This window comes from Mytilus edulis, chromosome 2, assembly GCF_963676685.1.
Source record: "Mytilus edulis chromosome 2, xbMytEdul2.2, whole genome shotgun sequence".
Lineage (NCBI taxonomy): Eukaryota > Metazoa > Mollusca > Bivalvia > Mytilida > Mytilidae > Mytilus > Mytilus edulis.
The window spans coordinates 28,587,237-28,730,467 of NC_092345.1; the positions used below are offsets into that span (position 1 = coordinate 28,587,237).

At 31.9% G+C, this 143,231-nt stretch overlaps 2 protein-coding genes across 2 annotated transcripts; both read right to left on the minus strand.

The window, feature by feature from the left end:
- Positions 1-63,228: 63,228 nt before the first annotated feature.
- Positions 63,229-97,148, minus strand: LOC139511889 (homeobox protein Hox-B7-B-like). The gene is made up of 2 exons (XM_071299033.1): positions 96,528-97,148; positions 63,229-67,183 (listed from the first exon to the last, which is right to left on the minus strand). The coding sequence occupies exons 1-2, from the start codon at positions 97,018-97,020 to the stop codon at positions 66,894-66,896; spliced, it is 783 nt and encodes a 260-aa protein (XP_071155134.1). The 5' UTR covers positions 97,021-97,148; the 3' UTR covers positions 63,229-66,893.
- Positions 97,149-139,714: 42,566 nt separating this feature from the next.
- On the minus strand, positions 139,715-141,806 carry LOC139511890 (single-strand DNA endonuclease ASTE1-like; the record flags this gene model as incomplete). Its single annotated transcript, XM_071299034.1, is given in 1 exon segment — positions 139,715-141,806. A coding segment is annotated over 1 exon segment (1,818 nt). The 3' UTR covers positions 139,715-139,972.
- Between the last annotated feature and the right edge of the window lie 1,425 nt (positions 141,807-143,231).

The following is a 143,231-nucleotide window of genomic DNA, read 5'->3' on the forward strand; positions in this document are numbered from 1 at the left end:
GCACTTGTCGACGATTCGTGTATACATACGCCTGGGTAGAAAGTTACGGAACTATAGTCAGTAGCGCAATTTAAAATATGTATACATGTATACATTGAACATAAGAAAGAAACATACATTTTGTGTAAATTGTGGTAAAAGTTTTGTAAATTATTATAGACTAGTCCACGTATGCCAACAGTATGTAATCAACGAATTCGATAGACTATTGTATACCAAAAGAAGAAGAAGAAAAAAAAGAAACAATTTGATTTAAATACAGGTCAATTTATAACTTGCTTTGGTTCATCGAAGTTAAGAACATAGTAAACTCACAGATTTATATATCAATTAGATTGTTCTCGAATAAAGGACGAAATTTGTCATCATCACAATTGTTCCAACATTCATGTAAAATATATGCAACTGGACGTACACTAATAATCCCCAAGGGATGTGAATATTTTCTAGGATAACTATTGAGTATCAATTTCGGGATTTATTTTCTTTCTTGATATTCAATGACAGCAATTTAAAGAATAAACTGCTTGTCGCATATTTGTCCGCTTTAGGGGTATTCTTGCAAGTTGACCAGACTTATAATAACATTCAAAAATAGGGAATGATAACATTAAATTCGTTGTCTTTTAATTTTAAACATCGTTGGTCAAATAGTTATTTAAGTATATATATACGTTGGGAGACGACGATTATTATAGTAGTCTCAGATTTTAATAAGGACGTTCCCGATTATGAATAAATTTGGTTGACGTTTTTCACACTTGAAAAGAATATCTATTCGTAATTTTTCGATTCCATTCCAATACAAAAGTATTTTTTCTTTATTCGTACATATTATATTCCGCTTCGGTAGAGTTATCTTCAGATAGTTTCATATATTAATTAATACATGGCTTTCAAAAGTCTAAATGTAAGTGTTCTCGTACATTTTTTCGCCCAATAAAGACAAATAAAAATGATTTAGTAAAGCTATTTCTAATTTCTAAGTCCCCCTTTTTATGAGACATAAATCAAGGACAAGACTTGTATATCATTTCATTCTGACATATGAATTAAGTTTCCCGTCTTTAACCGAAAATTGTGTATTTCTTAGTAAATTAACTTATTTGAATTCAAATAAATAATAGCACCAAATATAATTAAATAATTCCACGGCGACCAATTTTTATTTGTCACCAACTTGAATATGTATTTGTAATGTGTGTATTAAATGCTCCCACTGATCCGAATAGACAGTCACACCTGGCAAGGTGTGCCCTAGAGGCGTGGTTAAATACCGAAGTGCAAATAACAATTTACCTTTCAACAAGCCATCTACGAGTATTGCCACAGAACCGTGAATACACACATCGTATAAACCTAGTCATAGCAGAGATAGTAAAAGGTCAATAATCATGAGTACACCAACATATTGTCTTGACAGATTATTGTACTTTAATTTGTTCACCTTATCAGTCCGAAAATGCATTTATTAAAAATAAATTTATAACTTTTTGTGTTGTCTACAAACATAATTCGAATATATACGTTTAACATAGATAATTTATCTCACGAATGAGTACAATTGAACGTCTGTGCGTTTTATCTTCTTATTATCGGATGGTTATTAGATAAAGCATAAGTCATCGGCGCGCTTACGATTACGTTAAAATATGATTAAAAACCAAGACTTTTAATGATTGTATTTTAAATCCCGGCATGCAAAAATCAGGAGAAAACGTCACGACCTACAGGAAGTAGTTGATATTTTTTCATTAATTATTGAATTTCTCCTTTATTACTGCACATATAGCGATAAAACTTTGTGAATATATATATTATGTCATAGTGAACATATTTAAACCATAAGTAAAAAATCGTGAAATTTCCCTTTAACTCCAGTTCTATCTGTGCTAAGTCTGATTTTTATATCTTTATCTGACCCGCTGAGATTATTCACTACGCGTCCAAGGTATGTAAAGGAATCGACTTCTTCTAAAGCTTGGTTGTTTACCATCAGAGTTGGCACGTACCTTATGTAATAGACTACCATGCTCAAAAACATTCATCTCAAGATGAGGTTTCCTGATAATGGTAAATATATTGACTGCGTAGAACCAACACAAAATGTCATCTTTAGTGGTTAACGATTGTAGCTAATGACAGTTAATTGTTTTAACCAATGAAACCAACTCTTTATGAATTGCATGCGTCAGAAGCTTCTTCTTCTTCTTCTCTGGATCTTTACACCCTTTATAGGGTAACCATACGAAATTGTATGTCGAACAGTTCCACCACCAAAAAAAATAATTGAAGAATAAATTAACAATCGTAACACAACAACATTATATACACTATATACATTTTTTAAGTCTTTATGTGTTTTTATAAAGGAGGTTTACAGGTTTTATTTTGACTTTTACATAGGAAGTTTATAGTTTAAGTCTTTTAACATACAATTAAAGGAAAAATTATGATTTTTACTTTTAGCAGTTATTTTTCATTTATTTTTTATTTTTGGTTTACTGATCAATATTTAATATAATATTTACAGATTACAGAAGCGCTATTCTGGATCTTTATCGGGAACGCTATTATCCGAGTAATACAGTGATAAGAAGCGAAACAGTTTAAAAAATATTAGCCAAATCCATCTAAAGGTAACTTTTCCTGAGGGAATTGAAACCTTAGTTTTATATTATAAAAAGGACAAATTAAAAAAGAGGTATATTATAAACCATATGAGTATCGAAGTACTGACTACTGAGCTGATGATACTTTCGGGGACTGATTCCAAACAGCAGTGGTATTCACTCTATGCTGTTCAAAATGAATACAATATATTTAGTTTATGCGTCAGAACCGCTTTTCTTGATTTACCTCCATTAGGAATGATATTAGCCGAACATTTGAAAACCAAGAAAGTATAAAAACTGAAACAGTTGAAGAGCTACCTGCATATGACCCCAAAAACAAAACACCAGAAAATGATTGCCAAATCCATCTATGGTCATTCGTCAATTTTAAGCCATATAAAAATTCAAGAAGAAAGGAAAAATTCTGTTTTCCAATTTGATTTAAATTAAACGAAAAAAATATATATATTTGGCATTTCTGAAATAAAGTTCCATCGAAAAAGTGTAAACTGTGATACCTGGGTCGAGATAATATCATATCACGCGTCTGGCGTAAATACAAAATTTCAATCCTGGCATCTATCATGAGTTTGTTAATATGGTCTTTCTTTTAATCTGACTTTACGATTTTTTGGGCAACAATTAACATTTCGAAGGGTTCCTTTTTGTAGATTAGCCGATAAATGTATTTAAATGGCACATTTTCCTAAAAACTGGAAAAAGCTAAATACTTCTATTTTTTTTTCAATATCACATGAAATATATATATGTCTAAAAAAAACGACGAAGCCGCCAATGTGTTATATGTACCTGGGGCCGTGTAAACGAAGCTTTCCTAGGACTAAGACATGTCTTAGGATGGTCTTAGGACACGTCTTAGTCCTAAGTCGGGTTAACTAAAGTCTCCTAAAATAAGATATGTCCTAAAATTGGTCCTAAAGTTAGGATATACAATTAGGTGTCTTAGGATAGTCCTAAAGGTTACATCGTCCTAAAACGTAATAAAAAGAACAAATATGGCATAAACTCATACTAAAAATACTAATACAATATTTAACTATCATTAGATAAAATTAATAAAAAAAATTATTGTTAAATGTTTGTTAAAGATTTAATTGTATTATATTAAATTATTTCGTGAAGCCTAAACAATACTATCATCATAAGCCACATATTTTCAAATATGGGAAAAAGTTTACTTCTTTTTTACCTAATCCTGATTCGATACATGTAATGAAATCGAGTGGACCTACGGACAAAACTAGTTTATGTACTAAAATTGCAGCACGAATATCCCAAAGTTTTGTGACCATTTACTTTTGTTTTCGTATTAAATTCATTTATATCTTTTATCATATTTAATAACGTATTTATTAGTATTCCGTAAAAACTTTAACTTTTATTTCGCGTTAATTGGTCATCATCCCTCTCTTTACATATATGTTCTAAAATACAATTCAATCTATACACATGGAAAAAAGTATTGCAACACCAAATTGAAATTGAAATTAAAAAAACACTCTTTATTTTTTTGTGATATAATTTGGTAAAATAGAACTAGTAAAACATTATTTAAGTATCACATGAGTTTCATCAATAAACATCGACTTGATAAGTTTTTATCTGCACATGCAGCTACTGTACCCTTAAACAGCAAAACAGATGTTTTTATCCTCATTGTTTTCAACACTTTAAATAACCAAGTTTTTAAAGTTATGTGATTGACACCTTGTAATGGGTCCCTGACAACTCTTAACTGCAGCAAGATGGCAGATTATCAGCATAAGAGAAGCAGGGATGTCGCTGTAACAACTGCACGTATTGTTGGTCATCACCATTCCACTATAAGTCGTTTTGAGAATAAAAATCAGGCACTAAACGCTGTTAAAGACCTTCCGAGATAATGAAGAGCCCCTATACCATTTGCTAGAGAAAATCAAGCATAATGAAGGTTGGTCAGAAGGAAACCCATTGCATACAAGACAATCCTAAAAAAAAGAGTGGTGGCCATACAGGAGCCTTTTAACAAGAACTGTTCGAGATCAACTCATCGCTACTGGTTATCGTGCAATAAGACCATTTCGGAGACCTTTGCTAACGAACAGACACACAGTTTTCCGTATCTAATGTGGTGCATAGCTCGCCAAAGTTGGAAATTAGCATCGTGGAGGAAGATCCAATGTTCAAAAGGAATTTGGTTCATCTTCCTTGGCCCGATCGTAGCCCAACTTTGAACCATATCGAGCATATATGGGACACTATTGGACGGAAAGTGCGCGAAAGGACACCCCAGTTCAAACACATCATGAAATAAACAATGGCCTTCATCAGAAATGGTTGCTGCTACCTTAGCAACAAATTAGTCGATTTATGGCAGGAATCAGAAGACGTTAAGATGCGGTTATCCGTTTGAATGGAGGCTGCGCACAAAGTACTAATTCTTTGGCATATAACGATCAACCATGATGTGAACAGTCATCTGAAGATTAATTTCGAAATGTCTGACATTGTAAAGTTCGACTACAGTAAAAGTTGTAAAATGCATTTTTTTTGTACAAAAAACACTTCATTTTGTTATTAAAATTGTGGTTATATAAATCATTTTTTTCAAACATTTTTTGTTCGTTTCAATGCCAATGTTATCATAAACTATGTTTCAATAATATTATACACATATTTTATGATATTTCATCCAAAAAAAGAGGCTGATTTTTCAAGTTTTAACAAATCAAGGTGTTGCAATACTTTTTTCCACATGTCATACAAATCCATAGATATATTTTCAATTAAATAAATGTGTTAGGATGGTCCTAGGACCATCGTAGTTAGGACTGTCCTAAGATAGCTTTGTTTTACATCCTAAGACAAGTCTCAGACACGTCCTAAGACCATCCTAAATAATGTCCTAAGACCTATCTGAGGACATATCCTAAGATACTTTCATTGACACGGCCCATGGTCGCATAGAATAGGCGATACAGTGCATTATATACTTACAGAAGATATTCTTTTACGAAGTTATGTTATAAAATCGTGTTGACAAATATTTCGACTGAACAAATAACCGTCTCAGCGTTAAATGTCTCTTTCAAATGTACTGATACAATACAAGTTAATTGTATATATGGACATGCACTTTCTGATGTACGACTACGAAATGGTTCTTAGAACGTAAAAAACATGATAAATAGTTATGGTCATAGTTGCCTGCAAATACAAATTTCTACTGCAATCTTATAGGCATATATATCAAAAAGATCAAATGATATTTTCAGTAATTTAATATTCAAGAAATCATTCAACCCTAAAACTGAAATTAATATTAATAAAACTATATCATTAACTAACTAAAGGGAAGCAACTTTTATTTATATTGAATTAATGTTTTGCATAACGCAATGTTAATTTTACTAAATCAAACTTCACAGAAAGTAGGAAAGAATAAAATATCTTATATCTATTTATATACATATATATATATTTATAACGAAGAAAAATCAAGACCAACTTTTCAAATAAAAAAGCACACATATGTAATGGCAGACGCATAAGTTATAAAAGTGAGTGCTGTTAATTGCAGCATACATGTACATGCAGTTTTAAGTACGAAAAGGGGGTGCTACGCATACACCAAAGACACAAATACTCAACGACACAAAAAAAAAGACAAACATAGAGATCAATACAGAACGAAACAGTCTTTAATAAAATAAACAATTACATAGAGAATAATACATGGCAAAATCCGTATCATATGTCGTATCATCCCGAGACTCAATATCAGCCCCAGGGCCTTTAGGCCCGAGGGATGATATTGGTCGAGGGTGATACGGCATATGATACGGATTTTGCCATGTATTATACACTTTATCATATATTTCAACAGAAGAGTATTATATTATATGAACTGTTTTCTGATCCATAGCACTGGGTTACCTTCAGTTCTACTTTTGTCTTGTTTCAAAGGCCTTAAAAGAACTGCTCAATTACTTATCCGAAGCACCTGGGTTACCTTACAATTTGCGTGCTGTTGTTTTAAAAATATTTTGTTTATTATTGTATTAATTTGTGTGTTTTGTATTTTTCATAGTTGCATTTAGTGTGCCAAAAAATATGAAAACTTGACGTTCGTGATGTCACATACAATATGTTAACTCAACGTTCGTGACGTCACATACCAAACAATGACGTCATTCAAAAAATTTACCTATTTTGAGGAAAATTTTTAAGCAAAAAAAAAAAAAAAAACTGACTATGTAAAAAAAAAAAAAAAAAAAAAAAAGTAGGGGTGTGATAAAGGGTATGCGATAAAGGGTGCGCATCAAAGTTGCGCGATATGGATTAAACAGCAGGCTATTTATCACATATGCAAAACTACTGTATTTACTACTAAACATATGATAAATAATATTAACAGTTGTCAAGCTCTATATCACCTGTGAGTGTTCATGTTTTACTAAATTCGAATGGATGTATCAATAAAATAAGGTGAACAATAATCAAATGAGAGTAAAAAATAAGAAAATATATTTAAGAACTTTGAGAGCCACTCATAATCCCAAGGACTGACCCGGCTAGATAATTATGGATATCACTGTATTTCTCCAACCCATCAGTTAATCCCATGCGGACGATGGCTGTCTCGTGAAGCTCCGCTGGATGCAGAAATACATAGCAACGTGCAGAAAGAATGGGTCTTCAAATTCGACGCCTCGTGTACCCTTTCCACAGTAAGTCCTTGTTGGACATGCTGCAATGCAAAATGTATGTCCCACCCAAATGTCCTCATTTTCCAGCTACAAATGTACACTTGAACAACCAAACCCTTCATCCCCGGTTGACCTACTTTGTAGATCTTATGTTTTGGATTTACCATTAAGTTGTTCTAATGCTAAATATGCATGACATTTTTCCGATTTGGGATAAATCCAGCAACAATCACTGTATCAATGAAGCCAATTTTTGCAGGAACACATCCGATATTAGGTCGGATACCATTTTTTTTTATGATAATTAAAAACCAATAAAATCAAAAACGCATGGTTTTACAATGGTCATTTAATTTTGCGGGTTGTTTTTTTTTGCAAGTGCTTCACAATATGAACTGCAGAGATAAAATTAAAATTTAATTATTTAAATTCGGTTTGTTTTGTGCGTAAAAAATGCAGTATCATATTTGGAAATGATTTGAAGTATTAAAATATCATAAAATTAACCTATGTCACATAAATTAAAATCTTATATCTTCTATACAAAAGACAAAATATTTCTTCTTCAGCTGTCCTCAGCGAACTTCTTGTGTAAGCGGTGTGAATAAGGTGGGTAGCAGTATGAGAATATATTAGATAATTGCTTTTTCTATCTAGTTTATGACCACTGGGTAATAAAATCTTTTTTAGTTGACAGCAATATATCAAGAACGGCTGCGCGAACAGAAAAATGCACTTAAACATCCTGTATTTTATTGCCAACAATTTTTCTTTTCAAACGATTTTATATCTGAATGATTTGTTCCAATAACTCTCCAAAATACTGAAAATTGTTGCGAAATGGAATGAATATTTCCACTTTGTACTCTAGATTTTTCACATATGTTTCTGACTTTCATCTGATTTCTGTAAGTACACAATGGAAATATTAGCTTGATGTGAAATTGCAATTTCGGCATATTTTTAATTTTTCTAGTCTAATTTCTCGTACTCATAGATATAAGTTAATGTTTTAAAGCTTGAAAGTTTGTAATTTCGATAATCTGTTATGAATTGTAATCCATTTTTGGCGACAGCAAATCTGGAACCAATCAGACTAGTAGCGTAAAAACGTATCTTGAATTATGTAAACTTCATGCAATTTGTAAAGCAGATTTAAATTTCGTTTTCGTTGTACAAATGTTTTTCAAATAAGTATGAAATGTCTAAAAGTCTTACCAAATTATAGATGCAGTATATATTTATTTTTTATTGGAATATTCAGCCCATTATTAAATCTGTTGATAAAATCAATGTATTGATATGACCTTTTTTTATATCTATTCATTTGTTTAATTATAAGTTTTGATAAAAGGACAGTGATATTTATAATTCAGGGGCCGTGTCAATGAAAGTATCCTAGGATTATGTCCTAAGATATGTCTTAGGACATTATTTAGGATGGTCTTAGGACGTGTCTGAGACATGTCTTAGGATGTACAACAAAGCTGTCTTAGGACAGTCCTAACTAGGACCATCCTAACACATTTATTCAATTGAAAAAAAATGTAGAGATTTATATGACATAGATTTTATTTCATTTTAGTATCTATATGTAAAGAGAGGGAGGATGACTCTTGTATGGAAAACAATAAACGCAAAGTAAAAGTTAAATTTTTAAAGTAATACTAATAATTACGTTATTAAATATGATAAAAGATATAAATGAATTTAATACGAAAACAAAAGTAAATAGTCACAAAACATTGTTAAATGCGATATCCGTGCTGCAATTTTAGTACATGAACTAGTTTTGTCCTTAGGTCCTCTCGATTTCATTACATACATTGTATATTGAATCAGGATAAGTTTAAAAAAAAAAAAAAGAAAAAAAAAAGTAATATTTAAATTAATATTGCACCGTTTTGCTTATTCGCAAAAATGTTGCTTATGATGATAGTATGTTTCAGGCATAAAAAAGGCAGCACGAAATAATTTAATGAAATACAATTGAATCTTTAACAAATATTGAAAAATATTTTGTTTTATTAATAACAGTATATTGTATAATATCGTATTAGTTTTTCGGTATTGAGTTTATGCCATATTTGTAGTTTTTATTACGTGTTAGGACATTGTAACCTTTAGGACTATCATAAAACACCTATTTGTATATTCTAACTTTAGGACATATTTTATATTAGGACACTTTCGTTCACACGACTTAGGACTAATACGTGTCATAAGACCATTCTAAGACACGGCCCCTGGGGCCTGTTTATCGAAACTGTCCTAAGTTCCGTCCTAAGAATTTCTTAGGACAGAATTTAGGATAAAGTTAGGACCGACTTACGACACGTCTCAGCATGCAAATCGAAGCTATTTTAGGAATATCCTAGCTAGAACGTCCTAACATATGTCCTAAGTATTGGCGGAAAAGAAAATGCAAATTAAATACGAAAAAAATAAAATCATATTTTTAATTAGAAACTAGTTTAATATAAAAAATTATCAAACTAATTGTAAACAAAATATAATTATAATCGGTAAAAATCATTACATGTTTTTGAGTGAGTTGAATTCGAAGTGTCACGGTTTCATTCTTTTACAGTTGAAAGGCAAATCTCGTGCATTTTTTATATAAATACGGTGACTTTCAACTAATTTACTACTTTTAAAAAAAATAATACGTGTGAAAATGAACAAAAGACGAAATTGGAATATACCCTAAAGTTTGGACCATCCTAAGACCCTCGTAAGACACCTAAATTGGTATCCTAAAGTCAGGACAATTCCTAGGATTTTCCTAATTTGAGACATGTTTGATAAACCCATTTAGGACTAAGATGTGTCCTAAGTTGGTCTTAGGACACGTCCTAATCCTAAGAGAGCTTCGATAAACAGGCCCCTGTATCTCAGTTGTCCGTCCATATGTGTCCTTCTATTAAAATAACGGCCTGATTTAGGTACAAAATTAAATCCAACTTTATTATACCATATTATCACGAAGTTCACGTTTTTCAAATGAGACTTTTATCCTTTCAGTCTGAATTCTTGGTAAATAATTTACTCCATTCCCCATGGGTATAAATTATTTCACATTTCTTTGCACCTTTCGTCGTTCAAATTTGACTTTTTTTTCTTTTTAAACATATCCCTTGTCGATATTTCCAGTTATCAATTTTCGATTTATACGTTGTTTTTTTCCCTTCTCTTTCTCTTCATTTTTCATAAAGTAACTTCTTTCTATCATTCAATCCATGCTTAAAAAATATATCCTAAAAGCAAGAATATCCCCTTTTCTTTAAAAAAGTCATGTTTAAAATGAGAATTGAAATGTAGTGCCATATACTTATTTAAGAACGACCATTTGATATTCTCGGAAAAAGAGGAATTTTGCCACACCAATACTTATTTTAAATCACTGCGAGGAACTATTATTTATTTTCTGAGACCATTGTTCATTAATATTTACATTGAATTTTCATTTTTTATAATTACAATTATTTTCAACGTTTTTTTGTCATGTATTTCAGGCTACTTTGAGAAAGAGTATTATCGAAACTGTCCTAAGTTCCGTTTTAAGAATTTCTTAGGACAGAATTTAGGATAAAGTTAAGACCGACTTACGACACGTCTCAGCATGCACATCGAAGCTATCTTAGGAATATCCTAGCTAGGACGTCCTAACCGATGTCCCAAGTATTGGATGAAAAGAAAATACAAATTAAATATGAAAACAATTAAATATGATATCATATTTTATCAATAATTTTGTTGTTTTAAATATGGTCAAGGATTTGTATAGTAAGAATCCTTGATATGGTTAATGTAAAGCAATCGAAATTTTCAGAATAAATCATATCATTACAATTTAATAATATGATTATAGAATATTTACAACCCACAACGGTATCACTCTTGAAACATGCTATTTCTGCTAAAATATATTTTTTTAAAAGGTACCATTTAAAGGACATTTTTCGTACATGTATTAGGCAATTAGTTTTTTCGTTTGAATTGTTTTACATTGTCATTTCGGGGCCTTTTATAGCTGACAATGCGGTATGGGCTTTGCTCATTGTAGAAAGCCGTACGGTGACCCTTAGTTGTAAATATCTGTGTCATTTTGGTGTCTTGTGGAGAGTTGTCTCATTGGCAATCATACCACATCTTCTTTTTTATATACCATATATTCTAATTCTATTATATATTTACATTTTTTTGTGTATTCATTTAAACGAATTGTAATTAGTCTTACCAACTAAAATACTCTATATGATCAAAAATGTAGATATCTTCCTACAACGAATTTGGTATTTAAAATTTTAAAATTTAATATTTTATTTTATGTTTTTCAAACGTTCGTTCATCTTAAGGCTTCTTACAGGTTAATTTTGTATTATTTTTAGCTAAGTTTTCTTCAGAGTGAAATAGATTAGAAACATTCAGCCTTCACGTAGACTTTACAAACAACCAAGTGCTCGTTTAAATAAAAAGATAACTTTATATATTTATATATACAATATTCATGCTAATAATCGAATAACATTTATCTCAAATTATTTTACTTTGGTCAATCAATAAAAGATAAATATTCAAACTCAATCTAAAAAGAAATGTATTTTCAAAATTAAGATATTTTTATTTTCAAAGTTAAAATAATTTCGATTATACACTACTGAGTTTGTAGTCTGGTCAAATTAAATTTGTACATGCGTATGTCTTTTTTTTATGATTTTCAACTCTCACTGTTTGTAGTTTATAGATATCCAAATATTTCAATCTCAAGCCTGACAAGAGAGACATTTTTATTAAAATGTGCATGCAATGCATTAGAATTGGTCCCTTTTGATGTTATTGTTTTCATTCTTTATCCAGGATAAATAAAAATACTGATTGAAAATAGAAATAAAGTTTATGCCTGAATAACAAACATTTGACTTGATTTAGATTTAACCAAACCCTCTACGTAATCCATAACAACCATACGTTATATCCGCAAGGTTATTTTTGGTCTGTTCTGTGGTTTTCGGTATTCTTATTTTGATCTGAAATATTTCAGTTTTTAATCAACAAGTTAATGTGAAATGAAAACTTTTACAAATTAACAACTGAGTGATCCTTGTGTGTCCGTTTTTGATTGATTGATTGTTAGTTGCTAAAAGTCCAGTCACAAATATTTCATGCATGTTCAGGTCGATGTGTCCGTTTTTGTTTGGGTTTGTGTTGCTCATTATTTTCTTTTCAATGTTGTGTTAAGAAGGCTACAGAAGCGTATTTAGGGACATAGTAAAAATAAAATTGGCAGCGAACTTTTTTTTCAAAGTCGATATTTTAACATTTCAAATCTCGAAATTTTGACTATAACTTGAAATTTTGACTTCTTAAATCTCGAAATTTTGACTTAAACTTGAAATTTTGACTATCTAAAAACTCGAAATTTCGACTTTTAACTCAAAATTTCTACTTATTTTAAACTTAAAATTTCGACTTATTTTAAACTCAAAATTTATACTTTTTTTAAACCCAAAATTTCGACTTCAATAACGGAATTTCGAGTTTTTAAAATCTTAAAATTTTGACATTTTTAGAACTCAAAATTTCGACCTATTTGGAAGTACTTTTATCAAATTATGTTTGCACCTTTTCGGTTTTAGCTGCCGATGTTAAAGTTAAACGCTTTTCTCTTTGCGGAACACTATGACTATCGTATCACTTAAATGGTGTAGACACTTTCTTTTTGCCCTATTTAGAATTACATTCAAAACAGTGTGGCTGTGGCCATTGATTGACACATTAAATTCATTCATTGACTGGGACAATTTAGGTGAACGTTTGTATGTAACGACCACTGCTCACTGTGTACTTTTTAAAGACACTTAAACTATGGGGTCACCAAAGGTTCTCAACACCTTAATAAAGTAATTCGAAAAATTAATCAGAAATAACACGATGTTTTGATTTATATCAATTATATAAATCAAAACATAAAGGTTATTCCTGATTAATTTTTCGAATTATTTTATAATTAAAGGCGTTAAGAAACCTTTGGTGACCCCACAGTTTAAATGTCTATCGTAGGTACGTCGTGAACAGTGGTCGTTACAGACAAACGTTCACGTAAATTGTCCCAGTCAATGGATGAATTAATGTGTCAATCAATGGCCACAGCCACACTGTTTTGAATTTCATTCTAAAAAAAAAGGTATGAACTGTGGTTTTATGTAAATATTGAAGAACTAATAGAATACATTTAACGTTTCAATTTTCAATATTTTTACAGATATCCGTCAAATCAAAATGATATTGATCCTACATTTTGTGAAAAAAATACATTTATTACTACTTTTTATTTTACAAAATATAAATAAATAAATACTTCTTATAACAATTTTTGACGAATAACATAATACATAAAATTAAAATTGTATTTGATAGACAATTAGATTTATATTCATGCTTTCAATAAAATTTTGATTTTTTTCGAAATGTAAATTAAGTCAGTTTTGAAATGCATCATATACAAGATATTTTGAAAATCCACCAACTTTCAGTTTATAAGCTGAATTCAGTATGTATTAATATTCAGACACTAAGGATTTAATTTATTAGACATGAATAATAATTTTAATATGTAGAAATTTATCTTTTTTCTTAATATATTCTTGTATATTCTTAATCTGAAAAAAGTATCTATAATCATAACAAATATTTGTAATTTTCAATAGCCAATCATAATTTCGATGAGTACAAATACAATAACTCTATAATCGCCATTTTTATATAAAACGTATTTCACACCAGGGAGAGTAGCAGAGTACCAGATAAAGGATGACAAAATTACTCTTACTGATGGAAATTCTATGAAAAGATTGAGGAGGTCATTACTGAAATTCCACTGAATAAAAGCTCCTTCGTCTTCCCAATGCATTTGAGTCTTCAACTTTGTACTTTGTATTTTGATATAAGCGTCACTGATGAGTCTTATGTAGACGAAACGCGCGTCGGGCGCACTAAATTATAATCCTGGTACCTTTGATAACTATTCCCATCCATATGATTTCACTCAATGCAAATAGAACGAATGGAACTACATCTATAAAGGATTGTTTTGACGTTATACAAGAACAAACTGTAAAATGCTTCAAGTATGGAACATACTGTCTTGTTCTAGTACATGCATTTCCATCAAACGCTCGAATATACTGTCTTGTTCTAGTACATGCATCTCCATCAAACGCTCGAACATACTGTCTTGTTCTAGTACATGCATTTTCATCAAACGCTCGAACATACTGTCTTGTTCTAGTACATGCATTTCCATCAAACGCTCGAACATACTGTCTTGTTCTAGTACATGCATTTCCATCAAACGCTCGAACATACTGTCTTGTTCTAGTACATGTATTTCCATCAAACGCTCGAATATACTGTCTTGTTCTAGTACATGCATCTCCATCAAACGCTCGAACATACTATCTTGTTCTAGTACATGCATTTCCATCAAACGCTCGAATATACTGTCTTGTTCTAGTACATGCATCTCCATCAAACGCTCGAATATACTGTCTTGTTCTAGTACATGCATTTTCGAAGATAATTGTGGATCGAAGTGACAATTGACTATAGTTCCGTTATATTATATAGAGGAATCAATACAATCATTATAATTATAAAAAAGAAGTTGTGGTATGATTGCCAATGAGACAACTGTTTACAAGAGACCAAAATGATACAGACATTAACAACTATAGGTCACCGTACGGCCTTCAACAATGAGCAAAGCCATACCGCATAATCAGCTATAATAGGTCCCGATATTATCATAATAAGTTAACTTGTCAAAAATTGGGATCCATTAACCAGAATTGACCAAAACATCTGTAATGAGTTAATGCTAAGCCACTCCGTGGCCTATTTCCTGGTCAATGAAATAGATATCAAATTATATATCTATCGAGTAGGGTGCACAACTAGATAAACATATTTGAAATCCATCATAATTTTCAGCATTTTAGTGATAGCAGCTTTGGTGTATTTTGAATATGTGCGGTTCTTTAATTAGGTTATACCAAACACTTTTGTGTTGACATGAAAAATAAAAAAAATATTAATTATCTGTTATCTTTACTGGTTTTTCGTTTGTATGGTATTTTGGCTCTCTTACTCTTTTGGTTTGAGTGTCAATTGTCAGTCTTAGTTTGAAAAAAAAGGTTTTATATAGCTTGTTTTAAAAATGTAAAGTATGTTCTGAAATGAAAATGTAGACTCGATGATAAAACGTGCAGCTGACCTTTTGCCTGTACCAAGTCTGGAATATGACAATTGTTATCAATTCGTTTGATGAGTTTGATGTTTTGATTTTTGTCATTTGCTTAAGGACTTTTCGTTAAGAATTTTACTCGTAGTTAAGTCTTTTTGCTATTTTAGTCTTTTTTGGAAAAATAACCCATCTGACAGCAATCTATTTAAATTTTGCAATTGATCCCCAGAAACATTTAGATACCGTCACACCAAATGAAATTTTGATCACAATGATCTAAACATGTGACAAAACAAAAAGATGTATACAAAAAGGATAGTTAAAACTGTAAAGAGCACTCTAATACTAAAATTGTATATCGAGAACTTTAAACCAAAAGGCAACAATAGTTTACCAGTGATGAAACTTGTAAACCTATTTTGAATATACACACAAAATTAATAAAGATATAACAATGATAAAACAAAACAGTCAGACAAATTTAGACTGACATCATGAAGAGTATCATTTTTTCATTGATATCATATTTGTTACGTGTAAAAAAAAAAAAACAATCGGCATTTCCCATGAAAACCAGTTGTGTGCTTCTTTCTTACCGGCTTGTTCCTTTTTTATATTTAAAAGCAGACTTCATACAAGAGGTTCTCGAGAAGAGTTAAAAGAAACGAAAAGTATCCCTCAACTTCACGTTTGCTGTTAAGATGATGACCTTTTACTAATAATTCAAAGTGTGATAGCTATATTGAACGCATATATCCCATCGAACTAAAAACAAAATACCACAGATACAGTTAAGACTGCCTCTTGTGTTCAAATTCGTTTTGAGGACCCAATTTTCCCAAAAACAAAATTCAGCATTTCCATAGAAACTTACTGTGCTCCTCTGTTTTGTCGACTTATTCCTTTATTCATAGGAGGTAGGCTCCATACAGGAGCATCCGGTAAAGTACGAAAAGAAATTAATATTAATCTTTAACATCACGCTTAGCTATAAAGGCAACAGTAGTATACTGCTGTTCGAAATTCATAAATCGATTGAGAAAAAAAAAACAAATCCGGGTTACAAACTAAAACTGAGGGAAACACATCAAATATAAGAGGAGAACTACGTCACAACAAAAATCCAACACTAGAATGTAACACACACAGAAACTGTTATACAACAATGGTTTGGTACGGGACATTTTAAGAAAAAACAAATGGTGGGTTGAACCTGGTTTTGTGGCTAGCCAAACATCCTGCTTTTAAGACAATGTTTTATATAACATTAAAATTACAACATTACATGACAGGACTACAATATAAATAAATTGGAGAATATATAGGACAAATAAACACACGCCTAATAGCTATCAAATAGTACCAAGTTTAATACGTCAGTCGCGCGTTTCGTTAACACAAGACTAACTAGTGATGCTCAGATAAAACAAAATCGAAAGCCAAAACAAGTACAAAGTTAAAGAGTATTGAGGACCAAAAATTCCAAAAAGTTGTACTTAATACGGCTAAGGTTATAATGATAATGTCCTCTCACTAATAATATGCAAAGTTGGATCTTTAATGAACGTGTCTTTCAGATAGAACTTAAATTTAAGAAAAATGAAGATGCAACTAAGTTTGCCACATATCTTGATTTACACGTAAAAACTGACAACAAGGGTCGGCTCGCTACGTATAATGAAGCTAAACAAAAAAACTCCAAGAAGCTAAGGTGAACTTATTTGAAGCTGACAAAAGTTTCGGTAGCAATTAGCAAGACATGAAACAAGGATATCAGGACTTAAAATACTGCAAAATGTTAATGACAAAAATACTGAACTCCGAGGAAAGTTTCTAATCGAATGGCAAAATTAAAAGATCAAATACATCAAGCGAATGGATAAGAACTGTCATATTCTTGACTTGGTGCAGGCTATTCCTCATGAAGAAAATAGTGGATTGAACCTGGTTTTATAGCAGCTAAATCTCTCACTTGTATGGCTGTAGCATCAAATTCCCTTATGTTAACAAAGTATACTTGACGACATCCATCAATCACCAAAAACACAAAGCCTTCGAAGAAAAAGACATACAAGTATAGAACAACCGACAGACGCCACATGGTCGACAATTTTTTTAATCTTTATTGATTGTTATTGTTTTCATATATGTATCTTAACCGAATTCTTCTGATCGAGATTAAAATAGGGAAGGTTATATAAAAACTCCAGTTTACCACGCAATTTGCTTGTATAAATTTTACTATGTTCGTTAACCCGAGGTGTCGAGAGTCATATGCTAATCTCAATATACTCATCATGGATACCAAGATAAACATTCTATACACTAGACGCGCGTTTACTCATCATTGACCCTCGAATCAAAACAAATAGAAAAGGCATAGGGAGTACAAATGTTGCAGCACTTTGAGGACCCACAATTCTGAAAGGTTTTCCCAAACGCAGCCATTTGGGGTTTTATCTATTGCATTTTATTGTATGTTGTGTTCGTAATGTTTTAATTTAGTGATGTTTATAAAAAAAAAAGTGTTAGTATAAATAGATACCACACAGACAAGACTGAAATCATTTTACACTTAACAATAGTTGTATTTTGTTAAGATCATACCTATGTAAATATCCATTAACAATATATATGCATACTACAATGCATTTCCCTTTTATGAATATTTAACTGATAAAACAGATAAAACAGAAGCATATATTTATTATTTATCAATATTTGACATCCATTGAAATATAACTCACCGGGGCAATTAAATTAATGCTTTGTAAGAACTAATGTTTATGTCAATAAATTAAAACGAACAAATTTTTCCAAACTTGTTAAAGGTAATAAATTATGCAAATGACGTCACTGGATAGCATTTTTATGTAAATGTGGTTTGCAATCCAAATGTCAAAACTACGTCATAGGTTGATTAACAAACCTAAATGATTTAATTACATATATCATTTTCTTATAGATCGTTTTGTTTGGATATATAACCAATAAAGATTCATTTGATATTATATTCAGTTATCAGTTCTGTTAATTGTTTTGAGAAATAAACTCCTGTTTTGATTACTGGCGGAAGGATATCAGTTCAAAGCAGAAAAAAGATGGGAAGTACCGATAACCACCCATAAATAACGTTGCGCATTGTAAAAAATAGATCATATCTATATCCAATGAAAAGGTGTATTCGATCCGCTAGTTCGAGCTCTTCTGCAGAATTGATATACGATCGATGATCAAAGAGACCTAAAATGTGCCGCCAAATCATCTACACAAAGACCGCCCACCAACATGGCGAAAATGATATATATTCATTACCAGTAATAAGTTGTAATTTAAGACGTGGTAATGTATGCTAATTATGTCGATATTACCAAAATAACTAGTAAACTAAATATCATTATATATATTAACAAATTTTAACAATGTTTTATATTTAATTTTAAATCTTTAATAATTGCGATAATTAATCAGGGGTAAACAAACTGTAAATAAATCTACAGCGTTAGTCTTTTGTGGATAACAATAAAGGTAATATGTAAATGCACTACATACTGTTGTTCTGTGCACGCTTATATTTCTCAACTGCAAGTGCTGCCTAAATAGTTGAAATTATGTTTTCAAAACTGTCAACATGACAAAAACAAAAAAGACGTTATAAAAATGATAAGTTAACCTACAATGCTTAACAACTACTTAAAACAACATAATATGAAAGTTTTATATCAGGTTAAAATTCATAAATTTACCAACACAAAATTGTTTATATTGTAAAGTATACGTATTGGGTATAATTTCATTTTATTAGGATTCCCCCATGAAGACAATCCTATTGGTAACAAATTGTTTTATACATCATTATAATACTGTCGATTCATATCAATTCTACAATTTCACGTTTATTATTCTCCCTAAATCAAACGTCTGTGAAAGCGAGATTATACGAGAAAACAATAAAAGCAAATGTTAGAACATAAATGCCATTATTCGAATATATATATTTGCTGATTATGTTAGGAAATTAATGGGAATATATATAAGAATTGTCTATTTATACAAAGTTAACCACATTTTAATCTCTTTTCAGTTTATCTTATCAAACGCTAAATCTAATTTACAATTGATTGTTGATAATAAATTATACAAAAACCGTTTAATTTCAAAAAAATATATGTAAATTTCCTATATGACATGACAATTATGAATTACAATGTGGGATATATATATTAATTGTTAATGTTTAGATATACAAGAGTATAAACATTTTAATATAAAGATTCAAGTGCTATTATTTATTATGGGGTGTTCAAAATATACAAAAATAAAAAAAACATGGCAATTGTTTGCTTTATTCTGAAATCAATTAGATTTCTTTTAAATGTAAATGATTGTGTAGAATGATATAAATTTTTTTCTCAAAAATGAAAATAGAAATCGACTTAATTTTGTTCCTACTGCCAAAGCAACGATATATATGACATTTTAGTATACTTTCGTTGCTTTGGTGTAAACAATATTTTATTATGAATAATAAAAGTATATTTTAGCCGTATTTGGCACAACTTTTTTGGAATTTTGGGTCCTCGATGCTCTTCAACTCTGTACTTGTTTGGCTTTATAACTTTTTAAATCTGAGCTTGACTGATGAGTCTTATGTAAACGAAACGCGCGTCTGGCGTAAATTATAAATTATAATACTGGTACCTTTGATAACTTTTTTTATAAACACATTCACAAATAAGATCCAAGCACATGTTGTTTGTTTCTGAATCCTATTTGTGAATGTTTTTATAAAATAAACTTGTATTATTCATAATAAAATAGTTTTTACACAAGAGCAACGAAATTATATTAAAATGTCATATCTTTGTTGTTGTAAGAAAGGAAAGATATTTAAAGTTCCAACATTTATTCATGCATACACATGAGTTTGATAAAAGGTTCATGGTGAAAATTTTACCCTGCAAAATGTAGAGAATAGTTCAGTTCGAATTGCAACCTAAGTTCTCCATGCATGAGAGCGACGTTCATCATGGACAAGACTTGCCATTTGGGTTATATTCTTATATTTTCTGATATGGTGTCTAAATTGAGCTATATATAATTTTCTTCACAGTGTACAAGTTTGGAATAACTCTATAGAACAATCCCCTGATACATTAATTATTGAATATTCTAGCCCAACCCCTCTATCAATCACAACTGAGCACAAATAATATAAAACTAAATATATGTTTAAATAGACTGTTGATAGTTGTCTCATTGGCAATCATACCACATCCCTTTATTCTTTATATCATTTGCAAAACTACGTATTCATGCACTATTTAAAACTACTGCTTTCAAAACTATATATAGTTCACTAAAGACATGCCGTACATATATAAATAAAACTGGTTGATTTATACATCTGAAATAGGCGTAACTCTCTACTGAGTATGCTTTTATTTATCCTCCATTTTTTCAACCTATGCACTATCTGATAATTTAGTCTGGCACTCTCTCTTTCGTCTGTCATTTGTAATATTTCCGTAAACAAAATAAGTACTAAAAAGTACTAAATATACAAAAAGCAACAACAAAAATATATAATACGAATTATACAACATCTCTTATTTTCATAGACTGTGATAAGCATATTATATAAATACTGACGTTTTCCTCTCTGTCAAAATAAACACGTTGCTAGTAGCTCGTTTAGACAATTTACATCCATATATTAACCACTTTTCAGCTTAATTTATATCATTAATTGAAGAACTGAAAGACAAAACAATATATTAAGCGTAGAAAATACCACACAGAAACAATTACTTCGTTTAAAAAAGTATTTCAGAAAACAATATCTTCTGAGAAAACTTGGTATATTTTTTTTTGGGTTCACGTGCATATGGTATTGATAAATATTCCCTCTTGTTAATCATTTTCAGTGCAAATATCCATATGAATTTAATTCAATTGGTGGAGTTGATCTGTCACCTGAAAACACGCGAACAGATCAAAACATATAGCCATACATTACAATTGTTTGTTCTTTTTTGAAAACAGTGTGTAAGATGTTCATGGATTGAAAGTTGTTTACACTAGCACTTGTCAAAATGATTTGTTTCCATCATGGTTCAAATAAGTATGAAAGAAAATATAAATGTAGCTCGAAGTGACCCTGTTCCTAAATTGATAATTTTGTTTTAATAAAAATTATTTTTTTGTTGTTGTTCATTGTTTTTTTTTATCATGATTTTCTTTGAAAAAAGTTTATTTCTTACAATGAATTTATTGAACTAATGGTTACAAATGGAAAGTAAAGATTAAGTCATTCGTTCGGTTTTTAATGGACACCATCAACAATTGATTTTGGATTGATCATAACGGATTTTTCAGTGTTCGGATTTTTTTCTTTTTTTGGTATTGAATAACACGAAAGGTGGTAGTTTTGGAGCAGCTTACCATTCCGGAGCACCTGATTTTAGCATGGGTTTAGTTGATATATTTGCCAAACCTTGCTATCCTATGTTGTGTTTTATGGAATATTTCTCTTTTTGGCACAACTTTTTTTGAATTTTGTGTCATCAATGCTCTTCAACCTTGTACTTGTTTTGACTTTTTTAACTATTTTGATCTGAGCGTCACTGATGAGTCTTGTGTAGACGAAATTCGCGTCTGACGTATCAAATTATAAGCCTGGTACCTTTGATAACTATAAGACTTGTTATTTTTTTACCATGACATTGACTCTGTTTCTTCAATTTATGGGTTTTTGATTGCTCTCTTTCTACCTTTCTGTAATATTTGTATCAATATATATGTATTTACTGCTTTAGACAGGGAAATAACAAGAATAACATAAGTATGAAATATGTACAAGGCTATTGAATAGAAGAGAGTGGGCATACTTCAATAAAACATGAACTAAATGACGAAAATAGCAAAACGATGTCTAGAGTGTCGTGGGTCTTCACAAGTTAGTTAGTACAACCGAATCTATCAAATATCTGTCAATCAATTAAATTGTAATGAATATATAGCAGTAGTTAGAAACGTTTTCATAAGTGGTGATAAAATTCCTAAAGGTATTTTTCTTAAAATGTCTTATACCAAGTCAGGAATATGGCAGCTGTTCGTTGTTATATATGTATGTTGCATTGTTGTTTTGTTTTTGTTGCACTTCTGTGTTCTGTTGTTTCGTTGCGTATCCCTCGGTTTTAGTTTGTAACCCGGATTTGTTTTTCTCTCAATCGATTTGTGAATTTTGAACAGCGGTATACTTCTGTTGCATTTGTTTAGAATATGCAGGCAAAGAAACTAAACGGTTGCACCAAAATACAACGGAATTTAGCAATGTATAACTGAAATTCAGTCCGAGAAAAAAAGAACAGACTTGAAAAGATTCACTTAGACAGTCACAAGATAAAGTTAAAAAAAAAACAGAAATATTGAAATAAACAACAAACCTGAGAACTAATTTCAAGATTCCAAATCCTTAAAGGATTCACTTAATCTCAAATATTACAAAAAGGTTCATATTTGATATAAGAACCTACTAGAGTATGTATATTTCCTAAGTGAAAGATATGTGTATAGTACTGCTATTGTACTTTCTCGAAATACAAGACTCGGACGGAGATATTTCACCTTGACAATATACCTTATAAGCTGAATAGTTAAATGTTATTTAAGATATGGACTATATTGTCACTAACAACTACATGTATCTACTTAACTGATCATATAAAAACCAAAAAATCATCCATTTATGATGCTCACGCGGTCTGAATCAATCAGCACAAGCTTAATGTCCAGGCAATACACATTGTGATTAACAAACTGTAACAAAAAGATGAAAATAGTTATTTAAGAAAGCTGGGGAACAAAAAACAGAAAAAAAAACACGGAAGACAAAGGTGTCACAGAAATTAGAATTAAAAAGAATAATAACCAATGCGGATCAACTAGATTAACAAAAAAACCTATCTGAACTTATATTTAACATTTCATCAATACGTACAAAAGTGAGTATTGTTTGATTATAATTCATTAAAAATGCAAAAAAACAGTTTATAAGGCAAATTGTGACTCGAGTCTAAAGAAATTTTGATCAAATAACAGATTTAAGATACTTACATGTCTGTAAAAAATGTCAAATTCTTTAAAATGACTTAAAAAGATTCCAAAAAGATACAAGCTTGATTATCTTCTAAAGACGAAACCTATCGAATCGGATCATCAAATAAAGAAAATTAACATAAAGTAAAATAGCAAAAAACACCGACTTCCAAGGAAAATTAAAATTGGAAAGTTTCTTGTTAAGTGACAAAATCAAAATCTCGAACACATCAAACGATTGAAAAAAACACTGTTATATTCTGATCTTGGTACCGGCATTTCGTTATGTTGAAATAGATTATTTAATCTGATTTTATAGCTAGCTTAACCTCTCACTTGAATGACAGTTACAATGAATGCCGTTATATAGACAGCAATTATGTTTGAACAAAACAAAAAGACATAGTAAGTAAATATGTCAAAAAAGGGTACTGCAGTCAACGTTGTGTTATAATCCTAATCAGTATAACAACAAACAAATATAGCAACAAAGAAAAATAAATTGGCATAAAGACAAAGCATATGAGCAAAATTGAAAGACGGGAACACAAAAAACGACCACGACATAACAACATATAAGCGGAATGCATTAGTACTGAGCCACGCCAAAATTATATTACTGAGAAGTGGACTGGACAGGAAAGGTTAATTGTTTACACAAACAAATAAAAGAACACTATAACACGTAATGAAGGTGATACAGAAAGTCAGTACCTAGAACCCAATCTCCAAGGCGATCGTGTATCATTTTTGAAGTTGATATGGAATATTTATCAATATGGTCTAGGTATATTTCGATGATTATATCTTAAATTGAAAGGGACGTATTTTGACATAACCCTGGTTCATCATCTTTCTGCTCAGACACAGATGACGTTTAACAATGTATGAATAGCAGCTGTAAGCTATTGAATGCCGAATGAGCTAGTAAAATAGAATAATAGTCAAATTCGAGGTAAACGTCTAAAAATGAGGCTGAAATTTTAATTTAAAATTCTTAAATTTACAGTAATAATGTTTAGCATTTAAATTGTATAAATAAGTTTAAATTGATAGATTTGCCTGTCGAGTCGCACTCTTAGTCTTAAAACTTACTCGGAGTATACAATGTGTGTTGAATCAGTATTTCGATTGGTTGTATTCTGAGTTTAAGTACGCTAATCGTACTCGAAAGTTTTTTATATATCAAGCATTCAATCAGTGCAATGCCAGAAGTTACATTAGTCACAATAGGAACTACACAATGTAATGCAAAAATTAAAGATAACATAAGCGAATGATATAACAAATACCAATATATTACAAAGAGTGTGTGTATTTGTTGACAGACAGCTTACAGAACTTAACCTGCTGGTATGGAATAATGCGCTTACACTGTTCATCTTTTATGAAGTGTGTTTCAACATTAATGCAATTCTGTTTCATATTTTTAAAATAAATGAACACATTTCTAATCAATACATAAAATAAAGAAAGGAAAACGGGGAATAGATCAAAGACCCGAACATGCTGAAGCTTGTATTGCGCCAAATACCTTTGAGCCATATCTTCGAGCAAATAATCAATTTTTGTACAAAAACATTTTCTCTTTGAAATCGAAATCGCACAGTCAAAGTACTATTTTACCTCTAACATATTTAAGTCTAAATTGCATCAGTTTTTTTTTTTTTTTTTCACCTTGGCATAATTGAGTTTCTATGCTTGTGATAAATTCAAAATTAAGTCTAGATATTCAAAGGCAATTGATAACTGCGGTCTAATTGTTCAAAATCACGACCGCAGGTTACCTGTTCCTTGTGTACATGCTCACATATTTGTGCTTTTCGACAAGGTTAAAGTAGATGCAAATTGATGGTGCTTGGTGTTTTTCTAAACCATCTTAACAAAACTCGTCCAAAAACCATTAAAATAACACCGTTCCCTCAAAATTAAGAATTTTCAGTCAGTTAGTACTTAGTTTATTAAGATATATTATTTCGTAAATATAATGCAACACGCTAAAATAAAGTTACCTTAACAAAAAAATAATCATAAAATTGTTGAAAAATAAGTTTATAAATCAAAATAATAACATTTGAAACAGTAAAATCGGCATAAATAATAACAAACAAATATACTGAAACATATATACCAACAAAATAGGTTATATCTTCAGATAAAATGGGAGAGATCAAAAGGCGGGAAAACTATTAAAAAACAACTAAAACATAAAACTTCAAATTTTAAGAGCCGACAATTGTTTAAATTTTTCTCACTACTTGTATCTTGTTTCTTTGCCTCAATTTCTTATGAGCTGTAAATGTCAAAATTTGAATAAAATCTCTAACGTGGCTATTAAGTACTTGAATATGATGGCAGTTATTAATTTTTTACTGCATGTTTATTTTTCGAAAATCGTAAAATTCCCATTTTCATTTAAGCGAAGTTGAAACAAGCATGTGTTTTGCAAGTTTAAAATACGTTCATTGTGAACAGATGATTAAGGGTCTTGCATGCACTATTTTGGACATGCAAATTTAGAAATGGGTCGAATTGTTCTGCTTGAATCACTTTAAAACCAGTACAATTCAATCAGATACAATTTTGGAAAAGTATGTTCACAAAAACGATCATAAAACGTTGTTTTTCTAATGCATGTGCTTCTTATATATAATTTTTTATTGTATATTTAGTGAACTACATTCAATTTTCATTAGAGGAATGTGTTTTGCCTGACTCTAAGTATTTGTACAGCAGAATTGTAACCATCAGACTCGCCTCGGATTTAACCTCGACATTCCGTGGTTTACAATTATGCAAATTATACGTTAGGAAAGGGTTAATATTAAAGTTCGGCTGTTTTGATGGTTTTATTATCATTTAAATATAATATGCTGGTGTGAACTACATTATCAGATGTCGAAACAGTGTTATTTACAAGATCAACTTTTCTTTAAAATTTTACGACCATTTCCGTCAATTTAAAACTTAATTAGAGCGTATCTTTAATTTGAAATTAAACTGAACAAATCAAATTCAATTGTATATTTAAATGGAGTCTACAATTGCGCCATTGCGTTCGCTGCAATAAGTCGATTGGTTACAAAACAATCTTGTGACATTTATTTGACTCGAGTTGAATTGTGTCATAAGAAAGGTCTTTCGGTAATATTACTATTCACTCTAAGGTCATAACGAATTTTCTGTTTAGAATTGAGCTGCGTTTGACCAACAATAAAACATACAATAAAAAACACCAATACTAGTAGTATGAAGGCGGACAGCCGAGAACAATAATAATCTTTTTGCACATTCTTATTCCATGATGATGACGATGACGACTATAATGAAAACGACGACGATTTGATTTGATTTGACGATCTGTTGAAACTTCAGATGATGCATGTGAGAATGATGAAAACACAAAGAAAAAGAAGTTGATGACCATAACGTTGATGACGACGATGTGTTTTTATACGACCGCAAAAATTGAAATTTTTTGGTCGTATATTGGTATCACTTTGGCGTCGTCGTCGTCGTCGTCGTCCGAAGACATTTGGTTGTTGCACTCTAACTTTAGTAAAAGTTAATAGAAATCTATGAAATTTAAACACAAGGTTTATGTCCATAAAAGAAAGGTCGGTATTGATTTTGGGTGTTTTGGTCCCAACAGTTTAGGAACTAGGGCCAAAAAGGCCCAAATAAGCATTTTTCTTGGTTTGCGCACAATAACTTTAGTATAGGTAAATAGAAATCTATGAAATTTTAATACAAGGTTTATGACCACAAAAGGAAGGTTTGAATTGATTTTAGGAGTTTTGGTCCCAACGAATTAGGGGCCAAAAGGGTCCAAAATTAAACTTTGTTTGATTTCATCAAAAAGTTAATTATTGGGGTTCTTTGATATGCCAAATCTAACCGTGTATTCAGATTCTTAATTTTTGGTCCTGTTTTCAAATTGGTCTACATTAAGGTCCAAAGGGTCCAAAATTAAACTTAGCTTGATTTTGACAAAAATTGAATTCTTGGGGTTCTTTGATATGCTGAATCTAAACATGTACTTAGATTTTTGATTATGGGCCAAGTTTTCAAGTTGGTCCAAATCGGGGCCCAAATTATCATATTAAGTATTGTGCAAAATGAAATTTTCAATTCCACAGTATTACGCAATAGCAAGAAATCTTCTATTGCACAGTATTGTGCAATAGCAAGAAATTTTCAATTGCACAGTATTGCGCAATAGCAAGAAATCTTCAATTGCACAGTATTGTGCAAAAGCAAGAAATCTTCAATTGCACAGTATTGCGCAATAGCAAGAAATATCTAACTGCACAATATTGCGCAATAGCAAGAAATTCTCAATTGCACAGTTTTGCGCAATAGCAAGAAATATTCAATTGCACAGTATTGTCCCGTTTTCAAATTGGTCTACATTAAAGTCCAAAGGGTCAAAAATTAAACTTTGTTTGATTTCAACAAAAATTGAATATATGGGGTTCTTCAATATGCTGAATCTAACCATGTATTTAGATATTTAATATTTGGGCCCGGTTATCAAATTGGTCCACATTGAGGTTTAAAGGGTCTAAAATTGAACATTATTTGATTTCATCAAAAATTGAATTCTTGGGGTTCTATGCTATGCTGAATCTAACCATGTATTTAGATTTTGGATATTGAACCGTAATAGGTAAATGTCCATTTTAAAATTTTTAAGTTTTTAAGTTTAAATTCTTAGACCACATTCATTCTGTGTCAGAAACCTATGTTCTGTCAACTATTTAATCACAATCCAAATTCAGAGCTGTATCAAGCTTAAATCTTGTGTCCATACTTGCCCCAACTGTTCAGGGTTCGACCTCTGCGGTCGTATAAAGCTGCGCCCTGCGGAGCATCTGGTTATTGCATGTTATGCATTAACGCCAATTCCAGTCATTCGTCTTTAGATAATATTTCTAGTTTCGGTTAAGTACATTAAAGTTTGATGATAAATTTTAACATTGACCCTCGTATCAGAACAATAAAGTTTGCCGCAACAAAATTGAAATTGACCCCAGACAGAAAATTATAATAACAGCGGCATAAAATCTAAAGTATGTGACAGAAAAAAACCGTTACAGTGTCATGACAAATCTAATAAAATCGTATGTCATGTAGGACATAAAACCAACATCTGTGTTTAATTTCAAAGTCAGAAAATTTTGAATTTTATGTATTTTATATTGTGAACAAAAATCGCGGTTTATTTCACAGTGAGCAGCTTTATTGCCGTTATAGTATGATTGTATAAAAAATAATTCCTTCGCCAGTCAAAGCATAATTTGATCAACGATAAGACTTCAAAATGACAGCTCGTACAAGACTAGCCTGATTAGTAAACTCCATAATTGACATATACTTCCTTACAAAACAGGATAACATGATTTTCAAATCTCTTGTTGTGGATCAGTAATTACAACATGCCAAAGAAAAAGGTATAAAACTGTCACCTTTCAGCTATAAAATCTGCCAATGTTCCCTCTTAATCATAACAAACTTAAAGCAAAATAAAAATGAAATTCTAAACTCTTTAACAACCACCACTTACAAAGACCGTTACAGAAGACTATTCCGTGATTTTAAATAAGATTTTTTTTTCCGAAACGAACTTACTCTCCTGGTGTTTTTTTTTTCGGTGTCGTAACCAGTGAATACGTCATTCTGACAAAGTTTTAATCTATGAATAGAATTAGATAAACTGTGGCACAGTGCTGTTAGTCGTTACAGATATCTTACTATACAAAATTAATATTATCCAAATATACGGATAGCTCGAGAAGGATAGAGCTTGAGAAGTATGCCCTTTTCGTTAACTGTTTAAAATGGTATAAAACTTATACGCTTATGCTTATTACAACAGAACTTAAATCAAGTCAGAAACTAACAAAACCTTTAAATAGACTTATTAAAAGGGGATATAGTTACGATACTGTTGTCAGGTCATTAAAGATTGCATATTTTGGCTTTAACATTGATTCACTGATAGGGTCTTTGCATCGGAACTAAACACATTTATTTCTAAAAAAAAAGTTGTTGGCATGACACGGGTTATGTTCTTCTCATATATTTTATGATAGTATGATACTAAACCCCTAACGGGAGGGATTGTACCTGATTTTCATATGATGAAGACATAATCTTTCAATCAGTTTAATTGAGATCTGGAGCTGGCATGTCAGTTAACTGCTAGTAGTCTGTTGTTATTTATGTATTATTGTCATTTTATTTATTTTCTTTTGTTACATCTTTTGACATCAGACTCGGACTTCTCTTGAACTGAATTTTAATGTGCGTATTGTTATTCTTTTACTTTTCTACATTGGCTAGAGGTATAGGGGGAGGGTTGAGATCTCATAAACATGTTTAACCCCGCCGCAATTTTGCGCCTGTCCCAAGTCAGGAGCCTCTGGCCTTTGTTAGTCTTGTATGATTTTAAATTTTAGTTTCTTGTGTATAATTCGGAGTTTAGTATGACGTCCATTATCACTGTACTATTATGCATATTTTAGGGGCCAGCTGAAGGACACCTACGGGTGCGGGAATTCTCGCTACATTGAAGACCCATTGGTTGCCTTCGGCTGTTGTTTGCTCTATGGTCGGGTGGTTGTCGCTTTGACATATTCACCATTTCCTTTCTCAATTTTAATTTTACAAATATGGGTAGTGTCACTTTTATCGTATATAAGCAATGTTCCAAAGGCCATCATCTATCCCCTATGGGCACATTCCCCATTTATTTAAATATTTTATTAAAGTGAATTGTAAGTCAGTGTAGTTCATTTTGTCAAAACAAGCGAAAAAAAATCAAATATATCGTTCGGTTGTAAATCAATAATAATTCAATATAATTTTAATTCGAAATCACGCAATCTTCAACGAACAGCTTTCAAAAATGAGTGAAATCAAAAATCGTATTGTAAGCTATTATAACACGCTACGACATGAAAAAATGTAGAAGTCGAACGACAAAACGGTCTGTTTTATGATAAATCAATTGCAAAAAAATAAATATATGCAAGACTAGTTCTCAACCGCCCCTCACCTATAACAGCGGTGTAACAGAAGAACATAACAACACACTAATAACAGTTGGAAAGGTTTCGACTTATCAGATCGGCAAGCAGCACAATCACCAATTCACAAAAGTAACACACACTAACTTACAGATTTGAGTTGTCTTATACATAAAAAAAATAAGATGTGGAATGATTGCCAATGAGACAACTCTCCACAAGAGACCAACATAACACATACATTAACAACTATATGTCACCGTACGGCCTTCACCAATGATTAAAGCCAAAACCACATAGTCAACTATAAAAGGCCCCGAAGTGACAATGTAAAACAATTCAAACGAGAAAACTAACGGCCTTATTTATGTACAATAAATGAACGAAAAACAAATATGGAATACATAAAAAAAACGACAACCACTGAATTACAGGCTACTGTCTTGGGACAAGCACATACATAGCGATTGTCCCAACCCTCCCCTAACCTTGGACAGTGTAACAGTACAACATAAGAACGAACTACACAAATCAGTTGAAAAAGGTTATAAATGCCAAAACATAGCAATGAAATTATCGGGCAGCCAGAACTTTATGGGATTAAAACTACCTTGTGTGTGGACTAATCATTTTCATCTATTGCATTGCATCATTTTGTTCTGATTTTTTTCTTCATAGGAATGGTTTAAGTAAAAACGAGATTTGACATTTATAATGTGATAAAGTCACAGTTGATAGGGATTAAATGAGGGGGTAGAGAGTGTACGCTCCGTTGATTTGAAAATACTTATATCATTTTCTAGCATTTAATCCTAAAAAAAAGTATTCGTTTTATCCGCCCCTGAATACGGTCCTACTAAAAAGCGCCCGGGAGCGCCCGGGAAAAGAAAAAGCGCCCGGGGAAAAGAAAAAGCGCCCGGAGAAAGAAAATTAGCGCCCGGAGAAAAAAATTAGCGCCCGGGAGAAGAAAATATTAATATTTTATAACAATATTTTTTTTCCTTAAAAAATAACTAATCATTGCTTGTTTTGTCCTTAATATAAATGGGGATATGTACGATGCTACATCTAAAGTGTTGTTGTACTTTTACATTTTAGATTTCAAAATTGTATATTAAAGTAAGTAAATAGATATAAATAAGAGTACAGTATATAGAAGAATGATGAAAGACATTGTCCTCGATCAAAATGTATATTTTGTTACTAAAAATAATCGGTATCTGAGGTCTAATATTTTCGCAACGGCATGGTGAACACTTTTTTATACAGATGCTGAGATAGATTTATTATATCTTTTTATAAAACTAAAACTGTTTCAATGGCTATGGTTACATATCGTTTTTGAAAAAAAAAATGTCTTTTGATGTCTTACATGTTATAAATCTTCCGCATAAACTGTGATCCATTATTATCAGTCTCTCGAAATAGTATTCATATATTTTTGTTAAAATTGAAATATTCATACTTGTTTTTGTGCTTTATTACAAACGTATATATTATCTGAATTGGCAAATTACTTGTCTAAAATAAAAATAAATCAATTTTCATAACTAAACAAAGGTGTCTCATGTCAATAAAATATAAATATATTTTTCCCGGGCGCTTTTTCTGTTCCCCGGGCGCTATGTTTTCTTCTCCGGGCGCTTTTTCTTTTCCCCGGGCGCTCCCGGGCGCATTTTAGTAGGACCCCCTGAATATGCTTAATTATTTTTGTTTTACATTGAGATAGTGGCAATCCGATTTTATCCATGTATTTGTACACACAATTCATATATATGAATTTAACTGCCATTGACCTCAATTTTTCGTTGTAGATTGAAAATGACAACTCTGCCAGTTTTATCTGTGATGTTGAATTATTTTTGTAACTTCTGTGTGACGGTAAAAAATACAGGACTACATTTTGTTTTCTGTTATCGTGATCTAATCCGAGTTCGTGTATATAAAATTATATGTATTAATTATACATATTGCATGTCGTCTGTCTTTCCTCGTATTGTCTTTAAAGTTCCAAAAGCATTACTTAATTTCATTCATTCCGTTTAAGGTATTTTTAAATCATGAAACACATTCAATTTAGATAAAAGCATGATCCCCGCTACCATCTATATTAAAATCAGGTAAAATCGACAAATCCTGCTTAAATGTTCCTTACTTCAAGGTTATATATATGTGCAGACCTTTACAAATCCAGCATAGATTAGCTACGTTCTATCGTGTAAATACTAAAACGTAATCGTTATTTGATCGGGTGGATTGCAATAGTTTCCGTACTGGTGATTTATACGAGCTATATCAATACTGACATCAAAGAAAAGCAAGTTTCTGATGCTATTCATGTTGATTAAATTCCGGATACGTCTTAGAGATTTATGACTCTACAGGGATCAAATTTATTGAATTTTTTCGATTTCCGAAAGTTACTGAGGAGTCGCGTAATGAAAGCATGTGAGTCACTACGTAGTCTTCAAGAGGTGTTTAACAAAGCTTAATTAAGAAATGTTGCACCAATTATTTCATGTTAAAAGATATTCCTTTGTCACATTGGATGCATTAGTGAAATTGACTGTTATATTTTAGGAGGTTAAGTTTCTGCATCGCAGGTTCAAGAGGACAAAATAGAAACACTATGCTTTGAGAAGAACGGATGTCAAGGGAAGGCATTATACTAGAGGTTTAACATCAATTCATTGAGTTTGACTGTATAAAAAGAGATAGAAAAGTCATTTGCCTTTCTATGTTTCAGCCATTATCTCTTATGAAGTCTTATGTTCGACTTGCTGTATGAGATGACAACCTCTCTACAATAAGTCTAATGTCTTTTTCGTTATAGTTGATAATATAAAAGCTTTCTTTCTTCGAGCATAATGACTCTTATAAAATATAGTCTTAAGTATAATGAGACACATAATGGTCTAACCTGTTATTAATTAAAAACAAACAATCTCTTATATTTGATATGTATTTCAAATGTATGACCGTCCTTGAACATGCTTTTCCATACGTGTTTTTATACTTGATAAATGTCTTTTCTGAAGATGTTTTATTTCTGAAGGTGTTTTATTGCAAAAAATAAACTTAGTTCGATATTAACACCTATGCGTAGGAACTATTTTGTTTTAAATGTGTACTACCTTCTATTATGTTCTTTTTTACCTGGCCCGATCTGGATGTGTAGCATCTTACAAAGTCAATCCAAATCATTTTGCAAAGAATTCCGGGCAAATCAGTTCTATCGAACGTCTAAAACTTGCAGTGATGTGAGAGTGTTTTTGTTGTTCTATGTCTAAGACCTCAATAGTGAATGAAGAACATAACAAAAAGCCCTCTTCCTTTGCTTTTTGTGTATTTGTTGCAATTTTTGTGTGTTGTTTGCAATTTTTGTGTGTGTTGTGCCTGTACGGATTTGTTACTGATGTTGTGTCATGGATAGATACCCTATTTCCTTCTTTTTTCATAGTACTGTAACCAGTTAGTTGACTTTTAATACAAAATAAGTTCAGTACAAATAATTAAACACAGAACATGCATAAAACTTAGTACAATAGGACATACTCTGGAATGGTAAGCATATTCTAAAGCAAGAATATTGTCATATTGTAATTAGTCAAATTAAGTGGAACCTGAGATACACCTGTAACAAGAATGTCAATTAATGTTCTGTTTGACCCATGAACTGTCGTTTTAATCCTCTGCTTCGTTGAATGTCGATGACTAGGCTATTATTGTCCTTTTCATCCCGACTTTTTACATCTTGGGCAAACTCTTAAAACATTTTTGCCCAAACAATTCGTCATTGATGTTTTCCCGCTTATTGTTTGAAAATTCCAGTTGTATTCAATACGGAGGACTGTTAAATTGGGAAGTCCATAGTCCTTTATTTATTATGATAACTTGCGTTTTACATATTGGTTGTTGGTGAAAGACTTTTATCAAACATTTTCGGAATAATCATGTACACAATATATGAGTTTGTAGGGCCTATTCTCATTTCGCCTTAGCTGTCAAAATAATTATATAAAATTAATCCCAGTTTGCCTTAGTTCAAGTTTTCAGATACACAAGAATCAACTAAGGCAAAATGGGAGCTTCTGTAAACAATGTAATTAAGTTATGTTTTGTTTGTATTGCAGTAAGTTGATATTTGTTATTTTAATGTCAAATTCTACCATGAAATACTATTTAAAAGAAGATATATATTTTTTTGTGTCCCACTTTTTAATTTTGTTTTTTATAGTTGCTCCTCTTTTTCTGAAATTGTATTTTTTTTTACTCATGTGTTATATTTTGTAAATAAAGTCTTATTAGAGATGACAAATTTGATATGGATATTTCATATTTTAATGAATAAATAAAGACAAATATCAAACTATCATAACAAATATTTTATTTCTGAATCAGCACTGAATGTTATAAATAAAACCATGCGAATAAGCACTAATACATAAAACATAAGAATTATTTCCATATAGTTCATGTTGTGAAGAACAAGGCCCTGATGTACACATTTGAATGTTCAAAGTTCATTTAGTTTCCAAGTTTGAGGATGTAAGATGCTGCATCACTATACTGAATATAGTCAGTTGTACCATTGTGTATAGTGTTTCCTTCAAAGTGGTGAATCTTTCTTCTCTTTCTCTATACTTCTTTGCTTTCCTCCTCATATTGCCACCTGCAGCATACTGTACTTTCTTTACCCCGTTAGCTGCTTGCTCTTTCTTGAACAAATTGATAATTTCAAATATGTTTGGATGTGCGGTTTTGACTCTCTTTTTCAGCTTGTTATGCCAGCCATCTAAATGATTATTTGTCCTGGGTCCTTGTCTTTGGTGGTGGTTCCAGGTTGGTTGTGGGTATCTGCCCTCTATCCATGTCAGAATTACATAGTTTGTTAATTTGTTGCACGCATTTGACTGTGGTGCGTTTTTCAAGGCGTGTAACCAGTAGTCTTCCAAACGATATAAGGGCAGTAATGGTACAGCTGCTGCACGATGGACAAGTTTGTTGACATATGGGACATCTTTATATTGAGTTTGCATATTTCTGTGTCTTTTTGCATATTGTAACAAACAACTTTTGAGTTCTGCGTTTGGAAAGACATGAGATATGAGATACTGCATTTCGCCTGAGTATTTTTTTACCTTTTTTACCTGGAATTCACAGCTAAGGCTTAATGGGAACACACCGTTTGTAGGGTTTAAAATGATGCATAAAAGTCGGACAAATAATTCTTACTGCCATTTGCAAACACATCTGTATTGTGTATAGAGTTAGATATGTCACTATAAAATAATTGACCTAAAACTAATCCGAGATTGTTGCGTTCATTCTTTAATGTACTCGAATACCGTACTTTGGCCAATAATTGTCTACCTTTTATATATTGTGACTTGGATAGATAGCTGTCTTAGTGGCACTCATATCACATCGTCTTATATCTACAAAAGTGTAGAAATCTCCTTAAACGTGTATTGCAATTAGCCATTACTTAAAGAGATGTACCTGAATTATCAATTAAACAGCAACCTGAATACGAAACAAACCAGAAGATGATCCTTTTAAAAATGAACACATCCCATAAAATATAAACATATTTCTTATTTAAAAGGTTCATATACTGTCGAAAGAAGATGTTGGTATTCCTAATTCAAACCGCAATTAACCTTGGGATTAGAAAACAATTTGCTGTTTTTGAATTGCTCCTTATTGTAATACATCCAGTTATGTTTTAGCCATTATCACTCTTTTTGATTACTGAGTAATCGCGAAGTAAATAGAGAATTCACTGGGGGAGGTGAATAAGTGTGTGATCGAGGGAGGTGGATATAGAACGAGAACGAGTGACTGAGTTTGAGAGCATGTGAACGACGGTAAGAAAAGAAGAGGGAGAACAATTGATTGAGTGAGCGAACAAAATTGTGTTTGCGTGTGAATGGGATAGTGTGAGTGATAAAATTAGTAAGGTGAGTGGCTGATTAAAGAGAGCATATAACGGTGGAAGATGAAGTAAGCAGGAAAGAGAGTGAACGAAACATAAGAGAGAGAGAGAGGGAGAGATAGAGAAAGATCTATGTTGTATTTTGTATATTGTTGTGGGTCTTTTTGGTTTTTTCCTTTATTTTGCCATGAACTCAGTTTTATTTTAGACTTATGAGTTTGAATGTCCCATTGGTATCGTTCATCCTTCTTTTAGCTTGTTATTTATGATTGTTTACTTGTGTTATATTTTTTTAACTTTTTTTGACAAGGAATGTTCCACAAATCTCCTTTCATTATTATTTTCCTTTGGGGTCATTCTTATAATATCTAAAAGAAAACAAAACAAAAAACATCAACAAAACAATATTACACCATATGTAAATGCCAAAACAAAGAAATAAAAAATCTTTGAAATCAATTATTTCACTAGTAAACCAATTTTGACTAAAACGGTAATTTTGATCTTAACAACTTCTGAAAAGTCTTATTGATTAATTTTTCAGTCATGTTCAGACTTTCAGTCAATTTTATAAATTGATACACTAATTATTTTTTTACCTCAGGAAAAGGTTGCTTTAGCTGTTTATGGCAAAACCTTTTATGGTCCTTGATGCTTTTCGTTCTTTATGTAGCCTCTTTTTTTGCATCTCTGACTAGTCTTTTTGCAGACGAAACGCGCGTCTGGCTTGCAAAATATTATCATGGTATATATGATGAGTTAATTTAGGCTATCCACTGCGGTTAACTAAGTACTGCTTGGATAATCCGTTTACAGTCAACTCAGTACAGTTGGGTAGCTTTTTAGACAATTTAGTAAAATGTTGATGTGAACAGGTAAAACCAACTACTGAAAATTATAAACATTGTTTATTATTGTTATTTTAAATATCGAAGCACTTTTAGGATAAGGACCTGTCCTAAGACCATTTTAGGAAATATATTTGTGCTAAGTGGCTCTATCAGAGTTAGGGTTTTATAGAACCTAAGTTAAGGTGTTAAAATATAATCATAACTTAATCATAAATGGTTCCATTGATAACTATTTACGACTATATTATTGTATGATACAAAATTTGTATACCAAACCCTCTATTTAGCACAATTGGTTTTAACATTGAACTTTTTACTGCACAATAAAATAAATGTGATTTCAGGAGGGTCTGTTGTTTGGTGTGTGTAAAGTTAGGATTTCTCCGTTTGTTCATATTCCCTTGTAATTATTTTGGCAGTACCGAAAAAGACTACACTCTCTGTTTTTATGTGAATGATGCACAAGATTTGCCTTTGAACTCTGTTATTTATGAAACTGTGATACTTTGAATTTATTTCATTCACAAAAAGAGACAACTCTCCATCTAAGTAAAAATTTATAAAAGTAAACCAATAGGTCTGTTTTTTTCCTTCATTTCAATCACACTGTGAATATTTAATTCTCTATGATTATTTAAATATTGTAATTGTCACTTGTCAATTGGGCATTTTTATCTTATTAAACATATAGTTTTCATTTTTTTTGTTATTTACTTTTTCTCCATAACTTAGGATTGAGGAAGACATCTTAGGTGAGGAAAATCTAAAGTCCATTCTCAATTTATCATAAAATTTTGCTTAGGACAGATCATAGGACACCTTGATTAAAAGGCCCCCGTGATAAATGATGTTCAACTATTCGTTTCAGCATAGTTTGATTGTGAGACAATCCTATATTTGCCTCAGCTTATTTGCATACACAGTGTATAAACTCATACGTTGCATAACTTATTCATTTTTTTCTTTTTAAAATGTGTCCCCATCTATCTTTGTTTTTGTTATTTTTTTTTATTATTCATTCATCTATTTTTAATTATTTCATAGGTAAAGAGATAAAAGTCATAACTAATGTGATCGTTGTTTTCTCGTTGAGTATATGTAAGTGCATAATAATTTTTAATTCTTAAACATTTCCACAACTGATGCACATTGATATCAACTGATCACAATAATATTTTTTTTAGATAGATGTAGGAAGATGTGTTGTGAGTGCCAATGAGACAACTCTCCATCCAAATAACAATTTATAAAAGTAAACCATTATAGTTAGATATGGCTTTGTTTTGACTTGTTTGTTTGCTTTTTGGCCTTGAATGTGTGTCCCTTATACTTTATTAAATGTGCATTTGCACTCAGGTATCGCAGATCAAATTTATTCTTTCATAGTGTGTTAATTTACGTTTTTTGATTGAGTTAAGCCTTCCAATTGATATTTTATCGTGTGGTTTTCTATGTTGTGATGTTATGCTATTGTTTCAGAAAAAGGGAGAAAGTTTGGTACCATTAAAACGTTTAATCCCGCTGCAAATGTTTTCACCTGTCCTAAGTCAGGAATCTGATGTACAGTAGTTGTCGTTTGTTTCTGTAATTTATACGTGTTTATCGTTTCTCGTTTTTTATTTAGATTAGACCGTTGGTTTTCCCGTTTGAATGATTTTACACTAGTAATTTTGGGGCCCTTTATAGCTTTTTGTTCGGTGTGAGCCAAGGCTCCGTGTTGAAGGCCGTGCATTGACCTATAATGGTTTACTTTTATAAATTGTTATTTGGATGGAGAGTTGTCTCATTGGCACTCATACCACACCTTCCTATATCTTATTATAGGTCAATGTACGGCCTTCGTCACGGAGCCTTGGCTCACATCGAACAAGAAGCTATAAAGGGCCCCAAAATTACTATTGTAAAACCATTCAAACGGGAAAACCAACTGTCTTATGTATTTGGTTTTCATGTTATATTTGTTATTCTCGTGGGATTTTGTCTGTTGCTTGGTCCGTTTCTGTGTGTGTTACATTGTAGTGTTGTGTCGTTGTTCTCTTATATTTAATGCGTTTCCCTCAGTTTTAGTTTGTTACCCCGATTTTGTTTTTTGTCCATGGATTTATGAGTTTGAACATCAGTATACTACTGTTGCCTTTATCTATATAGATAACGGATAGCAACAGATGGTCAAAGAGATAACCACATGTGACAGCTTCTTATCAAATACAATTAAAAGCAAAGTGGCTATTCTGATAATTGAGATATACCCCGACATGTCAATTGACGTTTTAACTAACCTGTGTGTTTAATTTACATTAACCTGTCATTATTTTATAGAACAACTTTGTAAGTCGTTTTTTTTTTCCCTTTTTTATAGAATCGAAGTTACCTGTACGGTAACTGTACTTACTTTTGACTTGGATTACTTCGGACAAAAGTTTAAAGTATTTACATGGATGGATGGTTTATGCATTTGGCAATGTCTAACTTTTAGACCAAAACATTAACCAATTTGCTTCTGTATGATGCATAATCACAGAATATAACAGGTCATCGTATTTTGATGGGAGTAACACGGCGAATGACATTAGGGGAACATGACCTGCTGACCTCTGCGGAGTTAATTCAATTATTTGATAGGGCTTGTATTGCCAATCTTCAGTTTTCTGTGTAGTGCTATTATAGTGGGGTTTTTTTTGTCACATTTTATTGACCACTGTATTTTTTCTTTTTCTAAGAACTATGGTTTTTTGATGATTTGAATGTCACTTTTGAATCTTCTCCTTTCTTAGAGAATGCATAGAATAAACTCATCTTAGATACCAAGTATAACATTTCGTACGCTGGGCGCGCGTTTAATCTACAAAAGACTCATCATTGACTGTCGAATTCATCGCATGTTTAATATTTTGTCCATCCAAACGCACCATGGCTCCTTGTCCTGGTTATCCGTTTAGCTCTCCCATAGAGGTTCTGCGTTCATGTACATGTATATATGAAGTCAAATTCTTACTTTCAGATTTCCTCAAAAACAGATATCAATAAACTTGTGTAGGACCTGTAGTGATATCAAAAGTAAATATATCTGTCTCACAGTAGTGAATGTGAATTGTTAAATATGAATGGTAGTACAAAATGAATTGTGTCTGGTCAACTGCAGGTGATGTCAAAAGTCGAAGGTTAACACAGCCGCTTGCCTGATTGTATTCATTTAGGCATTGGAACTTTGGTTCTATATTTCGAGATAAGAGGAAACACATTATCAACCGTTTATTATCAACAATTTTGCATTTCTTATTTGCTTATATATAAGATTACTGTCTTTTTAAAAATTTATAAGAAGGGAGCCAGTCACCATTTTTATATGATTCCACATAATTCTTTTATCGTCATAATCTTTTCCATTGTCATTACTATTAAACACGTGTACACCTTTTCCGTGTATTTTTTCATTTGTTCAAGCACTATTTCCAATAACCAGCAATGCAACTATGAATGTTCTGCATGGTCCCGTGCATGACCATTGCATGACCTGACAGTCATGAATTGGTAAATATTTATCAAAGGTACCAGGATTATAATTTAGTACGCCAGACGCGCGTTTCTTCTACAAAAGACTCATCAGTGACGCTCATATCAAAATATTTATAAAACCAAACAAGTACAAAGTTGAAGAGCATTGAGGATCCAAAATTCTAAAAAGTTGTGCCAAATACGGCTGAGATAATCTATGCCTGGGATACATATGCAAGGGTAGTCTTATCTTTATAATTACACCTTATGTAAGAATCCTGGGTTTTGATTGGTTGATAGCCAGTGTATTTTCCACCAATTTACTGTTATCAAATGAATATCGTTCATTTTTCAACGCCGTCGGGGTAAATGCAAAATGGATATGCCTTTTTTACCCTCTTTGCCGTGGTATTTGTCAAAAAATACTCTATCGGACTGGACGGTTGTAACGTTACGATCATCAATACGTTTTTAAACGTTAACATTCGGTGTAATGAAATAAATATAGCATGTTCTTGAGGGGTATTTGCACCAGTCTTGATAATGAATTTCCCTCGCCTTAAGGCTTAAAATTTTCTCTCGCCTGGTATTTTTCGCAAATACCCCTCCTTAACGTGATATATCTGTTTAAAATACCAGGACAATATTTTCAAGTCATATAACCGTCATAAATGTTTCATTTATGATAAATTATTGCACAATACACATATTAACACATTTTATACTAAGGTTTAAAGTCTGTGGTAATATTCACAGTGTAGATACTATTCTGTACGCTATCCGGAAGTCGCGATTTTCGAAGCGATGATTTCCAACCGGCTAACAGGACGGTTTTGCCTACGGTAACTTTTCTCATCATTTGTTTACTCCTATATCTACAAAGTGCTTTGCACATCTTCAAGGTATATATAGCATCATAAATATGAGTTACTGTAACAAAAACATGCATTAGAATATAAAATATACGTGTGCATCACATCAACTTGGTAGAAAAAAGTGAAATCGATGGACAATTTTGCTCTCGTAGTACACAGCAAATAATCTTTTATTGCAAATATTTGCATCAGTTTACAGTTAAATATATACTGTTTCAATATTCTTTTCGTATTGGTAAAAGTAGAATATTCGTAATTCCCATAAAAAATATGTTTTCCTTGAGGATCCCAAAATAAATTACTATACGATCAGTCTAGAACTGACTGTATTCTAGAAGCGATTTCAGATTTTTTGACTGTATGACCAGTCGTGATTTTGAAGAAAAAACAACAGCAATTTGAAGGTATATACGTGTATATGTGATATTATGAACTGTCCAGGGAACTATAACGTGTAATTACTTTCATCAGACAATACAAATATATTTCTGATGAATTTTTTAGATGGCAAAATAATTGTATTTTTGTTACATCAGTCTTATTTAAAATCAAATGCCTAAAATGTAATACATGATTCGCTTGTGGACTTAAGTTGTAATAGTGTATCGTTACAGTTATCTGTTTATAGCTATTACATTTTTAAAGATTATTTACACCGTCCTCCGTTGACCAATTGATGATAACATAAATCAAGCTTGTCGCTTTTAAAATAACAAAAAATGGATAAAGACAGCTTTGCGTAGGGGGTTAATTCAAATGATATAATTTTGGTAAGTTTACAGAAATAGAAGGTCCATAATGCATTAATCGAGTACAAATGGAGCAATTTCAGAAAACTTTAATGATTGGTTTAGGAGGTGTTGGAAATACCTGATGGGTGCCCCCATATAATGCAATGTTCAAGTCCGTATCTTATATAAAGTAACCCCATAAAAGATTTTTTCTAAAATTCGAAATAGACGGTGCACAATACAGTCATTATTATTTATGATAAGGAATCCGAATAAGATTAATTAATAGTTATATCAGTTACGGATTAAAAAAAGGGGGGATCCGGCAGTTTGAAACCCTTTTTTAACTATCAATGCATTTGTATGGGAACATAAACAAATTATATTTGAAATCCCCTTTTCTCCTTGATTGGACCCCCTCTCCATTTAATGAATGGCTATTATCTATTTTGAATTTATTGAACCATAAAACTAATTTTTGACTCTTCACATTGAATAATCCGCGAAGCGGATTATGTAAAATGTGAAGAGTCAAAAATTAGTTTTATGGTTCAATAAAATCAAAATAAATTATTGCCATTCATTATAAAAAAATTTCTATCAAAAATAAGAACTTTTTATATTATTTATATTAACAATAACAACGTACACACATGTTGGCGTATGATTACACACCGTCAGAGTGGGCGTGTCGCCATCAAAATTGACAACATTGAAAATGAAACTAATAATTTTAACCAATCAGAAAACAGTAAATACACCAAATTTATTTATTTAAAAATGGCCGGAACCCCTAATGTATATAAAGTGGTTTATGAGGAGATGCGCTTACAAAACCGGCGAAACATATTGTACCGGTCGAACGGACGAACGGAAAGACGGACTTCTTCATCACTTTAACCCCCCGCTTGACAAAGTGGTACATACAATTGAGTGTCAAAGAGACAGCTCTACATCTTAAACAAAGTGAAGGAACTGTGATCAATTATAGGCTAATGTACGGCCTCGAATGTGTGTAAATACATGCATTTTTATATAACAACTAAATCTGTGTGTTTGTACAATTTCAAGTATAACGGAGGACATTTCTAAAACTTATATACTAGTATGCATCAAACCTTCCTCTTATTTTAGCAACATTTAAACATCCTTATACTTAATGTAGTAAGTCGAGTACACCCTGTTAAGCTAAAATATGTTTCAGGATGTGAATGTATTGAAAGATATTTGTTATTTAGAAAAATGCCACCTTCTAATGTATCGTAAATAACTTTGAAATCACCACTAGAATACAGTGACATAAAGACTGATCATACAGTTTTAAAATATACAAGCGAGACTGATCGTACAGTGAGAAATTCAAACAAGTGTAATTTTCTTATTTCTGGCTTCAAAGATCTGGTTGAAACTTTTACCACCACTTGAAATATACTTCATTTAGTTAATTAAGTCTGGATTTTACGTTAATTTGAACACTAAGAGGGTAAAAAGATTGTTTTTAGGTTCGCCGACTGATTTTTCTTAGTGATGCACTTGAAAATCTCTTGATTAAGGCAAAGATACGAATAATGAATGTGCGGAATTTAATTCTAAACCATTTGAGAGTATCGATGTCGGCTGAATTAATCATTAAGCAATGTACAGATGATCAACTTACCGTTTAATTCAGTATACCCATCAAATTTAAAATGTGATCCAAAAAGTTCTCGCTTCGAAAATCGCGACTTCCGGATAGCGTACAGAATAGTATCTACACTGTGATATTGAACACAAAGCGATGCGCTACACAATTTGTTCCATTATTTATTAACTGAACTTTAGGCTACCAACATCTTTTAAAAGATTTTTGGCATAAATTATCTACTTACCATAACCTTGAAATACTCTGAGGAATTGAACTTATACAACTCATTATGTTCCTACCTCCATATAAACACTTTTTCTAGCAATATATAAACCTTGAACGAGGTCGTCAATGATCTTTTCATCTAATACCAATATATGTTGTCTTCGATGAAGTTTGGGAACGTTGACAAAAAACTGTATTTTTAAATATTGTTAAAATAATTTTCATTGTGTTTGTGTGGGAGTATTTACCATAATATAGCAAAACAAAGCTGCAAAGAAGACTATGGAAATAAAATAACACTTTTCAAATTATGAGAATCAAAGCTATTGCACTGTTTCCTTACTCTATATCGGACCAATTACCGAAAACCAACAATGTCTGCGTGCCTAAAAGAGGGACAAAAGATACCAAAGGGACAGTCAAACTCATAAATCCAAAACAAACTGACAACGCCATGGCCAAAAATGAAAAAGACAAACAGAAAAACAATAGTACACATGACACAACATAGAAAACTAAAGAATAAACAACACGAACCCCTCCAAAAACTAGGGGTGATCTCAGGTGCTCCGGAAGGGTAAGCAGATCCTGCTCCACATGTGGCACCCGTCGTGTTGCTTATGTGATTACAAATCCGGTAAATAGTCTAATTCGGTAGGTCACATTCATGAAAGGGAAGGGGATTGTAGTTACGACGTAAGGAACATATCCGATATCATTTGTGAAACGGTTATTCCATAACGGTCAACCAACTCGTGATGGCGTCCGTAAAATTTACGAAGGGATGATTTCAACTTCACCATTTGGAACTCTTGGTTTAATAGCTTCCTAGTGAGCAGTAACCCTCTATCATGAAAATCATGATAGGAAATGCAAGCACGGGAATATCGTATCAATTGGGAGATATATACCCCGTATGCAGGTGCTACAATTGTATTCGTTTAGGTGTTGAGTTCTTCTGACTTGCTGTTTTCTAGCTGACTTTGATACTATTTGCATATATTAATAATGATAGCTTCCGCGTATGAACTTAATTATTTTACAAATAATGAGTATGTTATTATAGATAAAAACTTGTTGACTTAATTGCCGATTTTTCTCAGAATAAGATCTCTTTGAAAACATTACGAAGAGAACATTTTTCCGTCGAATAAATTAAAGTTTATAAATATAAATTATAGACAATGAACAAGGTCTTTTTGTATCAAAGGTTGATGACTGATAACGCTCAGTTGCAAACACTACATGCATATTTCGGTACGAGATGAAACAAATAATCAACCATTTATTATCAATAATTTTGGGATTGAAATACATCTGTTTGCCTTTCTTATCTGCTGATATATGAAATAATTGTCTTTTTTCAAATTTATGAGATGGTAGCTAATTGCTTCATTTTCATCATTTTTATATGATTCCACATAATTCTGTCATCGTCATCATCATTTCCATTGTCATTACTATAAAACATATCACACCTTTTTTCATGTATTTTTCATTTGTTCCAGCTCTATTTCCAATAACCAGGTGACACAACTATAAATGTTCCGTATGGTCCCTTGCATGACCAAACAGTCACGAATTGGTAACAGGTGCAAGGATAGTCTTATCTTTAAAATACCAGAACAATATTTTGTCAAGATTTTTCAGTCATATAACCGCCATAAATATTTCATTTATGATAAATTATTGCACAACACACTCATTAACACTTTGAATGACAATAACTTGGTGGCATGACTTTGTTCATGCTTTGAACACAAAGTGATGCATACGCGCGTTTAGCGTATATACAGAATTTAGTTCTGGTATCTATGATGAGTTTATTCTACAATTTTGGCTGACTGAACATTGTGCAACCAGCATCTTACAGTTTCTTGGCATAATATACATGAGAATCATAATCTTGAAATATGAACATCTTGTAATTCTCGTTATCTCCAGATAAAATCTCTTGTATAGTAATACATTAACTTCAAACGAGGTCGTCAATGGTCTTTCTTTTTTAAAACAATATATATTGTCTTCGATGCAGTTTGTACCATATTGTAGCGAAACAAAGCTGCAAAGACGCCATTGAAAATAGAATAACACTTTTTAAATTATGAAAGACCAACACTATATATATGGTACTGTTTCCTTTGACAGTAACGTACAAATTACTGAATACCAACCATTTTTTTGGCAAATAATTCGTATTTACGACTTGAGCGAATTAAAATATAACGCGAATATAAATCGTCTCCATTAGTTTAAAAATATATCTCCTTTAATATAAATGGAATGCAAAAAGAAACAAAACAGTGCAGGCTGTATTATCCACAGAATGTTTTATTTTTTTCACACATCGTTGTCAATATACGACTGTCATACAAACGTGAGGTTAAGCTAGCTTTAAAGCCAAGTTTAAGCAACCATCAACTACACAAGAAAATGCATGTAATAAGTCAGGAATATGACAGCTGTTGTCCATTCGTTTGATGTGTTTGATCTTAAGATTTTGCCATTTGATAAGGGACTTTCCGTTTTGACTTTTACCTCGGAGTTCAGTATTTTTTGTAATTGTACATTTTGCTATATAGAAAAGTAGATAACAAAGTTCTTCTTTATCTTGTTTAGTTTTTACATTATTCGTTTTTTTTAATAAAACAAATTACAATTATCAAATAGAAATACAGGGATTCGGAACCAAGAAGAACTTATATAAGTCTGTCTCCTTTAACAAAATGAACAGATTAGGAGAAGAGTGAAAAGAAACCCGATATACTATAATTTTTATGACATGCTTATTCTGTGGTTTGTCCGTTTCTTAGAAGTCAGTTTGACCGAGAGATGTGATCAACTCATAACTTATTGTGGATTTACATGTAGCTTTGAATATGATAGGTATATGTTTCACAAAATAAAGTTTAATGAAAATGATTCAAAATCCAAATTTACATAGAAATAAATGATTTATTGACCAGATCTCCTTGTTTTTAAAATAAAACTTTGTACTTTTTTTAAAACTTATTTTTGTTTTCCCCATAACTATTTTGTTTATACGACATTTTTGGCTTTATAATTATCAAAATCTAACGTTATAGAAATAATTGTATTGCCCACAATTGAAGAGGAGGGAGAGGAAAAGTCAAATTATGAACAATATGTAAAGGAGAAATTTTTAGAAGAACTGAAATTAGAAATATGACAGATTGAAAACTCAGCAATCAATTGTAAGAAAACAAATGAACAAACAGTACATGAAAATTAAGGAGCTGAAAATTGAAGTCCGTAACTATTAAAGATAAAACACAGAATTAAACGAAAAGTTACAATCATATGAAGAGTTGCAAGTTAGAATGAAAGGTATCGAAGAGGAACTTCAAGACAAATACAAAATGAATAGAATAATAAAAATTGCACTTTATGAGCGTAGCGAGGAGAACAAACGATTGCAGAGACAATGTGAAAAATTTAAAGTTGAGAGCGAAATTATGATCATTTATCTTTTGCGTTGGTCTGTGGGATATCTTTAAATAGACGGACATGATTTAGACTTATTCGAAACAGTTAAATTGGGGATTTTTTCATAAAAAATTTCCATCAATTTTTCCCTCTGAAATTTTATGGAAACAAAATATGTTGAATTTTCCTTCAGAAATTCTGTGTTCAAGAATTAAAGAATCAAAGCTTTATAACAAAAAACTATACCCCACACGTCTTAAATGATTTCGAAGCCCATAAATAACCATACCTTGATTATCCGACAAACGACAAAAAAAGTTGCAATCTTAAGACGGAGGTTATTCAATAGTTTAATTCGCGTAACTGGAAACAATGATTAATTAATTAATGCTTAGATCATGTGTCAAATTTGTCTTTTTCAATTTCCGATCGTTAAGAAATCATGAATCAGTTTTCAAATATATACTTAAAAACAAATAATCACTATTGTTGTATGGTGTAGCATGTCATTTTATTATGAAATGGTAAATTTATTGAAAATAAAAATTCAAGAAAAGTAAACAAAAAGTAATTTCCATTACGACAGAATAATGAATTTCCATTTCTCAAAATATGCTTTCTTTTGTGACGCCACTTTTCTTCATACCGACGATTGTCATTTTTAATATCTGTAATATCTATGACAATATTTTTGACATTTTTAAGAAATTTCTAGAATATGCATTTCCTCTTGTAAGATGTTGAATAAAAAAATGTCAATCATGTTACAACATCATTATTTCTAAAATATACATGATAAACATTTCATATTGATACATATGATTAATATTGAAAACAAGAGGCGTTACAATATGAAAAGGGGCAAAAATAAAACATATTTGCGATTAAAATTTTACACGGAAACTTAAAAATAAAAAACTATTTAAATATTTATTTGATATTTTTCTATCGTTATTTCTTATTGTGGAAAAGATGTAAATGAACAGAATTTGTGTGATATCAGACGACAGAATGTGGCAGGAAGATTTGTTTTAGGACTTTTTCTATAGTAGTTTTATGGGATAGTTTTTGATTAATTGGTAATATATTCACCATAAAACTCTATATTGTTAGCCCGGCCCGCGTTTTGTCTACAAAACTCATAAATGGCGCTCGAATCAAACGTCAAAGTTACCAAAAATACTACAGAATTTAAAAACATTTATAACTCAAAGTTACGAAAGGCTTTGCTTAATACAGCTTCCATAAATATCCTTTCATTAATTTCCACAAGTCCGATGCAATAACGGTTAGTAGCCAAGCGATTATAGTGCATGGTGAAAATCATAATTCACAAGATACCATAGGAGTGAATAACCTTTAAAATTAAAAACTCAGACCTGGAAAACACGACATAGATAACTAGATAAAAGACAAATGTAAGCAATGCATTTGATAAAATACTTTCTAAATAAAGTACTTTGAAGTTCTTTTTAAAAAAATCTTTTAATGTGGTTGTTTGTTAGGTAATTTCGTCTTTATGTTTACTAATTCGAAATGAAACACCTTTAACTTTTTCTTTTTAATATTTCAATTGAGAAGAAAAGCAAGCAACACTAAAAATTATAATTACAATCAACAACTATCGTAAATGGAGCTGCATTTCCAATAAATTGCCTCAAATCTTTTAATTATCAAACACTTTACGTTAAAAAAAATACTTAAAGATAAACTTTCAATTCGTTTCGTTTAATATTTTTTGGTAGTATCATATAATTGTTCTGAAAATAAGACTGCTACTACATGAATCAAAATGTATCCCCACAAATATTTGTGTTTATTGTAAAAAGTAAAATAACAAAAATACCGATCCCCAAAAGAATTTATATTGGAAAATCCTTTATCAAATGACAAAATACAAAGCTCAAACACATCCAACGAACGGACAAACAATTGGTAAAGTTCTGACTTAGGACAGCCCTTCCGTTATGTAAGCAATTTTTGATTTTATTGCTAAACTTTTTTATACCTCGGCCTATCCAAAAATTTGTTCTCGAGCGTTTCAAAATTTTCGTAATCACAGTAATATGGTGTTGCTTTTAGTGGACTATTTTACCACAGGCTTATAATCCACCTATCGCCATAACGCGTGAGTATTGTCATTATTTAAATAATAAATTGTGTCTGCCTATTTTCTTTTTCAAAACTGAGCATGCAATTTCTGGGGCAAAAAGGTCCTTCGAAGGTTTTGATAGTTTCTTAGTTGACAATGGACATTATTAATAAACTCATCAAAGATACCAGGACTAAATTTTATATATACGCCAGACGCGCGTTTTGTCTACAAAAGACTCATCAGTGACGCTCGAATCCAAAAAAGTTAAAAATGCCAAATAAAGTACGAAGTTGAAGAGCATTGAGATCCAAAATTCCTAAAAGTGTTGCCAATTACAGCTAAGGTAATCTATGCCTGAGGAAGAAAAGCCTTAGTATTTAAAAAAATTCAAAATTTTGTAAACAGTTAATTTATAAATATAACAATATCAATGATTAAAGTGTTGCTTTCATTATTTACATCACTGTGTCGATACCTCTGCTTGTGGACTATTAGTTCCAGAGGGTATCATCTGTTCAGTAGTCAGTACTTCGGTACTGACATGATAAATAACAAACAGTTTTAATGTCCGTTTACAAATTTTTAATTATAAGGACACTTTGAGGATTCCAAATCCATTAGCAAAGGAGACCTAATATGGATTTGGCTATTTTTAGGTACCTTTATTCGTTTAGCATTTCAACTGTTTCGGTTCATAAACATCTTTGGCTTTCATAAAATTTGACTTTGAACGTTCCTGATGAAGGTCAATAAAAATAAAACGCCTCGGACGCATGAAATATATAATGTGTTATTTTCATATCTTAATTTCGAGCTTGTATTGGACCCAAAATAAAGTTTGCTACTTGTCTCCTGACATAAAAATAAGTATGCGGTATGGGTTTTGCCCATTGTTGAAGGCCGTACGGTGACCTATAGTTGTTAATGTCTGTGTCATTTTGATCATTGAGAAGCTTTTTTTGGTCTTTTGTGGATAGTTGTCTCATTGACAATCATACCACATCTTCTTTTTTATAGGTAAAGTATTTTTGTATTTCAAACATTTTAACAGATGCTCAAATCTTAACCAAAACCAACATTAAATTTAAAGTTATACTAAATATTTTCTTTAAGATACCGATTTATTCATTTTGGTTAGCGATCCCCTTCATTGCAAAACTAGACAAATAAATGTAAAATTTGCATTTTTGTATCAAAATGACTTCATTGCAACATTAACCCCTATATATATATATATTAAATATTAAATAGACGAGGAAGAACATTTATATTTATATGTACAAATAAAGGCAACAGTGGTATACCGCTTTTTGAAAGTAAGTCATAAATCGATTTAGATAAAACAAATTCAGGTTACAAACTATCACTGAGGGAAACACATTAAATATAAGAGGAAAACAACGAAACAACAGAAAACCAAAAGTGCAACAAAAACCAAACGACAATGCAACACACCAAAAAAATGAAGATTTGATACAGACAGTTAAAAAAATACTTAGCCTAATATAGATCATATAGATAATTTTGATAAGTTGGCTTCATGTCTTTCGTGTTCGTCAATTATGCAGTATGCTGCTCCATTTGTTAAACAGTCATGGTCTCCGAGAAGGATGGCCTCAACAACTGCATGGTAGATACATATGTATATAATGTTTATTCTTTTATTTTTAGGATGTATTGTAAACTTATTTAATTGATTTATGTATGCCTTCAACCCCGTTTGGGTATGACTGTGCATTATTTTATAAACTTATTCGTCTAAACTGGTGTAAAAATCAAGGCATATATTATTAGTTACGACAGACGCGCGCCTCGACTATACATACCAAATTTCAGTGGTACTCGAATCAAAACAGTTTGAAGGCCAATCAAAAACTTAGTTGAAAAAAATTAAAACCCGAAAACTGCCATGGGTTATTATATATACTTGTGTAACTTTAAAAACAAATTATTTACCTCTGCTAGCGTATGTTTTAAGGATAAACTTAGGTGAGGTTTTGGAATAAGTGTCAATTATTCGGACTCCTTGGTGTTTTTCCATACGATACAAGGTAAAATATGTTGCCCTATAACACCTATTTATCTTTTAACATAAGACTTTAGAATAGCTCTTAAAAGGCCATTTAACAAAATTTTAGCAGATTCTTGATTTTCTTCCTTTTGATTTGAGACCCAAATAATACCAATGCAAATAAAAGGTAAAAGTCCAAGTCAGCCTTTTCCCGCCATATTTTATAAATCAAATCTCTTGAAAAGGAGCTCGATGACCTATCAATATTTTTAGCTTATTTTGATCCTTAACTAATAATTTTCCAGCTTAAAGTATCAATTTTGAATTCTTGATTAATTTAATTTTACCTTTGATCACCTAAGAACATCCTTAACACAGACCAATATGCATCGACTCCTTTTGTGATTATATATAATACATACTGTATTTTTTGCAAATTAGCTGTTCGTAAACCTTTAAATCAGAAAGCAAATAAGTGAATGCATAATAAGAATATTCCTATTCATTTCAAGGAACGACCATTAATTTACAACCAAGGTAAAACAAATGCATTCCTGTTAAACACACAACATCTGAACTGCTATCGAAGTGTGTGAAAAACGACAATGTTCCAAATCTATGAATCTTTCGTTAACAAAAAGGGCTCTCGATGGAAGAGAAGTTTAATTAGTCGAACTATAATAAATCCGGATCCATAAAGGGTAAGTAAAATCCATAGGAGGTGAGGCCGGAGGCCGAATCACCTATGGATTTTATTCACCCTCTATGGACCGTTGAGAGTTAGAGGTTAACCGTATAACGAATTTATCGCACTCTTGACTTTTTCTGCTGCGTTTTTTGAAAAATAAATAATGAAACACAAAACATTAATAGATGACGTAACTGTTTATAGTAGACGTGTCGTCATGAACCACCTATGAAATTATACTACCCCCCTACGGATTAATAGGGGTCACCGCGTCACTTTTAGCCAACCGAAACAAACATTTACCCGCGGTGCGATAATGATCATTTACCAGTCAACACAGATATTGTGAGTTCGAATCCCACACATGGCACATGGTAGGTGCACTGACACCAATCTTAATAAACTACGATTGTCAGTTGTCCATAAACATATAGTCCCAGCATATGTATCCGTAGCAATGAAATGTGTGGACGATGATCTGTCTACTCAAGGTCCTTTGAATGCAAAAAAAAGTAAAAAATTCTCACCCTCAATCACCATCATTCCAGCTACAACCAAAATAACCTGTACGTTATCAATGATGATGTATTCTGAACTTACACCTACATTATTGCCTCAGGCCTGTAAACTTAGTGCGATCATTTAAAAAGAGAATAACACAATTGTCTCAATTTCTTTCCTTCTACTTTTGTCGGTCGTTAGTAATTTTCTGTATAATGCCTGATGTTTGTTGATGTTGCCATTGCTTCTGCCTCTACAGTTCGCCTATGTGTTATTCTAGACATTCCTCCCTTTCGTCTACCTTCTTTGGTCCAGTGGAGTACAGTATTTGTAATATCCTTTTTCTCTCTCCGTAGGATCTGACCAATCAGTCTCCAGTATCTGATCATTATAGTGCTGGCTATATCTTCTTGTTGGCATCTGGTGAAAAGGTTCTACTTTAATATTTTCAGGCTTAAAGATTTGAAAACGTCTTGTGGTCTTTTTGATATGGAATACAGATAGTATGTTTGGTCGTGATCTTTCACCCTCCACAATTCTAATCCATACACAATATCGTCACGAGTGACTTAAATAGTTTCACTAAATGTATTTCTGTTACCAAGACAACTCTTGTTAAGGATGTACACCTCTGAGGGGCCAAAAATGTCTAGAATTAAACTTTTTTTCTTAACCTGATTTTAGGGTTAACATGACTGTAAAAAATAATTAGTGAAAAACAAATCATGTGATGGTGCACTTCCTTTTTTGCTACGGCCCTTTCAAATACCAAATTTTAATGATATTCCCATCTTTCATCAATGTTTACCTATTTTCGGGCTATTATCGTGAAAATAATCACAGTTCCACAATTATTTTTTTTTATAATTTCAATAAAGATGAAGTGAATCGATCTGAATAAATTTAACTTTAAAAAACTATAGGTAGGTGTTAATCTAAGAAAGTTTAATCATATTGTGATGCTTTTTTTTGTGTCAAATTAACTATGCTGCAAATTTTGTAAATTTGTGATTTTTCTCAGTTTTAGGAACAAACTGCAAATTATTTCAACATTTTTTTTATAAATGATTGAAAAAATACATATATAAGAAATTTGAAAAGACAAAAATGGTATGGGATGTACATGACTCTTGTAAAATCATTTTTTGTACCCTCACCCATTGTCTCAAAATTTTAGCTCATAAGACTGACTTGATTGGTCGTAAATTTTGAAAACTGGATTACTCAAAACCTATTCATTGTAAATACTAAATTTTTCACAGAGTTATGTTTGATTATAATGTTTTTAGAAGTCATTGATATTTTCCACTTGTATCACATGTTTTGGAAATAATTCCAAAACGAGATTTCAACGAGGCTCAAACGGCAGAAGAATACATCCTAAAGGAAATGGCGAACGACACTCGGGGAAAATCGAAACTCATGAGTCAACAGAAGCGGACAATGCCATGACAAAATATGAAGAACGACGAAAAGTTAAAAAAAAAAATGCCACAAATAACTACAAAGAAATCTAAAGACTGCGCCAAATAAAATATCATTGATACATCCAATACAAATCTTTTGGAAAAAGTAAAATCCCAAAACTACTAAAATAACTCCAAGGAAAATTCAAAAATGAAAGTCCCTAATCAAATGGCAAACTCAAAAGCTGAAACACATCAAATGAATAGATAACAACTTTATATGCCTGACTTTGTTCTTATGTAGAAAAGGTAGATTAAACCTGTTTTTATAGCTAGCGAAACCTCTTTTATATGACAGTCGCATCAAACTCCCCAGCAACAGTAGTGTACCAAGTTCAATCTCATAAATAGATTAAGACGGAAAATCAGAGTAACAAATCAAAAATTAAGGGAATCACAGGAACTTCAAAAGAAGCAAGACAGGTTACGTCTATATGGTATGCGTCTTGTTTTTAACATGCAACACTCACCATGCAAATCCACACACTTCCAAACGTCACAGTTGGGTATATGACTCAATATGAAACTCCCAGATAAAACGACTATTATGATAAAAAAAAAAAAAACCTTATCATCGCAAAAAATGGCGCCATTGAGTTGAGACAAAGGTATGTCTTGTTGATCAATAAATGCGTCATGGTAAATTTAAAATTTATGTTGTGTCAGTTTCAGTTGTTTTTCTTTTTACTTTGTTAGAGCAGTTTTTGTGCAAGTACAGCACACCGTCGGTAATGGAGTGCATATAGTTTGAACGAGCGTAACGAATCAACTGAGATACTACCACACACAATGGGGCCGGTTGTTACTGCAGAAAATTGGGGAGTTGACAATCGGAAAATAAAAGAAATAATCACGTTTTTTAACAGACTTTAGTATATATGTAAAATCGAAGATGAGATCAAGATATGAAACAGACCTTCGAGTATCGCAGTATCCTTCATCTCAAATTCACTGGAATAGTTGACATGCAAGCACTCACTGATATGTGGGTTATTGAGTCATCTTATATCTGCATGTGAAACTAAAGAACTTTGCGAGATGTTTTCATTTTTTCTTTTAGAAAGATTAAACACATGATTGACTAAAAAAACATTTTCTTTGAAAATATTCAAACAATTAAGACATAACTTTGATGATATAAGCAAATCATGAAAACAATATTTTCCATTGTACAAGGTTAGAAAATCTAACAAAATAGGTCGACATGAATGAATACAAACTAAATCTGGAACAATACATCAATAATATTGTTTATGTTCTTCATAATGAGCAACGCTATCTATTGAGCTTAAAACAATTGTATCGCGAAACAACAAGTGGAAACAATATTGCATTCTTCTGTACAGTTTACTTGTTGTTTGCCAAAAAGCACTTTTTCTATGTCAAATTTACAAACTGTTGTCATCATGCTCTTATTCTTAATGTCTTGCTTGATCATTTGTTTGTAATTGCCTTTCTTCCTTTATAGCCTATTAATTAAAAAAAAACACTTTGAAAGTTACTTCTTGCCAATTGTCTGTTATTTATGGTCAAGTTTTTATATCTATACTATTAAACGAGAAGACCTCATTTTGTGTGTCGCTTCTCCTCCTTCCACAATAAATTAATCATCATGCCTCTGTGTCCTATAGGTAACATGTATAGTCGCATTTATCATCCATTCTTATGATCATTCAGTTTGGGTTATTTTGGGATAAAATATACTTTAATTCCTATACAGAGAATTTCAGGAGAGGTATCAAAAGTCAAAGGTACTTAGGGACTTGGCACATTTTTTTGCCCTCCCCCTATTTTCCAAATACCGATTTTTATACCTTCTGTTTTTCTGTACTCTATGAACATGCATATCTATACTATTAAAACAGAAGGTATAAAAATCGGTATTTGGAAAATAGGGGGAGGGCAAAAAAATGTGCCCAGTCCCTAAGTACCTTTGACTTTTGATACCTCCCCTGAAATTCTCCAGTCAATATATTTTTTTTTAAAGTTTACATACGCTCTATTTCCCCGCGATTTCGCGGGTGTGTTCTAGTAATTCTTTAAAAGCACAAGACGGTTTAATTTCAATACATTGAAAATCCTCCTGTATTGAAACTTTAATTTAAGTCTTATAGTTAACGCATCTTGAACTCTTTGAGATCTTTGATCCATATTTTTTAATTTATTTTCTCGATAACTCTGTTCGAAAGAATATTAAACTGTGCAATATGACTTTTATGAATGTATCGTTGAATTATACTAACGGACAAGAAATATACACTCCCAAAGCACGTTTCGTCTACAAAAGACTCATCAGTGACGCTCGAATCCAAAAAAGTTTAAACGGCCAAATAAAGTACGAAGTTGAAAGCATTGAGGACCAAAATTCCTAAAGTAGATCGGACCTTTCAAATATGTATATAGTTTTCAAAATCATTTGAATATTTTTAATCGATTTGGTCAAAACAAACATTTTCGGCAACTTACTGATTATGATTTTGTGAGCACGTAGTTTGATGAAGCCCTGGCCGTACGATTTTTTTGTCGTGAAAGATCTATAAAATAGTTGTCGTGCATAAATGTCAAAAAAATATTTCGAGTGGTCACATCAGCTACGACATGTCCACGATGGCTCCACGATGGGTACAAGACAGAAAAAAAGAATTGTAATTGTTCTGTCGTGGTTTTGTCGCAAGTCGGTCGTGTGACAGTCGTGCGATAATCGTACGACAATCGTGAGTTGTTTGGGGCTATTTTTTTTGGTTTTCATGTCATGGAATGCGCGTGTTACTATCGTGTCACTGTTGTGTCACTGTCGTTCCACTGTCGTACGACTGTTGTGCCACTGTGATGCGACTTTCAGAGAAAGCTCTTGAAACATGCCAGGCTCCATCTGTATGAATCCAACGAAATCACTGGCAGATTCCCGCTCCAACTCTTGCATCAGTGTACTATACTGTTCAAACATCAGGCGCCGTTCGATCCATGGCTTGCCAACCAACGTCGGGCGTTTTGCTGGTTCCTTTACTGTTCACGGGCCCGAATCAACGCTTAAAGAACCATATGTTGCCCTTGTTGGAGTCTTGGAAGGCGCCTCTTCAGCAGGGCCAAGCATAATCGTTCTGATGGAATAGCCATCCTCTTTAAACGGTAGACGGTATGTTTTTCCAAACATTCATTCTCGCCGAATTGTATTCTTCTAAATAACCCGAAAATATGTTGGTCGACGAACGTAACACTGTCGTACGACAGACAATCAATGTTGTGCGAGCATCGTACGAGATTTGGTATTCGTGAGACAATCGTGCGACTGTATCACGAGTGCCTTGCGACAGTCCTGAGATTGTCGTACGACAGTCGTGCGACAATTGTTTGATTAAAACGGTTTATGTTGATACTCACGACAATGTGATTATCGCACGATAGTCACACGACGGTTGTTAGACACTTCCACGACAGCCATAAGACAGTGACACGACAAAAAATCGTAGAGCAAAAAAGGTACATGTCCAATTTTCGTCCCACGACACACGACAGCGCCACGATGCTAAAAATATCGTGCTACTGTCGTGCGATTGTCGTACGACGACCACAGATGACCGTCGATTTGACCAAATTTCATGTCGTGGCGCTGCATAGATTTGTTGTGGGTTCGTTGTGACCAGGGCTTTAGGGACGTATATTAAAGCTGTATCACAGCTCAATTTCTTATATTTATATCTGTTGACCTCAACCCCTAACCTAGTCACGTAAGGTAGAACTAAGCCAACTGTCTTATTAAATATACTGTGGATTTATTTATTTCCGCCTGTAAAATTTTGTTGATTGAAGAAAAGTTGTACTTTCGTGACATATTTAATTTCGTGGTTAACCAGCATATCTCATACTAGTACTTCCTTCAACACTGAAATTCGTGGAACACCTATACCAACGAATTCCACGAAAAGTGGTATTAAACAAATAATAAATAATGTAACCACATTATAAGATATGAGTGAAAACAAACCCGGAAACCAAAGTTTTCTAATATCCTAAATTTCCGTAGATTATGTCAATATTGATTCCCTCTTCCAGGAAAAATAAGGTTAATGGTTTAAGATATCTCTTCCAAAAACCAAATTTTAATTGAATTCATCGACGTTGCCCTGGAAAATATTGACCCTGGGATATTGAAATTTTCCCCTTAAAGAGTGACAATCATCCAAGTAAATTCCTGATTCAAATGATAAAGTAATATATTAACTTCCAGTTAGCATAATAAAAGCCAAGACTAAACTTATTGCCACTAGATATTACCAATATATGTTCGGCGTTTTAACTTCCTCCGTACTAAAAATTACAAAAATACCAGTCGTATAATACAGCACGTAAAAATGTTCGTTTCGTCTACGCAATACTTTTTTGAAATGATTAAATCAGTAGATGAGGAACACTGCAAAGTACGTGTATAAAAAAGTGTTTGTCTTGCTTATTGTTTGTCATTTTAATTAAGTGTTATAGTGTTCTTTTATTTGTCTATGTAACTTGTGTACCTTAACTGTAAAGTTCATTTTTGGTAACTTCATTTAGGCGACGATCGGTACTCATTAATTCCGCCAATAAGTTGCGTTGTGGTATTTTTTTTTTTTTTTCTACTGTTTCATTTCTGATCATATGTTTTATCTATTTGCAATTTTGTTTTTCTTTGCTGACATATTGTTTTGTTTTACGGTGTTTAAAAATCATAATACAATGTTGCCTGCTTTACCCCTATATTCAACATTTTACCTGTTATGTTTGTTTGGTTTTTCTCAACTGTTCCTGCCACTATAATGGAATTGTATGCGACTGTCATGCAAGTGAAACGTCTACTTAGCTATAAAACAGGTTTACTCAACCATCTTTACATAAGAAATATGACAGGGTTTTTTCCCGTTCGTTTGATGTGATAGAACTTTTTATTTTGCCATTAAATAACAAAATAAATTAAATAACTTTCCGATTTAAATTGTCCATGGGGTTTTGGTATTTTGATAGTTTACTTTTGCTACGGCCATCTATACACGTGAGTAAAAAGATCTGAGAGTTTAGCGGGATTAACACACTTTAAAAACAGTTGCAAATGATTTAGATAATGTGACCATTTCATCAGGCGTGTGGTATCATCCGCAACAAAACTTGCTTCAGAAATATCAAAGACATCAGGCTTATAAGTAAGTATGCCATAATTACGTTTCGAATTATTTATGCTAAAAAGAACTTTTAATTTGTATTTAAATTCAGTGTATACCGACTCTGTAATGTCAATATCTACTTTTTGTTATGTTAATTATCATATAAGAAGCCAATATGGATAAAATTGCCACTATGTATTTCAATTGTATGCACTGACCGTTTAACGTTGTATCCATATTACAAACAAATTAACCATAAAATATACCAACCTAAGAAGTATGCCCTTCTACACCAGACTCGAATGTAGCGCTCGAGTATCTATAACTTATCATGTCAGTACAGGACTGACTACAAGGCTGGTTATACCATTGTCTACGAACCGTTTATCAGAATGCTTACAATTCCCCTTAGTTTGCACTGTGTTAGTCTATGTAAGATTGTTGTGTTAGTTCAAAATATAACAGAGCATTAACATATTACCGCCATTCGCCACATACAAAATATCATTAATTTTAGACAACTTGCAAAAAAGAGCATATGATGATACGTTTATGTATATTGTATATAAGTAAGTGCCATTATGTACCTTTCTTGATATCAGTGCTGAATGAATTTGTTTCGTACTGTACCAGGTGAGATAACTTATCAAAGATACAAGGTTTACAATTTTGAAGGTCTAATCCTAGGTTTGTCTACAAAATACTCATCAATGACGCTTGAATAAAAATAATCAAAGGCTAAACAAATTATGAAGTTGAAGAGCATTGAATCGTACAGGCATGAAAAAAAACCCATGTGCCTTCAGAAATTTATATCTATATATATTCAACATTTCGTTTTGCAGGTAGTCATTTTTTGTGAATGCTCATACATATATGTTATTTTATTATTAATTCATAAATCTTATTTTTTAGGTGTTCTATTTATAACCTTACTGTAGATGTTTCGTCAATATTGATGATTTTTTACAAATACCACACAGTCGATACCATTTAACGTGTTCGTGCTATAGTACAACTTGTATTCTTTTTTGAACAAATAGTGTATATATTTTCACGCGAAATATTTTTCCAGGTTCCGGAAAGTTTTTCTTTCTGTATATTGAAAAGTGTGCAGTTTCCCCCATTTAAATGCATATCTACCACCAAACTTATGTAAATATCTGAAAAATCAAAAAAATAAATGACAATACGTATTGCTTTAATTGGCAGTTTTATCGAAATGATATGAAATAAAAAGACCAAATCAAGCAATATGCCGTCTGACAAAAACGAAACGAAATTTTATTTTGAAGTCCAAATGTGGGATGTCCTTCATCGGAAACAGTCAATGGAAAATGTACGAAGGCCAAAAATATGTCCGTACCGGAACAGAGGAAGAGCGATGCGACCTACAAAGATAAATCATGTCAAACCCGGAGAACTTACTTCTAAGCTGATATTACCATCGGGTTAAAATACTCCACCAGCAGTTGTGATGCTACAGTGTTACAAAGAATGAAAATGATCCTTTAAATATTTATCAATTATGGACTTTTGACGAGATTAATATGCTATAATGTATATATGGACCAGTTCAGATTATACTGACTGAGCACCAATCCTTCTAATTTAAGACAAAATGTAACTTTAAAGTATCCTCAAGATGAGATGTTAAGCTTGCTATAAAACCAGGTTTAATCCGCCATTTTCTTCTAAAGAAAATGCCAGTACCAAGTCAGGTATAAGAAAGTTGTAATCCATTTGTTTGATGTGTTTGGGCTTTTAATTTTGCCATTTGATTACAGAAAGTCCGTTCTTAATTTTCCTCTGAGTTCGGTATTTTTGTTATTTTACTTTTCTAGTGAATACAATAAAACAAATTGAGCTATAAGGTTGGTTGGTATCACAGTGGAGGGAATACAAATAAATACGAATGAAAAATCATGATCTAAATAGTTTTCTGTAGAGATTCGTAAGTTATCGAACTATTTTTATCTGAAAGAGGCAATCTGGACCATATGTATTCCGTTCTGATTTGTTTGTGTATAGATGTTATATTTAACATTGCCATAACAGCAGTATACTACTGTTGCTTTAATTTAGTTATACCCATTTTATCTTATTTTCAACGTTAATGTGTTTTTCTTATTTTTTCACTTTTCAAGATTGTGGGATTAATTGGATTAATACTCTATTTTGTATCTCACTTGACTGCATCTTGAGTATGTTTGCTTTGTAGAAAACACAGTAAATGCCATGAAGCCCTATAATATTATGTAAGTTGTGTCTCGTGTACAAAACCCAACACTTTCTCACTTTTATATGTCGTAAAATACGACTTATGTTTTTTTCTCTCGTGTTCTCTGTTCGATAAATGCACTGATCATGATAACAAAAACAAGTATAATATTCGTTTGCATTATTTCTAAGTTGTCTATATCTTTATCTAAACATTTCGTTCTATATCATAGTATTTTAGTATTTTAGCCCTAATATTCTAACTAACTAGTACATAAAAAATATGTATATTGTCCAATTTGTTTGAAAATGGAGTTTCAATCCGTTTTTCTTTTTACTTTTGTGTGATGGGCCCTTGTACTGGTACTTCTGTTGGAAATTACGCGTCTCAAATGGTTTTTTTCATTGTTATGAGTGCTGTTATTCACAAATGTGTCAATCTGTTTAAAATACAGATCATATGTTCGAGATTTAACAAAGCTCCGTTTTTCTTTATGTTCTTGTCATCAACCAATGACAGTTGAGCTTTCAAATTTGTGAAGGTGTGTATTAATCAGACTCAACTAGAGGATCCAAAGGTGTCTTAAAACCGATACGTTATAAGTTTTAAGAGTCTTTTAAACAAAGCTGGGACACGAGATATGTATTTTAATCACATTGAAAAAAAATGTTAAGATCTCTGAAGACAACCGCGAAATAAAATTGGTATGATAATGAATGCACTTGGGTCCTCAAGGTCTTCAACGTTGTACTTGTTTTGTCTAAGAGTCACTGATCAGTCTTATGAAGACGAAACGCGCGTTTGGCGTAAAAAATTATAAGCCTGGTACCTTTGATAACTATTTACACCACTGGGTCGATCCCACTGCTGGTGAACGTTTCGTCCCCGAGGGAATCACCAGTCCAGTAATCAGCACCTCGGTGTTGACATGAATAGCAATTATATGGTCATTTTATAAATTTACTGTTTGCAAAAGTATGGATTATTCGAAATACTAAGGATTTTCTTATCCCATGCATAGATTACCTTATCAGTATTTGGACAACGTTTTGGTATTTTGGGTCTTCAATGCTCTACAACTTTGTACTTGTTCTGGCTTTCTAACTATGTTGATCTGAGCGTCACTGATGAGTCGTATGAAGACGAAACGTGCGTCTGGCGTATTAAATTAAAAGCCTGATACCTTTGATAACTACTTGGACCAACACGTTCATTAATTTGACAAAAATGAATAAACACATATATTTTATATAAAAAATCAACAATAGTCATTTATTGCGTTTCTCGTTATGGTTTTCAAAAAAAGACTAACTTACAGTGATACATAAATATACAATTGTAGAACATGATGTTCATTTACCCCATCGTTTAATAAAAAGGTATTATCTCAAGAAAAACAAATATGACATATACATATATATATAGGATAATGCGAAATGAAAATAAACATACAATATTATGTCTATTGAAAGATAAGGAACAAGTGATAGCAAAAATTACCATAAGAAAATCATATTTTGTTGTTTCTTAGGGAACAACTGTACATTTTCTTTTGAATTAACATTTTCTAGTGTATGTCAAAGAAGAATATGGGATGAAATTAGTGCATTTGTAATTGCGCATGTTTTACTTTAAAAAAAAACAATTTGAGAATGTTGTTACTGTTTCCAGAAACTGATTTCGGAAAAGTACTCGAAAATTATCATTAAGTTAAATGATTTGGAAGTAGAATAAGTGTTTGGCACTAAATCAAAGGAAGAAATATTTTTCATTTTAGTTTTTTTTTGTAACTTCCAAATTCCAAAATTTTAAAAGAAGTTGCTCTCAACCATTATTTAAACAGAGATGTCTGCTTTCTGAAATGATTTTCTATAAATGGCTTTAATTATACAGTTTTACATAACAACCTAGGCTCTGACTAGCTTCTAAATATGTAGATAGCAACTATTGTAAAGTGTTGAGAAATACACAAATGTAAAATACACTAAGCATGAAGAGCATATGAGAAACTGTAATAACTGCTTACAAATAAATGTCGTAACAACTGAATGCGTTTTATAATATTTGAAAACATGTGACGTAGCAAAATTTGTTAAAGATATGTATTATACTAATTACAATTAGCAAAATCTGCGTTCAATCAATTCTCAAAGTATCAACATTTATGTTAATATTTGATATTTAAAACTTTATATAGGCTTAAAAAATGTTCCTACTAGGGTCTTTTTGGTCTTATTATTTTCTAACCTTTTTGTTGTTTTGCTAATTGATCGATTGCAAAGTGACAACGTATATTAGGTTTCTCTTCTTGTCGTTAGAATTCTGTTGATAAAATGGTGTACAGCTCAGGTGCTTGAATACTTGACAATCGTGTGTTCGAATACTTAAAATGAGTTTGCTCGAATGCTGTAAAAGTTGGATGCCCAAATGCTCTTCACACTCATAATGATCTGACAACTAACTACATGTATACCATCGAAAAACATAAAAACAATTAATTTTTACAAGGATAAAACATAATCAAAACTTGGAATTTGTTTCTTTTCTAATTCTAATATTCTCGTTGTGAAAGTATAAATACATAGTTTTAAAATTAAGGGATATCTGCCTATCTTATAAAGGTAAATAATAAAATATCATCTCGTTTCTAGGGAAATATTTGAAAAGAGTTGCATTGTTAATTACTTATTTTTCTGATATTTTTAAGATACAAAAAAATGAGTGAACATCAAAATTAGACATTCGAAATGTGTGTGGGAATTTGATCCGAGATATTATATGATTTAACGCACTACGAAAAATTTAGTCCAATTCTTTTAAAATAGGATGCAATGGTGTTGATTGGCTAACTGTAAAAAAATATTTGTCAATTAAAGAATATGTTAGTTGTAAGATAGTTTCTATTCAGATATTATCGTGAATACTTTTTACTTTTATAGATTAATGTATCACATGAAATGAAGCTGACTTATTGGATGTGTTGAGGGTTGTGAATTTTAGGTTTTAAGAATAAGAAATAATGGTAATGGGAAAAAAATAAGTGAAAAGGTTTACATCTTTTAGAAATAAAAATGATGACATTTTTTTTTCTAACTGAATATGTGACCGGTAGGGTTTGAATGCCTATAAATGAAACGACATCAGAGCAAAATAAAATACAGATGTTGAAAGGCAGTTTCAATCTACATTGTAGCACCTAAGAGTGATGAAAAAATACACATATATATAAAATCAAATGTAAAAACGCAAAATTAAAACCTGAGGAAAAATTCAGTCATCATGACTGGTGTGACAAATTAAATAAACTAAAAAGCTTCGATATAACTATTTATCAGGTATCTACATATTTTTTGTAAATGTTGCTGTGTCTGAAAACCTAACTGCAAGATGAAGCCATATGTATACGTTACCGCATAAAAATATTATTTTCAATTGTTAATCTTTTACAGCTCATCATTTCTCTTTGTAGAAAAACTGTTAATTGTAATAATACGACCTATAGAAAAATTCACAAGTATAGAGATTTACCGTTTCAGAAGTTGAAGTAGAGATCGTTCATGATTATACATTATTAATATTATTGATTTAAAATTTGTCATAATTTAGTTCAATACAACAACATATATCAATACTGCGAGGACCACACAAAATGGTAGTTTTTTTATCTAATACATTAGTGGTTATAACTTATTTTATTGGCTCACTCCAGTCAATTGTCACAGGATAATCTATCGCCATTCCATTCTTACTTTTGTTTTGAGTTTAAACAATAAATACTGTTATTTATTTATTTATAAAATAAGCTCCATGTATTTCAGAAGTTTCCCTGGAATTAACTGCTTAAATTTGTATTTTTATTTATTAGAAACGTATAAGAAAAAGATAAAATAACAAAAATACTAAACTCCGAGGAATATTCTAAACGGAAAAATCCTAACCAAATGGCAAAATCAAAAGATCAAAACTATCAAGAGAGTCGATAAGAACTTGCTCTTTGCATATTGCAGTTAGGTTTACAGAATTAGCAGCATAAATGTTTAAAACAAATTAAGTACTTTATTCTAATTCAGCTACATCAAACAGCTAAATCATGGTTATCATTCCCTCTTTACTCGTCTTCTATGGAAATTAATTTGAGTCCTTTAAATTATGAATTTAAATTATACATTTTATGAAATGAAAACATATATATCAAAGCCGTGGAAAAGGGACAATGCAGTATTGTAACCTCTATCGCAGAAACTGCTTATATTTAATCTGAATTTTCCTTCCAACTTTCTGATTTTTGTTCGAAAAGTAATTATACTAATACAAAACATGTAAATGTATTTTTTCTCCTATATTGCACTATAATTTACGGCAAGAAAATTCAGTCGTATCAAATTATGTTTCGAACTTTGAATTCGGATTTATATAAAGCAAACATGAAATTTTCACATGTAAAGTACATTATTTTGAGCAGTATATTTTTATATATAAATTCAACAAGTTAATGTACATACATGAAAATATACACATAATAGCACTATAAACATTTATGACGATGAACATTTGCGACGATAGCGATGATAAATGAAAAGATTTGTAAAAGTAAATGATATCTCCACTGTACTTGCATCCGCCATTTTAAATGGCAGGCCACTTGGAAACGCTTTCGTATTCACGTAAATTCTCGTTAATAGGTAGTCCATTCTCGTTTATTAGGGCAGTACCAAATGTCGGGCTCCAGTATCCGTCATCCTATAATGTGAAATAATAATTCTAATTTTTCTACTGATAAACGTATAATTTAAGTAAAAGTTCTCGTTTCAGTCTTCTTGTGTAGGAAATACCGGATGTTCGGGAATGAGCTCTTCAGTCCGTGGAGGTAGGAACCTAAGAACACATAATTTCTCAGCTTGATGCATCGCCTGAAGACACAGGTGATACCGGTTTAGCATTTTTTTCTGGAGATTTATTCTGATCGTTTATTTCTTTTATTGCTTGTAGTTCTTTCTTTTCTTTCATTCTTCTATTTTGAAACCAAATTTTAATTTGTCTTTCAGTCAAACACAACATATGAGAAAGTTCTATTCGTCTCCGTCTCGTGAGGTACCTATTGAATTTGAATTCTTTTTCTAGTTCTAATGTTTGAAACCTTGTATATGTTTGTCTGCCTCTTCTTCTCTGGTTTGAGTTTGGTCCTGAAATGAAAAAAATAAAATTTATGATAATAATTAACATTTATAGATAGTTCAAACATCAGCTATACTTCTGCGGTGTTTTTTGTTATTTTCACTCGAAAACGATTGTTTTACCTACTTAATTTAAAAGTATTAACAAATTTAATATATCTTAAAAATTATTTCAACTTTAAAGCATTCAATGGGAGGAAACTCCTGATTGAAATTTAATTTTTAAATTCAAATTTTAAAATAGTCATAGGATATTTGCGAATATATGTACGCCTACAGAAATCAAGGGAAAATCAAGAGATATCAATGTCCGAATCCAATTATTTCACAGCAGTATTTGTTTGTCCACTTAGGACACAATAAATTTCCAAAGTGTTGTTTTCAATAATTGATTATAAGTGTACGATGAACGTATTAAATAAAGATTTTAAAAGTTCGACTTGTCGCTATGTTATACGAACAAAAATACTACATGTCTTATTATAGGTTCATAGTTGTTTCCTAGAAAAAAATATGTCGACTTATGACAAAATTCAAATTCATAACAAGTTATTTCACTTTCTGACACTGAAGCACCGGTTTTCTTTTTAGCAGATCAATGATGAACAGTAGGTTTATTTTTTTTAGTGTTTTATGTGTTTTATTTACGTCTAGGCAGAGGTAAATTAGGAATAGAGAGATAACTCCGGTGTTCAATACATTTATATTCACTATATATTTCACACACAAAACGGAATACCTGCTTGAACCTATAATTGGTTTTTATGGCTGTATCGAATCAGTTCTGTTTCTTTTTAAGTTTATTACACAAAACAAAATAAAAACAGAAGAGTTTAAGTAACACAGAAATGTTCAAGATTGTCAGTCATATTTCTTTTTTTATTTATTATAATCTTGAAATTTTTTGTCAAAATGGCCCCTTAACTCCACATCTGGAGCTAGCAACGTTAAAAATAACGAGAAGAAAACAACAATGGTTTCCAAAGGTCGAAAGGTACGAAAATATTATTAATCTTTCTTTCTGATGGCCTCTAATTTTCAATACTTTTAAAAGTTCTAAAAATGCTTTTTAATTTTTCCACTATCAACAAATCAAAGATCAAAGGATCGAGAAATAATTATCTTGAATTATACCTTTATCTAAATCATTGATGGAATGTACGGTCATTCAAATGGAGAAAACAAAACTTTAAAATGAAATATTTTATTCCTTTTATTTTTATCATTGTTTTGAGTGTAAGTAAGTTTTAACTTTTTGTGTTTTTCAAAATAAATTTCGTGTCACCAATCAAATAGATTTCGTTAAAACAAAATAGAAAATTCCTCCCAAATTAAATATATATGGAATTTCCCAGGGTAAACATGGAGATCTTTTAGTTTTTCTATAATTTGATGTTCTGGGTACTGTTCTTACATATATTACATATATCATTGTTAAAATGTATTTTTTGAAAGCAAATTAGACACATTTTGAGGAATAAATTCTAAACCGTCGCACCTTATTAAGGCCGACTTGAAAGCAGGAGAAGAACAACATTTTTTCATTAGTTATGGTGTGGCCTATGTTAAATAATTTAATAAATCAATAACCCTATTTTAATAAAAACCTAGGTATAGTCTTGCCTTTCATGATACAAAGAAGAACATGCACCTTTTATTAGTAATAGTAAAGAGACGTAAATTGCACTCATGCAGTTTAAATGATTCCAAAGGATCTAACTGGTACCGACTACTCCAATCTCAAATAATTAAAAACGAACTTAAAAAGCAAAGAATCGGGTCAATAAAACAACATTTGTGCATTAAGTCAAAGAGTCAATTATATATAACAAAGGTCAAAAAGGCCCCACTTTACTTACCTAAAATGACACCTATCAAATTTCACATTTAGCTTTGAAGTTTTATCAATAGATTTAACTATGCAATTTTTAAAATTTAGTAATTTAGTCTTTCTCGACTAGAATTACATTGTGCAATCTTATACATGTATCATAACACTGTTTGATGTTTTTCTTGACATTTGTTGAATAGTACCATGTACTTACAAATGCATGTCACATGCATGCAAATAAAATACTTATTACGAAGGTTATAAATATAGCTTTCCACGCTTAAAGTATCCGTGCCTATAGAGCCTTGTATTTCATACAGATGTCTGTCTTTTTGTTGAAGACCGGAGGTCAACATCAAGATGTATTTTTTTTGTCTACATGAGGTATACCTCATACCTCCTTTTATTCACATTCCTTTACATAAGATACTCAAAATACTAAAATCTTTCTTGTCTTGTCATTGCATGGATTGCGTTTTTGTTTTTTAACCAATCGAGGTCTTTTTTATTCAACAGTCTCAAAATAAAATTTCAAAACTGAGGAAAAGCTGTGCCGGGGAAAGAGCAGACATGTGAAAACCCTGTTAGTGTCTTCCTCTTAGGCATAGGATATATTAAAATGAACTAAACCCTGTTGTTACTTCGAAAATCGAAACAAAAACAAGAAAGAGCTGATGGTTAAAACATTTGTAAGCTCAGTTATAAGGAAGCTTTTTGGTTTGGGTCATTGAATTAAAAGACAACGAGTCTGAAAAATGAACCAGACTTTTAAAATAAACATATATTTATCCCGATATCTATTACATTAAATATTTATTTAAAAAAATAAGGAGATGTGATATCATTGTAAATGAGACATCTATCCACCAGAGTCCATATTACGTGGATGTAAGCACCAATAGGTTATCGCACGACCTTCAACGATGAGCAAATACCATACCGTATATTTTAAGCTATACAGGTCTTTAGCACGCAAAAAATTGAAACAATTTAAATGAAAATCAACGGCTTGATTTATGACAAAACAATTAGAGCAGACAACAACCAAAACAATATAATATTTTTCTATCTAATTTATGCTAATACTGGCTCAGGTTGAAATACACTGCTTTATATCTAAGATAAATATGATTTTTATAAAAAGAAAAAAAAAAATTGCTAATGCTTACTTCAACGGTTCAAAATAGAATTTTTAAACAGGGAGGTCTTTGAATGGCAGGAAATCACATCGTATTTCTTGGGTGTCAAATTAATAATCATATCACATATTATTATGAAAAATATAATTTATGCTTCATCGGCATACTTGATGAATTATTTACTAAGGAAAAAACGAAAACACTTTACCCATATACATAAATCACTCCGCCGCTACTGTTTGTATTGTCCCGCGACATTGTTTATAAAAATCATATTCCATTTCTCCAATCTAAATTTGAAAAGGTGGAAAATTTGACATGTAAATGTGTGAGGTATACGTCCATTAGATGCCATAAATAACGTATGTGAACATTAGAACTATTTAGATAATGGCTGAAGCGATATTTTTACATTTTTATTCACTCTATAAATTACATTACGAAAGAAAACATTATTTCTTTTTTAAACATTAACAGGTGTAAGGGACTCTAGTGTGATGACGTCTTTTAAATACAGTGTTTTTTTTTATAATATGGACTATAGAACTCAATGACAATTTTTAAACATAGTTCTTTGAAATACAGACAAGATGGGCGAAAGTCTGAAACCTCCCACATACATTAAACATTGGTACAGACCGCAGTGAGACCACCACCCAGATTTGGGAGAAATTGTTACATATTTGGTACGTTAACTATCATTTAGAACAAATCCAGATTAAAAACTGGGGCGATATACATCACAAAAAAATCTAAATTAAACCCAAAACAAGTTAGAAGCCTTACTGTCGATTTATATTATTATGTTTTAGATTTTGGGGTTGGTGGCGTATTTGATAGGCCCTTTTAAAATTTCCAACTGTGTTAGAAAAAGGACGATTTAGAGGTTGACATACTGCATAGACATAAGTCTATTGTTGCAGAGCGTTTTTTATGTTTATTGTTTTTTACTTTTGTGTTGGTCGTTTGCTGTCGTATTGACGTATGAACTGTGTCTCCGTTTACTAGTATATCTAACAAATAAGAGTTATATAACCATCCAAAGACAGTTGAATAAATCAAAATTGAACGCATATTTTAGATAATTATTTCGACAGGAAACAAATGCATGTTTAATTCATACGCTAATTAAATATTCCATCTTAAAAGTCAAATTTGACCTAAATACACAATTTATAGGAGCACTCCATGACCTACGGTGACCTTCTATTTCTTGTGTGTGAAGAAAACATCTTTCACAACCTTCAAATTAAAGAAAAGCCACTCGACTAAATTATACTTCCATTATGAATCTTGTTTAATTTTTGCTTCCATCAAAAGCCCACTTTAGATAACATATGAAAAATCTTCTTGGGATGAAGCCACACAGCTTAAGCAGTCGGACCGCCCTTAGCTTCGATGCATCTGGTTGTTTGATACCACAGGCAAGTAGCAAACATTAACCTACAACGGCGTAGCTACTAATGGCCCATTTGAATGATTGGTGTACTCAGCTATTCACATTTTTATGTTACAAAATATGATAATGTTTTCACATGAGTGACTTGCTGCTTTTTTATGCTTATGATATCGTTTTATTTAGTTGAGTGAAAGATGTTATGATGGATTATTATCTAAGGTGAAATTGGTACATTTGCCAACACTAAATTTTTCACACGTGTTATATATTAACTCTTGTCAGGTGAAGATATTTTCTAACATATCATGATGTCGGTATCTCTATGTGTATTATATTTAAAATAGCGGAATTTTGAAAAATAAGATGTATTCCTATTTAACTGTTAACAAATATTCTTATTTCTTCAGTCTTTTTACTTTTAGATGCATACATACTATAATAGAAAAGAAAGGATATGGAGTACCTATCCATGAAACAAAATCAGTACACGCGCACCAAAAAATAAACCAACACTTTAACGCAATTGAACAGCGCTTTTATTGCTGTTCATCGTTAAAACGTCTTCAGCCTTAAGGTTTCTTGCACTCCTGGTTTTATTATTAACTATAAAAAAAATTTGGATGTTGTATGGTTACCAATGAGACACTCTTCACACGAGACTGCATTATAAAGAAATTAACAACTATGGATCACCGTACGGCTTTCAGCGATGAGCAAAGCGGATTAGCCCATTAGCATAGTTCGTGATAAAAGGCCCATGCATGACAAATGTAAAACAATTCAAACGAGAACCAGGTGCTCCGCAGGGCGCAGCTTTATACGACCCCAGTGGTCGAACCCTTAACAGTTGGGGCAAATTTGGTCACAATATTCAAGCTTGATACCGTCTGAATTTTGATTGTGATCAAATTTTTGACATAATATAGGTTTTTGCCACAAAATTAATGTGGTTCAAGATCTAACACATCTATTGCACAATAATGTGCAATTGAATATTTTTTATTGAAACTTTTCAAAATTTGAAATTTGAAAAATGTTGAAAAAAAAATAAAAATCCCTTAAAAAAATGGTAAACTGAGATCCCCCCCCCCCGATTTATTGCACCCCCCCCCCCTTGGAGCAATAACCCTTAAACTCAATCCCATGCTTTCCTTTGTAATATTGAACCTTGTACGATTTCAGAGAGATCCATACACTTAAACACAAGTTATTGTCATGATTGTTTGGAAACTAGAAACATGTTTCTTTTTGGCCCTTTTTTGGCCCTTAATTCCTACATATTTTGGGCAATTAACCTAAAACTAAATCCCAGCCTCCCCTTTGTTATATGGTACATTGTGGTACAATTTCAGAGAGATCCATGCAATTACACACAAGGTATTTTCTGGAAACTAGAAAAATGCTTGTTTTGGCCCCTTTTTGGCCCTTTATTCCTAAACTTCGGCCCCATAACCCCTTAAATGAATCCAAACCTTCTACTTGTGATTTTAAACATTACAGCATACTTTCAGAGCAATTGAAATACTGGTAAACAAGTTATTATCCTGAAACTAGAAAAATGCTTGTTTTGGGCCCCTTTTGGGCCCCTAATTCCTAAACGGTTCGGACCATCATCCCCAAAATAAACCCCAACCTTCCTTTCGTGGTATTGAACCTTCTGAAAAAATTTCATTAAGATCTATTCACTTAAACTAAAGTTATTATCCGGAAACCAAAGTGTCTTCGGACGACGACGACGCTGACGACGCTGACGACGTAGACGACGACATCATACCATTATACGAACCCAAAAATTTTTTGGGGTCGTATAAAAATAACGGCCTCACTTATCTATTTCTTCTATTTTGATTCTCAACACTCTAATGTAGCCGTATAACAAAATAACAAAAAGAAAAAGAAAATTATCGGATGCTTGAAAATGCTGATCAAGCACTCTCAGTTAGCATGCATCATCTATTAATGTCGCTTTGTTAGATAGCCATGTGACATTTTAAACTCAAAATTGTGCTTCTAACTAAATGAAGAAATGAACATTACACTGTTGGTGATGCAACTGACAACAAAAATGTGGAAAAACAAAAGATACATGAATTAACAAACAACTCTATGGCGAGTCGAAATGCATATAAACCGGAAGTGGTGTCAGCCAATCTAAATAAGGAATTATTTAAACTGTTCCGGGGCGTATAAATTTCGCAAGTCAGCAGTGATTTCATAAGACGGCTAGACTGATAGCATGAATGAAAGTATGTTCAATACTTGCACTTTATTTCGACAAGAATTTGTGATTTAATTTCTGATTAAATAATTGTGTGTCCTGGTGGAATGGTGTGGATTAAAAAATCTAAATCGGAAATACCGACTTACACATTCAGAAGCGCAGTGATATCTAGAAATAAATGTAAACATTTCACATGGTTTGTCAACACGGATCGTTTGGCTTTAATGACTCGTTAATTGCATCTAGTTTATGACAAAAGAACATGTTTTATTAATGAACTATCTTGCTTTAAGCGTAATTTTAACATCAATATTTCACCGATCATGGCTATATTTCATTTCCTCAATTTTTATACAATTCGCTCTTGGTGTTCTATGTATTAAGTGTCTACGACCTTATTACATAATACATGTAACAGTTGCGTGTAGTGTTTATCGTGACAAAGATAATTTCTCATGTAAATGTGCAAAGTGTTGAAACTATAAGTGTGAAATGTGAACGTTAACAAATTTGTTTGGTGTGTTTAAATGCTTTTGTTCATGTATTTGTTATGATAAATGTTGCAACATTTTAGTCTCAACAACAATATCGTGTTTCTTCTCGTGCCTACAGATGTAAAAGACACAAAATAAATTTCCTCTGTCTTTTTAGTAGTTTTTGTTTATAATTTATGTTATTCGTGTATAAATAAAAATAATGTCTGTTGTATCTTTGAGCATTTGGCTTTAACCGATATCACATGTGTGTTGCAGTTTTGTTTCCATTTGGATAACGTATTGATTGATTGATTGATCGTTTGATTAATTTCATGATTGTTGTTTGCAAAATGTTCAGAAGCAACTTTGGTATGTGTTGCATATGTTCATGTCAATATCTTGTTTTGGAAAATTACATATCATCTTTAAATTAAAGTAAAAAAAAACCGAACTACAATGAAAATCCAAATCGGCACGTCATGGTACAGGCATTTCCTTATATTGAATATGGTGAATTAAACCTGGTTTTATAGCTAGCTTAACCTCTCACTTGTATGATAGTCAAATCAAATTCCATTAAATGAAAACAATAGTGTTTACTTTATATTCCGAGTCCAGTAATAAAGGTATATATATAAATGACGAAAGAAAACAATTGGAACAATATCTCAATTCGGTGGGCAAATTTTTTTCAGAAAGAATCCGATTCTTTACACAACAATTGACACCGTTTAGTTGAAAATTTGAAATTTTGTCTAAAATAGGCAAGCATTGCACCCCCATGGAGAGTAAATACTTGGGGACTTTGTAACATGCGTAGCGCTATGTGAAAAGGAGGCTATGGATTATGTGTTTACTTCCATGTTGGACTTATTCCAACCCAAATAGAGATATCCAGCATATAGAATAGTATGTCAGTTGTTATGCCATTGGTCATTGTAAAGATGCTGACAGACTATTTATAGCCCTGCCGAAATATTATTTATAGCCCTAAAGTATACGTTACATTCGAGCTGTAAAACAGACAATTCACATCACTAATGTTGAAAAGTATTGCAAAAATACGATGTGATATAATCTTCTTGTATACTGTACGTTTGGGAATCTTTTTCATTTGAAAAAAAAACAATAACTGTACGATCGTTCTTAACAGGCACGTTCTGCTCGTGACTATATCTACTGGATCTCTACAACATGACATTGTCTTAGTTAAGTGAAAAAAGAAACTATTGTTATCTTTACCAATATTGTATTCAGTTGCATGTCACTTTCGGGACTTAGACTCTACTAGAACATTATACAAAATTGCAGAGATTTCACATTAAAAGATCGATTTCCTTTGAAATTAGTTTTTGTTTTCACTGAAAGCAACAACATTGAGAAAAAGTTTTTGTTAACATAACGAGTTCATTCTCATTACATTAAAGCCATATTCGATTAATAACTTGTGTTATTTGACACTTGGTTTCATTGATTTTTTGGAAATTTGCTTTATTTAGAAACAAATATTTTACTGCATTAATATATTGACCACATTGTTGGTAAAACAGTGTCGCTATGTTGATGAATGAGATGCCAATTAGTATCAGAGGCGTTAGTTTGGTTTACTGGTTGGAATCGAACACACGATGTTTTACGTCATTCACAGAAATTTAAAAATTGAGATTTAATTAGTGTTGCTTAAACATTTAAATATAACAAAACATGTTTTCTGCAAAATAAAGACTGGTGATGTACTGTTACATATTCTATGCTCCCAAGTTCTTTATTTCTACTTCTTAAATTTCTCATCTTTCGTAGTCGTTACACAAATTGATTATGAAGGAGTAACACGCTTGGTTGGATTTGGGACATGGGCGCTTAAAACATGTGGGGATGTGGGATATGGGAGTAAAAAAGAGAGGATGTGAGAAAAAGCGATAGAATGAAATTCAAAACAGTGTGGCTGTGGCCATTGATTGACACATTAAATTCATTCATTGACTGGGACAATTTAGGTGAACGTTTGTATGTAACGACCACTGCTCACTATGTACTTTTTAAAGACACTTAAACTATGGGGTCACCAAAGGTTCTCAACACCTTAATAAAGTAATTCGAAAAATTAATCAGAAATAACACAATGTTTTGATTTATACTAATTATATAAATCAAACATAAAGGTTATTCCTGATTAATTTTTCGAATTATTTTATAATTAAAGGCGTTAAGAAACCTTTGGTGACCCCACAGTTTAAATGTCTATCGTAGGTACGTCGTGAACAGTGGTCGTTACAGACAAACGTTCACGTAAATTGTCCCAGTCAATGGATGAATTTAATGTGTCAATCAATGGCCACAGCCACACTGTTTTGAATTTCATTCTAAGGAAATAGCACGATACGGGAAAAAGAAGGAAAACAAGTTGGAAATGGGCGGGGGGGGGGGGGGTACAAATTAAGCGGGAATTGGAAAATTATCACCCCTCGATTAAATGCGTTTGATTCCACTCAATGAGTATGAGCTGTCTTCTACGACGGCCGACTGACGCCTAAAAACTTGCAAATATCGTGTTATTTTTCGTTGAGAAATATAACAGCCAGGTATTTCAATCAACATATTCAGACGATTTACAATCAAGCACAGACATTGATATTATAATTAGCATTTTGTGTCTGAGCTTTACACATACTCTTTCATTCATTTTCTTCTGGCAGTGTCTCAAACAATATTTGTGAATGATACTTTTGAAACTTGGCATGCATTTTAACATGCCTAAATGGATATCATTTAGGCTCACCTGACCGAAAGGTCTAGTGGGAATCATTTTCGTTTCTTTGTGTTGGTCGCTGCTCGTAAACATTTTCAAACTATCTTTTAAAAAACTGAAATTTAGGCTCCACAAAGACGTCTTGTTTGAACAGTATATCTATCAAAAGCTCCGTTCTTCCAAAAATTATATGTTACAGCTGATTTCATTGAGTGTGTAGGCAAAGGTTAGTTTTGGTTAGCATGCTTACTAGCTGAACCGTGAAGTCATTATTAGGTAAGGTATACTACCTTCCTTTCGAACGAAGTAGCTTAGTCCTACATACAGATAGATTAATTATCTGTCGGATTAGTCTACTTTTGAAGGAGGGTAGTTTACCTAACCTAATAATGACTTCATGGTTCAGTTAGCAAGCAAGCTAACCAAAGATATTTCCTTTGACTACACACTCAATGCAATCGGCTGTAAACAGTAATGGTAGTCATAACATCAAAATATTGTAAAATCATTCTGTGAGCGATCTAATGTTGGGCCTCTAGTTTTCTGAATAATTCGCATCAATTTAGATAAAAGATGCAGGCATATCAATGAAATGCAAAAACCTATATTTCCATTAATATTGTGATATAGTGGATGAAACTGATATTGAATAAGTTTTATTTTGTTTTTAGGTAGAGATATAGTTGATTTTGAAATACGTCGAGACGCATCCATTTTTTAAGACTTTTTTGCGTGATTCGGAATTATAAAATTTAAAATAAGCTAGTTATATATGCACTTGTGCCAAGAGTTGTTGAATTTAGTTTGAATGGCATAGAGTAGTTTCAAAATAATGAATCAAACTTTTGAAACTCGTAATAATCTGTTATATTCGGTGCGTATTCCGTAATTTGATTGTTGTAATATTTAGCCATTACTAAAATGAAAAGTACCAAAGTGGCAAATGATCAAAGAGAAAAATCAATTAAAAAGACAACAACAGTCCAAACAACACTACACATAAAACTGAAAATGTTTAAATTGAGCAACTCAAAACCAAACAGAAGGCATTCGTCGTGTAAATTTTCAACTGCTCTATGGATCTTCAATCCTATATATATTTTTCTTTCCTATACTTCATATACATATCTATTTTTCAGCTGTCATATACTTTAAATGATTGTTTTAAAATTCGTTATCCATGTGGACAGTTTTTGTCTGTTCATCCTTATATGGAGGTAGTCGCGTTTTATGTTTATTCTGCGACTAGTGGTTGTTTATTTGTCGCATTGGTACCTTTCCCTTTTTAGAAACTTTCTTAAATCCCTATTACTGCTGAGTGGTTTTTTTTAGTAAGTTTAAAAGAAAGTCGGCTGATGGAAGTGTTTCAACTAACATACATTTTTTAATGAAATTAGTTAAACTGTCAATCATTTGTCTTCGTTTTATGTAAAATAATGTGTTCATTACACAAAATACAAATTACTACTATAAAAGTCATCTACATCCATCATGGCACGATGTCTGTTTTGCTTTCATGCAGTTATTTTTTTCCTTTTCGGGAAATAATTAGGTTAATTAAAATCGGTTGCTGTATCACCAGTGACCAGTATTATAGGCATCTTTAAGACGAGATATTTCTAATTAAAATTAAGAATCAGAGGCAGATATATATATATATATATAGGTGACCAGGGGCCCGGCCCCCACTTTTTTTTATGAATATCTAGGGAATCAATTAAGCATGACTAGACTAGGCTCCCTGTCAGGCAGACAGTGTTCCCATAAATTTCTGGATCCGCCACTGAGAATAGATTGATTGCTTGCTAATAAAAGTCCAGTGACAAATAGTTAATGCATGCTTGACCGGCAAGACAAAATCGAAAGTGCTAAATTTTGAGCAATACAATATGCGCCATTTTTAGGCGAACTGAATACAAGTAAGGTATATAGTGTACAGAAAAATGAATGACAAGCTTATGTATTTGTATGCAATATGAAACAGATTTATTCATTTTTAAATCAAAGCTTTCGTCCTGAACATGCATGCAATACTCTATACTGGTTTTTTTTTAAACGGTCATTAATCGATAGATCAATATATAAATCAATTAATCAATCATTATTTCCTGTAAGTACAATGTATTTAATTCGTTGATTCCACCTGCCGTCTTTTATACCTTATAAGAATAAGTATAAAGAGTTCTGTACAACGGTCTAAAAGAGCATGTTCCACTCATATATCTGATGTTCTTATTTCCAGTAAACGGGTTGGCACATACTAATCGGAGGGTCAACGCCCAGACTAAAGGATTATATATACTAGTAACGTGAATCAACTCTAAAACTACAAATTCTGAATTTAACTTTAAAATGCAGAATTGATTTGAAACATTGTGACTTTGTCATTAAGTTGAAGTTAGATACCAAAAGGAATGTAATATTTGGAAAAACGTCCCAAATAAGCAGAAGACCGGAACAGGCCATGTGCCACTGGACTTGTACTCAATGACCAACTCTATTTATGTTTTGTCTGACGGCCACTTCAGGTGTTCTACGCCTTTTGTTTGATAATGGGTCAATTTGTCATAATTTAATACACATCAAAAGGTCTAGTTATGTTATCTGATGAAGATGTATTGATAACTATATATAATATTGTCCTGGAATAACCTTGGTAATTCGTGGTTTCTATGTATGTCGGTTTATCTATGAAACAAATAAGGTTATACGTATTATTTTGTTTTGATTTTTCAACATTTTCATATCGTCTCAAAAAGATAGCTGAATATTGGTATATGATGAATGTCGTGTTCTCAATTGCTAATTCACTTTGTAGTCGATTTCCTTTGATAAACATATAAACTTATATATTTAGTCTTAATTTAGTAAATAACATTAAACATAATGTAGGCCAAATGCGATTATATGGATTGATAGTATCCTTATTTATGGCTAGGAACAGTAAATACATATCTTAAACATGCTATCTTTGGTTATGGTAGAGGCTAGAAGAGTATCGAAAATTTAAAACGACGACATTAATTACTACATGTGCTGTACCGCAAACTTTGACCTCCCAAAATTCTCAACGCTTGTGTCATTTGTGAACCTACATCAAGCTGCTAAACACCTGTGTTTTATAGACTGATTAATTTACCTGTACACTTTGATGTTACCTAATTTTACTTATTCAAAGAAATTTATAGCCTTGTCTTAGACATATATTTGCATATCATTTGGAAGTGATATAGTGACTCTTATAAGCTTTAAATATCAAACACAGACCTACATTTTGAAAAAAAAATAGTTCGTATGAAGATTTTTCAAACGTTTTCTTAATCCATTAAATACTTTGTTCGTGTTCTTGGTAAATGAACATTATATATATTTGCGTAAGTCGAAAATTAAAATGTTAAATGCAGTATAATCTCGATATAGATCACGTGACACCTACTTTTTAAAATGGGTTCATATTTCGTGTACCTGATTGTGTTAATTTTAATCACACATATCATAAATACACGAATCATCAAGCTTACTGTGTTACACATTTCACAATTATGAAACTCTATACCAAGTTTTTGATAACAGATAAGGTAATGTTTAAAAATAAACTAAAGAAAATATAAGTTGGGTGAATGTCAATAGGACAGCAAACCAACAATGAAAGACTATCACGTCCTTAAGATAATATGTAGTCTACAGCAAATGACTAGAATGAAATTCAAAACAGTGTGGATGTGGCCATTGATTGACACATTAAATTCATCCATTGACTGGGACAATTTAGGTGAACGTTTGTATGTAACGACCAATGCTCACTATGTACTTTTTAAAGACACTTAAACTATGGGGTCACCAAAGGTTCTCAACACCTTAATAAAGTAATTCGAAATATTAATCAGAAATAACACGATGTTTTGATTTATATCAATTATATAAATCAAAACATAAAGGTTATTCCTGATTATTTTTTCGAATTATTTTATAATTAAAGGCATAAAGAAACCTTTGGTAACCCCAAAGTTTAAATGTCTATCGTAGGTACGTCGTGAACAGTGGCCGTTACAGACAAACGTTCACGTAAATTGTCCCAGTCAATGGATGAATTTAATGTGTCAATCAATGGCCACAGCCACACTGTTTTGAATTTCATTCTATATATATCACTCAAGATTTTTTTTGAATTGCCATGAACAGAGCCCGATTAATACAAGAACTAGAAGATGTGGTATGATTGCCAATCAGTAGAAAACTGTATATCCAATAGAGACGAACAGATGGGGATTTAAGAAACTGTAGAGAACAATATGGTCTTTACAGAGAAGTAAAAACCTATTCAGAAAGAATGTAAATGTTTCAAATGAGAATCATGACCAAATGACCTGTGCATGACAAAACAAAACACAAAACTCCAACACGATAGACATCTTTAAAATGACAATATTTTTCATATGTCAGTTATAAGAATAAATTATAGCTGTTTGAATTATATAACCCACTATTCAGTGATGCCGCATTCGTGTGCTCATTATTTAGATTTTTTTACAAAATTTTAGTTGACCTCCGAGTCCACACAATTTGCCACGAAAAGGTAGATAACCCTGTTTTACGTAAGGTCGAATCTCTTAGAAAAATATGTTTGACATTTGTGGTATTTGCTGTAGAAATGTTGTATAACAAAAGTAATATTTATAGTTGAATCATATTTTACCATATATGCGGTTTAAAACAAATGTATGGTATGACTATGCATGTATTAATGTCATATTAAAATTAACCTTGTAGTAAAAGGTTTGTGTAATGTATGTCTTGCCAATAATATTTATGTATGCAAATGTGAGGGAGTATGTAATGTTCAATGTTCAATAGAAAAATGAAAAAAATATTTAATCTCATTAAGAACAAATTCTGTGTGTATTTATGCCAAAATAATGTCCATTATTTGTTAACAATTGGAAGGTATCTCATGTGTCATGTTTGTGAATGAATTGAACAGCATGATAGAATGTGTGAGGTAAAAGTCAATAAAACATCGAGAGAACTAATATGATCCATAGAAGATCACATTATGGTCTTCAAAGATTTGGTGACAGTGAGCTTTTCTATACCAGGTTCGAGTAGTAAACATCTCCCAGAGATTTCAATATTCATCAACAAATGCCACTAGACAGCGAAAACTACGAAGTAAAAAAGTCCAGATTTGACAAAAGCAAATAAACTGAAATAAATTTCTTGATTTGTTTAAATGCAGTAATGAAAAAAAATTGTAATATCAACATATAAACAATTAATAAATATATGCAGAATAATAAGTAATGTCATTATGATACTACAAAGTTATTAACAGCCTATACATATAGTATCAATGTAAAAGATCTTCTACACCCTACGAGGTCATTTGTTCAGCTGGTTTCGTGGCACGAATTTGTACCGTCTTTAGTGAAGACAATAAAGACACCAGTATAGACAGACCTCGTTTTAGATATCCTATGATTTGAAATATATCTTAATGCCGGATTTCCCCAATATCTGTTTATTTCTTCTACTTAAACATCAAATATAAAACGAGGGACAATATGAACCAGATGCTCCGCAGGGCGTAGCTTTATACGACCGCAGAGGTTGAACCCTGAACGGTTGGGGCAAGTATGGACACAACATTCAAGCTGGATTCAGCTCTAAATTTGGATTGTGATTAAATAGTTGACACAGCATAGGTTTCTGACACAGAATGAATGTGTTCTAATGAACTTAAAATTTTTGTTTTCTCTTAGAGCAATTCACTATGCTGTTGAATATTAATCCTCTCAAAACAAAAATGTGTCCTCAGTACACGAATGCCCCACTCGCACTATCATTTTCCATGTTCAGTGGACCGTGAAATTGGGGTAAAAACTCTAATTTGGCATTAAAATTAGAAAGATCATATCATAGGGGACATGTGTACTAAGTTTGAAGTCGATTGGACTTAAACTTCATCAAAAACTACCTTGACCAAAAACTTTAACCTGAAGCGGGACAGACGGACGGACGAACGGACGGACGGACGAACGAACGGACAGACGGACGGACGGACGGACGGACGGACGCACAGACCAGAAAACATAATGCCCCTCTACTATCGTAGGTGGGGCATAAAAATGTTTGAAGAAATTTTCTTTTTTATTTATGAAATTTCAAATGAGAAAAATTGAACCCAATTTTTTTAATCACATCCCCCTTTCCCTTATTCCAAAACTAATCTCAATTAAAATTTCTAATGGAGTTTGCAACAATAACTACTCATTTAAATACATCATAAAATATTAAGATGTAAAAAAAACTGCTTGTTATCACTGAATGTTATTTATTATAATTTATCAGTTGGTAGTAAAAAGTGAATATACATTGTATATTGTATATAACAAAGATTTAAGTTGATTCTGGACAAAGAAAGATAACTCCAATTAAAAAAAATCTTGCTATTGCACAATATTTTGCAATTAGATATTTCTTGCTTACTATTCTGGACAAAGAAAGATAACTCTAAATAAAAAAAAATTTGCTATTTCACAATATTGTGCAATTAGATATTTCTTGCCATTGCGCAATACTGTGCAATTGAAAAGACTTGCTATTGCACAATACTTAATATAATAATTTTAGATCCTGATTTGGACCAACTTGAAAACTGGACCCATAATAAAAAATCTAAGTACATTTTTGGATTCAGCATATCAAAGAACCCCAAGATTTCAATTTTTGTTGAAATCAGACTAAGTTTAATTTTGGACCCTTTGGACTTTAGTGTAGACCAATTTGAAAACAGGACAAAAAATGAAGAATCTACATACACAGTTAGATTTGGTATATCAAAGAACCCCATTTATTCAATTTTTGATGAAATCAAAGTTTAATTTTGGACCCCGATTTGGACCAACTTGAAAACTGGGCCAATAATCAAGAATCTAAGTACAATTTTAGATTCAGCATATCAAAGAACCTAACTGATTCATTTTTTGTCAAAATCAAACTAAGTTTAATTTTGGACCCTTTGGACCTTAATGTAGACCAATTTGAAAACGGGACCAAAAGTTAAGAATCTACATACACAGTCATGACAGTTAGATTCGGCATATCAAAGAACCCCAATTATTCAATTTTGATGAAATCAAACAAAGTTTAATTTTGGACCCTTTGGGCCCCTTATTCTGTTGGGACCAAAACTCCCAAAATCAATACCAACCTTCCTTTTATGGTCATAAACCTTGTGTTTAAATTTCAAAGATTTCTATTTACTTATACTAACGTTATGGTGCGAAAACCAAGAAAAATGCTTATTTGGGTCCCTTTTTGGCCCCTAATTCCTAAACTGTTGGGACCTAAACTCCCAAAATCAATACCAACCTTCCTTTTGTAGTCATTAACATTGTGTTTAAATTTCATTGATTTCTATTTACTTAAACTAAAGTTATTGTGCGAAAACCAAGAATAATGCTTATTTGGGCCCTTTTTTGGCCCCTAATTCCTAAACTGTTGAAACCTAAACTCCCAAAATCAATCCCAACCGTTCTTTTGTGGTCATAAACCTTGTGTCAAAATTTCATAGATTTCTATTAACTTAAACTAAAGTTATAGTGCGAAAACCAAGAAAATGCTTATTTGGGCCCTTTTTGGCCCCTAATTCCTAAAATGTTGAGACCAAACCTCCCAAAATCAATACCAACCTTCCTTTTGTGGTCATAAACCTTGTGTTAAAATTTCATAGATTTCCATTCACTTTTACTAAAGTTAGAGTGCGAAAACTAAAAGTATTCGGACGCCGGACGACGACGACGACGACGACGACGACGACGACGACGCCGACGCCAACGTGATAGCAATATACGACGAAAAATTTTTCAAATTTTGCGGTCGTATAATAAAAATTAAAAAGTAAAGTGACTAAGGTCTTTAATTATGTGCCTACACGGTCAATTGGTTCAAATAAGGTGTAAGATAAAAACTATCTACAATATACAATTATTTTCTGTATTATTTAAACAAAGTCAGGCGTGTTTGGAGTTCAAGGTTTTTCTAACTTTCAATGTTAAAACTGTTAACACCCGTAATCAGATTTTAAAGATATCACATTAAAATTTAGGGCCTATATATGATAAATATGAACTATTTTCTCTCAAATTTACCACAAGGTTTTTTAAATTTGTTTGAATACCTTAAGCCACATATTCATTTATGAAGTTAACATAGTAAAAGGAGTTTTGACTTTTGATGAACACGATCTTTTAAAATCATGGTTAAAATTTGCACGAGAACTATTTTTCCTCTATGTAGGCTTTTCGTATCTTTCACCTGAAGAGTACTGTTCCGATATATTTATGTACTAGGCTTTTCGTATCTTGCACCTCAAGAGTAATGTTCCGGTATTACTTTCTTGAACAAAGTTGTGACATTGAAGGTCTTTCTAATTTCTTACAGATGATTAAACGTTGTGTGATGGTGGAAATATCAAAGCAGTTATTGAAGTGCATTGTTTTATGCCTTTATGCACATGAATACATCTATTCTGCAGTTTTCACAATATAATGTGCCATCATTAAGATCAGAAATTAATTTTAGGTCTATAACTTCCTACAAAAATCCCTGAAGAAAATTATTATATTTATCAAGTTTTGAATAATCATCAACTGAAATTCATAATTCTTAGCTTCTTCGTTGATACTTGTACTTTGGCATAATGGGGAAATTGAATTTCTTAATTTTTACTTGGTTATAAATATGCTTCTTGAGCATCAAAGAAGGTTTCAAGGGCCATGCATTTAGTTGTTTAATCGTTCATCAATGGATAAAAACAAACTTCGGAAAAGGTCCTTATTGTTACGAGCCATAAAATCACGAACTGTTAATATAGACCAGATTTCTATTATAATATTTCACATACCATTAAACTCCTACGTATGTGTACTCTACTTTCTTTAGACTTGTTTGAATTCTGAGTAACCGACTTTTCAGTTCGCTCATTTCTCCTTCGCTTCTTCTTTTTCATCGAAGGACATACTAGTAATTAATACAGCATAGATCCTAAATTCGTTTAATGGTTGCCTTCTGAATGGCATTTCAGTTTCAGGGATATTCAGGTAAAGAAAGGCTGAATTCCTTCCATTTTCAGTATTTTTTAGACAGTCACGTATATCCAATACATATTTTTCTTAACATTGATGATCTAAATTCTCATGCCAAAAATTTAGAACAAAACGTGTTCGTCGTCATCGAAATGTTGCCTTAAAGATAAACACTTTGTGCACTTAGGTGCATATTATAACATCGTCTTGAATATGCATTAGATATCTCTCGCTGGACATTTTTTTCTAATTCCTTTAGTTTTAGAAATTAATATTGCAAAACGTGTTTACCATGCCTGCTTACATACAAGTCGGTACTATAAAGAGTTTATTACTGACTTGTGAATATTCGACAAAAATATATATTCTAGTAAGATATATACTGAATTCAATTGTGCTAAACTCATGAGTATTTCAATACTATAGAAAATTGAAGTCATAATAAATATGCAAGTTTAAATTATATCTCAATAGCTATTTTAACTCCCTTAAGCAAAGATGACTGAATATGGATTTAGGTCCATAAATGTCATATAACTCTGTAACTGTTCCTTGTTTTAACTGTATCCTAAGTAAGGAACCTTGTCATCTATGTTTTACCCTGTCCTTAAGTCGGTAATATTGTAATTGCTTGTATTATGTAACACTGTTTTTTGTTTGTTTTTTTCGTTGGGTTGCTGTGACATTGGTGTAAACTTCACACCTTTTATTCATTACAATGTTTTGTCTGTCCCTGTTCTTCATATTAAATTGTAATTTTCTTTGGAAAAGCAAAAGTGTTGTAAACGATTGGAATTTGAGAAAATGGACTGGTTAATGTTTGTAGCTATTGGCCATCTCGAAATAATGGTGTCGCAGGATGTTCTGATTTTATTCTACATGCCCTAAGCAATACGTTTGTAGATGAAGTATGCCAGTAACACACAAATAAAAAGAATTGTCACTCGAAGTGTAAAGATAAATGTTTTCTGTCTCTTTTACCTCCCCCACACACTCTAAATCTAAACATTTTCATTAAAAATATCACAAGACTATGAGGTTAGTCACTATATAGTAACGGTTTTATAAATGTCCTGATTGAAAGTTTAAAAATTTCACCTTCCATTTTTTAATGTAATTTTTAAAATTTGTTCCTCAAGATTATCTAAATTGACCTTCTTGAAAGCAACGACCTTTTTCACACCTGCACGTGCGGGTTACTCGGACTTTTGACGGTGACAAATGGTCGAATTATGCCAAAACATTACACAAGCATGACGTATGGAAATCGAGGAATGACAAACTTGTTTACTTTTGGATTACAAATACCGGAATTGTGACCGGATTAAGTCCCTTTATGTCCTTTTTATGGTCACTCGAGCAATAAAGTTTGATGTACTTCTCCGATGATAATAGGAATAACGAAAAACATATTCATTTTGGAGATAATGGTTGTCCAATTCTTGCATATTTCTAATCTTAAGAATGCATAAGTGATTGTAATTATTATGGCGGTCATTACAGTTACTAGTGAGAAATATGCGAGAATGGGACATAAAATTATACTTGACGAAATAAGCTACTCGTAAACTTAGGCATAAAACTGCTATTAGAGCACACCTGTTTGTTCACACCTGTCCGCAGTAAAATTGTTTGAAGTTCTCAGTTAGATATAACAATGATCTCATCAGGCTCGTAAAATCGGTTAAACCCGACTTCGTTTTCCCGTTTAGAAAATTATGGCATCCATTAGCTTTTACTATATCGCTCAAAAGTCAAGTTTGGACTTATTCTAAAATTAAACTTAAAACTAATGTTTCAAAAATACATAACCTGAGGCAATTTAAACTTGCAGAAACAGATTTACACATTTAACAGAACAGAAACAACGAAATCTTCAACATGAATATGACTCTCACTAATTGTTGCATCTTTGAAGTAAATTGTTTGGGGTTGTAATACTTTCAGGAACAACAATTAAAATATAAAAAAAATGAATACTTCATTAAAATAAGAAAACCAAATCTGCAAAACGATCTTCAAAACGTGGGAAGCTAACCATTGAAAACAAATTTGAATTGTCAATATTCTGTCCTTCGTTGCAGCAATCAGTTAAATATTCATTCCTCGCCATATGTACATGATTTATATTCATTTGTCAATAAATATTATGTTGTGGTCAATTTTCTAGCTTTCGCTTTATCTCATTTCTTGTACAATCAATATACATTCTAGCCTGGTAAATCAAAAATATTACGAAATCTTTATGATTTTTCGTTGTATTCATCTTGCGTTTGTGTCAATTCCGAGGAAATATATTGGAAAAGACTTGTCATGCGGGCATTAGTTTTGATCTCGCAGATTTATGGACAAAAATTGTGTACAGGAGTATAGTTCCTTGTTGTCGCCGAAGGCTTTTCTTGCTTTATAACGTAAAAAAATACGCAATTATGGATATTGGATCTGATTTACAGTTTTACCAGCAGCGAAGCATCTTGACTCAGTAGTGGCCTTCATATAAAACTTGAAATTCAGATCTAACGAAATCCCGAAAAAGTAAACATACAACGGTTGACATTCAGATCTAACGAATTCCCAAAAAAGTTCAAACTATATATATTGCTAACATTTTATATTCCCTAACAAAGCAAGTTTATCAAACGATTGGAAAGCAACTTTAGGTGCGAGTCTTTTTAGCTAATTTTAGTTTTCTTTCATTTCCATTTCTTATTATTTTTATTTTTTTCAAACCCCTTTAACAAACGAACTGGTTCAAGTGATTGCCATTATGCTGACAACTGCATAGGATTGAAATAAAAGTAAGAAAAAATAGATAGACCTTAATGGTCACCTACAAAGACTATAAGAAAACCAAAACAGACCCCAAAATGTCTCAACAACCCCAGATGGGTTTTACATCCCTAAAAAAGTATATTATTTGGTATTGTTTGTTCGTGGACATGGATTTCAACTTGTTTTCCTTTTTAAAATCTAACGAAAGGAAATCATAGACATATTTTATGGTATAAAATGTATGAATTGATTTGTAAGATTTCAGGAAAACTATAATTATGCATTTCATTTTAAAACAAATATCAGTTTTCAAGAAAATGCTTTGTCAACCTTGTTTGGATGAATTTCGCTTTTTTACCAAAACATCACGGAAATGTGTAATTACAATTTACGTAAGCTCAGTTTGCATTTTAGCTTCGAAAACCTAATTTTCTTTAGGAAAATATTGAACACTATCCTCTAGGCATATTTTCTAAATTATCTCTATGGTTACCATATCTTTCATAGAAAAAAGATGCAATCCATATAATTATCTCTTTGCCTAAAACGCCATTCTCACTACGTTTAAAACGGATGTCAAATTACTTCATCTCTATGAATGAAACACGAAACAGTTACATGACGCTTGACAGTTAATTGACACATACAAGTCAAAAGCTTTTTCTTGCTTACAATTTCAAGAATGACTCATATATCTGATGGCTAAGCATATAACGTATATGAGACTTCTGGAAAACCAAGATAAAACAACTGTTCAGAAGAAACAGGAAGTGTTATGGTCAATTTTTAGAGACTATGATAGCCCTTCCGGATCACGTGTTACGACTACATGCTGTCAATGCCTTGGCTTTCACTATTGGTATTTTCTTGCAAGTATTTATTTTGTATTGTTAAAATTGAGAATAGAAATGGGAAATGTACCAAAGAGACAACAAACCGATCAAAAAGAAGATAACAGTTGTATGTTGTTTTTCAATCTCCTATCCTTTTCAGTTGTGTCTGTCTTGTGTTATCCCAAGGACTTTAGAGGTCTTGCCATTCTTAAAAAAATATGCTGAGACATTGATGTTTTTACATAAATATATTTTGAGATTAACAAATGGTAATGATACAGATGGATATTAAAAGACAAGTTGGACAAAATTTTCAAGACTACTTGGTTGAAAGCTGAACCGAAGGAAACGAAAGTCCAGACATAACAGAAAGATCTAAACAATCAAAACTGTATGGCATGTATGAACCGATAAATGTTAAAGACAATAAGGAGTTAAAACAAATAAGGAAGTTTGAAACAAACTTTGAGATCTCATAAACATGTTTAACCCCGCCGCAATTTTGCGCCTGTCCAAAGTCAGGAGCCTCTGGTCTTTGTTAGTCTTGTATGATTTTTAATTTTAGTTTCTTGTGTATATTCGGAGTTTAGTATGACGTCCATTATCACTGTACTAGTATACATTTTTTAAGGGGCCAACTGAAGGACGCCTCCGGGTGCGGGAGTTTCTCGCTACATTGAAGGCCCATTGGTGGCCTTCGGCTGTTGTCTGCTCTATGGTCGGGTTGTTGTCGCTTTGACACATTCTCCATTTCCTTTCTCAATTTTACCAAAGATATGCTAGTTAACAGAAATGTCAGACATATTTGTTGGAAAAACTGTTCATAGAAACTGAATGTGAAAGACTGGAAATACTTGCATTTAAAAATCTTTTAGCACAAGGAAGGAAACTCAGTAAGCGAGAAGTATAGACAGAAACTCCCAAACATTTAAAACAACAAAAAAAGCTTTATTTCAGAAAGCTCACAAAAGAGCACAATATGTTTCTATGTGATTAATACCGTTTCACTACTGATAGTTAATAGTACTGAAACGTAGAAAATTGTCACACAAGAACTAATCAAAGAAAGCCTAATATCTTATTTAATTTCTGTACTTCTGTCCACCAGGTACTAGTTCAATGAAGACATACTGTTCATTCAATACTGACCAACTAGCATTAAAGATGATAAATAGTCCAAAATCAGTTAATACTGACCAACTAGCATTAAAGATGATAAATAGTCCAAAATCAGTTAATACTGACCAACTAGCATTAAAGATGATAAATAGTCCAAAATCAGTTAATACTGACCAACTAGCATTACAGATGATAAATAGTTCAAAATCAGATACAGCAAATTATTTGCAATAATTTATTGATTGATTAAATGTTTGTAACACTACTTTCAGCACTATTGTGTTTTTTCGTCGAGGTCAGTTCTGATTCGATTCCCGTGTCGGGATGAAAATTTCAGAGACTGAATTTTCGGCCCTCCCTTGACACCATTTGCGAGTATGGTCTTAAGGAAGCGATGATAGTCCGTTGGAAGAGGACGATAAATGGCTGACCCGTGCTAATAGAGAGCCATATCTCTTGCACGTAAAAGACACCCTTGTAGATTTCGAAAAAGAGTAGGCTAATGCCGCTACAAGGCAGCACTCGCACCCGGAAAGTTGAAAGTGATTAATATAAGTTGCAAAACTTGTTTCCCAATCCACTATAAATAAATATGTTTAAACTAGTATTGGTAGAGGAAGCCAGATTGCCCGAAGAGAACCAACAATTGCAATAATGGTAATAGAAAATAAAGAAATGTTTCGTGAAATTATTCAGAGAGGACAGATGGAATTGCAAGCTTGCTTGATAGGTTGATTACTGATAACTAAGAAATTGGTCGATTGATAGACTTATCGATATGCGATGTTTATTGCCGTTGCGGGTCAAGTTAATGCCAGGTCGAGTTAATGCCAAATCTAGTTATAAGTAAGTGTGAAATTGGTCAGTTTGATTTACTCTGAAAAGGTATACAATCAGACGATTTTATTTACATTGAATAAGAAGGGTATGAAATTTAAGCATTATAACATAAGGGTTTTGTATAATTTCAAATTTGAATAAATAAGCTCATATAATGCAGAGGGGATGAATTTCTTAATACTTGGAATATTAGTTACTAGTATCTTAATCAGTTGACAATGAAATTATATATTACCGCACAACCAACTATATCTTTTAAGAGTGGATATTTTTAGGTCCGGGGAGTCTGAATATTTCTACAAATCACGTTCGCAGTTCTGATTGAATAATCAACAATTATATTGAACATTGGAGCTGCACATGGAACTAAACAAAGGACTAAGATTACCAAGTCGTATACAAGAATAATATTAACATAAGTTTTAATTATTTTAAAAATAGCACAAGGCATATACAAAGACAAGGAAAGATTGAAAAACAACATACAAAGATTGTATAATCGGAAATAAATGTTTAATATCAGATGACCCCGTCCTTATACTCTATCCTTTCCTTATTCATCATGTGAAAAGTTGCACTAAGGAGGTTACATTAAAAGGTACTATATAACTTTCATGGTTGGGCTTATAATTATTTCTTAAATTTTGATACTCTTTATTCGTCCCCCATTTTCTATTGGTGCACTTCAAACCCAAAAGTATAGTACTGTCCTTCGATCTTATCATAAAAACGGAGGTTTAAACTCCCTCGGACAAAATTGACATTTGTTGGATTTGCCTTTTATTAGGGCATTTTTGGTCTTGTAGCTTTTCAACTGTTTCGGTACTTGATCATCCTTTCATTTCTATAATATTCGGCTTAGAGCGTTCATAATGATGATAAATCCAGAAAAGCGCTTCGGACGGAATTTATATACTGTTGTTTATCTTTTGTCAATATAAAGATTTAAAACCATGGTGACCGAATGAGAAAAGTTTTACATATATGTCTTAAAAATCGAATTAATTCATATTTAATAAAATTAAACTTTTCAATTATGGTACAGTTTAATTTCATTCTAAATCAAAGAATGCGACCATAGAGGTAATAATAAATTATTTTACTCTTATTTATTCTGAAAAGATATACGGCTAGATGATTTTACTAACATTGAATCGGACGAAAATGAAATTAAAACCTTTACAGGAGTTATCCATAATTTCAAATTTGATATAAAATAAATGGAGAATGTGTATGACATGATTTGTTTTTGTGGAAATTCCTGGATTGGTTTGAATTTTTACACACAACTCAATAGTTGACTTGACGTTCTTAACGTTTGATGAAAAGAATCGTCTTGAAGAATTTTAAACATGTAATCTCCATTTTAGGCAAACCTGTAAAGTGTTTTGTGTTTTTAAACTTAATCGTGATTCAAATACATTAGTATCAGGGATTTTTCTTTGACAAATATTTTTCTCTTCTTAATTTTTAAGAATCGCTCAGAAGGGTATACGGTACAAGAAAATTCACAGTATTTACTTTCAAAAAGTTCATAAAGCAAGTTTATAAAGCAAGTTCATAAAGCAGTCTTGGTAAGTCTTCGGTAACAACCAAACAAACAATAAAAGTTGACAAAATTGGCGCCTTAAAAAGATAGATAATCTATTCAAAACAGAACATGCTTAAAAACCCTTAAATTATATACATTATAATAAGAATGTATCGAGTCTTCTTTTCGCTGTTAAGTATGATTTGACAACAATGGAGAATTGTCCATCTTTTGCATTTAAATTGTGTATCATGTCTGAAGGTTCTACCTATTATACACTAAAAGGTGTGGGGTAGACGCCAAATTACAGCAACCAAGCAACTAAAACATCAAAAAGTCAACATACGGTTTTCAACAGTAGACAAGTGACCACACAGTAAGTCAAGCTCCAAATTGGTTTAGTCTTGTTTTACAAAATGATTTAACCGACCTTGTTCCCCAAAATGAAGAAAAGCTTAATATAAAAATACTCTTCAGTTTCATATATTTTTATTTTCTTGTATAGATAATTGACAATATATTTTGTAATAATTTATAAAATTTATAATTTTTATTTTGAATAAGTATTTGACATTAGAGTTATATTTTTTCCTTCCTTAGTATCAATGAGAAATCTTTAAATATATGAATAAAAGAGTAGGTGGGTATATGTCAGTGACAGCAACCCAATTACACACGCAAATTTAGAATATTTATTCATTTCTACTTCTTTTAATCTTTTAGCGGTTAGCTGTCAATTTCATCCCATATATTTTGTACAATATCTTAATTTAAAAAAAAACGTATGCTAATGGTCATTTATTTGTAAATTGATTATTTAGAGTTAAAGAGACTAGAGACTGATTTATAACAAATAAATATATTAGTTTTCCAATTGAAATGAAACAAATGGACATCAGCAAAGTGCTCAATTTCAGGAGCAAAAATCAAACATACCCAAAATGCTTTTGAGGTATCATCAAGCAGCTATTAAATAATACAAATAAATTTATTGTGATCTGACATTAATATAATTGTGTTTAATGATGGTTCGTATTTTTATGAATTAGTTTGATCCGCCATCAAATCCTGTCAGGAATAATGACTATTTAATAGTTTTGGTTGTGGATCTTTGGGATTTGAACAGCACTACCTATTAAACAGTTGATTATTTTCTCATTTTGTTGGACAGCCATAATACGTCACGGATTATCACGTTTGTATAACCCTATTCAAACTTTCAACAAAAATTTCTTTGTGGTTTTTTCAAGTTCAAAAATTATTTGAATGACATTTTGTATTTCTTGTCAATAGCCATAATGACTTGTAAAAGGGTGAATAAGATCTAATTGATATTTTGTGTAAGGATAATTTTAAATCTTGTTTTTTTTTTACATATTCATGTACACATCAAACTAATTTTAAAAACATTAGACAACTTTTTATGTTTTAATTTGAAGCGAAGAAATAACCCTTTTTATTATAACTTTTATCCTATAGATAGCCTTTATGAACTTATTTAGATGTATATATTCAATTTAAAATTTATTTTTTTCTGAATAGTGTTGTTAAAAACTATACGTTTTTCCTTCTTTCAATGTTTCATTTTTTTTTACATTTAAGTATTTTTTATACAAGAAATTTCAATGATCATTTCTTTTCTTTCTTTTCTTTCTTTTATTTGTGTTATGAAATTTGTTGAAAAATCGCTTTTGATGAAAGCTATTGACTGTGAGCAATGTAATGGCAATTATACATTTTAATCTCAAAAATATGCAGTTGAACTTTTACATCACAAAATGAATTAATCCATAGCTATCTGTCTAGACTCAACTTCTGAAACTTTGGGGATTTTTTGTTAATTTTTTGTCTGACAGAAATATCTTTTAGCCTATATTTACTAAATTCAAATAAAACAACAATCTTGTTCAATGTTCTAATTTCAAAGGGCAAATATTTTACCTTTAACTGTGTCATTATAATTTAATACAGGCGTTAATTGTTTTTAATTTTAACTTTTCGTGTGATTTTATCTTTATTTTGATCAGGCAATTCGCCAAAAAAAAAGTTTGATGTTCAAATGATATAACCGGTAAAAAATACAATAAAAGGGGAACAACTCGTGGGTGAAAAGCTGAATCATTTTGGTCGTTATCAGATGTAATTATTGTTTTATGGATTACTGCAAAAAACAAAAAAATAATCTTTGTCATTAATAGAGAAAAAAAATCGCATGAGAGTTCATGAAATATTTAGTACCCTATTCCACTTGCAATGTTATTAAAAAGCTACAGTAAAAGAACTTGTTCAATAGTACTAGGTTATTTTGTCTAAAATTAATTTTGAAATTTATCTCATTTTTATATATGTTTTTGTTACTCATTGTGAAGTTCTCGGTTAACAGGCAGTACACGTTTAACAATGAAGCGTCGTTTGTAATTTCTGTCATTAAAATGTCTTTATTATTAAATTTGAATTTTAAAATTTGTTGAAATGATGATACAACACTTAAGTTGATCATTCTCGCCATTTTCAACAATTAATTGCTATTTTTGTTACATGCGGGTACAATTTCTATTAAATATTCATAGTGATAATATATTTTATTGTCCTGAAACATTGCTCAATTTACAAAATGATTTAGGGGGAAATTTCTTCAGTCAGTAATTTTTAATTTACATTTTCACCACCTTTAATTTACAACAAATAATTTTTTAAAGAATATATTCACCTAATTTGTTTCATTGTTTATTTTTTACTCTTGATAAAAGTAGCAAGAAACAATTTTATCTTGTAAACGAGAACAAATTTCTGAAAACTATAAAACCAACAGTGTTCGTTGATTTAATGCCTGTATTGCATTTTTATTGCCGAGTATCTGAGGGTTTCTGAGGGCAGAAGAAATAAAAAGAAAATGTTATGGCAAAAGAAAATGCTTGTGCATATAGAACAAGTTCTAAATGTCAAACAGAAATGAATTTGATATCTGAAACCTAGCGTTACTTAGTAATAAATTTTGTAATAAAATAGGGAAATTTTTCAATATCAAATACAAGCAATAAATTTAAGGACGTAAACATATCGTAAAAATAAATACATGTTTATCCTTAAATCACTATGCACTGGAAAAATTTATTTAAAAAATGCCGCAAGATAAAATTGATGTTCTGTGTGGTTAAGAAATCTTTATTATTATTTTCCGGACACTAATAAATAATACATTTTGACATTTGTATTAATAAGTTTCTATTTCAATTTGTAATAACTATATTGGACAAACAATCTCCCAGATGAGGGGTCATATATCCATTTTTACTGCCCAATCATTAGTTTTATGTGTATTTTATTTGTAAAATGAAATAAAACAAGGCTACTAACCTACAATTGACATCCACGGATAGAACGGTGGTGGTGGCTCCCCGTCCTCATTTCCAGATGGGGTCCCTGGTGTCAACGGACTAATTGGATCTTTACTGGTTCCATTATTTATATTATTACTTGTAGGAATATTTTCCGGACAAGTTTCCCTATAACGTAAATTCCCAGAAACACTCATATTGGGATAAAACGATGGACGTCCCGCGTGCATACCCATTCTTTGACTGAGATCATGAGTCCGTTGTAGAGCCTCCATACGACATGCTTCGGCCTGGTTATATCCCATATAGTACCGTTGGGACCTATAATCAGCCCCTGTTGGACAAATATCGGGGATGTTCAAAAAATGATCCATGTATGATGAATTTTCTGTTGTACCATGTAGATCATCACCTCTTGTCGACGCCGTATGTCGTAAGGGCAAATACGAGCTCATTCCAAAATGTTTGTAAGTGTGAGAGCCGTTCACAGTGTTTTGTTGTGAGGACACCATCTACGAAAATATTATTTCAGTTCCAGAAATTTGTTTGAGATGTCTCAGGGACCCTGTAGCCCTTTCAACAGATAACTGACACATTTAATACTCAACCAATCACATTTCAACGGTTTTGACCTCTGGTGACCCTAATTCTTCACAGCTTCGAGTCTGGATTTCCTCCGCTGCGTAAAGCAGTTCCTCGGTTTTCGTTGCATAGATGATTTGAACAACCCGCCTGTTTATATTTTTAAATTATGTTGATTATATAAACAAATAGCTTAGTGAAACTTATTCTAAATTAATTCAACGGAGCGTTGTAAATATTTGGGTAAGTGAGAAAGAAGGTGTTCACTATCACTGCAATTTGTTTAAAAAGTCTAATAACAAGATCAAAGGCACTTATCTCTACATATCCCATTATTTAGAAATTTTTCAAAAATTCTGTCAAAGATATTTTTCAATCTGTTTTTCTGTAAATACATGGATTAAGTCAAAGAGATCTTTCTTTGCACTGAGTAAATTTATATAAGTGATAAATAGATACAAGCTAAGGCCTTGTCTGACGGAATTGAAATATGATTGGGTTCTGTTACCGTCCTAATTACAAAAGAATAATGGTGTGTTTATGGCTTCTTTATTTTAATCTTTGTTCAGGTGGCGAAGAGAGAAATGAACCAAATATACAAACCTTTTTGATAAAGAAATCTGGTTAATTTAGGATTTTATCGGCGTTTGTCATGACGAATAAACAAAACAACTATAAACAAATATTTAGCCGAGAGAAAAAAATACTAATAAAAAATTGTGTATTTTTATTGCACCTTATTCATGAAAATATAGTTTTTTTCTGTAATGGTAGAATTGTATGGAAAATAATTTAAATTATATTCATTTAATTAATATTTTTCACTTGATTATATTTTTCAGATAGCAACATTAAGTGCTACAACAAGAACAGAATATGCGAAATAATGGGAAATGTATTAATTAATTGAAATACCGCATAAACAATATCAGAAACCTATTTATGTTAATTTAATTCCACATAACCCTACGAGTTATTTTCCATATTTTTCCAATATAACACGTGTTAATTTAGTAACGGGACCTAGTAAATATATCAAAATAAAATGAAACAGCTCAAATTAATATAAATGTCTTTTGTGGAAGACCACACAATTTAGAACACACATTATACCATTGACGAAACAAATTTAGCGAAAAAAATAAATGTGTTTCTTAATGTGAAAAGAATCATATTAATTTCGTATGATATTAACAGATTGATTTAGGGAACGATTACCCAGCACCCCTAGCCAATCCTGTACGTTTTTCTTCACCGAAATTGCTTATGTATAAACATTGAAATTCGAGGAACCTGTGGGTATTGTGTACTCAACTGGGAAACCATTCTAAAATGACTTCGAGGACAATTACTTTGTCACAAAGATGCTACAACCCTATTATTACAGAACAAACTATGTTTTAGAAGGTTGACAAGCCAAGAAAATTTAAAACCTCACTCCTTTTGACATCCAAACCAGTTTGAAAATATCTTTTCACTAGGTTGAAAGTCTATATGAATTTCTTGTCTATAATTAAGACATGGATAAGTTCATATATAGTTTTCTTTTCATTTAAGAGACAGTAATTTAATGCAACACCTGGTATTTTATATTAGAAATAAATCTTAGCAGACAATACGTACAAATTAGAGGGTTCAATAAGTTTTTGATTTAGTTTTGTCCGGAGCCTGTCATGTCCTTACATAGACCGTTTCCTCTATGTATTATTTGATGTATAATTTTATCTATTGGTCAAAGGGTCGAAGAGATATTTGTTTAATATTATTCTATAATTAATGCGTTGCTGGACAGGATATGAGGGACATTTATCTAGGACTAATAGTTGTGGATTGAGTAACCAAATCCATTCAGCGAAAAACTAATTGTTCTTAATTGTTAGGCACGCTTCGTTGGCAGACTAGACTTTTCTCTCAAAGGCCCCTTACAACAAAAGAAAAATAATTTCTTTTATAATTTCAATGGGTTTGTCGTAGAAAGTTTTGTCTTAAATAGCACCCTCATCTTCTTGGTGACAGAGAGTTTCAGTTTCTCCACACAAGTATTAGGCTATAGTTTGAATATCTATGCATGTTTCAAATTTAAAAAAAAAACTTGTCTATGTTTGATAAAATTGATCAATGAGCACATTAAAGACTATTTAAAAAATCCTTGCACCCCTCTCCTTAAATAAAGAAAGAAAGAACAATGTCGATATAAAAATCAAACGGGGGAGTACAAACAGTTTTGATACATTATACCTTCAATTAGTTTCGTATAGTTACTAGATTTAGCCTATATAGCTTTTTTCTGTGAAAAAAATACAAAAACCCAAAAGATTTCTTGACATAGACCACACCTCAAACACAAAGAAAAGGAGAGAAACTCAATTATAATAAATCAAAACAATGGATAACTTCTGTTGCGCCATAAATAAGCTTTCTACTAATTGAGGAGAAATGAGAATTTTGATACGCAACAAAAATCTAATTTCACAGCAAATGTACATTTTAAACCAAACAAAATGAAAAAGATCATTCGTTTATCCAAAATTAATGATAAAAATATGGCTTCTTTAGTGAAATCAGTTTGTGAGATTGTTCCAAGTTTTACTGTCATTGTTTGAGTTACAGCCCTGCACGTGGTGGAACAAAATGGAGAATTTAATGGTAGAAAGATTAAGCCTAATACCTTCTTTAATAAAGATCACAATTGGTTGTGAAGACTTCAGCTCAACGAAGACAATAAACCAAGTCTGATTTATTCATCTTGATACACATAAATACTCATAAAATTGACTTGAAATTATGCATCTCGGTGGAAAAAGCCATATTTTCTTCTTATTTTGCTAGCAATGTGAAACGCCTCAAGCTTGTTCAAATGACTTTGCCAAGTTTTTTATGCTTTTTGGTACAAAACAGCAAATAACCAGAAAGGCTATAAACCAAGTATATGTATAACAATAAAACATCCCTGCGTGGTCATATCCCCCTAAAGAAAGTCGTAATTTTGTAAAATTAAAGTGGTTTAGTATCAAGATTCGTTTGTTGTTTCGTTTTAAGAGCTTAGAATTAAAAGGAAGGTTATATTTCCATAATTATGTGAGCCGACTAGAAAGTTTATGTCTTTACGACAAAAACGGGTCAGGATACAAGAATGAAAGAGTAATAAAACTTTGTCTGCGGTAGATATAAGAAGAAAACGAACGCACCTGCCCTCAGAACGATTTTATACTGTGCAGAGTGAAAATCCCTCTTCATTTTTATTTTTTCTTCTAATCCAAGGAATATTTGTTTGTTTCTGTGTTTTTGTGTACATAGAAATTACTTATACCTTCCCTCTTGTGGTGGTCCGGAAGATTGAAATGGATTTAAATATGGCGGCTTGTTGTTTTCAAAATCATTTTCATGTTTTGTTTTACCTGTTTCAGTGTACTTAAAAAATATCTCTCCTTGATTCTCTTCAAGATGTGTGGGGAAAATGAATTAACCGGTCGGATTTATAAGTATTCATTCTACTTTTATGGAGTTTTAAGAAGGATTGAAAGAAAACAGGATTTTCTAATGTTCTAGTGAAATGAGGAGGTATATTCAATAATTGCTGAATAAATGCATGTATATAACTATTTGATGAACTTGGTTAACAGGAACCTACGCATATATTAAAAACGAATATATTTTTACACACCTTCTCTTCTTTTTTGTCTTCTTTCACAAGTAAATCAATGAGTACAAATGGGTCAACAAATAAAAAATAAATATGTATATTTTTGATGTCGGCTTTATTGTATATATCATTAAACATATTTATTTGAAGTCGTTATTAAGAATTTTTATTATATTGAAGACGTTTACAAGTAATTTAGTTTTTCTTTCAACAAATGCCTGATGTATATTATTTTTAAATTATGTTTGAACTATGTTTATAGAATATTTTCAATCAGCTCCTTCAGTGGAGTGGGTTGTAAAATGAGCAAACAAACATTCGTCCATAGTTTTGTATTATAACTGCTTTTTTTCGAGTATAAATAAAAAGTTTAATCTATTTTATATTTATTATAATTTTGATTAGCTTGCAAACTCATATTTTTATTTACTTTTTAAGTACTTTAAGTAAATAAAAATATGAAATCGCAAGCTTTCAAAATTAAAATTAGCTTTAATATTAGTAAGATGTTCAAAAGGGTAAAATGGAAAAAGATCGGACACAGTATGAAAAATTGTAAATAAAATATGCAATTTAAATTAATAAATCAAACACTAAAGATGTGTAAAATAATAGATTAAAATATCATATAAAACATTAATTCCTATACGATTGTTAGACACAGACAAAGAACTCTGACAAGGTTAAATGTATATTATTTATTACTTATAAACAAAATAAAATATAATAAACATTTTGATTAAGACGATACCAGTAGTCAAATTTTTAAAAAGATCAAAGAAATTAGTCAAATTAAATATACGTATATCATAATTTTAAAAGAGTTAAAGGTTCGTGACATTTGAAACAAAAGATCAAATAAAATTATTGATACATGTTAGTACGTATCTTGTAGGTAGTAACGCTTTATTTCATAATTATAACCGAATGACAAAGTATGTTTTGAAGTTTGTATCACGCTATGGTTTTAGAGATTAAGGTCGAACCCTTTATTACACGTTTTGCACAAAGAAATTACTCAATTGTACAAAATGTATAAAGAAAAGTCATAACGCCACTACTGGGGTCACTCGCTACTGCGGAGAGCTCGCGAACTTCACATTAATCTTATATGTAATGATTGCCTCGTTTATAAGCCATTTGGATACTTTGCCGATTAAGTATATCTTAATATAAATACAATTTATCTTAATAAACTCGGAACATTATTGATAATTCACCTTTTCGCCAGGTAGCCATTATGATATTTATTTAGGACAAATTCCAACAATGTATTCATAAACACGATGACATACCACATTGAATAAAGAAGAACACACACAATCATATTGGATAACGAGTTCGGCAGTTTGTATTCATACGCTGTCGATATCAAATGAAAATTTAATATTTTATTTTCTTTCGTGATAATTGCATATGGATTTTTTTGTGAACTCAATAATTGGTTGATGATTTTTCGGTTAAAATAAATAAATTTATAAGTATATATTTTCATTATTCTAATGGAATGGAATTTATTTATATTATTCTTGAATGTCTAACTTTAATAATTTGTATGAATTAAAATAAAATGTGTATACATCTTGTTAAATCTTAGTCTAATATATAACTTTATTGCTAACAAAAAACGCTTTTATTTTTATTTTCTTATTTTATACAATAATTTCAATGGAATTAAGCAAGAAAACTCATCAAAACATATTTTTTTAAAGCAATGGTTTTATAAAAATTAACTATATTAATATGTTATCACAATTACTACTCGTATAAATGGGTCTTGGTAAAAATTTAGAAGCAAAATATATTTCAAATAGGGCGGAAATTCTATCACAAATTTCTAGTAATTAAAAATTAATTTCTTAAATGGTACTACAAAAATCGTTTTTACCTTCCATTTTTTTTAAATTCTTCTTATAAAGTAAGATTTTATTTTGACACAATAATTTTATCATCTGCCACCTTTGAAAACATGGTATAAAATATGTATTAAAACTTTAATTTTTAACAAATTTGAAAAAACTGTCCATGTTAAAATGTTGCTTTCATATTTCCCCCAAAGCTACACTATAAGAATAAGAATAAGAGAATAAGAATAAGCATTTTATTAATCTAATTAAGAACCCATAAAGGGCATCATTTTACAACAATATTATGAACAATATGATTGGAAAGAAAGCTAAACAGAAACATAAACTATACAAATTCAAATTGTAACTCTGATTAAAATGTACAAAGTACAAAAACACTTTAAATCTTCGAAACCCTTTATCTCTCTTACTCTCTTCTAAAAGTTCTTTTAATTTGATTGTAAACACTAGAACATTAGACTTAAACGTATTAAAATAAATCTACAAAAAGCAGAGTATCGTTTCTACAATATCTACCCTGTTTACTGTTAGCTTTAAAGAAAATAGAAGTACTCAAAGTGATCGAAAATTATCAAAATCGACGGAAAATTGATTAATTTATCTGCATTATAAAGCATTCCAATTTTAAATAAGACTTATTATGTATACATATTAATGATTTCAAGTCATGTATGAATCGTGTGTATCTATACTCCCAAACAGGCAAAGTTCCCCTCCCCTTTTTCTTTCTCCCTCCATCCAAACAAAATAAAGCATACTTGCCAAGCTTTTTATGTATTTCAAACAACTGATTTTGCCAGTTAAAACAAATCTTCGAAAGCGATTTTTGTTCAATAAATTTAAAGCCCGTTTGATATTCAAATACTTTAACAGAAAAGTATACCAAAATATTGTAAAAATTGAATAAAACAAACAAACATTTGATGAATTCGTATTTATATCAAAGCAATGCATGACATGTAAAATGTAACTCATTCTGCTGTCACCCTCCAACAGACAAAAAGTGCCCCTCTTTCTCCCAAAAAATAAAGTTTTAGTTAGTTTAAACAGATCTTCAAAAGTGAAATAAGTGCTTCTTCAATAAGAGCCCGTTGGCTATTCAATTACTTTAGCCGTGATTCAAGAAAAATATGCAAAGATCGTAAAAATTTAATAAAACAAACGGAAATTTGATGAATTGATCTTTATTTCAAGGTAGTGTAATGTAAAATGAAACTTATTCTGTTGTTTTAATTTTCAAGTCATGAATAAATTCTTGTTGATCTCCCACAGGCCAAACCATAGGCCACACAAAGGTATTACAGACCTCAAAATGTGTATTGAGAATACTTATTTCGCCTCGAGGCCATCAGGCGGTATTTCAACAATCTCATATTTACAAGTAGGTGTGATCATCATAATACGCTGTGCAAAGATTTATTAAAAGAAATATTATATTTTGATAAAAATTACAGATAAGTCAGTAAAAATGGATGATATAGAATTGTTTATGTAATACAAGGCTTCATATTTTGGTTTTTTTTCGCCAATATTAATTAAAAACCTGATACAGTATTTTGATGACGTTATCTGTCTACTAAAATCGTGTGTAAAATCTTCAAACTTTGATTTTTACTATTTCTGAGCTTTGCTATTTATGATATTTTTCTGCATAAAAAGTCAATAGATCAGCAGGGCGATACAGGGTAGGGCGTTCTCATGTATCTGCTGACACAAACACTTTTGGAACAATTTAGAAATAAAATACTTGCAGAGGTTTCTTATCGAAATTCTCCATTTTCGATACAATAAAGTAAACAAATCTTTTAAATATCCAAGCTTCAGACTTTTATGTAGATTCAAAAATACTTCCTGTCCTGTATTGCCAATTCATTCTTCTGTCTGGCCAGTGGGTTCCGTTTGGTAAATATGAATTGGCTGTATTTGTTTGAAGAATATATATGTTTATATTTAATATTCTGCAGGGTAAAATTGTAAATGTATTTAAAGTTATACCAGAGAACTTTATTCAAATTAAAAGATAAATTTGTTCGAAAAAATATGGAGTATGGATAATGCTGAAAAACTATAAACAGGAGAGTTTAATTCAGTTTTTGCCTTTAGAAACTTTGTTACATTTTCCTTACCTTAAGACATCACATGAGGCTATAAACATTATAAACAATAAATGTTAATGCATGAACACACATTTATAAAAACATAGCCAGTATATGCAGTTGGAAAGACATATAAGTTTCTTAAATATAGAAAGAACATTTATTTGTAAACCTAAAAGAACTTATATATTTTGACTTTTAATTAAGTTAAGTATCCGTTTGAATAGATAAGAGTTAAGTACCTTAAAACACCATTAAAGCAGAATCAACTGTCCAATTTCTCGTTCCAAACTTGGTTTCCGTTCGCTAACTTTTCTTTGCCTCAACCAAATATTATGAAACTTATACACTATGATTATTACCACAAAACGCAGATCAAGTTTGATTTTGGGTTTTGTCATTTACCGTTATAGAGTTATGCCCCTTTACAAATGAAAAAAAATGTAGAATTAGTTGTTTCCATTTTCTAACTTTCTTTTGCCTGAACCAATTTTTATAAAACTTATACACAATGCTTATTACCACAAAACGCAGATCAAGTTTAATTTTGGGTTTCATCACTTTTCTTTTACCATTCCAGAGTTATGCCCCTTTACAAATGGAAAAAAAATGCAGAATTAGTTGTTTCCATTCTCTAACTATACATAGTTTTCCTGAACAAATGTTATTTAAACACAATGCTTATTACTACAAAACCCAGAACAAATTTGAATTGTGTGGTGTCACTTTTATAGTTCTAAAGTTATGCCCCTTTACAGATGGAAAATTGCTGAGTTTTTCGTTTCAGTTTTCTAACATAAGATTGCCCCAATCAGATGTTATGAAAATTAAACACAATGCTTATTACCACACAATCCCGGTAAGTTTGAATGTTGGTGGCAATACTTTTACCATTCTAAAGTTGTGTTCCTTTACGATTGGAACAATTGTAGAAATTCATAATATAAAAATACTTCTTTAATGGTAAGTGTAAAATCAATAAAAGTCAAACCCAAAAAATATAAAGATGACACCTTATATATCTTTATTCTCATAAAGCCAATGCATTACATCGGCACAGAGATAACAGATACAACAATAAATATTTACAATATGTACAAAACAAGCGAGAGAGGTTACAAAAGTTACAAGCCAGGAGTACAAACACTAGTATTTATATTTTTTATAAAAGAACAAAGCTTTTTCACCAAAATGTATTGTAAAATGTGAACAGATGTATTGTGTATGGTAAAACATTTACAAATGTACTGTGTATTGTTTCCGGTCTCTTACTTTAGTTTGTCTCAACCAAAGGTTATAAAACTTATGCCCAATGCCTGTTACCACAATTCACAGATCAAGTTTGAATTGAAGTGGTGTCACTAGTTATTTTACCAAACTATAGTTATGACCCTTTACAAAAGGGAAAATGCTGAATTTTCCGCTTCCGTTTTCTAACATAATAAGTTTGCCTCAACCAAATATTACGAAACTCTTACATAATTCTTTTTTACCAAAAAACACAGATCAAAAGCAAATTTGGGAAGAATCATTCATATCCTTCTTATGTTCCTTTAAGATATTATATGCAAGCGGGGCATCATTTATATCCCATGGATACATTACCCAAATAACTTATTTGTGTTCGACAATTATTTTTGATTGATATGCAAATTGTAAACCCACCGACGACGCTAAATACTTTAAAAAAAAATAGATTTTTGTTTAGGGGTCATGCAGCTGGTGCTCGCCTCCGGATGCAGGATCTTATCGCTGTGTCGAAGACCCATTGGTGGGCTTCTTTTTAGTTGGGTTGTTGTCTCTTTGACACATTCCCCGTTTCCAGTCTTCATCGTATGATCATTCAGTGATTAGCAAATGGCAAGATTCTAATCTTTGTTTATCTATATTCCAGATTCTAATAATATTAATTAAGCAGAAAAGTACCAACGGGATGACGCATGGTTGTCTCTATAGCTTACATCCATTTCATTTGAACTCTAGTGGATAGTGGTCTCATTGGCAATCGTACCACATCTTCCTATTTTTTATTGACATAAAGATACTTTGGTTGTTTTCGAAATATCAGTTGCTTAATTTTTCATTAAATTATTTATCACTAACCAAAATGTTCGGAAGTCAAAACATAGTGGTTAGTGCATCGAACTGCTAACACAATGGTTCCTGGTTCGATCCCTGATCCGGGGAAAAAATTTCAGGGACTGAATTTCCGGCTCTCCATTAAAACCATTTGCGAGTATGGTCGTGAGGAAACGATGATAGTCCGTCGGAAGGGGACGATAAAAGGCTGATCCGTGTTAAGAGTGAGCCATATCTCTTGAACGTTAAAGACACCCTTGCAGATTTCAAAAAGGGGCAGGCTAATGCCGCTACAAGGCAGCACTCACACCCGCAAAATGGAAAGGGATTACTATAAGTTGCAATAACTTGTTTCCCAAGCCACTATAAACAAATATGTTTAAACTAAAAACATGGATATCACAATTAAGGAAAACTCACCTATATATATATATAGGGTATAGGTCTCTGCGTAATGCTAGGCGGTGTTGTCGTAGAAGTTAGAAATAAAAAGTACAGGTTTCAGCCCCGGCGCCGGGGAGGAAGTTACGAATCAAATCTACTCTAACATCGTTAGGTTGATTTTCTAGGCACTTTATATATATATATAAGTACGTCTGAGTCAGTGACAACTCTACAACAGATTTATCCATCGGATCACCAGCATCTAAATAACAATTTATAAAAGTATACCATTATAGGTCAATGTACGGCCTTCAACACGGAGCCTTTGCATTTATAAATTTTTCAAGTGCATGAAGAAAACCACACCAACTGCTGTTATTGCACTTTAAGACAGTATCTAATAATTTGAAGGCACAAAGAACCAATAATTGATCGTATTCCAAAACACTGTCCAAATATGATGTTCCCTTAAACTTTTAAGATATCTGCACAATACACAGCTAAAATCCATCGAATAGAAGAAGAAGAGTTGTGTTGAAGTCAGGACAAAAAAGCAACCAATTAAATGTCATGTTTTAAACATTTCTGGATATTATTTTGTAAGAGATACATTGATTAACACAGACATTAGTTGCCCCACTGAGATCCCCTGATTCAAACGAGAAAGAACATAAGATATTAAATATATTAACCTTCATAAAATATACTGAATATATTAAGATGTAAAACGTTTAAAATGATCTTGAATTCATTAAATCTGAACAGGAAGCAGTTTGTTATCATCTGACCATAATCTTGAACATAATACAGGGAGTACTTTGTATACAAGAAGATCACAACGGTGACTGGTGATTATATGTTCATTTTGGTCTTCGTCCGACCGGCTTTGTGCCTTCCGTTTGGCAATATGGGATGACCAAGCACACAGCCACAACCTATCAGAATGGAGACATTAAATCCGGTTCTCGTGTAAAGAAAATGCTCCTCTGTACGTTAGGAACCCTTGTATCAACTCTTTCAGGGGTCCGTAGGTGGCCTGTTGCAAGGCAAACTTTCTGTTCTTATCCAAATACTCTCATTTTCCAGTGGTAGTCCAATTTCCTCGATCTTTATTCGGAAGACCTCTATTACAGGACTTACCTATTGTATCTATATTGTAAATTTGTTCTCGTCCTGAACATGGATGAAATATTTGCCACTGGATGTAGTGCAACTAGAAATCATTCCAATTTCGTGCTGGTGCATAAAAATGTTATTCGGTATATGGGATCTAATTATCTGTCAATGCTTAGCATCCAATGAGATGCCAGGCGATTAGAGTACAGGTCACTGACAGGGAATATGATCTAAAGCACCCATAATAATCACACCAAACTCGTATTTGTTCACATGTAGTGATGTGCTCAAGTACCTGTCAAAGTAACCAATCAAATCACATATTTAGCAGGGGAGATTTCTCTTCAGTATAATATGTATACATGTAGGGCTCGTTTTAGAATTTTACTGTGCAAATAAGTATGACAAAGGAACAAGAAGAAAAACGAAAAACGATATTCGAAATAAAATATTTCCTCCAACTGATTTTTTAAAACTCCAACTTAATTTTCAAAATTAAAGTATTAATCTGATGTTCCTCGATCTAGTCGAACACATTTGTTTTCGAAAATATGGATTTGATTTAATTCAAGTTTCCCACCTTCACGGCTAGCAAAAAATTACCGGAAGTCCCCGACATGCTCTTACGACAATACGACATTACAAAGAACTCGTTATATAAATCTACAAACGATATAAACGGCTTCTTTTTGCTGAAATTCGTGAAGAATTATTTATTCGTTTTGTAATTTTATTTTTGAACTAAAATAAATGGATTTATATATAAGAGCTTCTCGTTTCCTAATCACAATTTTTAATTATGTGGACGCTATAATTTTTTGTTCTTATAGTAAACACGAATAATTCTTTTATAAATGATCTATACACACTTAAGTATGTTGGGAATACAGAGGTTGTTAGAAGTAAGGGAACTTTGGTAGTTATAAAAATCAAAAATTACATAATAATTGAATACCTGCCTCTCAGTATGACTCTTTATAGCAGCTAACAAGTACTGTAACTATAATCTATTAATCAAGAAAGAGGAAGACTTCTGTGAAATTATATTGTTTTTTGACAAAACAATATAATTTCATGATTTCAGAAATTATATAACCATCTGAAATCAGGGTACAAATGTGTAGTCCCGAAGGGGAAAAAAGACTCTTTACAAGATAAATTTTGAGTAATCTAGACACTAAACATAAAATAGCTTTAACTTTAAAATAGTGTTAATATGTTAGCGATACTGTACATGTACTACTTCTAAGTACCACTGGGTCACCGGGGGTCCCAGTGCATATTATTGCAAAACATTGCATGTTATCATTTGTCTGAGAACTGAAATATTATAGTAGTTATGCAAGGACGATAGATGTATAAGAGGTGTGATCGATAACACGTTGTAGTTTGATTGACTACATAAATGCATATTAATATTTACGTAGATTGATTGACTACTTCGATGAATAGTAAAATGAAAGAACACTACTTTGGCCTTAGCACCAGACATCAAAGTCAAACCTCCTATATATTATTTCATTTGTGTAGATAGTAACGCCTTTGTTGGGCTTGGTCTGATGAATTGATATATATTTATCTTACTCTCTCATCAAGTTGTGTACCGTAAATCCACAATCAATCACACATGAAAAATCAACGACCTTGAAATCTTTATGAATGAAAAAAAAAACGGTCTCAATATATATCAAGTTTCAATCATCATCGGTTACTTGCTTCAAGTCCAGTGACAAATATTTCATGCATTTTCAAAACGAGAACAAACTAACAATTGACACAGTAGGTAAATTGTATAATGTAGGCGGGTAATTTGGACTGCCACTGAACAGTGAGAATAGGGGTACAGATTCAATCTGTAAAAGTAAACCATTATAGGTCAGAGTACGGCACTCAACACGATCCTTTGCTCACACCGAACAGCAAGCTATAAAGGGACCCAACTTGATAGTAGTGAAAAAACATTCAAACAGGAAAACCAACGGTATAATCTATATAAGAACGAGAAACACTCATGAACCACATCAACAAACGACAACCATTGAGCAACAGATTCCTGACTTACGACAGGTGCAAACAAATGCAGCGGGTTAAACGTTAATTGGCGGAAACCTTCACCCTACCCAAAACAATAGTATAACATCACAACACAGAAAAACACAATATACAATATCAATTGAAATGGATTATCTTAATCAAAAGATATATTAGACCCAGTCAATGGATGAATTTAATGTGTCAATCAATGGCCACAGCCACACTGTTTTGAATTTCATTCTAAAAGTATGTTTAGATATGAGCAGACAACAGAACACCAACAGTTCCCTCAGAAAGTTGTTGCAATGGTTTTGTAACGTGTTTGGTACAGTGATACACCCTAAATGGGACAGAGGATTTGAAGTGTCTGTTTAGACCGGTTGTGACTGCGTATTTATGCATCCGTGTTCGCCAAACGGACATTCATTTCTTTTGATATGCATATGGTTTACTACCGAAGCAAAGGAAAAATGACGCCTGTGTTTTTATATCTGCAAGTCCACATTGGGTGGACAATGAGCGGTAAATTCCTTAAAAGATATAAAGGAAACTAAAGTAAAAATTGTGTTACAAATAGTAATGAATTTACTAGTTTATTTACAAATTTGCAATTCGTGTAAAACACACACATATCTTGTTTACAATCCGATTAAAAGGTTGTTTTACCATGTGTGAACGTAAACTTCGTGACATTCGATACCCAAGTTATTGCTACTAAAGTCAAATATCAAACGCCAAGGTTGAAAAAATTTCAATGTGCCAATTGACCTAAATTACAATGGTAGAAGCCTGGCTTAACGTACACGCAATCTTCATAGTATTTTTATCGCCTTGTGTTTCGTTCTTTAAAATCGCCTTCTTTGATGTTGTTCAACCTTTAAATTCAGATTGTTCAGGTACCAGTCAGTACGGACAGATAAGTCTGCATGTAATGCAGTCCTTTAGTCACACAAAAACCGAACGATTTAAAAGACAAATGCAAACTAACATATTATTTAGGTTGAAAAAATACTCAGTAGTTTGCATTTTGTTATAAGACATGCTAATGGTCAAAGTCGAACATTTGATGTTAGTACGAACGTAACATTTTCATCTAAAATAAGATATGAAGATATTTAAGCAATATTTATCAAACGATTTTCATTTAGCGCTTTAATAGTAGATGCGGTACATTCTATTGGCGGTCAGATAGACTGGCTGAAAGTCTGAACAAATATATACATGTACACGATCCAATGTCAATGCAGGATATAATTTTCAACGCGTGTAATCCAATTTGTGTCTTCTTGCTGAGCAGTCTGAGATAGTGAACCTGTGATTTCTATTGTTAAAAAGTTATGGTTTCAATTATATTTTGACCTTTATTTCGCATTTTTACAAACAGTATAACTCATCTGGTTAGTGTATAGTGTTGATATTTGATAAATAAGTTTGACAAAATTAGATAACCTTTCCTTGTGTTTGGTTACTGGAAATCGATAACCTTTGTTTTGTGTCTTGTTACAAGTCTTCGTTAATTTCTTATCAAGGCTTCATTTCACCTGCATGTACTAGAGTCTAATTGTGGAAAGTTGAATCGGTTTATTGATTAAAAAAATAGCTTTTACTCGTGGATAATTAAGTTCTCCATTATTCATTCTTCATTTTTTGTCGTATTTCACACAAGGTTCTTGTTTAAGGCTTTCTAGTTGCAATAAACACACGTGGTCAGGACTTAACCTTTGTTATTGTATCCTATTTCAAACGAGGATCTCACTCGATAAATAACATGTGTTTGATATAAAACTGCTATCGGTTCCTGCATTAGACAGTATATCGACACTTTAAAGCAGAAATATAAAAAATATCCTTTGCAATTGAAGCATGCAATTCTTTTAGTGTCCTTATCTTTTCCATGTTGCATTACGATATTTGAATAACGTGACAATCGTTTATTGGATTTATTGAGACAATCCATGGATATGTTCAATCGTATCAGGAGTAAACAAGCAGACATAGATTGGTCAACAAACATTTGTGAAACACAGATTAAACTTAAAATCTCCAATGACGATTGGATATTGTGCTATTATTGCATCGAATCCGATACTACGTCACAATCTGATCATTCGAAGAAATTTTAGTGTCTGTTATCAGCCTCATCTGTAGGCATTGATTAATATGTTTTGGTTTACTATGGTACATATTGATATACAAAAACAATAAATGTTGTGAAATAGTAAAGCACTAAAATATGTTTGTTTAAAAAAACAAAAAAAAACTTATTTGCACTAAAAATGACTCTTCGTTTCAGATTCTTAAGCATTCTGTGCAATATTTAAAGTAACCTAAATTAAATTTTCTATAAGCTGGCGTACATCGGACATCAAAACATTGTGCTTGCTTAACACCGTCACTCATTAAAGCGTTGTTGGCTTAAAGAAAACATTCAAATTTGTTTCTATATTTTATTGGATGAAGCACAAGTTAATCAATTGCAACTCATAAAGTCTTCCACCATCATAGCGTTGTAATTGATTTATACTGGAATTCAAAATTTTGTGTTTCGTTTACACCAAACACCAAAGCGTTATCATTGGTTTAACACCGGACATTTATGTCAGATGATTGGTTTACATCAAATACCAAAGCGTTGTGATTGATTAACACCGGACATTTAAGCTTTGTGGTTGGTTATACAGGACATAGCCGACCATGCAAAGGCTGTACAGCCAGTCAAAGTCGTTAAAAACTTCCATCGTCGGACTTGGCATTTAAGCGTTGCAATTGCCTTGAACAGGACGACAACACTTTGTGAAGCATCAATGTTATGTGATTTATTTAGAACGAAAATCAAAGCGATGTGCTTGGTTTAATCCAGTCACCAAAAGCGTTGTTACAACATATTTGTTACGTTTGGAGAACGTGTTTTTCAACAAACTATCGGCATTCCCATGGGAATCAATTGTGCCCCTCTTCTTGCCGACTTGTTCCTTTATCATTACGAGGCTTATACTTCATACATGAACTTCTTAGCAAAAAAGATTAGAAGTCAGCAATATCCTTTAACTTTTCTTTCCACTATACAGATTATGTTCTCTCACTAAATAATTCAAATTTTGGTGACCATGTTGAACGCATTTATCCCATCGAACTAGTGATAAAGGGAACAACAGATACAGTTAGTTAAGTCTGCCTCATATCTTGACTTACATATTGAAATTGACAATGAGGGTCGGTTGAAAACAAATTTTTACGACAAAAGAGTTGATTGCAGCTCCTTATTGTGAACGTTCCATTACTATGTAGCAGCATACCAGCAGTGCTTGTATACGGAGTATTTATATCACAATTGATTCGATTTCCCAGGCCTGTATTTCCTATTATGCTTTCCGTGATATAGGGTTGCTGGTCACAAGGAGGCTATTAAACCAAGAGTTCGAAATGGTGAAGTTGATATCATACTTTCGTAAATTTTACGGACGTCATAACGAGTTGGTTGACCTTTATGGAATATCCGTTTCACAAATGATATCAGATATGTTCCTTATATCGTAACTACAATACCGTTCCCTTTTCACGAATGTGACCTACCGAATAAGACTATTTACCGGTTTTCTAATTACATGAGCAACACAACGGGTGCCACATGTGGAGCAGGATCTGCCTACCCTCCGGTGCACCTGAGATCACCCCCAGTTTTGGTGGGGTTCTTGATGCTTAGTTTTTAGTTTTCGATGTTTTGTCCTGTGTACTATTATTTGTCTGTTTGTCTTTTTTTTTTTATAGCCATGGCATTGTCAGTTTATTTTCAAACTATGAATTTGACTGTCCCTCTGGTATCTTTCGCCCCTCTTTTACATCGGACATCAAAGCATTATGTGACCTACCGAATAAGACTATTAACCGGTTTTCTAATTACACGAGCAACACAACGGGTGCCACACGTGGAGCAGGATCTGCCAACCCTCCGGTGCACCTGAGACCACCCCCAGTTTTTGGTGGGGTTCTTGTTGCTTAGTCTTTAGTTTTCTATGTTGTGTCTTCTGTACTATTATTTGTCTGTTTGTCTTTTTTTTATAGCCATGGCATTGTCAGTTTATTTTCAAACTATGAGTTTGACTGTCCCTCTGGAATCTTTCGCCCCTCTTTTACATCGGACATCAAAGCATTGTGATTGTGGTTTACGCAGGCAAATGCGTTTTGTTTAAAAGTTCATATCGAATCTAGAACGTTGTAATATTTTTATACCTGACACTTTATCGTCGTAGTTTGTTTACGCTGTTACCAAAATGTGTTTTGATTGGTAGACTTAAAAATCAGTTTTCACCGAACCTCAAAGCGCTGTGATATTTTAACCTGGACACCGAATCGTTTTGTTTGGTTAACTATAGACATCGATGTACTGTGATTGGCTTACACAGAAACACCAACGTGTTTTGAGGCTTATACTGGACACCAAAATGTTGCTATTTGTTAACACCGGATATCAAAGTTTAATGATTAGTTCACACCGGACAGCAAAGCGTTGAAATTGGCATACACAGGTGTTGCGCTACACCATAAAACAAAAGCGTTTTGATAGGTTTGTACCAAAATCCAAATGTCGTGAGTGGTTTAAAAAAAAATCACAAAACAATAGATTTCAAACAAATGATTAATCGTTATTTTCATATCATTTTTCGAACGAATATTACAGTGCAAACAATTAGGATATGATTGAATTTGAAAAAGGCAGAACAGTTGTTTTGAGTTTTAAAACAAGGCAGGATGAGCAACTAATATTTCAAATTGAATTTGATATATCGTAAAGTTTTACGAGTTGTCTAATCAGTGCTGTTATCAGTTACTGGTACTAGTAACCTAACATGGCAATGTAAACGTCATTGATGACGTAATATAGTATTCAAACCGTTTAATTCTTTTCATATTGTGTTGCGGTTTTCATGCAGTTTTCACGTTAAGGAGTTGTTTGCTTTAATAATTGCCCTTATAAAGGTAAGACAATGCAACTGGCTGTAACTGTGGAATCCTGTACAACACGACGGCTGCCACTTGTAGAACAGGATATGCTTACCCTTCGTATCTTTTTTACTGGTTCCTCTTGTATTTTAGACTCAGGATATTTTAGATTTTGACATACTGTATAGTTCCCTGCGAGAGACCGCATGCTGAACTCTACTACATAATATATCTCTTATAAATTTTTGCGTCGCTGCTGTCCTAGAGCTCATCATATTGTAAATTATAATCACATTAGGTTAAGATTTGGATGCATTCACAAGGTTATGACTAAATAACAGGAAGACCAAACAAAACACAATATGATAAATACTTTCAGCAATAACAACATGAATTAGGATTTTCCATCAATAAAATGTTAGTCTCCCTATAAGTTCAAAGTACGTGTAGATTGTTTTCCTTTTTTCTCTCTGTTTTGTTTTATATCAGCGTATGCACATATTAATCATCTCAGATTTCAAAGAACGTACAACCTCCATCGTTGTCGGGTTTAACATTAAGAAAACGTATAGTCCTTCCTACTGTCGATACTAATATCTAAAATTTGCCAATGCAAAAAGGCATGCTTTTCACAAAGTGTGTATGACTTCGTCATTCTAAATTTGTTTACTGATTGAAATTAAAGTCTGGAAGAACTTTTATGAGCTTTGTTTAAGATCTGCAGGTACTCTACGATTGATACTTTGTGGTTTTGCCTTTGTGTAATTTATTGTTTAGCATGTGTAGTGTGTCGATCTGAAGTCAATTCATTTTAAACTTATTTTACAGTTTGTTCTTATATTGTTACACAACTGTCCGAGGTTATTGGTAGTTAAACGTTCATAAACAAGTTTAATATCCCGCCTACTTACATACATGCATGTCTCAAGTTATAAAAATCATAACATGACCTACGATGATCTATCATACCACGTATAGGGAACTTCTTATATGACCACAAGGCTACGGCTATCATGACGTTGAATCATAAAACTTGTTACTGAATAAAGCTGTTTGCCTGTTTAAAAGATTTTATTTGCCTACTGCATAGTACCATCTGACATATGCGCTTCGACGTTGCCTTCTTAAGCCTCGGTCACACCTTACCGGATAGCACGAACGGACGCCTAACGAATGAAAATAAAAGTTGCCCGTTGACAAAATTGTTATCCGTTGGGAGTCCGTTGATGTAAAACGGACGCGTAACGAATGCATAACGCAACGTACGAGTAACGGAGACGTACCGGACAGAACGGATGTCGAACGTACATCCAACGGACACCTAACGGAAGCGTACCGGATAAAACGGATGAACAAGATATACGGAAAAATCAAAGGCGACAATAATAATACATGTAAATCGCATTAATATTCTAGTGTTTCTGTGTAACTGGTTTTTGGTTTGTTCTTCAAAATTCCGCCAAAGGGCAGTGTTTGGCCTGAATAAGAACTGCTTGATTGTGAAGACGTGCCTATACTCTAAGATCGATTATGAATAATAAGAATTCATGAACCTTAAGAAATCTGACATACAAATAATTGGCATTTCTGACGCGAAATTTTCAATTGGCATTTATCCGTTTCAGATCCGTTCATCATCCGTTTTATCCGTTATACGTCCGGTAGAAGTCCGTTTCTCATCCGTTCAACATCCGTTTTATCCGTTAAACGTCCGGTAGAAGTCCGTTGGTGAATTTATCTTCCAGACCTCCAAAGTATAACGGACACGTAACGGATACAAAACGGAAAGGAAACGGACGAGTACCGTACAAAACGGACGCCTAACGGACGTTCAACGGACATTTTATCCGTTGGACGTCCGTTCAAAGTTTTGAACATGCTAAAAATTTTCCACCGGACAGAACGGACGTCGATGGATAAAACGTCCGCTTAACGGACATGCAACGGATATGGACGGACGTCTAACGGATAAGAACGGATGTCTAACGGACATGAACGGATTGAAAAAAAGTTATCCGTTAGGCGTCCGTTCGAGCTATCCGGTAAGGTGTGACCGAGGCTTTAGAATATCGCCACAACAATGCTTACATGCCCGACATTTGTGCTGACTATGCGAAGAAAACGTATGTTTGCTGCTAGGTATTAATTGTTGCGCTGCTTTTGTGCAGAAGGAAACCAGATATAACGATCGTGAACTGCAATTGAAATACACGGTCATATTTATACCGAAAACAGGAAATTTAACGAGTAACATCCTAAAACCTTAGTTTAACCATCTTCTTTAAAAGTTGTTCGATAAATGCATCTGTTTTATCATGGTGCTATGGCGGGAACGAAACATGACCGATGAATTACGATGTTGACTCGGTGGAATGGGAACAAGCTTTGCTTGAAGAAGAATGATGTGTCCATTTTGTATTCATTCGCCGTTTAATGTTTTACATTGGATGACATAACACTTATCAATTTTATTTTATCAATAGCTGTATACCAGCAGCGAGATGACCACCAAAGATGATCTAAAATATGTGCACAAAGTTGACCCTATATATACAAATGTATCATCTCCATTTTTCAACTGTCCTAAAGTGTTCATTAACTACAGCGCAAAAATGCTGACCACCGTGCACCGTAAAGCCAAGGTTGTAATAATTCGACTTGCATTTTTATATTAGTAATTTTCTTTGTCTATTAGCATGCTGTGAACCCTAGACAGGATCTGTCAACGCCTTAGTCCAGAAGAAACCTTTGTGAGTCATAGATCACCCTCCATAGCGTTAAAGTATTGGTTTTAGCATGAGTTACGAGAAAGCCGAAAATTTATGAGACAACCATTATTGCTGGAGAAATTTAAATCAATATCTTACCGTTTTATCCTGTAAGATGCATGTTTACTTCAATTACAAGTAATTTGAAAATTTTAATTGGATTTAATGCAGTTTGAAATTAATTGCATTTTTTATTCAAAGCGACATGACTGAAATATTTCTCAAATTCTGATAGATTGTGTAGGTGGTTGACATTTGTAAACCGACATAGACCTTTGTGTGTTTTTTTTCCATTCCGTTTCGAAAGTCACGATGTAAGAAAATATAGAAATATATGACTGCAACATGTGTTTACGTGTTTTTGAAAATGTAGCCTAGGTTAAGCCAAAAGAATTTTAGTCTTTCACAATGAAAGACTACGAATCTTTTGGCTTAACCCAGTTACTTTTGTTACCAACAAATATTTGCACAACAACGTGGAAACCTTATTGATATGCCAATTTGTTAGAAAAAACATATAGGACTTTGTTTTTAAGTCTATAAACAAATTATCTGCATAAAACCATTGTTTTTCTGTCATAGTTATTTCGTACTAAAGTCACGCTGAAAAAACATATAGATATATGATTGCAACATGTGAGTACGTGGTTCTTATAAATGTACATAGCCTTCACAGCTTTATTCCTTTTCAAATTTTAACTATTTAAAATACCTTGTCAGTTTATGTCTTCCCGTACACACGTGATAAAACGTGACGTGTGAAACGTATGGATCTCGTGTGATAAAACGTGACGTTTCTAACGTTAATGACATGAAACTGTAAAATCTTGTTTATAACAATCATATTTGTAATTGTCTAAAAGACCATATCAATTTTTTGCTGCAATACTTTACTCGATAAAAAAGATGGCGAATATAGTATTTTACTTATAACGGAAAGGGGAATTGTGCAGTCATTTGTGTAAGAACAAACACTTACAATTCAATAGTAGTTTTTGAATTATTAATTTCAAGTGATTTAATAGCAGTTTCATCCAGTGTTAATGTGTATATGACCTTTTAATTTTCGTGACTTAATGAATATTCTACTTTATGAAAAAAAATAAGTTTCTGTAATTAGTTCATGATTGTATCGTTCGGTAACCTCTTTTATCTTTTTTAACCAACGTGAACTTATGTTTTTGCGGATCAGAAAGATTGAATAGAAATTGCCTGATCTTGGCGTTGCTTGTCACTCTCAATTTCAGTGACGACGTTGTGATATCGTACACAAAGAAATAAGATCTTTTAGAAAATCGAACATTATATGAACTTCAAGTTAAATTCATGTAATCATATAATTACTTCGTTGTCGGAATACGTCTTTTCCGAAAAGGTATCACGCAACTAATTTTCTCCTCGGACTACTTTTTTAATGGATTAGTGTATCAATGCGCCACAACTTGATTCGATGTTAACATTATTCGGCTAGAAGCTACCACATTCACATTCACATTCACATTTTGTTTTTGTTTTAATGGTTCAAAGACAAATTTAATCATGCCCTTAAATGCATTTCATTTTCATTTGAAAACTTCTTCACTTGGTGCAGTTTTTTTGTTTTGTTTGTTTCGACTGAGTGGCACGTTGATCTGTTCCGATTAAACAGTGCTTTATGTTTTTTGTTTGTTTGGGTTTTTTTTGGGGGGGGGGGGGTAGAATATATAGTAGTAATATCCGACCAGTACAAAAGTGCTTTGGTATGTTCTGGAAAAAAATATTGAACTCGATAGTTGAAAATCAAATTCCAATTTTACACAACATAATTTGTTCCTACTGAACTTTTTGTACGGTTATTAATTTTCAAATTAGGCCAGAAATAACTTATTACATAACATAATTCCAAAAGAAACACATGAAAATAAAATATGCATATGAGTTTATAAAAAGCTGAAGAGCAATGAACTGAAATATGATAAGAACAAAAACTTAATTAAAACCATCCAGATGAGGAACATTTTGCATGTTGCAAGTAAATATTTTAAATGCAATTAGAAGAAACAGTGGTTCTGACTGAATTCTTATATATTGTCATTACTGTGACAAAATGTAAGATTTAATACTTTAGATCTATTCTTAAAATTGAAATGAGTATTATCGCAGTACATCTATATTCGTTTTATATTGTGACAGTAAACTTTATATAAGTCTGTACCCGAGTCGAGATATTTCATTATAAAGTCATCTACCTTAGTACATTAAACGAAAAACTCTAAAAATATTAACATTAGCGGTACCTCTTTTATTGCACCAGATGAGTATTTCGAACATTACTGCAGTGATGATCGAGGCTAACATATTTGAGAGTCCAAAAACCTACACAAAGGTTGAAAAGGTAATAAAACCAAAAAGGACAAAAAGAAAAGACAAACTGGACAAGAAATCAAGACTAAGCATAGAAAAATATCCGCATTTTCGCGCAAATAGCAGTTGATAAATATAAAGAATTGCTAGGAAAAAGGATAATTTTTGCTTTTAATACATATGTCAAAGCTTGCCTTCGTTTCTTAATGTAAAATAAACAAATTATCTCAATGTACCTGATATGGTATGAACCTCGCGCTTCAAGTAAAGAAATAACGCATTCACCTTCAGTTTTTGAATCTAGATTCTAAATGAATCTTGATCAATAAAATATTTAAAAGTATCGTTGATACATTAATAAATTTGTCATCTTTTGTTGTCTTTTTCGAGGTTGAATTATGCTGTTGACCTTGGAAATATTTTCTTTTTTTGATTGATTGCAGTTATTTTGATAGCCTTGTTGCTTTTTTTGGATATATTAAAGTGAATTTAATGTATTAACTTTACCTCCAGGGCAGAAATATATAAGTGTGAAAAGGTTGGGTCAGGAATTTCTTGAAAAACAATGCCAATAATATCAATGGTGTTTCTTTTGCAAACAATAATGGCAATACAATCTAATTACAATATGTTGAAATAATGCTGCTCTAACATCTCTTTAATTGCGTTTTTTTTATAATTGAATTCTATATTTCTTTTCATCTAGAAGATGGAAAATTATCGTGATTTGTAAACATTACGGAGTTATAAAAATGCTTTTTATTGCAGATGCTGCAAAATTAGTCTTTGCTCCTCACTAATGTTTGTCTTGTACCTATTACCATTGACCACTTGTAGTCCAAGCACGGACGTTCGTCTTTTATCTTTCAAAATATCAAGTCAGCTGTTAGAAATTAACTTCCTTATTCAGAATGACTGACGCAACCCTGCACTTCTGATCTGAACTTCTTCAAAGCAATGATCTGGTTATCAACGCCATAAATATTAGAAAATGACACTTGCACCTCGTGTCAGAATGTCTGGTTCTGAAGATGGACTTACTGCAGGGGTTAATATAACAATTATTCTAATTAGATCAATCAAGTTTTATAAGCAGAGGCAGAAGGTTACGTAAAGCTCATCAACAGTTAACATCTAAAAACAGACCTTTCGCTTTGTGGGTACATAGGCTAATTGTCAGTGCACTTGAGGGTAATGTAGAAACTATTCCTCTGTGAGTTCATTCGTACATGCTCTGGTGTTTTCCTTTGATATTAATTGGATTTCAGATGACGGTAATTAGAAAAGGTTGCAGCATATGTAACAAGTTAATATGGAACTATTTCACTTATTCCGACGGCTCTCTGCCAATTTGAAAGAAATGCAACTGTAAAAATTAGATTATAAAAAAAAGACATGCGGGCATCGTCAATCGTTGGTGTTAGCTCTTTTCGTCCATTCAAAATGTTTTTCGCAATATTCTTATGATTCATTTGGCTTATGTACTGTTGCTATCTAATTGGCGTATACTAGTACTAAGAACCCCAAATCTTCGTTTATTGTGAAGGCACAAAATTAATAATTTATTATAGGCCTATCACTGGATGCATGAACTAATACTGGGTTAGTGAGTTGACGGTAGGAGTCATCTCCCCTGAAGTGATAGTCTTTGAATCTGGCATTAAGCATGATATACAGTTTGATTGTAAATTTTCAGTTTATGAATTCTGTATTAGTTCTTATTAGAACGATTTTGTTTGTCTTTAGTTCTGTTTTGCAAATAATGTCGTCCGGCCGGAAAACTCCTTTCTAAAGTTGGAAGTCCGTTTATCTGAGCGGGATGTAAAAATACCCAGCCAAGTCATGTCAGAGAAGATGGTTCATATATATATATATAAAGTGGGCACTATGATAAAAAAAAAAACCCACAACATTGCAACAACTTTCTGAGGGTTCATAAGTGACCCGAAACAGGGCACAAATGAAGCCCTTATTCCTATCTATCACCATTGACTTACCTTGCAGAACCTACCGTCGTTTTAATTGTAAATATATTCATATTCATTTTGTTTATTTTCTTTTGTTACCTCTTCTGACATCGGACTCGGTCTTCTCTTGAACTGAATTTTACTGTGCGTATTGTTATGCGTTTACTTTTCTACATTGGCTAGAGGTATAGGGGGAGGATTGAGATCTCAAAAAACATGTTTAACCCCGCCGCATTTTTGCGCTTGTCCCAAGTCAGGAGCCAATGGCCTTTGTTAGTTTCTTGTGTATAATTCGGATTTAAGTATGGCGTCCATTATGACTGTACTAGTATAGATATTTGTTTAGGGGCCAGCTGAAGGACGCCTCCGAGTGCGGAAGTTTCTCGTTGCATTGAAGACCTATTGGTGACCTTTTGCTGCTGTCTGTTCTATGGTCGGGTTGTTGTCTCTTTGATATTTGATATTTTCTCATCCAAACAATCTTCAAACCTCAGGGAATATTTTAACATAATAAGTAGCTTTTCAAAACAGAATTTGAAAAATGAGAAAATAGGGGGGGCGGGCAAAAACAGGCCCTATCGTACCTTGCCTTTACTGATTGCGTTTCAAGAATATTAATCCATGCATACAAGTTACGAAACTGCTTCAAATAGGGTCTCAAAAAAGGTCTAAATTTTCTGTTCAAAATATAGAAATCGTAAGCTATATACATAAACTCTTGTTTATAAATAATTAAACTAGATCACCAGGTAAACATATATTTTTGTTTCATTATATTAGTTTGTTTTGGTGTTTTTTTATTGTTTGTTGGTTGGTTTTTGTTTATTTCTTAGTTTTGTTCTTTTTGTTCTTTTTTGTTTTTGACTTTTTGTTTGATTCTGTATATTATTCCAAGTATGATCAAGTTCAATAAGTGACAAATAAAAGACGTTTGGCCGTTTTATAGTGTTTAATTCAGGTATATATTTCATCTGTTGGGTTTTCAGGATCAGAATAAATGCACTTTTTATAAGTTGAAAATATGGTTTTGCGTCTGAAATCAATTATGAAATAAAAACAATCTATAAATCAATCAATTATCGTGATCACGATTCAAACCAACAGAACTGTTATATTTAAATAATAATTTAAAGAAATTGAGTTTCATATTTGAAGTAGAAGATTACATTGTTTAATTTCATATAACTGAATATTTCTAAAGGTTAATCGAAAATTGAAAATGTGGGCCCCATGGGGACACACAATTCATTTGACGCACGATAGACTCGTAGAATCTGATTATCTGATTCTCTAAAATTGCGTAAGACCCTAGTGCAAATAAATGATATAACATCAATACTTTATAAAGTTATTATTCTGTTGCTGATAAAAATCCACCGTTTATTGCAATTTACATAGAATTTAGAAGAAAATTAATAATAAGTGTCTTCAGAATATCAAGGGATGAATTTTATCGCCATTGAATATGTTTTTGAGATTGGCCTCGATCTGAAGATGAGGATCCTGTAATACTATAGTGTCGTAAGACAAGTCGAGTTTATCGATATCAGTGATATTTCAGGGGTGCTCCGAACGGAATGGAAATAGACAACGGTTCATTGGACCGCAAAAGTCGCATGCAGACCAAGGTCATGACCATGCTATGGCATCTGATGAAGTTACTCTCTCTCTCTCTCTCTCTCTCTCTCTCTCTCTCTCTCTCTCTCTCTCTCTCTCTCTCTCTCTCTCTCTCTCTCTTGCTCGACCGCTCTTTCGCTCTTTCTATACCTTACATCATACTTCTCTTTTTGTAGCAAATTTTCACTAGGTTGAACATATATAAAGTGTCAATAATAACCTAATCGAACAATTGATTGTTTTATCCTTAAAGAATAAGTATTTCATTGATTGTAGTAAACACATAGTGATTAGAATGAAAAGAATATGTTCAACGTCATTTAATAAGTTACAGAGTAAAATAAACATGTAAAAATCAACTGAATGGCATCTTTATTATTTCAATTAATTACAAATAATTACATTAGATGTATGTTTCATTATAATACTTTATTCTGATTGGCTAACTGCAATTCACGTGTTATTCCGTAAGCAGTTGCATTGCTCAATACAACTTTTCATTCATGATAACACGTGGTCCAACAATAAAGTGCACAGGTGAATTAAATAAAAAAATATATAAAATTCGTGTTTTCATGATCATAGCTAAAAATGTAATTATAAGTATTGAATGCTTCTTTTTGTAACTTTATAGGGTTGTAAAAGCGTTGACCGTGCGCACATTTTTAGAATGAAGCGCTTCCGCGCTTCATACAAAATGTACTTCGGTCAACGCTTTTACACCCAAATAAATTTACAAAAAGAAGCATTCAATTCTTAAATAAAGCCAAAAAGAGGTAGAATCGTCCACAACACATTTAAGCCTTTTGGTCTCATATACGGGTCTTGATGTTATCACAATATTCTAATTTTAAGTTCAATCAAATTAAATAAGATTTGCTATTTGGTACAGTGAATACAGTATAACTCCTGGGGATGACTTTCAAATATTGCTTTGTCAGAAAAAAAGATTTTTTGAATTATTGTTTCGACTTTTATACGATTGTTACTAATTACAATCATAGCCATGTCAACAGTGATCAAGATGGAAGTGCACCCTGGCTTCCAAAGCATGTTTTTATGCCATCATAGAGGTCGTAAAACTATCATGCGTGTGGGAAATATAATGTAGTTAGGATTCTTTCTTTCCTGACGAACAAATGGAATTTAAATAAGCGTTTTTCTGACCTGGTATCTCTGTCTCTCTTTCGAGAAAAAGAACGATTTATGAATGTCGTAAATATTTCAGAATCTATTACATTAGTTATGTTCAAAAGACGCCGACTGGTTGTTTATTTAAAAAAATCAGAAAACGTCTAATCATGTGGAAATACAATATCACAATCTGATTAAAAGTTTGTATCATACAAATTGCTTCACGCAGTGGACCACGTGCAGCATTGAATTAAAGCAAAGGTTTGACTTCTGTAGGTGCAAACACAAATGTACTTCGCACAGGTGAAGTAAGTCTTTTTTTAAAAACGGTACCGTTTATTGTTTTTTCCCATACGTACAGTATACTGCTATAACCATTTTATTTAAAGGCTTTTATTATGAATATTGTTCTATAATAGATATAGGAAGATGTGGTGTGAGTGCCAATGTGACAACTCTCCATACAAATAACAATTTAAAAAGTAAACCATTATAGGTTAAAGTACGGCCTTCAACACGGAGCCTTGGCTCACACCGAACAACAAGCTATAAAGGACCCCAAAATTACTAGTGTAAAACCATTCAAACGGGAAAACCAACGGTCTAATCTATATAAACAAAACGAGAAACGAGAAACACGTATATATTACATAAACAAACGACAACTACTGTACATCAGATTCCTGACTTAGGACAGGTGCAAACATTTGCAGCGGGATTAAACGTTTTAATGGATCCAAACCTTTTCCCTTTTTCTGAAACAATAGCATAACATAATGTGAACTTTGTTTCATTAGCAATCATATCGCATCTTCTAGTTTGTATAACAAGTCACGAAATGGACAAACCGGACAAAAAAAAGAGTATTATTACTTGATATAGATTTTTTGTCACCGCGAGGGCTTAATAATAGTTGTGTTTTATTGAAATGTAGTACCATACTTAACAGGATAATGCTGAATGCTTTGCATAACATCGGGTAGGAACATATGGTTTAATTAAAGCATCATATTTTTGTGTACTCAATATTCATAATGAATCAGATATAAGCTGAAACGATATCGTACTACATATTTAGTCTGACTATGTCTCTTTATCTTTTAATACGAGCCTGTTTTTATAATAGAAAAGAAGGGATATGGTTTATCTATTCATAAATCCCCTTCTTAGACTTGTTCCATATGGTTCTTCTTCTAAACATCACAGTGAAGCCTTCATCTTAGTTTTCTGTCGATATATAAATTATCTTGGCGAACTCCCCTCCAACTGTATATTTGACAACTTAAATTATCCTTAGCGAGAAAGCCCCACATTACATGAATATATTTACAATCATTCACGAAAAGTTTATAAACCTTCTCGGCTAAAGTTACACAAAATCAAACCTTACGAGTTAAAATTAACGAACAACTTGGTTTTAGATATACCTAAATTGCAGAAGTCAACCTTAGCATTCTTTTAGAAGTGAGATAATGCCTTTGTAATTGGCATATGCACATTACAAGTCTCGAATATGTTTGAACAAAATTGCACATATTTGGCACACATTTATAAAGTTGCACTCTTCATTACCTAATCATAAAAACAGGATGACCGGCAAATCCTTTGAATTAGCCCCCTTTTCGTTATAATGTTACAGAACACCCCTGCTCAGAAAGGAGTTGAATGTAATATGCAATTGAGACATATCAATACGACAGACAGCAGTAGATATGCAATTAAAGACATGTTCACTAGAATAACTCATTAATACAATAGTGTACAAAGAGTAATATCATTATTCTATGTATGGGCAAATACAAATTCAGACTCTCAGTCTATTTGCTTGTGTCACTCGAAAAAAGTATTAACAAAACAGATATGGTAAAATATATCAGGGGGTGTTTAGAATGGTTTTTATTTTGATAAATATCCGAGTGTTTCATAAATCAAAGAGAAACACACCGATTTCACTTACTGTTATGAAGCATAAAACAAATGACTTGTTAGGAGGGATCTGATAAAAGAAAAGATACCCCGATCGGCCATTTTCTTAAAAGAAAACATCCGCAAAGTACCAATTTTGTTACGTAAGACTGTACCCATTATACTGGTATGTCATCTGCTGGAAAATTAAAAAAGCGCGCCAAGAATAAAAAAAAAAGAAATATACGGGTTTCAAATGTCTTTACAGTGTTGCTTTTGGAATAAAACAAGAATTACAACAAATGTTGAAGATTCTTATCAGAAAGTATGCTTTATCCAAACATCTAAACTATCCATAGGTCAACGAATATTGTCACGGACCAATATGGCGGACTGTCAGTTCTGACAGATCTACGACTAAGAATAATCTCCCTTGGAGCCCACTTCAGAAACAATTGTATCAGTTGCATAATACACTTCATAACATTAAGATTTATTTTTGAATTTGGTGAATCCGAGGGATCTGAAGAAACACATAAATGCTGACAAGTTTACAAGAATAGTTTTGATTTAGAAGTCCTTAGATTCTCCTCCAAGATTTTCACAATTGAAATACTTGAAGACGTATACAAATTACCTAATTATTATGATCAATACAATTATCTTGAAATTCGGAATTGGAAGAAAAACATTTAAATGATGCTACAACTAACCACAAGCAAATTACTCCATTGTAAAATGGAAGCATTAAATTTCGTTGTCACTTAAAGGAGAATTAAAAAGAAATTTACATCTTGTTCATTTTATATCATGTACACGTTCTATCCATATAATGAAACGGTTCCGCATTAAAAGCCAGAAAACAGGATTATAAACCTAATTTATTTTCTGAAATACACTAATTCCTAATTTTCTTTTGAAATTTATAAAGCTAGTATTAGATAAATCCATTTGAACGTAGATGGGTTTTTTGAATTGTTACGACGCTGTTGACGTTATATTTTTGTTTTCGAGTTTTTCATGAACAATAACAGATTGTGACTTTCTTAAAACAAACACTTGGTTTGTTGCCGGAAATAGTACAAAGATGTCGCGGTTTGTGCGATTTTTGCGCTGGTCTGTATAGACAGATTCGTCAAGAGTACTTAATGGTCAAGTGTGATGTCCTCTTGTTCAACGAATTACATATAAGTTAAATTAATGTACACGACATTCTGTACAAAATCGAGTTTTTAACATTACAAATGCAAAATCAAGGGGACACAGCTTTTATGCATTTTTAATCGTATGGTTTTAGCATGATTTATATTTATAATGTTGGTCAATGTAAACTTGTTAATTGAATTAAAACTCGGCAGTACCATCGAGAATTCAAGCTTTGTATGTCTTTTTTCTTTTTTCTTTTTTAAATGGTCTGCCCGTTCTTATTAGGGCTGAAAAATCCATCACATGTGTTTGGGGAATTTTATTTTCAAGTTATGTAAAAACGGGAAGAAAGACTTCGAAGAATACGCCACATATTTAAGGGCAAGAATCCGTTTCTTCACTTGGCGCCGGACGTTTGCGCTTTAATTTGTATGACAGCTACGCTTTTAAAAAAGGATACTTGCGCTTTCTCAGTAGTACATTTGCGCTTCATCAACACAACATTTGGGTTACATTATGATTACAAGTTGGTAAAAAGATTATTTAAATCAAAAACACCATGAATTCATATATTTACAGCTTAAAGATTATCATCCTTGCGCCAGATAAAAAAAACCGAAAACATTTCAAGAGGACGGATGGAAGTAAATTCCTCATAACAACCATGACTCTTTCTAAAAGACAATATCAACAGCAGATGGTTTTAAAAAAATCAAATTTTGGTCTACACAAATTGAAACAAGCTTGCTAGATAAGTCATGAATGTATACAATTCTACGAAATGTCTATGCATTAGAATGTAGTTTTGAATCAAAGAATTGTTTTAAGCTGAGTTCGGAATTTATGGCAAATTTAAATGTTCATTCATAAAAGACTCGTTTTCTCTATCGCTTAGTCGTATAATTATTCTCTGCCGGGTTTATTTTTGTTCAGAGGAACTTTCAAAGAATATGATAACATCTCTCTAAGGAATTAATTTGGTTAAAACTAAAGGTATAAACTAGCATAAAGCCCAAATGTCCGGTCAATTTAGTGCATGTGTATCATAGGTTTAAATCGTAAATGTCCATAGTGAAAATTTAGAGCGCAAATATCCTTTCGAGTTACATATTAAACATCTCAAACGTTCTACCCCTCTCCACGGACACTCAAAATAAACGAATTATCAGGTAATATATATTATCACGTTTGCCACTTAAGATTTATATTTTGTACCTTCTTTTCGATACAAAAAAAAATTATTCCTCTATATTTTGCAATACGTTATACTAGAAAAAAAAATATTTATCTGAAAAAGATTCTGGTAAATTATTTTAGACTCTTTACATTTCTTTAAAAATATATTTTTCAAACAAATTAAACAATTATAATTTCTGTTCACATGGCTGAAAAAGAGTGAGCAGGAGACACTTTCCCGCCAAAACACGGACTATTTTCAAAATTGTTTGTATACAATTATGCATCCTTTAAAATAAATATAAATTATGCAAATGTTTTAAATTCTGTCGCATTCTGAAGCTTACAATAAACTGTTTAAGTAATTCTTTATACAGTTCAATTTGTAATAATCGTAATGCCAATCATACACATTTATAAGAATAAGAAAGTAAAGTGCAAACTATTATTAGTTACGAATAAAATAATGATAATTTTCAGTTATCATATTAATCAATTTTATAAAAACAAACTAATTTAGGTTTAAATAAATAATTATCATACAAATTTCACTTCTACGATTGATATTAAACTTTAAAATTTCTAATCATTCCACAGTGAAAGAATATGCAAATTGTGATGTTAGCAGCCAGTGACTCATAACGTATAAAAAAGCATAGAATCCTCTTGCAGAAGTCGTAAGCATGTGCGAATTTATTTTAGACACTCGTAAAATCTTCACATCGAATTTAAAATGAGGCAATAAACTAAGTTAATGATCTAACTTTACAAAAACGTTGATTTATTTGTTAAAAGTACCAAGTTGCTCTCGAACGGACAAAAGCACTTTATTGGTCCTTTTTCTGTTTTCATACATAGGTATGCTAATGTAGCGTTGGCTGAAACAACAATTCAGCACTACGTTTTGCCCATAAAAAGTGACATTTTGGATAATTACCCTCAAAATTAGTAAAGCATAATTACATATATTTATACGTTTTTATGTAAAGACATGAAAGACCATTTGAAAATGTTTACATATAAAAAACCATTAGTCTTAGTGCATTCTTTTATCAGCTGATATAATGGTGGTATATAATGACACATAACTGATTGATGCCATGAAAAATTGGCGACGTTATCCAATCAAAATAAACGTTACAAACGTTGTTGCATTAGAATGACACATAACTGTATTTAGAATTCAGAATTCTGTTCCTTTATTGCAGTATCGTATTTGATCATTCCATCCTAAGGGTGCATTGCAGGCAATCATGTGGTTTGCGGCTGTCGGATCCCTATATATATATTGTTGTAATTTATTCCAATGAAGAAGGCCGTAATGGCCGAAACGTATGGGAATTTGTGTTATAGTTTTTATTATATATATATATATATATATATATAAAGACGTGAATGGTTAGAAGAACTAGATAAATATTCATTGGGAACCATTTTATGTGGTTTATAGTATCATCCATACCCTGTAGTATACAAAGTAATATAATAAACTCTGACATATGCATAGTCCGATTTATTGATTGTATATCTCAGTAATGAATGAATTGAGATTAAAAGAATAAATAGAAAAAAATCAGAAGAATGGGACACAGTTGGTACCTATTAATATGCCTTTTGTTTAATTGATGTAATGCCGTATCGATACGTAATTCTTGCCGAAATGCATACAGCATCCACTAACGGTTTCTACAAAGTTAAGACAAAATGTTTCTTTGAAATTCTTTTGCAATGCAATATGCCATATTGAGGGATTTAAAGGTACATGTACCGTAGTGCTTGTTTGTGTTTTCACTGAAAATACATTTTTTGCAGTAACCATTTAGGTGGCCTGTTGCAGAGCTATTTTTCCCTATCCAATATACCCACATTTTACAGTGGCATTTCAAATTTCCCGCATTTTGTCCTGGTCGATCTAATATTAGACCCACCTTCTGTTTCAATTGTAAAATGTGTACATTTCCTGAACATGCATTACATATATGCACTGGACGTTAATCAAATAGAAATCTATGTAAGGCAAGTTTATTGGAAATTGGATTTTTATTGATGTTTAAGGTTATTTACTATTGATAACATCGAATTTCTTTACGTTTGTACACTAAACTTCGTATAAAACGAAGATTGAAGTGCCTACCTTCTAAATTAATTTCAACATTTCAATGTATGAATGTGATGCTTATGAGGTAAATTAAGTCTTGTATCTATCGTAAACTCTTCAAGTTTTCAAATTCCGAAACCATTAACACCTTACAAATTGATGAAAAGCTGAGAGCTTTTAATAGGTTGTTATATAAACTGTTGTGTTCCCCTCAATCTGGAGAATACTTGATGAGGGGACTAATTCATTATCAAAAGATCAACTGACAATAGTCTCCGTAGAGCAAATTATCTTCTAATTGTATAAAGCACTTAAAACTTTGGTAATATTCTCAAGGTCTGTTGCCACTAGTAGTGTGTTTTAAATGAAAGTGTAAAACACATTTCACCATAAATTTTAGATCAAAGCAGAAAAAGGCTATAGACCGCCCTGAACATTCACATTAAGATAAAATATGTATAATTCAACACAGTCAGATTGGATATTTCTCTTGTAAATATTATTTGAAATGGGATCACCCCTGGGTAGATTTAGAGAAATGGAGTAGTCGTATATTAACCCTATACCGCACAAGTAGGTGACAAAGATGGTGTATTCATACTTTAAACAATTCATGGTTTTCTCCATTCAAGCGTGATGAGTCAGAAAGGCAATTTATGTACAAAAAAACACCAAACCGCTATTTACTCTTCTGAATTTAAATTTAAGCTTAGTTAAAAATAAATTCTAACAAGAATGAGTTAAAGCGTCAAACATTTATTGAGAAACAAACGACTAAGAGTCCATTAGAGCAAGAATTTTGAAATATGTTATACCCGAGCAAAATTAGTTTTATGAATAATCATTTTGTGTTTTCTTAAAATAATTGTTTTCCAAAAATCTGACCAATTATTTTAAAAGCTGAAATGAATGAAAACTTGAAAAAGTCTTTTTCTTATTTGTTTGAATTTTTTATTGAAAGTTTGTTTATATTAAATTGAACATCCAATGTACGTACAATGGACTAAAAATAAATTAATTTTGATTAAAAGTCCTGGTTCAAAATCAAAGATACATACAAGACCACAATGGTAATGTTTCATTGGCTCATTTTCAAAGAAGTTTGAATATCGTATATTTTCCAGTTAGTTCGATTTGCATGTAATTCCAGTGTTTTCGTTAAAAAAAAAAAATAACATGAGGTATGGAGTGACAGAAAACGGTAAAATCTTTCACCTTTAACTTTATAACAAATTTGGGATTTTTTTTGGATTTATAATTCTAAAATTGATTCAAAATCTGGGGTATTTTACACCTAACCGTTTATAAATCAAACATGAAAAGGAATTGTCCTTCAGAACAATGTCTATGTTAATTAAAATCATTTAAGAAAGGAATTGTTGTTGTTAAAAATAATAGGCAGTTAGGTCAAATATTTGGGCTTCCGGTTGTAGAAACTGCGTGAGAGTATTCCTAAATAATAATAATATGTTTTTGGTATTTAATTGTATCACTTGTATGTGCATGCTTTTACAGATATTGATTGCGGTACCACAGAGTGCAAACGCTTATTTTTTGGCTCCCATGGGTGAATGGAGAAAAGAAATATGGTCAGTTTGGTATTCTTCCGGCCGGCAGTAAAATCTTTCCGATTTGCTGAGCTGGATGTACAAATACATAACCACGTTCGGTCAAATTCAATACGTCTTGTAAAGAGAGTTACATGATCTCTGCACGTTTAGAAGTCTAACAACAACTCGTTGGGGATCGTTGGGGCCTGTTCCAAGGTAAAATTGATTTGCCTTTCCAATATACCCTCTTGCTCAGTCTCAGAAACAAGTTGGCTGAAACGTCTTGAAAGCCTCAGTTTCTTCAGGCAGTTCAAAATTTTCCAACCTTCATCCCAAACGACCTTTATTACAGGACCTACACATACTGAAATTATTATTAATATGGTGTTGTACTAAACATGCATGAAATGTTTACCACTCAAACAATCAATAAAATATTTTTTTGAGATACATTTTAATGCACTTTTTTTTTTTTATTAAACTTTCCTCTTTCATTGCTCGAGATTAAAGGTTGGAGAGTTCAATGTTACAATAGTCTGATTAGCTGTCGCAAGTTAAGACTCTGGTGATGTTTGTCCGTTTTACATAAATTCGCATGTTTTAAAATAGTTTAAAGTACTATTAAACTGACATTCCGTTCAAATTTCCGTTGCGGGTTGTTAAAATTTGTACAATCTTTCAGTATTAAAGTAAACAGCCCCCCGATATCACAGTGTATAAAAAGTATGAACCCATTTCAACACTGATTTATGTACTGTGAAAAAAGAACGGGAAAATCAAAACTAATGCATTGAAGCAAAACTACGAAAAAAACAAACAAATTTGCAAAACACAAAAATAAACCTAGAAATTGTGCAACTCGAACCCAAACGAAATCCGTTGGTGAAATCCGAATGTACACTGTAAAAATGGTGTTTAGATCCTAAACACATTTCTAAGCACATCATTTGTGCACTTTGTTTTACATGTGTCGGTCAAAACGTGTCTCAGGGTGTAAAGGATTGTGTTTAGAATCGTGTTTAGCTTAGAAATATGTGTTTAATTTCTAAACACTTTCATTTTTAAACGTGTTTAAATTCGTCATGTTTCGATATTATGTGCTTATTTAGAAATGTGTTTAGAATTTAAACAGAATCCTAAACACGCTTAGATCTGAACATGTAACACAAGTGTTTATTTTCTAAGCACGACTTTTATAGTGTAGTGTTTGATTTCATAGACGCCCTTTACAGTAGGGATATAGATTTCACAAACTGGTCATTATTTTTACTTAAAACTATATCACAAATATACAGATATGTTATAAAAGTATGATTGTAGGAACATATAAAACATGGCAGAATAAAGCTGATAGATTTGAGAATCCGTATCTTTGTCTTATTAGACTTTTTAATCTAATTACAAGTGTGGACACAGATGAGTGTGGATAGTATGTTTGGATGTTTGACAGTGTCTTATGACAAAAGGGAGTTCTATGTTTTCCTATATTGTATAATTAACTATGTTGCACGATGACAACCAACCTGAGCATTAGGAGTATTGTTTATTTAATATTTATTTTTTATGTTCATGACGGGCATGGAAGAGACCGTAATTACATTAGTTGCCAAATGATTATGATAGAATATGTTCCACATCTTTGATTTTGGATACATTTTGTAGATAGGATAACACATTATAGGTTAATTTTTTCATGTGTTTTTTTTTCTAAATGGGAGATGATATATAGATTTGATAACATGATATAAGAAGCTTGTAATTCAATGGTTGTCGTTTGTTTGTGTGTTACATATTCACTTTTCGTTTATTTTTTGTACATAAATAAAGCCGTTAGTTTTCTCGTTTGAATTCTTTTACATTGTCATTTCGGGGCATTTTATAGCTGATAATGGGGTATTGGCTTTGCTCATAGTTGATGGCCATCTGGTGACCTGTAGTTGTTAATTTCTGTGTCATTTTGGTTTCTTGTGGAGAATTGTCTCATTGGCAATCATTAATCTAATTATCAAGGTTGTCATATCGCTAATTCATTATTTGAAGTATACTTCCAATTGCATGAATTCGATAAAGAATGGCTTTTTGCATCAAATAAATTTATGTTAATGATTTTTATAAAGCTAATAAGTTTGGGAACTGCTTTTCAATCATGTCTCTTTGACTGAATAAACTTATTCATAAATGTTATCAATTGACTAATTCATAGCTTAAAATAGATGCTTTGTTGTTGTTTTATTTATTGACACTCATACCACACCTTCTTATTTCTACGTTATGTGGTATGTTTTTAGAAACTTCATGTTAAAAAAAAGTCACCGTTTTGTCGGCAGCAAACCATCTGAAACTTTATACCTTTACTTCATGAGTTCCTGTTCCAGTTCTATGTTGTCTTCAATTTCAATCCAATTGATTATTTATTTGTCATACACAAACCATAAAATTTGCATTTTTTTAATTTCAATGTTTATAAATCTGAAAAGTTGAAAACAAAATGAAGGTAATTGAACGAAAACTGTATATTATTGTTGTCCATGATATTCCATATATTCCAATCCATTCGACAACTTGTCAAGAGACCTTTTTTATCTTGAATCTGTTAAATTATTTGTTTTAATTTAACTTGAAGCAAATGAACTATAACAAATAAAATGCTGCGCCATGATGTTTTCCGTCTTTATTAGAATTATATTATTTTATTGTGCCTTTGGTACTTAACTTTTTTTCTTTTCCTTCGCCACACGAGGGAAATACGAACAAGGGAAAATAAAATACACACCCCAGCTGTTCAGTTCATTATTTGCAGAATAATTGTAAAACAGTAAATGAAATTGTAAAATAGTTGATATTAAGCTCTGCAAATATCTGCTTTGCATAGCGTACTTCACATATGCATGGAGTATTTTTTACTGCCTAGCTTTTACAAAAATATGTTAAACTATCCATCGATATGAAAGAAATCCCAAAAAAAAATGATTAGCATTTTAATTTTTTTTAATAATTGGTAAGTTTGAATTTATAGAAATAGCGTTTTACCAAGTAAGATTTAGAGCTTGACCTAGACACTGTCCTGTTTTATGCTGGAGGCTGTATATGAACGTCCATAGATCTATGTCTTTTGGTTATCTGTGTTGTCAAGTTGCTGTCTCATGACGTATACCAATATCATTAATCTGAAAGACTTTGTTATTATAGTGCGTCTTTCTATGCTGTGATGTTACACTATTGTTTCAGATAAGGGTGAAGGTTGGTACCTATTAAAACGTTTAAACCCACTACATTTGTTTGCACCTGTTCTAAGTCGGGAATCTGATGTTTAGTAGTTGTCGTATGTTGATGTGTTTCATACGTTTTTCTCATTTCTCGTTTTTAACATAGATTAGACCTTTGGTTTTCCCGTTTGAATGGGTTTTACACTAGTTGGACACTTTATAGCTTGCTGTTCGGTGTTAGTCGAAGCTCCGTGTTGAAGACCGTACTTTGACCTATAACGGTTTACTTTTACAAATTGTGACTCACTTAGATGGAGAGTTGTCTCATTGACACTCATACCACATCTTATTATATGTATTTGCAATTCATGATATGCGGCGAGTTTAAGTATAATGCATGGACTATTTTACCCATCATGGTTTCCGTATAAAAAAAATGTATCCGTGCACCGTTTTGAAAGAAAAACTTAATTCCGAGTATTTTTCTATATTTTCACCACAAATCGCATTGCTTGAACTTGCAAAATGGTCAACGAAGTCAGTACTTAATTAAAGTAAGTATAATTATAAAAAAATGAAATTATTTCACATTTTTGCATTCAATAAAAGAATATAAGATACCATAGAGAATTCGGGTTCTTTTTAAAGTATGCTCATGTTGAACAGATGCATCTTATTAAGAGCCGTTCCAGATTGCATTTTATTTGATTTTTATTTGTTTTTTACTGTGGTTTTATTTCAGTAACGATTAATGTTTAATGTTATTCTCACGTTTCACGTTTCCCAAGATACTCTCTGAAGTTTCGTACCTAATTCACTTAAGACAATTATTATGCAACTATAATTAAGTAAAGTACAAAAAAATGCTTAAACAATGGGTTGACAATGTGGCGTTTATACGTCCAAATGGCGATATATTATATGGATCAAATCAATCTCTACAGAAACTAAAAAAAATCTAAAGAATTACGTCTTAATCAGTGGGAAACTTCTTTGATATTTATTTATTTGTTATTCATTTATCTATTTTATTGATTTTATTTCTTTATTTAAGTTTATCAGTCTTTCTGTTTTGATTTCCACAGTAAGATTCTTATATGTCCTTATATATGCTTTCAAATAATCGATTTTGAGCGTTCCTGATGAAGATAAATCCAGAAAAAACGTGTCGAACGTATGACTTATATGAACTCTTTGTGTAATTGTTTGCTAGTTTGCAATAAGTGGGTCGAATTTCCTCGAAATGCAGCTTTTTTCAAATTACTAGAATAACATTTTTCATACATGTCCAAAACATTTGTATGACAGTGGTGAGTTATATATATATATGAATTTTGTGTACGTCGAAATGATTCAATTTTTTGCAATTTTTTTGGTCCAAAAATGAAGCCGAAATTTACTCTTTCCATTTACATACAATGTAAAAAAAAATTACCCTTTCCATTTACATACAATGTTAAAAAAAATATATACTAGTATTTCCTTCAATGCGACTCAACCATACGTTAAGCATATGCATTACATAATTTTTAATTAGAATTTATCATTTACTGACATAAAATTTTGATCTCTTTATTTTTTTTTATGTTTTTGTATTTTTGCAAATGTACCCTTTTCAAAGATTGTGAACAGTCACTATTAAGTTGCAATTAAAACGAAATGACATACAAGTCTGAACCTAACCATCATGGTCTCATCTATATAAAGATTCTATAAAAATTCCGCTTAAGGTAATTTCTATGATCCATAAAATACCAATAATGATTTGATTCTTGTGGACTATCAAGAGTAACCGATTTTTTAATATAAATAAATTAAAGGTTAGTTGGTGTAAGCTGTTTAAAATTTCAAACGATCTATGAATGCTAAAACTATGACCTTTTTATAAAGGACATTAATTGACTTAATTTCACAGATCTATATCTGTTCCATTAAAAATTGAAAGCCAAAGCCGACAAAAACGACAAAAACGAACTTAATAAGTTCACAGATCATAAATCATTAACGCAATAAAACGAATTTTTAAAAATAGGGTAAAAGTAAACAACAAGGAAGCTATGGTTGACTTTCAATTTAAAAAAAGAGGCGAGAGATACCAAAGGTATATTGAAACTTATAAGTCGAAAACAAACTGGCAATGGCATGGCAACAACAAGAGACAAGAATCTATACACAAAAAACATTAAAGAAAACTAAAGACTGAACCAGATGAGCCTCCATCAAACACCGTTTAAGTATCAGAAGACGGTTAGAGGGACCCTTTAATATTCAAAAGTTTGAACTTCAAACAAAAATCAAATCCATCCATAACACTATTTTTTCATAATGGTGGGCAAATCAAAAGCTCAATTTCAAATATTGAAATAAAATAACTGTCTACTGCGGTTTGCAAATCTATTTACAAATATACTTTATGTTATTCAATTTCTTCTGCGGAAACAGCACATTGCATGCATGTTTTAATTTAAAGAATACAATATCATTTTCTGTCTCAGTTAACTCGCAAATGAGAAGTGACGTTTATTATCATTGGAAGAAACACGATGGTTTCTAGTTTTTAGTTTTATTGCCAAAATCTTGAAAAAAATAAACACGAAAGATTTAGAGGAATTTAACTTTTATTGCTTGTGAAGCCAGTAAGACGAAGTCTGGAGTCATCTAAGATTTCAGTGTTAATTGCACCTAAAAGAAAGAAAAGAAAGATTGCATTCCTACCACATGTCGGACTGCTTAATACATTTGTTTTGTCTAAAATATAGGATATATCAAATATTCAATTTTTGTTTTTATTGTTGTGTCGTAATTTATTATTATTTTTACAAAGTGATAATAATTTAGATTTCAAAAATAACAGTTAAAGGGGAACAACTAAACTTAAATTGTGTGCCAAGTAAACCTGAGTTGCACATCTTTGTTTGACGATAGCAAACATTTTCATCTTTTTAATTGTAAATTTTGCCTTTTTACATGTTATTTAAAAGACAGATGGGTTTATATATATTAATAAAGGGAAACATCAAATAACTTGTGGTCCTTTTAATACTACATAGGTATAACAGTAGTACATTTAATTATACCATATTTTTTTATTCATTCTTAAAAAAAATGTGCGCACGGTCAACGCTTTTACAACCCTATGAAGTTACAAAAGAAGCATTCAATACTTATAATTACATTTTTAGCTATGATCATGAAAACACGATTTTTTTTTTTTTATTTAAGTCACCTGTGCACTTTATTGTGGGGCCACGTGTTATCATGAATGAAAAGTTTTATTGAGTAATGCAATTGCTTAAGGAATAACAAGTGATGTGCAGTTAGCCAATCAGAATAAAGTATTAAAAAGAAACATACATCTAATGTAATTATAGTGGTATAGATACCATGAAACATAATTATTTGATCTGCTGCCTGCACCCCACAGCCGAAATCCTTAGCCACTTGTTAACAGGCATAGTCACAGTAATAAGAACGTACAACGGACGTTACCGGAATATTCTCCGTTTGAATTTTTATGGTTAAGAACAGGGCATAAAAACAAATTGAACACAACTGTTAGTAACTCCTGCTTTGTATATATATTTGTAATTGTTGTATTATATGTATGAAACTATACTAGACAATTCTTAAAAACAATTGATTCCAGTAAACTACATCTTAGGTGGGAACTATAAGATGATTCACGTACACATGTACGTTCACAGATGAGGTCATTTATAAAACTCCCTTCAGGTATTTCGAAATCTGCAATTGGTGGATAAACTTTGATATTTTGTTAATATTTCCCATTCCATATTGGGTCATTATGCATTTATTTAAGGTTTTCTAAAAGTAACTTTAAAATTTCTGAATATGTTATCCTCAACGGGGATTCCTTTTCAAGGCATGTCTCTATTATTCTATCGAGATGTTTCTCATTGTCCGTTTTTGTGAACAGTGGATACATCAGTCCACTTTTGTACATTACGTTTGGGTTCGGGATTTCCAAAGGAAACATGAATAGACCATTTAGATCGTATAATATGTCTATCACAATCTGGAGTTTCTGAAATTCATGTAACAGTGCAATATCGACTGGCACTCTGTGGTCGTCTGCACAGTATTTAAACACCTTATCTACGCATGCCGAGTCTACAGGGAGATCATAGATATGTCCATATTCTTTGCTCAGCAGAAGCATGTGACAAAACAAAAGACATTTCATGCCTTTGGTTGATTCCTTTAATCCAGAATTTTTAGCGAGGTAGTTTATGGCAAGTATGAACATTCGAGACACTTTTGGAATCATTACCAGCTTTTCTAATGGAAACAGGAAAATATTCGCTAAACATGATAGCCTCACTTCTTCCTCGGTACCTTGCATCATATTCAAGGAGGGTATTTTGCCTAATTTTAAATTGCTGGTAATAGGTAAAATCCGTGTTTGCACCATGTGATAGTTTTCTCTGTGGTGTTCGACTATCACCTCCTGTAATTTTTTGCCAGTCGCCATCTTGTATATAATTTGACGGATCGGCGATGTTATTTCGTAAATGAATTCTTGTGTTAAGTCTTCAAGATTTGGTTTCAGTAAAACTCTTTTGTCAAGAACATTTATAATGAAAGGCGATATGTCGCAATTCCTAATACTTTGAATAAGCCAAGAAGGAAATGGAATTGCAGATGTTACTTCAATCTTTGCTTCCGAATTAAAGAGATTGTTGTTTTCTGTTTCTGTTACATTTTGCAGAGTAAACTGTTTTAAAAGAACTTTTGCGTTATCGATAATTTGGCATTTTTCTTCGTTCGATAAGAATGCGATATGATTGTCAAGACATCTCGATAAAGCATCGACACCCTCACTTGTATCGCCGAAGGGTCGTAATATTTCTATCATAACATCGATTGTATTCTTAAGCTTGTGTTCAGCTTTTTTGGCTGAAATCTTAAGTTCTTTTGACACGAACTGCTTAATAATTGCCTTATCTAACTTATAATAGTCATTGTCCAGAAAGACCACAAGAAGAGGTAAAACAGATGGTGAAATTCCAAGCGATTCATGAATATTCTCTGAATAGTATATTGAAGTATCAATATAGGTAAAGCACTCAGTTTTGGTACGCCTGTTAAAATTTAGATCATTTAAGCGAATAAATCCTCCTGGAAGATCATATATGTAAAAATCATTGTCGTTTGACAGAACTGGACATTTCCAGGATTTAGCAAGACTTGCTATTTCATGGTCAGCTTCGTAGTAACATGTCTCGATGGGGATGTCAAGTTTTTTAATAGTGTAAGTAAAACATCTGTGGGACAAGATTGGGAAACATTTCTTACTGCCATTCGATATGTTAGATATCCTTTTCTCGCATCTTTCTAAGAGACAATCGAACTTTTTATCGTCGGAATCGTGAGCACCATCCATGACGACATAGGGTTGAACGTTGCAATTTCGTAATAAATCAAAAAACTTTTCCACGTGCTCTGAGAATACATCATAATTCCCGCCATATTTAGTTCCAGTGTATGATGTTTCCATTAACTCGTGACAAAGATTTTTCCCATCTATGACTAATTTGGTATCCCGAAGACGATATTTTTTGGCAACACTCCGTCGTTGAATGTAACATCTTAGATTTTTAATTCCCATGGTTTATTTCAAAAATCTAAAAATAAAATGATTTTATATATATATGGTCAACACGACAAAGAAATGAACCAATAAATTAAGATCGACAAGATGAACTCATAGTTCAATTTATAACTAATAAAACGTAACTTCGGGTCCGTTCCTTAATTGAAAAACTTTGATTTGTCACAAAGAACGGAGACTAGTGTTACGATTCATATAATGGCGAAAAAAGTTTCGTGACGAGAAAAAAATATGTTGATAGCCGAACAAATAAAATAGACTGCTGAACGATTCTGTTAGTTTTTCGTAAATGTGTGTATCGATAACGGTACATCTTGCATTAATTTTTGATACCCATATACTCATTAAATTATTTTCTTCAATTAAATTACGTAAACCCGTAAAGGTCAAGTATATGTTGCTGACACAGCATTATCGGGTGAAATTTGAAAATATATAACGTGAATCTATTATATTTTATTTTGATACTAGTATATTCTTTCTGATTAAAATGCTAATCATATGTTTACTCTCTGCTTGCAAGGATGACACGCTCATTTCATTTCTCTGTATAAGGACAAACAAAAAAGTATGTGTGTTTGCTGTACCCCTATTACCTATTTAAATGTTTATCCCCTACCCTAATTTTTTTTGCCGTTTTTTATTGTTTACAGATATATTTGTTGGCAAAGTATCTCTTCTCATAAGATATTTCCGCTCGTATCTAATTTGACTAAAAATTATGTGTAAAATCACCATTTTAGATCAACTATGTCAATTTCAGCGGATTTGTGTCGACATAGTACAATCTTGATCCACAATAACATTCTATTTTAAAGTTTACAGGGGATTTTTTTACGGGGATTCTGATGTCTGTTTTTGTATCTTTTTTAATCCTCAATCTGAAAGCCTGTTTGGCCCGTGAAAAATTGTCTCGAGTGTGACGGTTTAATCTTTCGTGCTTTATGCTCAACTTATAAATTTAATTATACCTGTGTGCAACTTTTGTATATTGCATAATGCAAGGACCAAGCCTTGGCTATATTGATCTGTGGGATTGGCTCTGGTCTTTACCAACAACCGCGGTCACAATTATTTCATGCCAAAAAAAATATACAGCTGCGCCACGAACGCATGCTACGCCGTCGTTTTGTATGTAAAGTTTTATGCAATAATCATAACTACAGTAGTTTTTGAGATAGGGCACGACATGTGAAACCCCTCCTTTTCTACAAAAAACTCAATAACTCAAAAATAAAATTTAGAATCATCACCAAAAAATATACAGATCTTTAGATTAATATAACTAAGAAGTGTGTAAAACTTTAAGCAATAATCATAAATAGATTCTGAGATACGGCGCGACATGTGACCCCCCCCCCCCCTCCTTTTAACAAAAAAAACTCAATAACTCTAAAGCAAAATTTTGAATCATCACCAAAAAGTATACAGATCTTTA

What these genes read in the sequence shown, in the direction of transcription:
- LOC139511889 (XM_071299033.1), bottom strand. Translation starts at nt 97,020, where the DNA reads ATGGTGTCCTCACAACAAAACACTGTGAACGGCTCTCACACTTACAAA. An exon ending in TCCGTGGATGTCAATTGTAG is followed by an intron (nt 67,184 to 96,527) that starts GTTAGTAGCCTT and finishes TTTTCATTTCAG; the next exon opens with GACCAAACTCAAACCAGAGA.